General features: G+C 31.6%; 1 protein-coding gene across 3 annotated transcripts; it reads left to right on the top strand.

Annotated features, from left to right (window-relative positions):
• Positions 1-401: 401 nt before the first annotated feature.
• LOC124354299 (E3 ubiquitin-protein ligase RBBP6) lies at positions 402-120,260 on the top strand. Of its 3 annotated transcripts, XM_046804642.1 has the most exons (19): positions 403-577; positions 9,693-9,902; positions 14,700-14,787; positions 26,467-26,515; positions 30,852-30,908; positions 32,960-33,048; positions 35,548-35,662; positions 36,671-36,798; positions 37,291-37,442; positions 40,978-41,160; positions 41,368-41,425; positions 42,841-42,968; positions 43,404-43,520; positions 52,851-52,962; positions 55,419-55,577; positions 57,643-57,864; positions 63,223-63,339; positions 78,402-78,536; positions 116,870-120,260. In XM_046804642.1, the coding sequence occupies exons 2-19, from the start codon at positions 9,737-9,739 to the stop codon at positions 119,331-119,333; spliced, it is 4,539 nt and encodes a 1,512-aa protein (XP_046660598.1). In that variant the 5' UTR covers positions 403-577; positions 9,693-9,736; the 3' UTR covers positions 119,334-120,260. The 3 variants fall into 3 exon arrangements, with proteins under 3 accessions (XP_046660599.1, XP_046660598.1, XP_046660597.1); XM_046804641.1 differs by having other exon boundaries at positions 40,978-41,425; XM_046804643.1 differs by lacking the exons at positions 55,419-55,577; positions 57,643-57,864 and having other exon boundaries at positions 402-577; positions 40,978-41,425.
• Positions 120,261-127,599: the final 7,339 nt, after the last annotated feature.

Raw genomic sequence — 127,599 nt, forward strand, 5'->3', positions numbered from 1 at the left:
AGTGCCACAGAAACTCAATGGTACTTAACGTTGACAAATATGCAGTGACGGCTTTTACTGCAGACCAGCGTATTATTTCATGTCATTAAACTGTTACTAATAAACTAATAGGGCATTTTTATGTTGTGGATTTGTTGTATTGTGAGTCAAACGTTAGGCAGTTACGAAATTCGCTATTGGTACACAATATACATATTTCATACTCGAATATTTTTCTAGACTGGTCTAGCTCTGTACTAATATTATGACTCGTCATTTATTCTCCATGTTGAATGCAAAGAATTTTCAATTTGGTTCTCTCTGTGTCTGTTCTGCTCAGTTTACTCTATGTCAGTTCTCTCTAAATGTTCTGTAGGCAGTCTCTGCAATCTAGAATCTAGTCTGTCGGATAGAATCTGGATTGGAGAAGGAGAGGGTCAGTTTGGATGAAGAAAAAGATCAAAAACAAAATGGCTGAAGTTGTGCAGGGGTGATATTTTGTGATTTGTGATCGCCGCACATTTATTCTCGAGTATCAAAGACATTATAGTTGTAAATTCAAATAATTTGTTGGATATCCAGCTGACTTCTAAAACCTGTAAGTAATTGCGTTTCTTTAAACTTCATTAATTTCTCGTAGTTGTACAACCCCGCCTTTGCTGCGTTTACAATAAGTCTGCGTTGTATGTGAACAGTCAACTTTTTTAATATTTTGCTGTATTATGTTGGATATTATTAATGTAACAAGCTTTCCTCCATTATAAAATTTTATAAATGTAAAGTAATAAAGCCGTGTATAATTTGTTCTAGTTTTAGCTTGGGGTTTGTTCCCCCAATATGCCAACAAAATAAATGGATGCTGGCAAAATATATATTTTACGTTCTTACATCACATTTGTAATAGTAATTAGTTTTACAAACAATAAGTTATCTCAATTGTTCTATTGTTATTACTGGATTAAAGCATTTTCCGATTGTGGCGGTGGCCGCTTATTATACTGCAGGCATTACGATTAATTTACACTGAAGTAAACATTATCTGATAGCTTTATCAAAAATGCCTTAACCCTAGAACTGGCAATGGTGTCACTCTGTACTGGCGGCTCTATTTTAACAGCCTCGTAGATGTTTTTTTATAATTTAGGTATCACATTTCATAACTGTTAGTCCAAATATAAACTAGGCCTATTATATGTCAATGTATTCACAACTAGCCTATATGGGGAGCATTATAACAATAACCTATTGTTTCCATGTAAACATATAATTTTGTTTTTTTTTTACAAAATGTAAGAAAAATGCTTTTTGGAAATTATTTTTGTAAATAGGGCCTATTTCGTTCCGTAACTGCTTAGCAATAAAGCTTTACATCAAAACTGTAAATGTATAACTTATTCAAAATTTTGTCCTGACTCCAAAAATATATAATTATTGTAACTTTTACCTCAAAACGTATGTGTTACAGGGCTTTGTATGAAAAAGCGGTCGTATTTACTTATTTTCAAAAATGCGTGATTTCGAAATAAATATTTTTGTTCGTGGGTAAACATAATCTCATGACTGCATTTATACTTATATAAGTATGACAGATACATAGACAAATACGTATAAGTATGACAAATACTATTGGATTCTGAACCTCAAACACAAAACCCGCCACTTGTTTACAGTTTCACAATGTGGTTGATCCGTACTACGTTCACGTCAGCTGTCCATATAGAACGATGTTTTACGGTAAACAAAGAAGATAATAATCGAAGTAAGAACAGTAAATCGGTACTATAGTTAATGCTCTTTCAGAATATCAAATACAAATCATTTATATTACCTTTAAAATTGCCTAAAATTTCAATAACTGTACATGTCTACTTTGGTGACAAATATTCGTCCTTGGTAAATCGGACGAGCCTTTGGCGGCGAAAATTCGTTTCATACCAGCTGGAGGGATAATGGATCACCACCATCAAGGTCATATTGTAACACCATTTGACACATTGTACAATGTTTAAAAATACATATTGAGACAAAAATCACATTTTCATTGCCATTATTTTACTATTTTTAAGGATAAACGTCTGATAGCTTGTGAAACAAATAATGCTTGTACATTGCCGTTATACTTGTGGCCATTACTTAAATAGGCTATCATACAAATTATTTTACTTTCTTTGAATTAATTATTTAGAATAGTATTGTTTTTCAATTTATTAAAAACAGCTGACAGTAATTAATTTTATTTTAAATAACTATAATTAGAATGTTTTTGTATTCAATAATTGATGTATTTATAATCGATAATTTGGTACCCTTATTCCACTGTGGTGTTAGCATCTTACTATAATGCAGCCACAATGTAAGTTGAGAGGTAAAAGATCTTAGGTGGTTTTTCCAATTAAAATAAATGTTCTTAAAGATTGTTGTCAAAGTTGGGCTAAATAAGCTAAATAAAATACATAAAAGGGGGTTCATGGCATTCTCCTTCAGGAGGGAGAATCTGAGGGTAAATCATATGTTTAGCCTACTATATTAGTCATAGGAACATATTTGCGAAATATTATGTATACAATCAATATATGTGGTGTCCTGAAAGAAAAGAGTCTGGGGAAAGAAATAAGTTTTAGACATTGCTTGCAATTTTTAAAATAAAAAAAATAAACCATTTATTTTTTGTTCTAAAATTTGTATAAATGCATCTAAATTAATCAGATCAAGGTTTTTATGTGTTTAGTAAAATAATATAGGGGTCTTTAACCACTTTTGCTAAGAATGATATAGTATGAACTGGAATAATGGACATGTAACTGAATAGTAACTATAGTAATGAAGTAAAATATTCAGAAATACTTCACAAATAATTTCTATTTGTATTAATAATATGTCATTTTTAATGAGGTAACGTAACTATTTTCTTACAAACTAATATTGGAACAATAAACTGCTATTAAAGCAGTTTCTTATATTGTTTTAAAGTTTAATTACAAAGTAAATGCATGTTTCAATTTATTTTAGGCTGGAATACATGAAAACTAGGATCCCATTATTTATAACATCATCTAGACAGTTGTTGTTATTCTACAAGGTATTTGATCTTATATAGGCCTATACCTAATATGAAAAGATTCAAAATTACATCAGTAAGTTGATTCAATAAATAGCATTAAAACTTGAGAACATTACATCTATAATTTTACTGTTTTGGGTTTACTTTAAGGGTTAATGGCTTAAACTAAAATTAACCCTTTTGCTGCCAGGCTATTTACGCAAAGCTTTGATATTTCCAAGCCCTTGACCAGAGGCATGACAAACTATCAGCTCAATTTTGGATATTTTTTCAATGTGTTTTACACACAAAAATTCTATCCAGTTGTTATTACATGTCCATATGAAGGTAGAATTTTCTATGTTTTTGTTCTAATAAACCTTAGCAGGTGTATTGGAAATGGGCCTAGTATTAAAATATTCTATATTATAATTTTAAAATTATTTTTGTTTGGAATATTTTAATAGGCTATGTTTTTTAGTTTGACATTGAAAAGAATATTGAAGTTCCAACTCAGTATACATCCTACGATTATTAGTTGATAAATAATATATTTCTGAGCCAATATAATTAGATCATGGAGGTAACTTTATAAATAAGTTTTATGGGTGTTTTTATGAACTGATTCAAATCATGAATTCATTTGTATGTATACAAATATGTACCCCACATAAACATAGCAAATAACTGTTTTTTAATATGATTCAGCTTCAAGGGTACCTAACTAGAAATTTATTTCTCAAACATACACATAATATTATAAAATGACAGCTTATTTTAAAATGTTACAAAGAGTTATAAGAATCAGACTTTTATAGTTTATAAACAAAAATACAGAACTCAAATATTTAATATCTTTTTATGAGTTAGTTTTGAGAATTTAGGAAAATTGAAAATACACATATTGAATTCATGGAATATAAATGTGCAGTTTATTTAAAATTATTAACATTTTCTAGTCAGAATACCTAAATTTAAAGAATTAGTATAGTGTAAACTTCTTTTTTTTGTTCTATATGAGTTAGTTCTAAACTTTATGCTCTATATGAACTTAGGTAGGAGTGATAATAGGGCAGAGATACATGTGTTTGTTCTATCTCTTCTCCTTTGTTTTGCAAATTTGTTGGATCATGTCAAGAACATCACTCACACCCTACATTCACAACCCTTCTTCGGTTACTTAACGCCAGAATTTTTCTTACTGGGGATCTAAAATACTAAATTATTAAAAAGAACAGACTTTATTTGATCTGCTCTGAAAATTAAATGTCATTATGATGATCAGTTCTTGTTTTCTGCCTCCCAAAAAGAAGTGATGTCAGTGAAAAGGAAGCCACTCTGTCTCTATCTAGTACTTATTACTATGTGGTATAAGTAGGTTTAGATTAGATTATCATAAATATGCTGCTAGTACCAAAGTTAAAGGTAACCTTTACAAGCGCACATGTTGGGGATTCTGAGCTTAAATTTGGGTACTATCTCAAGGGGTGCTCTCTTTTTGCCAGAAGTTAGGAGTGGCGCCAACCACAAAAGTCCGCTCTGATTGCCAGAGGCACTTCTGATCAGTACTTTCCCGACCTCAGATCACGTCACAAATCGTCCAACTTTTCCGGCTTCAGATCACTTCTGACGAAAAAGAAAAGCATCCCTCGAAATAGTGTATAAATTCAATCTCAGACCATGTGAACACTCATTACCTTTTTATCTTATAATACATACCTATAATATGTATGTGCCTACATAGACTAATAACAAACAGAAGATAGGAACAGGGTGGCTTCCTTCTCGCTGATATCGCTTCCTTTGGGAGAAAACAGGAACTGATCCTCAAGATAACATGTAATTTTCAAAGTAAGTCAAATAAAGTATGTTCTTTGTAATAATGCAGTGCTTTTAGGTCTTTAGTAAAAGAAACTTCCAAAAATACCGGCTTCTGAATAATACCAAACTAATAACTAAAATTGTAGTATTTCTTATTACTCATTTTATATATGCACAGCAACACTTTTATAATAAATTACAATGTGTGTTCTTGACAGTTTTAGTAGTATGTAATAGCAATAATAATAATAACAATATGGTATGTACAATAAAATAAATAAAATACATGCAATGCCAATTACCATGCTTCATATCTTTGAAAGAGATAAACTGGAGAAGAGACGAAGTATAAGAGAACATGCAGTTTGAGAAAAATAAGTATACAATTTTACAACTGGATCGAGTTGAGAAAAAATTAAACGTTATTATAATTTATGAAATGTTAATGCAACAGTATCAGAGTAGTGAAGCAGCATGACATAGTGGATCGAAATTATTATAAAATATTTGGTATAACGATAAAACAATAAATGGGCATGTTGTTCTGGGTGAAAAGTTATAATTAAATTTACAAACTTTACTGAACACAAAAATAATTTTAAACAAAAAATCCTTTAATGGTTTAATTTTGTGACGTTTTTTCTATTATAAACTGACTATTTTTGCTAGTGACTAGTAAATAAATAGTTAATTGTTGTGATGTTTGGAAGGAAAATATAATGGATATTCTCATTGCCTCTGCCTACATGATGGTAAGTTCGTAAGTTTGTTGTTAGAACACCCACAACAAGAAAGATGTAGACACATAACTTTCTGGGTGTTTTTAAAGTTAAAATTATTCTGTTAAGTAAAAAGTCTTTGTAAGTTGTTTGAATTTAATCTATCGCCTCTGTTTTAGTTGCTTTGATTTATCTTTTTATTAATATTAAATTATTTTCATGCCTTAATATTTTTATAATCCTATTATTGTATTATTCTTATAAGTATTTCTTGTAAAATACTTAAGTCATTTGTGCATCCTTCATTTCTGGTTTTTAAATCAGTTAGCAATCTGTGTTTTTTCAACTATTTTACCAAAATTTGGCGTGTGTGTTGTGTCATTTGCAACATCAACGTTACGAACATATATTTTCTGTTTCAGTTTGTTTGAAAGACTCAAGTCCAGGGCTTCATCAGTTTTAACACTATTTTATATTAAACTAAGTATCGAATCTGTGGTTCCTCTACCATATAGATAATTTTTTAAGTTAAAGTAATATAGCACAGAATCTCTTAAAAAAAAGAGAGTAGCAAATAAAGGGAAATATACCTCAAGAAGGCGTGAGAAGGGTGTAAAAAAACAAAACTACAGCTTAAATCAAAAGTGGCTATTAAGATTATTATAAGGGTTTTAAGTAAGAAAACAAAACTATTGTGTTTGAGCTTATATAGTTAAGAAAATTTACTTATAAATCTGCAGTCTCCACTGAATCTCCAATTATTAGAATATAGAACAATATCCATATATTGGATAAATGAGTGATTGAAGCTATACATTTATTTCCAAAAAGCCACGGCATAAAACCTGTAGTGGTTAAAAAAAGATTAGTCACTAATGAAATGAACTAATTGTGGTATATTTACTTTAAAAAGGGTTTATTATGATAACCTTCAGTAAATGCTTTCACCAGCAGAAATCAAAAACAAACCTCAAGGATTTTACTGTACAGGTGTGATGAATTATTCAAGACATAAACTCCAAAGAAACCTGACAGAAATACAACAAGTAGAAAACAGGATTTATGATAAATTTGTTAGAAACATTGATGTTATTAAAAAATAAAACATTTAAACTGTAACTTTCCATGTAAATTAAAGACTTACACTTTTCCATACTAGATTAACAAAATGTTGAAAGTGATGCTCTGCCCACAGTGCATAAAGGCTGTGGGATTGTGTGAATTCTGAAGATAAATCTGGGGTGACTGTGAAAATTCCCGGAACAGTGTGCTGAGTTTACAACTAATAACTGTCACTTTTTCTCTCTAAAAATTGTGATTTTTGACACAGTGGAGGAGGTCTATAATAATTCAGAGTCGTAAATGAGATCTGACAAGGCAGTGGCGGTTATGAATCTTGCTCCAACCTCCCTACCTGGTAGCTGACTGCCTTATCTGAGAGCAATGCAGACACATTGTAGTTGCTCAATTGATCTTTGCCTGTTAAAATAACATACTGCCACAAAACAACAAGAATACATTTTGTTCTTTTTTAATATATGTTTCTTTAGTTATGGTTAGGTAGGTTTTTGACCTAAAGACATACAAAAAAAATAAGTGTGGTAGGCATAATGTATTTAATTAGAAAGTATAAATTTAGTTTTTCCCAATTATATTTTGGTACCTTATGCATTTGAACAAATTAACATTTGAAAGAAGAGAAACAAATAAAGCTGGAAAGTATACATTCAGGAAGTTGTGAGGGAACGCTCATTTTTTTATGGTTATGTCCAAATAAGATTAATAATTATGAAATCCCACTTATTCTGATATAACACGAGTGTAGTGGCTTCGAAGTTGAGGTAAACTTTGGGTCAACTCTGTCACTCCAGTTTCTCACCAGCTTTAGTGCCCTTTTTGTTAATTGTGAGACAATGATGTTAAGCTTACCAGTTTAAAAAACAAGGAGTTTTTTTTTTTTTAAGTAATGTCTGCTTTAATAAGAAATATTTACTCTAATTATGATAAAATGTACTGTATTTTTGTTCATTGTTTCAATCACTTTATTCCACTCGTTTTTTAATTCTATCATTAAAAAATCTGCTGCCTAGGAAGAAAAAGCACAATCTCTGACTGCACTTCACACATCTGAATTGGTGGTGAACTGAAGACTATACAAACAGCTGTCCTAGTATTTTTACCTTAGATGCCAAAATAATAAAAAATTATTGAATGCAAAGTCTGAATTATAAGGTAGATGATATATTTGTTCTCACACAAAATACTTGATAGTTCTTGTGTTTGTGTAGGAAGCCATGGCTGTGCATTTTAAAAAGCAACATCATATTGCAGGATATAGGGCTTATGTTGCTTCTTTTGTATGGCATGCCAGAATTCTCTGTTATATGTTACATCAGAATTTATTTTTATTCCTCTCGACATAAAATACAATAACAAAATCCCATTCATGTCCCCAAAAAACAGTTGCAGTGATCTTTTATATTGAATTTATCTAATTGGCATTCCTTCCTCTATCTATATATATAAAAATGAAACTGTTCGTGTGTAACAGCATCACTCACAAACGGCTGGACGGATTCGCCTAATTTTTTTTTAAATTTGTTCGTCTTGATCTGTAGAAGGTTATAGGATACTTTTTATCCCTTTCCCGATTCAGGATTCCGCCCCACTGGTTACAGAAATACCCGTAAGAAATGCATTGCAGCAAACATATGTTATTAAGTGAAAGAGTCTTTTCAAATTTTTAATCAGCTGTTCTTTGTAAACATATATAATGCGACAAAAAATTGTTGTTATTTTTGACAGTAACTAAGTAAACATAAATATTTTTGACGTTTCTATGTAAACAAACATTTTTTGACATTTACAACGTGTCACAAATGTCAAATTTTTGATAAACGTGATTTGATATCTTTTTTACAATTTCCAAGAACAGTGTTATTTTCCATCAGTAAAAGGTTTAAAAAAATAGGCAAGTATTTTTGTTTTCTCATGTAAATATTCTTTGAAGAATGTTTTTCTCAACATTTTTTTTTAAAGAATTCCTTTGAGCAGTTTTTTGATGAATTTTTATTAAAAAAGCAATAAAGAGCAATTAAAAAGTAATAAGTAGAGCAATAAATTAATTGGAAAAACGTATAATAAAATTAGTATTTCTTTTCGATGCTTGATTGATGTAGCCCTCTCTACTGCCACGCGAGCGGAGCCGCGGGTTTTAGGCTAGTAGTCACTATTCCTCAAGTGAGACACCAGATACTCTTTTTGAGTAAATACATGTTAAAGTAAATTTTGTTTATATTTAGTTTTTACGAATATTTTAACATAATATTAAATTAACAAATATTTTAAAACTATGTAAATATCCATAAATCATTTAAACAAACTGGCGTTTATTAAAAGTGTGTGAGATACTAAACATTTTTCTCAATTAAAATTTGTACTTAGAAATACAATACAGTATACTACTGTACAATATAGTACTGTACAATATTAAATTATTTAAAATTGAACAAAGAAATGTTTAACTGTTTACTGTTGTTGATTTTTTAAATTTTAAAGGAGAAATACATGCCCTTAAAAAGAAGTGAAATTACAAGTAGATTACTGAAAGTACATTTATCAGTAGGCCTTTCATGTTATATTGTGACTGTTATGAAATAAAGAATTATAATCTGTACTTTTTCTCCACAGTCTTTAAAATATTAATTGATAAAATAATGGTAACAAGTTCTTTTATAGAAACCGTTATCCCTGATTTTTTACTTATTTCGTAACAGAATCAGGATTGATTTGATCTGTTATAATTTGGAGGGAATTAAATAAATACTTACGTAAGTCGGTTTGAATATTAAACTATTTTTCTTACGTCAGTATATGTTACCATAGTATTTGGTTTTTCTTAGTGTTACATATATTATATAATTTGGAAATTTTAGAACTGTCGTTTATTGTATTATTCAATATTAGTAAGCACACCTAACACTCCTTCAGTACAAACATTCCAAGAACTTTTTTTAATGGAGGAAAAGGTTTTTCGAGTGTTCCTCCATTAAATCGAGGTCTGAACAGCGATAACACTAGTACTCAAACACCACCTGGGTGGAAAGTTAAACATTTATTTATTTTTTTACTAGGAGGAAGGAGCAGATAGACCGTAAAAAGGCATGGTGGTATTACAATGTCAGTACACTATAAATTCAAGTCGGCGCTTAAATACGATACAATTACATTCGATGGACTCCACATTTCTGTAAAGGACCTCAAGAGGGATATACTCCAACAAAAGCAGATAGGAAAAACCGGAGACTTTGAGCTTCAGATTACAAACGCTCAGACAAACGAAGGTAGGCAATACATTGCTTGTTGGTGTTGGCTGTAGAGACTGCATGTAGGCGTACAGTGTACTACGGTTGTGACGCTTCATCAGCGCTCCCTAACCGTATTGTTAATGCTTGCTGTTTATTTTATTGTACTAATCTTTTTAAGTATACATGCATTGGTGCTAGTTTTCGACTTGTATTTATTATAACCCAAATTGGGGAGAGGGTTTTCAAACCATTCTTGTAGAAATGAATCTTGGCTACTGATCTGTTTCTTCAAATGATTCTATATGCCGTTTGCTGGAGTGTGAATGGGTTCATTGGTGTAATAAAGTTTATAAATATTTTTAACACTCCAATTGAAGTGTCTTATGAGCATTTCCAACTAAGGATAAATGTGTTCAGTTGAAGATGGTCTAAATTTGTCTTCTACAAAAAATTCACTCCTAGTATATAATGTTTCATTTATTTCATTATGTTATTGCTTCCAGGTTATTTTAAAGTTGTTAGCTACTGAAAGGCTACATATTATTTTTTGAAGAAATTAAAAGAGATGCTGTAGATATATCAATGTTAACATCTGTCAAGAAGTAGATAATTACGTAATTTTTGTACATACTACTCATATGATCTGGGTGTGTTATTCATATGACAGAAAAAGTCATACAGATTGATAATAGTTTGTAAAGTTTCATAAAATCTTCAGTCGCCAGAGTCAGATATTTGTTGTCTGTTGAACTAAAATTTACTTTCAAGGTGCTATTTATTACAATGAATTAGATTTCTAAATCTTAATTCAATTTTTCTCTGTGGATGCTTAGCACGTCCTGTACATATGTTGATGGTTTGAGTTCACTTCACCTTTATTAGGTATAGGCCTACATTATAAGAATTGAAAGGAAAGAACAAGTCCAGTAAAGCACAATTTGTCCAAGTTGTACGTTGACTTTGCAGTATTAAAGTTGTCATCATTAAAGTTGTCATCATTAAAGTAGTCTTCTATCTCATAAGTATGTGTAATCTACAGGGTGAACTAGATCACCTGGGCCATTGATTGTTGTGTTATTTTTGTCGAAACCTCTTACAGAACCGAAACTGCTTGAGATAAAGCCAAAGTTGGAATACACAACATTTTCTATTTAATATTGTTTAGTTATAAACATTTTTTAATTTCTAAGTGTAAATAATTTTTAAATGTTAAGATTATTTGGGAACTGAACTTTCTTAGCTATTTTTTGGAAAGTTGACAACTATTTTCGGTAACATTTGTAGTTTCGTTAGTTGGTCGATAAAGTAACAATAAAAACCTGCTAAAGCTGTTGTTTTTTAAGATTGTTTTAACACCCTGTATATTTACAGCAAGATAAATTGAATATTTTTTTAAATGGTCTGAGTCAAATGACCTTTAGAATAAGGTACCATAGGTCCCACCTTTACATTTAAACAATTTGAGAAAACAACCCCTCATTCCTCAAAAATACCGTTACAGATTTTGGGGGGAGGGCTAAAAAATAATTTCATAGAATTCTTCAGCTACGAAATAGGGGATTTTACAGTAATCCTTCTTCTCCACCTTTAATGTGCTATTAAACCAGAAGCAAATCAATAGGCCTGGTTAAAGGCATGATATTTTTTGTAAATACTAAAATGAGGGTCACCCCAAAGATTATTAATCATAAGAATATTTTTTTTGTAAATTTACAAGTAATTCATGAATATTAAAAATTTTTCTCCCATCATCAGTATATTTTTGAAATTGACTTTTCCACGTGTTAAAAACATCCGGCCACTTGTTTTTGGAATTGTAACAGTTTTCGAGGATAAATGAGGGTGACACAATAGTTTTTTTTTTTTTTTTTGCTGTAGAATAGTAGAACTCATGCGCATAGCACTTGAGAAAATATAATATTTGTTCTTTAATTTTTGCTACCACAAGAAAAATAAATTCCTGTATAGCAATGTGAGATGTGACATTGTTTTAGTCCAGCATTAGACCCCTAATGTTGCAACCCTACGTTTTGAGGTAAGCATTGTTGAGTGTACCACCTTGCTATGAGAACCTTTACCAGTCCAGTCCCCTAAAGGATATAGTGTATATAATTTTCCCTGTTCATTGCTATTTTTCACAATTGTTGGATTTGTCTCATCTTAAAACACCCTTATGCGGCTCTCTCTACAAATGAAAAATACCATCAAATGGATTGCAGGTTTCTCTACCTATTACAAGTGAAACAAAATTCCTGTATCATCGTGTAGAACATTTTCCTGAGTAATGACTAGCCTATGTGCATCCTATTCATTGTTAAAATGTTTTCATCCTGAAGTTAACTACAAACTAAAAATTTGAAAACCCAGATATAATAGGTAGTCTATCATATACTGCTGTTAAGTCTCATACAACGGCATTTCAATTACAGAAGTAAGATTCTAATGAAGTACAGATTTTATATTCAAATGGCTCCTTAACTATGTACTGATGACAACATTGTTCTTTACCAGTTGTAAATTGGGTTTTCTATCAGGTGTCTGTACAAACTACAAGGAGGTCAAAATTTAAGTATTTGTTAGTTTCTTTAACGTTTAAATATCTCTGTATAGTAAGAAAGTTGTGTACTTATCAAAATCAGTATGCTGCTTTTTATTTTTATGCAGTTTTATGATAATTAATCATCTCTTGAACAATAACCTCCAATGAAAACCTTCAACTTACACTTCATACATTTTTGGTTAGTACGACTATTTTTAGTTTATTTTCTTGTTGGTCCTTATTACTGTAACAATTTCTTTGTCAAACCAGTCTATTATCATTTAGCTCTATTATCTTGGAAGATAAAAATGCCAGCACTGGTGTTTATTTAATTTTTTACAGATAATTTGGAAATTATGAAAATTAAAAGGTCAGGACATTAACTATTGTAATTACTACCATTGTAAATAGGTTTTTGTTATATGCCAACGTAAATCGCTATATTATTTAATTATTTTGCTTTACACATTTTTTTAGCTTTTTACCATTTAAAATATTTAGTTCATAAAAATACATATTAAACAAATGTGTGTAGTAAATTAGGTTTATTTCAATTCAAACCGTAAACAATTGTTATTTACGTAAGATGTTTTTATAGTGCTATGGTGGCATGGGTTGGGACTTAAGACCCTTGGCAAAGCATGACAAATTAAGTGAACTAACAATCATTAAATAATTATTCGGTTTCAAAACCATACCAAAATATGATATTATTCCTGTCCTGGTCATAATATTGAAGTTATGTTGCTCAAATTCGGTGCTAATATTCTGAATATTGTACTATTTTTGTTAATTAGCTTAATCAAATTGTAGTATTATTAAAATCACCAACGTTTCCACATTTTGTACTCTATACTTAATTTCTGTGTATTTGTGAAAATATTTACCTTTAGCCATGTAATGTTTAGGTTGAAAATCAAGTATGTCTGCTTTTTTAACAACATTTTTGCCTTTATTATTTTAACTCTTTAAACAAATTAGTCCAAAAACATCAGAAAAATATATTTTGTCTCGTAATTCACAACCAAAAGAACATTACGATCGATATAATATCTTAAGACAAAAGCTGGTCAAAAACAGTAGAATTTAACCTTGAAACTCGATGCTGACATAAGCAAATCAGATGTAGCTTGCTTTAGTTATCCAGTCCTATTTAGGGAAAATTTAAAATCCACCAGCAATTGTTTTTTTTTTTATATATATATATGTATATAGAGTGGCTTAAATAATCTCTTACAGCAGTTTCAAAAGAAAACTACAATTGTTTATTGTACAATATTTCGTTGTAATTACTACTTTAACAAGTACACTTTTCTGTGTGTGTATGTATATATATATATACATATATATGTATACTATATATATACTGGATGAATTAAATTTTAATCATTGATATTTTGACTAGCAATGACACTGTTATTTTACTATGCTCTTGCTCTTCTCTTATTTTCAAAATCTGATTTAATCTATGGATTTTTGGTTGTCTTCTCTTCCGTTTTTTTTTTTTTTTTTTTTTTTTACTGTCTCTAAATGTACAGTTCGAGGACTTTAGCTGTGCACGTGACCTTGAGTGTGTGGTGATAGGCGGGAGGGGTGGCGGGGTAGCATTATGCGCTGCGTCCCAAAAACATTTTCTGTGACTCATGGGTAAAACCCTCCTTTCGGGAATCGTATTGGCCTAAATAACTCACCACACTCGCTAAAATCAGTCTGTTTAGTGACAGTGCTGATTGTGGTGGAATTAAATAATAAGATAATACCGAATAATATCAATAATAGGACATCCTTGTTTTTTAGTTGTTATAGTGTTGTTTAACGTGTTTTTGAAAATAACATATTTGTCAGTACTAATCTGCAAATCGAAATCGTGAGTTTAAGCGATTGTTGCGCCTTCATCTTAGCGGCTAGCACGTAAATGCAACCCGCCACACATATAGCGTTTATTTGTTGAAAGGGTAGTATTAGGGCCCTACGAGCACAGCTAAATTCCTCCAACTGTAATATGTGATATTGTCCAAAACAGACTCCATAATGACATTTATATAGTCAGAAAGATAGCACATTTTGCATGATTTACACTACAATAAATTATTCATGAAGTGTTACTTTTTAGTATTTTAATGTAATTTATTTTGTTTTTACTCTTTAAAAAATCCAGTTGAGTGTGGCAGCTTGATATTTTAAGCTGATGAGCGAGACATAAACAACATTTTGCTGTAATTAATATCACCTGCTTGTATTGTAATGTTTTTGTGGAACAATGTAATATTACTTACATTCAGATTTATTTTCAGTGTACCAGGATGAAAACACACTAATACCGAAGAATTCTTCACTCATCGTTGTTCGAGTTCCACTAACTGCACAGCAGAAGAGAGCTTGGTAAGACTATATACTGTATATATAAAGTATATCTATAATGTTCTTTTATTATTGGATCTTTAGGCATATTTGACCACCCAAACATGTACAAGATTTTATGTACAGACTTGATTTGCCACTCATTTATTACAATTAATATTCAAATTAATATATACACACACATATTCGTAAGCGTCCAAAAATGTCAATGGTGCAACCATATGCTGATTTTTATAGGTTTCTTAAAGATTTTCGGTTGACATTTTGAACTTTATTTTAGAATTTCTTTAGCTCTTTTATCCATCTAAAAAGCAACAAGCCCGTCTTATCCCATGTGCAAAGCCATTTAATATTTATTTTCCACTTACTAATACAGTTGAACTTCCCAACTAATGTGGGACCATGTGGCGATCTGGATAAGGAATAATCCAAATGTCAGAAAGTAAATTTTGTATTATTACAATTTTGTGATTAATATTTTTTATATTTGTGTTTGTGTGTTGGCATGAAACACAAATATATGAAGACACAAGAGTCTATTTATGGACGACACAGAGTCTATTTATGGATGACAGCTGATCGACAGTACGCAAATAACCAATATTTTAAATGTGTTAATGTTAAAAAACATAGATAGATTAAATAAATACAGTAGTTTTATAAATATTACTTTGCTTACAATTACCATTGTGTTAACGTTTTACACCATTTGCTAATATAGTAAAGCCTCTCTACTTTCAAAAGACTTGCCATTAAATTCATGACTGGCCTCTCATATCGAGTTAGCACAACAGTGGCCATGGCTCTTCTCTGCGTCAGGTCATTGATTCATGACCACGTCCTGTCCCTTAGCCTAGCCGGCCACACCTTATATAATTTTGGTACATTATTGAAATGAGATTCTAAAACTTGAAGCAGTAATGAGCTATAAACCTATATAATCTTACCTTCTTATAAATAAAAATGAATGGTGAAATGTGTTGGTAAGCGCTAATCTCAATAACAGCTGGACCAATTCGGTTAATTCTTTTTGTAAAATGTCCATTGAAATCCGAGGAAAATTTTTATGAAGAACTTAAGAAAGGTTACCTGGAATATTTTGGAATTCAGAAAAAATTTTAGTTTTTACGTTTTATAATTCAAATTAAACTGCCACTAAACAGCTGTTGACAGCTATAGTTCAACAAACTTTCTGAAACATATGTTTACATTTAAATTTATCAATAATAAGTAAGCAGTGCTTGATCGGTAGTGTAATGCAGATAGTAAATAAAACATTAATGTATAAATTTTACTCCAGATTGTGCCAGTGACAAATTAAAATCATCTAATGCATTAAATACTGTTATAAAACTAACTTTAATGAACAAAGTTATGAATGTTTTCACATAAGTTACTTTAAAATGGTGGGCTTCCTTGACATTATAATATTACATTTTAACCCTTTGAGTGCCGGAGCATCGCTGTCAGCGATCCCGCATTGTATGCAAGAAATGCCAGAATCGCTTTTAGCGACTTCTGCAGTAACACTTATATTTGATATAGTATTTATCTAAATTGGCTCAATGACTATACATACGCATTCCAAACTATACATACGCATTCCAAAGGCTTCAACGTAACTTTTGATGTAGGTTTTGTTGCATTGTGGTTAGATTCTGATTTTTATGGCGGTTGTAAAGTGAGCGCGTCAGTCAAGCTTAGAATCGACCGCCACGTGGACGAACCGTCACATGTTTTGTTTGTTGTGCTGCTGTTTATTTCACAAATTATATTGAAAGTTTTTAAGTGTAAATGGGTTTGTAGTGTTAGGATCTTCAAATTATTTCGTTTGTGTATGTTGTTCTAGTCTGTGTGTAAGTAGAACAATGACTTGACCGTGAGTTACGGCGATCGTAAGCATCTAGTACTTTACTAAATACGTTTGTATAGTTTTTATATGTTTTTTGTGTTGGTTCAGTGATATTTATAAACAATGAGTCGTAAAAACATTGCTGACAATGAAGACCTAGTATTGCAGGCATTAGATTTAAGCATTAGCAGTGTAGACAATACACAGAGTGTCAAGTTAGGTTAGAAAATTTCCAGTTTTGTTGTGGTTCATATTTTCATATTTATTTTCCAAGCTTTATTTATAAGTATAAAAAAAATGTTTATATGTCTATATATATATATATATATATATATATATATATATATATATATAAAGGGGTACCAAAAATAAACCGGAATTATTTTTTTTAAAGCTATATGTTTACTTTTTTTTACAAAGAAGCCTTATCCCCTTCAAAATACTCTCCATTACAAATAATACATTTGTCCCACCGGTGTTTCCACTGTTGGAAATATTTTTTTTACTCATCTTTAGAAATGGCTGACAGCTCCTTCCTCTTGTATTTCTTGACCTCTTCGTTGTTGTGTTGTCCTTTTCTTGCCCCTTTTCATGCATGCAAATAAGAAAAAGCTGCATGGTGCCAGGTCAGGTGAGGTGCGTGGGCAGCGGAACTTTGCCAATATTTCACAAAAAATTAACAGAGATGGCTGTGTGTGCAGGTGCATTGTTGTGGTGGAAGAACCAGTCTCCTGTATGCCACAAATCGGGTCTTTTTATTACAAACACTGTTGCACAATCTTTTTAAAACTTCCAAATAAAAGGTTTGATTGACGGTCTTACCTGGGAGAACAAATTCTGAATGAACTACCCCCTTAGTATCAAAAAAGCAAATCAGCATTGTTTTGCAAAGCGCTAGCAAAAACTATCACTGCAGATGAACGGAACAAGCCAGATTGACAATACATGCGGCTATGAATTAGCGATAGACTATACACTTCTTTGGGGTACTCCTTTGTATGTTATTTTGGTAAATGTTTACTTTAGCCACTTCACAATATTTGTTTGCTCAAAAGAAAAACACAGATAATTAAATTTTGGAAAGCCCAAACCTATTTTTTTTTAATCTTGGAAAAAGCACTAGTTGTTAAACAGGCTAACAGTATTTTCTTCAACCATCTTATGCCAGATGGCAACGAAAGAAAAACATCCTTCAATATAGTACCTATCAGTAAAATATAAAATTCAAAAACGCTGATCACTAATTTTCACTAAATATTAAAAATTCACCATTCAACTATATTAAACCCATCTAAAACAATGAACAACAGTGTATTCTCAGCTAGAAAATAATGGCATCACATATGTTGCCGAGAGCTCAGAGGAAAAAACTACAGTCAAACTCCACCATAAAGATAAAATCTGTAGTAAAAATTACAGAAAAGAGGAGAAGATACCGAAAAACTCTTAAATTATCCTCATAAGCAGTTGGATCCCAATTATCCCCTCCACCAATGTCTACCCCTCCTTAGCTTGTTATCCCCCCTCCCACCCAGAACTTTAATCCCCTAGATTGATGGACTATTATGGATATATAAACTAAATTTTCAAACATATTATGAATTATTGTGCAATACATAGATCACAACCACCCAAAATTTATTTTTGGAAGTGAAAACATACTATCTTAAGAAATTGACTTAAACATTATCCGATATTTTTGACTAGTAAAGTTTGTTTTAATAACTTATTCCCCTTCAATTTAAAGATTTATTTACTCAGTTCTCATGAAAATTATAAGTTACAATCCTTTTTCAGCACATCAACAAGATTTACATTTTTAGGTCTTTTGTTTTGTTACCTGCCAATTAATGGCAGTGGAAAGATTGTAATGGAGTTAAAAACGATTTCTGCTATATAGACTGCGCCTGACGCACACTAGTACTATTTCGGCTGCCCCACAGTTAATACCTGACACATGTCACAGTGAAGGTTTTAAAGGATTTAATATAATAAATGCAATACTGTAATAAGAAAATATTACCTAGTGTGTGACAAAAAAAATCTTTGTATGTGTAACTATGATACATTTCAAGAATACAATAAGAATAGGGATAAAAATTGGCAGCTCAGTTTCTGCCAAATCTTCTCAATACTGCATGGCTTCATTTTTTCAGATACCATCATTTTCAGAGTATTTTATTACAAAATAATGAATAAAATCGACATAAGTGCTGAAAATACATTTTAAAAGTTCCTTAATTCTGAAGTATTTAAACACCAGTTACTTAGCAGAAAGAAAAACAATAAGTTGTTTAAAAATCCATATTCCATTTAAATACTATATTACTGTTTATTTAAAACATAGCTACTTGTACTCAGTCTCAGGTTTGAATTAACAGAGCTAACAGCCAGGGGTTGTTGCTAGTTGATAGGTAAATTAGCAGGCTTACCTTGAAAACTATTTTCCAGTGTCCAGTGATTGAAAGAACACATAAAACATTTTTTCACATAAACAAAAATTTTCGGTTGCACTGCAATTTTTCTCAATTAATAGAGAACATACTAGTTATCTGTTCACTTTGTGACGTTGCCACCCAAAGCGAGGTTTTCAGTCTCAGTTCCCGTTCATTGCTCTCTGTATAAGAGAAAAGCAAAAGTTATTTCATCATTCATATTTTATTATAACCTATGTCATTCTGTCTTCACCTTTTAATAGTGGAGAGTTAACATTCCTTATACTTTTGAATTATTATGTAAATTAAACAATCATAGCGTGAGTTACAACCAAGTACAGTTAAATACACAATACATTGTATTTTAAACTTTAAAATTGTTATGGTATCAGCCAAGGCCACACTAGAATCCAGGCCTCGCTGCTGCCCTGCCGCTGGTCCTGCGTGACGTCACGGTAAGGGGCGAGGCTCGGGCTCAACCATCTCAGCGTTTCGCACCCTCATACTTTTACTTACTTTCACTTGTCATTGACACCAGTCAATTGTGACCGTTTGTTGACTACAGGGACACACATCTGTTGGGGATACTGTGTGTGTGTGTTGGGGATTTTGTCGGAGCCTGGTTTATATGCCGAGTAAATGTTGCGTTCCAGAGTGTTAAAAGCAATTATGTTAAGCCGATTTGTTAATGTTTTTTCATTTCCGGAAAGATCCTTGAGACATTACCGTGCGTGGCTAAGAGCGATTCACAGAGATAGTTGTGAGGTTACTCGTCCAACTCCCGCGTGTGCATTAAACATTTTGACGAGGCGGAGCGATATATAAATAAAGGAAGACACTGTACCTCGACCTGTGGCAACATTTTAACAGTTAAGCGGGGATAGGCTATAGGAACGATGCGGTTCCAACAATTTTTGAAAAACTTGCCTAACTACATTGGAAAGTATCTGCCGGCTGAGAGGAAGGATCCAGAGAAGAAAGAAGAAAGGAAGCAGAAGAGCGGACACCAAAAACAAATCCAAGAGGAAGAAACGGCGGGACACAATTGACTTCATTCAGCGGGTCTCACAAATAATTACAGTAAGATGTGTAACTTAGAACTTAACAATGTATATTCTCAACAGAACATCAACCAACTATATTTTTATTTTTAGTTTTCATTAAAGACATATTTACCCTACAGTTACATTGTCCTTAAACATTAAAGACGACTTGTCCCTTTTATTTAGTTAAAAATAATAACTTGATCAAGAATAGTAGTTATTTTGCGAACGTTTTCACAGAACTTAAAAATTGACAGTTGGTCACCAAGCTAAGAAATATAATTAATTAAAAAGCTATCCTCTGAAGTAATAGACCATACCAAAATCAGACAAAGTAGAATGTATAAGCAGTTTGTTGGATGGGATGTTAGAAGAAAACAACAGACACTAATGTTGCAGAAAAGTTAACTTTCTTTAAAGAAACAAATTAAATTAACAGCTTCAGTTAAAATTTTCATATTGTACGTTTTCCTTTAATTTGGTTTGCAACGTTATTTTCTTTTGTTTTCCAGCTGCATACAAAAATATTAGAGATGCCAAAGTTTTGACTATGCCCCATCCACGATACTTGCAATTCTTTTACATCAAATTAGGAACTGGTAGCTCTGGAATAGATACTACTCATATTAGATATTCTAAAAAAAAATTAATCCTGTATGAAAGAAAAATGAAAATGTATTTAGCTTACTTATTGATTAAATTTATGTAAAAACCAGAAATGTCAGCCATACAGGTGGTAAATTGGAAGGACTAGCTTCATAATCAAAACCAAAACTCTATTGGATTAGCAAAAACCATTCAGTCATTTATGATAAAGCTCACTTTACTTTCACAAAATAAAAGATATTGTAGGGTTATTTCCCTGTAGAGATTTAACCAGTGATTATTTGTAAAGTCTTAATTTTACAAGTATTGAAAATGTTGTTAACTGATGTTGGGTATATAGTGTTAACAATTATTTCTGACAACAGTGGTGTTAACAGAACTATGTTTACAAAGCTTTGTGGTTATAACGACTTGGATTGTTTATATTAATATTCCAGAGTATTAATATTTAAAATCATCAATAATACATCCAAAGACGATATAAAATATTTTTTTATTAGTAAAGATCCTAGTTGGGGAAAATATTAAGTACAATGTATTTTTACTAAATTTGTTAACTATTAAATATTATCTGGTTTGTCTAAAATAAAAATCACAGTTCTAAATAAAAACAATGGATTTATTTTTAACTGGCAAATTAATAAGTTCAACTTTTCAGAATTTTTTATCAACTCTATTTTCCACAAAGAATTGACAAAACCGTTTAGTAAATTTAAAAATTCCTTTGGAAAGAAATAAAAAATATTAATCAAATATATCAAAATAAAAATCAGAGCTCTCTCTCTAAAATAAAATAATAAAGTTTTAAAATTAAAAAATGAAATACCACTTATAAAATAACTAAAATAAAAATGTTCACTTCTAAGTTCACTCAAAATTCAAAATAAAAATTTAAACTTCTCTCGTTACACTATTTGAACCATAACTTTCAAGTCTCTGCAATTCAGATTACAACTCCTCTCTCTCTAACAATTATTAAAGTTTTCAATTAATAATTCACAATAAAACAGTTACAGTTAAATATTAATAAATTACTACTTTTCCAAATCTCAATTAAAGTTATTAACAAAGTTCATTTTTAATTCACTTCTCTTGCAAGCATGAACCAAATATAACTTGTATGATTCCATTATGCTCTAGTTGTTCTTCGAGAATAAGTTATTCAGAATGCTCTGTAGTTTCTTTGAATTTAATTTTTTTCCTATAAAAAAGACAACAGAATTAATTTAAAATCAGATGCAGGATGACTATTTCAATAAAACGTACAATATAATTTGGTGCTTACCTCAAAATCACTCGCGGAAAAAAATTTAAGAAATACACCGCACTGCAATTAACTTTACTCACGAAAAAAACCAAAAGAAGGGCGAAAATTATGAGCGGGCGCTTAAATACTAAATACTTCCCTTTCCAATCATAGTTTGCAGGACAATCCGTTGGTGCTCTCTCATTGGTCCAGCTGTATCAAAACCAGGAGAACAATACTCGCAACAAGACAAGTTCTAATCAATTCAAGGCAGTCAACCTGCCGTTCCTAACAATTTAAAACTACAGTACTCAACTTGCCAAAGGATTGCATTGTTCGTTTTTACCCTGACAATTCACAATCTAATCTAAAATTAAGTCCCAATATTTCGAATTTACAAAATTTTTATTTAATTTAGGTTTTATTAAAAAAAAATAAATCAATGTAGCTTTAAAAAAACGCTACAGTGGTGGAACACTTAATAGTAGTTTTTTCAATCCTTATAACAAACAACAGGAAATTTTTGTTATGTTTGACACTGTTCACCTTTTTAAATGTGAACAACTGCCAATAAGAAACAACTGGCTGAAACCAATCAGACAGTAATCAATTCATTTATCTTCCCTGACTTTTATGGATAGTAAAAAAATACTCATTTTGCAAGTGTTTCACCATCTAAAAAATTATTCAAAAATTAGAAGAACGTAATGTTGTTAAAACAGCCCTTTCATTAACAAAAAAAAGTTTTATTTCCAACTATATTGAGAGACAAAACGTAGATTTGTGTGTGAAACTGTTTGATGTTAAGAACATAGCTGCTCTAAAGCACCACGCTACTTCAAAATAACAATAATGCATTTTTGGCACAACAATGTTTTTAGAGATAATTCCTTACGTGGTGGAAGATTGTTAACGTTTAAAGAACCCCTTCAAAGGTGTTGAGGTTTAATGATAAGTTTTTGAAATCTAGTGCAAAACGTTGACGGATGAAACGCGATGTTATATTTAATGAAGTTTGTTGAGTGGTTAGAAGCATGGGACAGCTTGCCATTCAAGGGGAGGAAACGGGTAATAGAAGGAAACGTAAATGGCAAACTCACTTTGGACACTCAAAACTGCCTTGGTTCACAGTGTAAAAGACTATAATAGTTGTAATTAAGTACTTAATAAATAGTTTTAAAGTATAAATATGTACTAATAGGTACATTTCAAACAGATAAACTTAGAAGCGAGGTTTGGGGCAGTACAGACAAATGTGTGGAGGATGCTACAATATTTCTGTTGTACAAGTTCTTGAGGCAGAAAAAAATACTGAAAGCTGTCAGCCTAATAAAGGTTGTATCAGCTTCTAATAAGATATTTGAGATCAAAGATTTATTTTTTACAGACCAACAGACCTTGTTGAATTAAAAGCGATAGTTTTTGATTTAAATGATATTGATTTTGAAGATGTAATTAAAGCATTAAATGATGTTGCCATCTCAGAGAATGACTTAGTAGCCTTAGTTGACATAGTGTGGGTACATATGTTTCAAAATGCTAAAATCGAATACTTGTAAACAATGTGAAAAATGATTTAGTAGAATACAAAGAGCTAGTCTCTAGCAAATGTGTTACAGTTCTTATCTACAGGTCATTGACAGGGGGAAGCTTTGAAGTACCCATCTAGTTTAGTTGTAAATATTTTAACTGATTGTCTTAAACTCTTTAAACTTGTTGTAAGGGACAAGTATGAAAAAATGTTTCTAAGGTTAAAACAACAGAGAAAAAGTTTTGAAACAATTTAATGTTTAGATCACCTTAGCGACTCATACATTTTTTCCATGTAAAAACTTGTTCTATTAGTTCTTTGATTTATGTAAAAACAGTGCATAAATATCTTTACTAATATTATTTTAAATAACTATAGCAAACAAACAATGGAATTAAATTGTAGGAAAAAAGAGCGTGGCAAATGTAAAAAAAAGAAAGATTAATAAGTTAGGCCAATAAATAGTAAATTTTATAATAAGAATAACTTTTGTATTGCTTATTTTTTTTTTTTTTTTTCATTTTTTTTACCTAATAATTCCAAATGAATTATAATATCTATGTAACTATGATGAAGTATTTGTGCTAAAGGGATACTCATGAGATAGGATAACTACCTTCACCGGTTTATGATGAAATATTGATAAGTTTCACGGTCAAGTCCTGGCGGCGAATGCTATTCTTACGAGACGGAGCGCTGCTCGCCCCGCCCCTTACTGTGAAGTCACAACATGAGCAGCGCGGCCTGGGATTCTAGTGTGGGCCTCTCCTTGTATCAGCCCTTAAACCCTCCAACTGCCCTTTCTTAGTATTCTCTTTAAATTCCAAGCAGTTTTCCCCTTTTTTGCGAGACAATTTTCTAAAATCTGTAAAAAAATTTTTTTAATGCAAACCTAACTGTATTTGGTATCATTTTAGTTACAATAAACTACAGAACATTATATTAATCAAAAAATTTGAGAAAAACCTAAGGTTTTTATTTGTTATAGTTATTGTAACAATGTTTTTGGTTTGGTTTGGTTTGTTATATACTCTTTACCCTTTCCAGAGGTATATGAATCAGATTGATACCCAATTGTTTACGTACTGTTCAATTCAATTCAAACAATTCTTTATTCATCAAATATACAACTGTAAACATGAACGATGTTAATTGTTACTTAAAACTAAAAAGAAAAAAGAAAGTGCAAAATTATGAGTTTGTTTTGGACCAGTATTCATGCGAATTGTACAAGGCAGCTTCAACAAAAATGCTTTAAACATTATTTGAACTTCATGAAATTTATTTAATTTTTTATCGATATTGGAAGGTGGTTAAAAAACTGTATTCCTATATAAGTTTCTTTGTTACGTTTAATTATTTGTAAATTGTATTTATTTCTTGTGTTATAGCTATGTTTGTCAAAATTTGTAGTTAATGTGCCAATAATATTTTTAACATACAAAGCTGTTTTATATATGTAGAGACTTGTAAACCGTTATTATTCCCATTACAGTGAAGTGATTTTTACAATGAGTATCATGATTAAGATTTAACATAATTCTTTTGGCTTTTTAAGGGATAAAATTCTGTTCATATTACAGAGGGATGTTGATCGATACACTTCCACTCCATAAGATATGTGTGAGTGGATCAATGCAAAATAAATAGATTTAAATTTAAGCATGTTAAATTACAAGATAGAGATAACCTTTTCATTGCAAAAATACCAGAACTTAATTTAGAACATGATGTATCAATGTGAAAGGACCAATTGAGAATGTTAACTACTAATCCTAAAAACGTTGTATTATCATGAAATGTGACTGAAATTTGCTGATTTGTACTCTAGTTATTGGAATTCTGACAAGAAAATTTGACAAAAATGATTTTATTTTCATTAAGCAACAGATTTAATGTGTTTAGTGGTTTTTTTTACTGTGTTTATTGCTGGTTCCATTCCAGGAAAATTTTTGTCAAATTTTTGTTTGAGACAATTAAATTTATGTTATCAGCAAATAGACAAAATTTATTACTAATTTTCAGTTCTGCGAGGCATTGTGGTAATTGACTGATATAACAAAGAAATAAAAATGGCCCAAGTACAGCATTAAAAAACTTTCCCTTTTTGGCTTATTAATTTCCTATAACTCCTTCTCTGTTTTTAAGGCTACATTTTAAAAGTTTATTTTTGTTTACCCTATTATGCCTACAATTGTATTATTAGGTATTTTCTCTGTTTTTTAATCTATTATCAAACCATTGTTTATTTTCAGTTTTTTAGTGCGTACATTTTTTATGGGAAAATGTTTGTCAAAGATATACTGAGCACATTGTAAAAGAAAGAGATTTTATTTTCAAGGGGTGTTTGGTATAGTTCAGTCCAGTTTTCATTTGCCACATCATTTATATAAAATTATTTACATCTGTTTTTTATGTTCTTTTTGATTTCCATAATCTGTTGTAGTGACTTTTTTTATTGATAAAAATTCACCAATGTCAAAATTTGAGCAACATGATCAGAGAGAGCTGTAATTAAGCACATTACCTTTACATGTTTTCTATCAATACTGTAATATAATTATCTATTGCACGTCAACTATTTTTGGTTGGAATGTTTATACTATAATATATGTTGTGTATTTCAAGTAAGTTAACAAAATCAAGCTTTTTTCTAACATCTACCAAAATATCAATATTAAAATCACCTCCAACACAGACATTACAATTGATGCTTAGTAAAGTATTTAATAATCTATCTAATATTTTCCAGAAAATAATCAATTTTTTTTAAGGAGTTCTATATACACCTGGTACAATAAATTTGATATTACCTCATTTAATTTCAGTAATTAGATAATATAATTTTAATTTATATAACAAAGAGATTAAGTGGGCAGTCCAAATCAACGGATATCCGTTGAATGTCAGTCCGAATGTTAAACATCTTTAATTCAAGTTATGCTGTTTTCATTAATAATACTAGTTATATGTATGCTTTGTTTCAGGGACAGACAAGAGGCTAATCTTCAATTAGCTGGGCTTAAACACGTAAATGTAAGTTGTTTAATCTACTATCTTCCTATTTTGGTACAACTCCAAGTATTTCCATAAGAAAAACCATGTTAGACTTTAGAGGTTTTTGCAAGTTTATTTTTTTTATTAATTAACCCTTATAACCCGGGCGGACAATATATTGACCACCGAATACTACGCGAAGCGTACAGGCGGACAATATATTGTCTGTTTATAGTTTTTTGTAGTTTATTGGTGATTTAGTAATCAATAAATCATCTATTTAAAAGTCTTTGACTTTTTTTATTCTAAATACTGAGTCGTCCACAGCTGATCAATGCGTCTTGGCAGTCGGCAGGCGATGCTGTTTTACTCTGCTTCAAACAACTGTATTTGGTTATGTTTATGTTAAAATTACCCGGTAACAAAACTTGTTGGGTTTGTTCTGATAAGGGCACCAAATGTAACAGGAGTAATAGAAAGAGATCTAGAACTGTCTGTTCTCTTTGCCAAAAGGGTGCCATCCAATGTGTTTGCCCAATCACATTTGCAATTAGGCCTACCAGATTTAAAAAAATTGTAAATATATAAAATAGTGTTTGTAAAAATGTGTAAATAGATTTTGTGACTTAGTGATAGTGAAAAAACTTCATTGGTTCAATGATTGGAACTCCTTTTGATGCTATTGGTGAGTGATTTGTATTTGTTTTTATTTTTCCAAAAATTGGCACATAACAATTTTATTTTATTTTATTATAAAATTATTATTTGTTCCCCTAAGGGTATGAAACTTTGATATGTTATAGCTAATTAAATCCAGAACTGAAATATTTGGCTCTCCATACTAAAGTTTTTATTATTTCTTGTAGTTTTAAGGCTTAAGTTATTTTTTAACATTTTGAAAAGTTTATAAACACAAAAAAACATATAATAGCTAATTATTAAATTGCTTTGATAAACTTTAAAATTCTTTATTTAGTTAGAACATTTAATTCTGCAAATTTTGGTACCAGAAACATTACAATAGCCTGAGTAGAAATCATAAAAATAATTTGTTATAAAAAACGTACAAAAACAAAGCAGTGAGCATGCAGCAGTTTTATGAGACTTTCATAAAATTGGCACGGCAGTTTTAAGAGAACATCGTTTTTTCTCCCAGGTTAAAAGGGTTAAAAAGAATATCATTCCTATTCATATGTAAAGCGTTATTTTTTTGTCAAAAAATAAGGAATTAACTATATAAAAAACTGTGAAACTTCAAAAATGTATGTCCTCCAATAGTACAATAATCATGTAGGTATCCATATATGATTAATACATAGTGTTCCCAAAGCCAAAATTTTGAAATGGCAACTAATACCTTGTGACACCTCAAATTGAAGCTCATAAAAAATGCTGTATTTTGGTAAAAAAAAATTGAAATCGGCCAAGCCATTTGGTATCAGCAGTCAATAATGTAATTTCTCATACAACAATTATTTCTCTACAAACAACTGTACTACTGCTAATAACAACAAAATTACTCACTGAATACTGTTGTAAATGCTTTGTAAACTTCAAATCAAATGTTCAAATTGGTAGCCATTGTTGTTCAAGCAAAAAAATAACCTATTTTCAAATTCTTCCCTAACCTTTCTAAAAGTTTTTCGGGTTGTGTCTGCACTCAGCAGTGATCCTATTTTTAAAGTCTTGGGCACCAGTAGGATGTGTTTTAAAAACTACTGATTCCAAGTGACCCCACCAAAAAAGTCTAAGGGTGTTGTCTGGAGACGTTGCCGGCCACTCAATTGATCCTCTTTTACCAATCTAGTGATCCGGGTAGTGTGCATCTAGCCATTGTCGCACAGGAAGAGCATAATTTGAAGGAGCTCCACCTTGTTGAAAATGAAACGTATCTGCATCTAAATTTAATTGGCCTACTTCATTTACCTGGTTTTTAAGTGTTTTCTAGCAAATCTAAATACGATTCTCCATTTGTTTCCTTCAATAAATAACAGGACGGTCTAACAATAGTGTTGCCAAGTATTCCTGTCCAAACATAAATTTTTTCAGACCATTGGGTTGATCCTTCAACAAACACATGTGGGTTTTGGTCTGACCAAAATTGGCAATTGTGTTTATTAACAAACCCATCAACATAAAATGTACATTCATTACTAAAGCAAATGTTTTTGACAAAATTTTCATTACCAGTAATGATTGCACTCATTTGTTTATAGAATTTAATCCGACAGTCATAATCATCTTCATTAAATTCACGATAAACATTGACTTTGCAAGGATGAAATTTGGTGAAATGGATGTATTAGGGTTTTCAACAACATTATGAATCACTTCAATTTGAGATAATTCGTCAACTCTTGTTATCAGTCCTTTTCTTGTTGTTAACTGAACCACTTTCAGTAAATTTTGCAACTAAATCCATGATGCACCTTGGTGACACATTCCTTCCAGGATGCAGTGTGTTGAATGCGTTACCAGTTCTATTCTCACACTTATTCTTGAATCCAAAGATTAAAATAATCTCCACTCTTTCTTGAAGGCTGTAAACCATTTTCCTTATGAAGCAAGACATACAACACGCACCACTGTCACTTAACAAATGAAACTGCATTCCCAATGTCCAGTTTACTTACAAATACTAATAGTGAAATTAGTAATTATGTTAATATTACACAAAACCTTTTGCTTTTTGGGAATATTGTTGCATTCAGTAAGTAATGGTGTTGTGTAATTAGCAATAGTACAGTAGTTTAATTAATAATTATAATGTAAGAAATTACATTATTGGCTGTTGATACCAAACGGCTTAGCTGATTTCAATTTTTTTTTTTTTTTTTACCAAAATATAGCATTTTTTATGAGATTCAATTTGAGGTGTCACAAGGTATTAGTTGCCATTTCAAAATATATTATGTCACTACTGAAAAAACAAACTATAGTTTACATGGAATGAAATAAAAATGTAAATACAGTATATATTGCACAATATGATTTGACACTTAAATGATGTGTCATAATAAAAGAAGGTGATATATTACTGTTTTATTACCATATTAAAATGCGCACTATACAATAAAAAACCCAAACTGAATCAGAGTGTTTTTCCATTGGGTGATGCAACAAAATGGTTGATTTTGAAACAGCCATGTCACAATGACTGATGACTGATAATGTTTTACAAAGGTAATCAAATGATATAGATAATAGGCTTTCGTATATATAAATAACATTATTAGAAAATGTTTTATACCATATATACAAAAACAAAATAAGATTCGTCTTTTTCTAACTACTATAGAAACATCTGTTTGTTTCTAGTTATCCAAAGCAAGACATAATTTCAAAAGTATGTTACATTGAAACTATAACTCCTACATAAAAACACTTAATTGACCATAGTTGCTCTAGAATTTGAACTTTTCAATGATGCTACACTGGTTCAAACAAAAAATAGTAATCCTTATGAAATTTTTAAATATTACTCATTTTTCAATGCAAAAGATCAACTACCATAAAGTACTTTTACAAATTAATGTCATTTTCTTTTACTATTCGTAGCCAAGTAAAGAACGAGTAGTGTTTTATATACGAAAGTTCAGAATCTCATTTTTCATTGGTATATGATATGTTAGGTTATAACGTATCCTTCCTTAAACACTAAATCATGAGTTAAAGTAAAATAGTAAGGGATTATTGGAAATCTGATAGTAGCCACTTCTAGAATTAATCATTTAAAAACATGACAATTCACTGTAAACGCTCTAAACAAAATGTCAGTAGGATATAGAGTACCAGCTACTACAGCATTGCTGCCAACTACACACTTTCTTTCCTCCCTCACTTATGTGATTGAAGTATTACTTGCTTCACATATATTTAGCAATCTAAAAACTAGTCATAGAATGGTTATAGTAATACTTACTTTTAATCTGTCTCAAAAAAAGTGGTAGAACAGAACTAGTGGGTTCCATGCTGTAGCATTTGGGACTCTCAGTAAATAAGAACAGTTGTTGTTTTGTTTCATAATTGATTCTGTTTCAAATGGTCATCCTTTTTTCAAAGTGTATAAAACCTGATGGAATTTATTAAGATTTAATAGCCAAGATATGTGTGAATTTCTTACAATTACATCAGTAAGGTTAATTATTTTATTTGAACTTATTTTAAATTTTGTATAACAGCAATTTTGTTCTGGAGCATTATTTAATAAATAATTACTCTAAGATTTGTTACAGCCCTTATTTTTAAACAAGGCTCAAAAATTGTGTTTTTGTACTCACTTTTTTTAATGTTGAACAGTTGCGGTTAAGATTGTTAAGATTTAACTTTGGTCTCTGATGAGATTGTTTCTAATTATTTTTCTGTATTATTTCAGACTAATATCCAACCATTTATCGAAGGGCAAGATCCAAACGTACAAAAACTTGCTAAGGTGAGTAAGAATTGAAATCCGAAACCTGTTTAAATGTTTCTAATTATTTTAGAAATACTTTAGGAATGAAAATTTGTTATTAATAAAAATGTAATTGTAGTTGGACAGTCATTAATTTTTTATTGTTAAAAACTTTTAACCCTTTGAGGTCAAATAAGGTATTTAATAAAAATGTAAGTACAAATTAAAATTGTTGTAAAAATATTGTAATTATTGTGTTCTTAATTACTCATAAGGATCATTAATGCATGGCAAATAGTCAAAGTAAAATAAGATATATTGAAATCCATATATTTTATTTACACACAATAAATTAATCAAAATCAAAACCGTTTGTATTTTACTTACATTGGTTATACCAAAATTGAAGTTAGAAAATTTCAGGGTACATTCTTGGAGTAATGATAAAACATTCTCATGTTTATGTATCTGGAAATGCACCTTCTGTTAGCTAGAGGCTGTATTGTTTACCTTTCCCTTATTACTGACCAATATTTATTGAAAAAACTATCAGAACACCAGCAAAAGTCAATGTGGGAGGGGAGGAATCTTACCCATAGGGAATCAACTCTTACAATGCCATACATTTTTTCAGAATGCAAAAATGTAGTACATAGGTACATTTATGTTTACACGGAAGTGTAAACGTACTCTAATGTCTTCTACTTTACTGAAATAAAATTTCTCAATACAAAAAAATCTCAATTGATATATTTATATTGTAAATGTATTATGCTGAGAACAGTGATATATATACTTCTTTTTTTTTCAAACTTTAGCTTTCCAGGGAATGCATTTATATTAACCCTTTGAACCCCAGACCAAAATATTGATGGTGGGAAAAACGTACCAAAACCATTTGACCTAAGAACTACAGAGAAAATCCCCGGAGCAGAAAAAGCTGTATTGCATACTGTTCGTAAAAAATTAATATTTTTGCTGTTTTTTATATTATTGTCTTGTATTACACACCAAAATGTCCAGAATGAAATTGTGTACACAGAAAAAGGTTAGTCTGAAGTATAAAAAATTGTTTAACAACATTAAAATAACTTTAAAATATATGTTTATAGTTTTTTAGGTAAAAAAATAAATTTTAAGATTTTTTAATTCAAAAATAAGAAAAAATTTTACCATGGGCACCCACATTTTATTTTTCTAAATTTAGTTTTATGTATGTACAAAAACAATTATATTGATATCTCTAAAGATAAAGATTTTGCAACCGCGATCTCACTGAGGCCGGTTGGTCATTGTCCGGAGTAGGCCTAGCGGCGGCGTTACCGCGAGAAGTAGATAGCTGACTAAATGGCATTTCTTCGTCATCTGAGTCCGAGATAGTTGGCCTATAGGTAGGATCAACATCAATGTCATCACTGATAATTGATGAGACGTCAGACCAATCGTCATCTGATAGGTCAACATCCAGTTGGTCTGTCCAATTCACTCGGGTGATTTACAATGTTGTCACTCATTGTTCACAGAACTGATTATTACTATAAGATGAGACACTAAAACTAAAGAAAAAGTGACTAAAAACAGTCCTCAATTAACTCAATTCACACGCACAAGGACAATATACATAACATTAGACTGCTTTGTAAACAAATACAGCTGTAGCAACAAAGAGTAATATATTTTTTTGAGCATAAATGTTATTTTAAATACACTATATTACTAAAAAAATTTGTATTTTACTAAAATACTCATAAATATGTATTAATACTCGTAAAATAAGTATTTTACGGTTTCAAATAAATATGTATTAAACGCATATACCATGGCGACGATATTACGTCGCCCGGGGATTCTCGCGTCTTCATTAGCGACGATACATCGTCGCCGCGGGGATCTTCGCGTAGTTTCTCGGTGACGATATTTCGTCGCCTGGGGTTCAAAGGGTTAAGATAATGAAGTATTACTTTGAACCGGAAGTTCCCAGAATTTTCTGGCGTTCATTTTAAACACCTTTTTTAATGGATTTGAAGTATTCTTCATTTTAAGTAGGTTGTGAATGTTGTATGCTATACATAACGTTATTGTCATTACAGGCTGTGGACTTGTCCAGCCTAGAGGCCAGCGAAGATGACAAGATTTTGGCGATGATGACCCAGTCCACACTTGACTATGATCCGATTAAGTGAGTAAACTTTATAAATGGGTTTATCACTTAAAACCATAGAATAGTTATGAAATATAGAATTTATGAGTTAACCCTTAAAATGCCAAGAGCCATTGAGATCGTCCCACAGATATTTCTGAAAAGTGCCAAAGGATGACTAGATCGGCTTTTCAAATATTTATTACTCTACTACTAAATTTTAAAATGTAGCACTGTACTTATAATCATTTTATACTTAATAAACCAAATACAAATATAATATCTATCTTTATTTTACTTGTTACAGATGGTCAAACCTGTTAGCTAAATGTAGAAAATGTTATAGAAATATTAGTATATAAGTTTTTATTCTACCTTTTTTCCCAAAATAACGAAATAAAAATTATCCCATTATGTTTATTTTTTTTTAAGTTGTGAATTATTTTGTAGAACACTACAAAAATACGAATTATTAAAAAATTAAAACTCAGTTATACACATACTTTTTGGGAATTTTCTATATTCGTTCCTATATACATAAGGAACGATAGAAAAGATGCATACAATTAAATTAAGGTAATAAAATTATAATTTTTTCATTTCAAAATAAAAACAAATTTTAATCATACAATTTTATATTTTAAAAGTTATGATGTTTTATCAGTCATATAAATGTTAATTCAGCCACGATTCAAGTTTAGTTATAAGGTTAACTTTATTAGGTTTGTTTTATTAAATCAACTCATTTTAAAATTCAAATTTTAAAATTTTAGTTTATGTATTTAGTGAAAATGCTAAAATTATTGATTTATAACCTAAACTTTACACAAAACATCATTTTTGGTAAAGTCACTGAGGTGAGTAATCTCACCTTTCCCAATTTGGAAAATGGGTAATAAATGTGTGTTACACAGTATGTAATAAAACAATAGTTGTGTCTGTCCATTGAAATAGTTTTTAATGAAAAGCTATCATGTTGTCTTATACACTATCATAAATCCTGATATACTATTGTGTTAATATAATCGAACATAGCACTTTCGGTTCAGTAGGTAAATCGATATTATCATTACAGGAATAATATTGAAACGCATGATTGGTATCATTATAGGTTATTCAAAGTGAAGTAATACAATGTAAATAATTTCTTTGGCTAGTTTCAACCAATACAAAAGTTTTAGGATGGCGATTATTCGCAATTGTACAAATTTCGGTCTGGTATATTTTATAACATAAATTAGAATTGAGATAACATTTTTAAGCAATTTAAAGCTCCTGTTACTCTTAATATTTTTTATATAAGATAAGCATATAAATTGTTTGTTTGAAATTGATTATTGACTATGGTAGATGGAAGATTTGAAAGGATAACAGGATTTTGTTGCTTTTAATTAGTAATTTGTCTAGACACTAATTTGAACTTAAAGTTTGATAGAATGCATGTTCTTAAAATTACATTATGTCGTGATTTTGTATAGTTTGAATAGTAACCATTTTGAATAGAAATTGGATGAGAGACTTTAGCTGCTAGGGAATGTATCCGAATAATGTATTGTAACTTATCCATGTGTGTGTATTGTCTTAGTACAAAGTTTAGTTTGAATTGGCTAGAAATTATAACTTTTCACCACTATTTTCCTATATTACTGTATATTATTCAACACTGCACAGTTTTAATTCCATTATTTACTAATACAGTCACAATATTACAGTTTTTTAATGCACATTAATGTTAAAATTGGCATTGAATTTTTTACACTTACATTTTGCAACAACTTGTGCTTTAAAGTTGACAGCTATTAACAATTTGGAAAAAGAATGGTTTTTTATATATATATATATATATATATATATATATATATATAAACCCAATTTTAGCAACATTTTTCTATCTCACATTGTTTTGCCAAACATGAAGTTTTTGTTTACAAATGTTACATTTGTACTTTCAACCTCATAAAATTAATATATAACAAGACAAATGTATTTATTAGTACATAAATAAACCTCAGAATTTCATGAAGACAAGCAATATCAATTACTTGATTGATAAAGTATTTGTTATAAATTCTTAAAAGGACGCATGCAAAACATGAAATAGTATCCTGCTACTTTAGTAACTGCCAGATCTAGGGATCAGGGTTCAGGAGGGTTGAGACAGAGAAAGATGTGCAGGTGAGACAGATAACTAATTCCCAGTACTTGGGTGGTGGGGGAATAGGCCAGCGGGACTGCGTTATCTTGCACAGGAAACAGTGTTGCTTTTGCGATCCAGCTGTCAGAGTTTGTAATACTGAACCAAACTCAATCTTCTATGGTGGTTCTTATGGTACATCATAGAAGCACCAGAGAACCTAGAGAGTGCCATTACAGAGTGAACTTTTGGGAACTCAAAAGTAAGTTGCTGGCCAGTTAAAGGGTCATAAAAATATTTGTATGAATGCAAGTTTAAATGTTCTTATTTTTTATTTGCAAGTGTCACTATAACATTAATTTAAATTAAACATCATGCAGCTGATACGAATGTCTGTGTTATAGTTATGCTCGTATAAGAGGAACAACGCAAGTTGGAGAGGTACCACCTAACTACCGCTGTTACAAGTGCCATCAAGCAGGCCATTGGATCAAAGATTGCAGACTAGGATCAAATCAGGTAACCAAATAATCAGAATATTATTGTCACTGTACGAACATTCAGAGAATGTCCTCATTTTTTGGGTCCTTTATTAGGTGGGAAATTATGCAAAATTGAAAATAATCTGGAAAATGGTTTCTTGTTAATATAAACAATAAGTCTTTTTTTTAAGTAAACATACTAGGCAGATTAAAAAATTAAAGAGGCTTTTTTAAATATTCTTGGATATGTTCTTTGAATCGTGATATTAATGGCAAAACAGACTTAATTTTGTGGATGATTAATAATTAACTAAAATATAAAATACAAATTTTTTAATCATGTTAGTTTGAGAGAGAGAATTTGTAAATTAGCTATTACAAATTACAATCCTAATTTAAATATTGAAATTATCCATAAAATAAATTATTCAGTTGTTATTCTGATTAACAATTAAGTAGTGTGTATTCTTTTAAAAATTAATCTTAGCCCTAGATCTGGTATGGCTACGTTTATGTGTAACCATGATTGCTTTCATAATTCGATTTGCCCTCACATTGACGTGTTGGCAAGTTCAATGGCTATTAAAACACTATTATGGATTAATAGTGCAATGTTTTTGCAAATTAAACAACTTTTATGGATGAATGGTGCTGTTTATTACAACAATTTAGTGCGCAACTTCAAACAAAATTTCATTTACCTTGTTAAAAACTTTGTTTGCTATTATCATTTTACTAATTCTCACATTACTAATTCTCAATTTTAAATGTCAATTTAGTTTCTGACAAAAAAATCTATGTGTGTGTATATATATATATATATATATATATATATATATGTATATGTATATATTGTATACACTATATACAATACTTTATTTGCAGAAAGCAATACTTTATATATTTTGGATGATTTTTACTGTTGAGGTTTTTTCTCTCTTTTTAAGGCTTCTAACATATAATCATATTGAACTTTTGCCATGGTTCCAGATCTAGCATAAAATTTCTCAACACTAGTTTCTGACCTGTTGTATATTATTTCTAGGAAAACCAACCGGAGATAAGGAAGAGTACTGGTATCCCGCGTAGTTTTATGGTCCCTGTCGATGGACCCTCAGTACCTGGAGCTATGATGACCCCATCGGGTCAATTTGCTGTTCCCTCCATAGATCAGTAAGTGTAATTTACTAGTTTATTCAGTTCAAGTAGCTTCCGTTAGACAATTTTCTTCAAAAACCAGTTGTTACATTTTAAAATTAATTGTACTATAACAATAAGAACCATACATCACTCTCTCGGAAAGTTTTCTCTGAGTGTTGTATTATATCTTGAAATTGTAATATGCCCTTGGAATAGGGGTAACTTTTAAGAGGGTTACAAGTTTTTTAAAGAGTTACAAGCCTAAAAGTTTATTGATTACAAGAACACTATACCTAAAATATCATTGTTGGTTGTGTTAAGTTTCTGCCTTACACTACAACATTATTGTAGTTTATTTTTAATAAGTTTTTCACTTCTGGAAAATATTTAATTTTCACTATTTTGTCTGATAAAATTTTTATCATAGTTCCAAAGTTAAAAATTACAAGATCACCTAACTAGATTAAGTAGAGAACATTATAAACATGAATCAATCATATCCCACCAATGTTACACCTGTTTCAGCCAAGCGTACCAGGAAGGTAAGAAACCGAGTATACCCGCCGAGATGCAGGAGAAACCATCCATACCAGAGGAGCTGGTGTGCTCCATCTGTCATGACCTACTCACAGATACAGTGATGATACCATGTTGTGGCAGTTCCTTTTGTGATGAATGTAAGTATCATTTACTGCAGATAAACATATTTCTGGACAATTAATCCGATAAGTATACTGTTAATTTCTAGTTAATTTCATGAAAACTAGATAATGTATTTTAACAATGCAAATGTCTGACCCTAAACTATTAAAGTTGGCATAAAAATGTTCATTGTTTTAGTAAACTTATTAAAATATTATGAAATTATTCGCATCTGTGGCTGTTTTTTACATATCAAAAACTAGAGTTTTACCTCAACAAATTTTGAAATGTTTCTTCTGGGGTGATTTTGGGCTATTAGCTTCAGTAAAGAATTAATTACTCTAACCTTTTTGAAATCAATCTTATGTTGTAACAAGTGTAAAACACTAATTCAGAAAATGGTTTTGCTTTGACCAACTATTTTGTGAATTATAAATTATAAACCACTTGTAAATCTATACTTGAAATGGCATTTTTTATTAATGATTTTTTTTCAAATATCACATATTGCATCTTTGTGATGTGAAAAATAAATTACTTATTTGATATTTCATTGTTTATTTTCTACACCTATTTTATTCCATTCTTAATGCATAATATTATAGTATGGGCTTGTTATTTTTAAAGTTTGTAGTTCTTATAAGAGTAATTATTATAATAATAAAAAGCTCCATCTAGGAAACATGATAAAGATTTGTTATCACATTAGGAATCAAGATAAAACCTTAGTCAGGTATGTCTTTTGAATAAAAAAAATTCAGCTTTTTAATTGTAAAAATAATCTACATTACTAAAATATAAGAAACAAGCTGTAGATAATCATTTAACCTAGATAGTTATGTATTTATCCTGTGCTGGCTGATTTACATAGGTATTTTAATCTGTTTTGAGACATTTAGTTTTTACTCAAACAAATACATCTTGGTTATACATGGGATTTCTTAAGCATAAAATTATAAATATTGTTATTTTGTAAAAGGAATGAAAATCACATCACACAGTTAGAACGTTCAAAATAATCAGTTATTGTTTGAACATTTTATTGTAAAAATGTGAATTTTGAGTTCCTTGATTTCTACCAAAAACATTTTTAAGCAAAAATCAGCATTGTCTAAAATGAGCGAACATGTATGTAAGAAAAAAATGTATAGCAATATTTTATAAAATCATTACATTAAAATATTATGTTATACTAAAACTGTAAATTGTTCAAATAAACTCAAGGCTTTTATGGACCAATGAGATTAGTTTCTTGCCATATTACCCATACTTTTCTTATAATAAAATATTACAAATGTATATTTTACTGGATAAATAATATTTGTTATTGTACCTTATACAACAAATATTGAAAATAAAATTTTAAAGCCTATAAGTTCCCTTAAATGTGGTTTATAGTAAATAATGCATTCTTTGAAAAAATATGTCTTGTCTTAAAATATCTTATCTCACATCAGGGAATCTGTATATTTATAATTATACTAGAGGCTCATTGCAGCCTTTTTCAACTGTGGTTCCAACTGTAGGATTTGTAAGAGTGTTACGTTGGCGTCACCATATTCTCAAACTTTCCTAAAATCCATGATGATCAATGGAATAAATGACTGATTTCACACACAAACTGGCTATTATTCAATAAACTATAAATCATGCAATTAGAGTGACTTGGATTGCTCTAAAAAGACAGTCTAAAACTAAGTTCCACTTGTAAATAATAGTGGTATTTTTATTTATTTTTTAAATTGTATGTACAATATGATATACATATTTCATTTATCAAAAGTTGGTTAAAAATGTGATTACAAAAACCACTGTTGGCTGGTTGTTTGCAAGACTAAAGGTTTAACACCAGAGTAGAGATACTGTAGGCAGGTGAATCGTTAAAAATGTGATTACAAAAACCACTGTTGGCTGGTTGTTTGCAAGACTAAAGGTTAACACCAGAGTAGAGATACTGTAGGCAGGTGAATCGTTAAAAAGGTGATTACAAAAACCACTGTTGGCTGGTTGTTTGCAAGACTAAAGGTTTAACACCAGAGTAGAGATACTGTAGGCAGGTGAATCGTTAAAAATACATAATAATTAATTGTAAATTTATTATAAACTAAAAATATACAAATAGACTACATTAATGTTAACTGTAATGGATACATCTGCTATGATAGTATGAGCTACAGCAGTCAAAACGTAAGTTAGTAAAGGCTGTATGTGTTGTAATCTGTCCACTGTAAAAATTATACAATACTAGCGGGCCCGGCGCGCTTTGCTGCGCATTTCAATAATTTTTTGCAAAAGTTGCCCGCGGCTTCGCACGCAATTTCCCGTTGAAAACAGTACACTATATTCACTTATTCTTTTTCTATCACATTCTAAACATTGCTGAGATAATTGATAGTCGTTCCATCGTGAGCCTTTTGGGCGTATTATGAAGGTATGTACCATATTCCTGCCTCTATCTAGCTGTTACCCACGGCTTCGCACGCAAATCTTAAGAACCGAAGTCCTTATATTACTTAGTAAATTTTTTTTTTTACTATAATAAATTTTAGATTAAATTAGTTATATCTCCGATGCCACGATTGAGCTTGCTTTGTTGTCTCGATCGAGAGAATATGTACACACGGAGTTTTGAGAACCATACTTCTGTCAAAAAAAACAACTAAGGTTGATTTTATAACATTCTTTATATTTGTAGCCAACGTAAGATAGTAATTATGATATCTGCATTACTCTTCTGATCAAGCATGAGCATGGTTTATATTAAATAAATATTGCAGTTAAAGGTGAATTTTTACGTCAAATTTGAATTGTATTATCTGGATAGTAAAGTCTATGTTTAACAGTGATTGCAAAAACAGTTTAAACAAAATTTGTCGTTTCTCTTAAGCTTACTCTATGCTTTAAAACTATAAGTGTAATATATGTTTACAAAGAACAGCTGATTAAAAAATTTGAAAAGACGTTAACATATGTTTGCTGCAATGCATTTCTTATGGGTATTTCTGTAACCAGTGGGGCGGAATCCTGAATCGGGAAAGGGATGGGCATAGCTTATAAACCTTCTCCGTGGAAAAATACATATACGTACAAATTTTCATCATGATCGGTCCAATACTTCACGATTCCATAAAGGACAAACATACAAACATTCATTTTTATATATATAGATAGATGTGTCCTATTAAATTTGGTTTAATATAATATTACACCATCAGTTTATAATGCTTTATAGTAGTTTTAGTTTTAATAAATGGTTTACAATTTTAAACCGGTAAAAGTAAATATTAGTTCCAATAGTGGTTTTTCTATATATATGATATATACTTTAATTATAATTACTTTTATTGCATAAACAACATAAAATATCGTATAAGCTATCATTAATAGTGCACCCTAATTATGTTTTGTTATAAGTTTCTTCGGTGATTCTGGCACAAATTCCTTTGTGTCTGTAATGCTGGCAATTATCTAAGTCAATTCCACAGCACGGTCAGTACATCAAGTTTATAAAAATAGATGACATTGTTGCCAACTATTGTAACTATTTTTAATAAATCTGGCCTTTTACAGGTATTCGTACTGTTCTGTTGGAATCAGAGAACCACCAGTGTCCAGACTGCAAGGAGTTCGGGGTTTCTCCTGATACTATGATTCCCAATCGTTACCTCCGCAAGTCAGTGGACAGTTTCCGCAACTCAACTGGGTACACACGCGTACTGCCTTCACGCAGTCTCCCACCCACCCCTCTCCCAGGTAACTCCCTAGTCCAGATACCCATTGCCCAACCTATCCTTGCCTTGGGCACTCGGCCCGCTCGGCCACCTGAGGTGATAAATCTCACTGAGACCAGGTCCGATACTGACTCGCCCCTGCTGGCTGGTGAGCCAGTTAAGGCTCCACCACCACAGGTTGGGCGGCCCATACCTGTACCCAATACCAATACTGTTATTCCTTCCAAAGGTGCAGAGATGCGGGGACCACCACCGTCACAAGACGTGAGGATGCAGTATTCGCAACCGTAAGTTATAACCAGTCCTTTTTCTCTTTTATTTTTATTCATGGAAAATGTGGTTGTCCAAACTTGAATAAGCCAGAATGTCATTTAACTTATTTATAGAAAGATTACAGTTATCTGATAAATATTTGTACTGTGAATGATTTTGCTTCAGTTCACCTTCCTCTTAGTGCAATGTCTGAAATCTGACTGGAGCAAACTCAAAATTTACACCAGATCAACCCTTCCCACCGCTACACATTATGTATAGAAAAGTCAGTTACTCAACCATGTTAAAATATTGAAATGTACCTGATGAGACAATGAGAATAGTTTGTCTTGTAGATTATACTATATTTTGTAGTTATTACTTTTAGTGTCGAAATAATGCAGAGTTCGTTTTGAGCTTCTTCGTCATTCACATTTGTTTTTCTTCAGACAACCTGACCAGATTCCAGGAGTCATAATTTTTGTTAATATTTGTAATATTACAAAGCTGCTGATATTGATCCAAATGCTGTACAGCTGACGGACTATGCAGCTGGTAACATGCTGCAGGCCTTGACGTTTTTTGTTGCTAGGTTATTATGTAGACTAGTCGTTTATAATTGATTGTTATGTTGTGAAATGGGCGATCCTCGTTGTTCAAATGATATGATTTTGAACTGTTGAATGATGAAAATATTAGTTCTGATGATGAAAGTGACATATTGGTCTAAAAAGTGCATGGTGATATTTCCGGCAGATTATATGACAAATTTACAATAATAAAATCAGTAACTGTCTTCTCCTGTTTATCGTAACATGAGTCAACACTAACGCAAATTCTAAACACAGTTACCTGTTTTAATGTAGCAGGTGTTCAAACTGTTCACCTTCGGCTGTTTGACAGTGTGCTAGACGTGTGTAAAAACTTGAGACATGATAGGGGTTTGTATTTGAAAATGTTTAGTTGCCCCCTTTACTCAACTGTAAAATTGTCATAAAATTGGTTAAAATAAACGTAGAGACCTCTAGTTTGCATTATTGTATTTCTTTTTTTATTCCCTTTAAAATGAGGGGTCACATAATAGGGGTTTGTATTTGAAAATGTTAAGTTGCCCCCCTTTACCCCCCTTTAGAAAAGGGGGGCAAAATGTTCAACAACTTGAAAAATTAAAAAAATATGTTATAATAGGTAGGGTCAAGGTTTCACATAGATATCTCGGGCCGTTTAAATTATATCCAGGTGTGCCAGGTAAAAAATATAATATTGATAACAGTTGATTATTTTAAAATGTTAAATTGAATGTTTAATAAGGCCAGGTAATGTAATATTGAGGGATTAATGATTTATTTAGTATTAAATGTCATTGTTGGGTAGGTACACAAAATGTGCAACTTTGTAAAATTTGATCAATTAAAGCCTATAATCATCTCAAGTTTTCTGTTTACACAAGGGATAGGTCGGCTACACCTACAGTGGACGAGCGAAGTATCACAACAAGCTTGCCAGACACCTCGATTCCGCCCCCAGTGGCCACCTATCCTGTCACTGCCTTCAATAGCAACCCTCCGCCAGCTTACGGTAAGCCTTTACAATTATTCTTCTTTCTTATTAAATGGACAGGCTTAGCAATAGTTTATCAACTATAACCATTACCTGATAATTGGATACCAGAAGGGTGTAATGATTTTACTTTGTAGTGTTAGCCAGTAAACGTAATTTTTATTTTGGTACAATACTTTTATTTATTCGTCCTAATACTCAAAATTACCAAACTATGGCTTTTATGTTTATCTAAAGTGTTATCTATTTGCACACTTTCTTTATTGGTTTAATAATTTATTAAAAATTTTAAAAAGCGTTCAGAAATGTGTGCTTAGTTAAGTGCTACAAAAGTATTTTAAAAATTTGTAACAGTAAAATTATTTGCCCAACACTAGTTAATTAGCTTCTTTATTTATAAAAAAATTATTAATAATCAAAGTTTATTTGATTAATTTTAATTTTGTATTTTAGTGGGCCCACCTCCAGGATATGGGGCACCTCCCCCTTCTGCCTACACACGGACACCCCTGCCATACCCTAACCTCGGGCCTGGTCCTGGACCAAACTATCCGCCTGTTGAGAACAGAGGTATGTGAACAGAATTTCCTACAGATGAATCTTGTTCAGAGAAGTCAACTTTTAAAGTTAATGTTGAGTTTATTTTTAGTTCTGATATTGAATATCTGCATATCATTCCATCTATAATTGGTGGAAATCGTAGAGAATTACCATAAAGAATTTATATTTTTTTAAGACAGTATAAAAATAATATATAATATAAAGTGAAATATTGAGTTGTTTTTAATTTATGCACCAAATTCATTGCAACATAAAGTGTTTTATTTACCTGCAGTACTTTATTCAAAAAAACATAGTAATTAAGAAGTCAAAGAATACAAGTAAGTTAAAGTTTCAAATCATCAGGCTAGTTGTTAAATGTACATTATTTCACAGGACCATTTTTCATGAACATTTTCACCAAGATAGACAAAAACAAAATATCAGTTCCGGCGCAGTCGGAAAAAAGGTAGATTTGGATTTAACATGTGGCAGTCATCTCAAAAATGTCAAAACTGAAGATGCATTATTAGTTAAAAAGTGTTAACTTGCACAATACTGATAAGACACTAGCTCTCAGTGTTGAAATGTTAATAAAATCGTAACACTTCAAACATTTGGAAACTTAATAATCTTGAAACCTTACAATACAACAGTTTTATACATATAAAAATTCCTTAGTAAAAATTTGGACTTCAATTTGTTACAATCAATTAGAAATTATGTTTGTAAACATAATCACTTATAACCGTTTAATTGCATATTTCTATGGCTTTAAACGGCCACCACCTTGAAACTTAGAACTATCAAAAAAATAAGTTATAGTGAATAATAACTGATTATGTAACTATTTTTTTCCAAACTTTAAATGGGTACCATCTTGAAGTCTTAAGCGATACAAAAAAGTGAAATAATTAAAGTTGTTTATAATTATCACCTAGTATGATTTTAAAATGTATTGTTTTGGGGCTATGTTAAGAATTGGTTACATTAAAACTTTTGCTGAAATACACTCCATCTTAAAGTATTTTATTTGTTTTGCTGGCTGATGAACTCTATCAAATCTACCTAAAACTACTGACAGATCTGTGATTTTCTAATTGATACTAAACATTTTAATCATGTAGAATGTTTTGTGTGAAAAATTATTAAAACTGAAACATTTCTGTACGATTAATTTTTGTTTATAGCAGGCTTATTTACCTTTAAATATATCATTACTAAAGATGTAATGTAAAAATGCAAAACTTTGAATTTGGGAACTTTATGCACATGATTATTATGAATTTAATAAAATAACTATTTTTTATTATAAGAATTTCATACAGTTGATTATTTAATCTAATAAAATAACTATTCCTATTTTCAATCGTGTTATTTTTGTAAAGTTACTGATATATTAATAAAGCTTTGAATATAAATGTATTCAAACTTTTTATTAACATTTCAAATGTAATCATAGCAATGTTCCAGAGTCTGGTTTGAACTTATGAGGTATACAGTACTAAAATAAGTTTTGACAGCCAACATCTTGAAAGAGTTGTCTTAAACCTCCTGTTGATGACTATATTACCTGATTTTTTTTCTTATTTGTAAACATATTAAAAAGTGTTTTTACTTATACAGTATTTTTGAAAGTGATGCTTATTCTTTATAAAGATTTTTAGAACAAAATGTAGAAAATCATTATAAAATAATAAAAATTCTTACCCTATGTATGAAAAGTGTAGCTGCTTTGATAAGTAAGCAATTTAAAAAAAAATTCATAACACTTTTGCACACTCAGGTTTCTTAGAAAAGATGTTATACAGTTTTAAAAATAGCCATTATATAGAAAGTTTTATACTGAACAAGAAAATATATACTTATACTGAAAAATTTTTAAGAAAAATTATGTAAAAAAATGCTAGTAAAACAAACTATGTACTTGGTATTCAAATCTGATGTCTATTCTGATGAGCTGCTGGTCGAAGCTTTCCTCCTCCTTCTTTCTTTATATTTTGGCCTCCAATAATGTTGAAGAAGGTGGAAGCATTCTCTGTGTATGCCACAGTTGCACCCTGGGCACCAGAACCTTGATCTGCTTCTTTTAGTTGGGCCACATATAGCACGGAAATGCTCAATCTTGTGACCTCATGTTGCTCTCCACGATTTCCAGCAGGTCAATGAACGTGGACAACCTCTTCTTTTTTTTCCCACCCAAGCTTTAACATTTCAACAAATAAGTTGTACCTGCTCATAGTCTCGTCTGTATTTTTTTGAACAGAGTACATAAGCTTTGAACAGAGATATATCCACCAAATTGAAACAAATCTTCTTCCAGTACGTAGTAGTTTGTCTGTTGCAAGGGTTGTGGTAAGAAACTTTGTCGCTTATATCTACTCCATATATATATATATATACAGGGTGTATATTATGTCTGGAAACACCCAAATATATCCTTTAATAATTTAAATATAAATTTGAAACCTCTTACAATCGTGATAGAGATTGGGCATCTACTTTTTGGAACAATGTTTTGTTATGTCACACCAACGGGGGACGTCCTGCCGAGGGTATCGTGAATATTCTTAATGGAAGCCTATACCTTGTGATACATAATTTTAAAGGTAATAGCTTACTGAATTGAAGGCCACAAACCGCATCTCAAGGGAATTATTCTATCAGAAAATAGAGCATTTTTAGTATTGAAAATTTACTGATGTTCAACAATGTAATTTTAACATGGTTCTTGCCACAAAATGTGTTACACTAATTTTTTAGCATTTTTTTAAATGTTCAATTAAATAAAACAAAAATTTCATTTTAAGCTGGTTCTATTAGCACAAATTTGCCAGTTTTTATTACAGTACAATTATGGAAATACTTATGTTATTGATTTCTTATTACAAATAAAAAATAATGTATGCTGTTAGAAAAGTCTTACAACAAACGTTTTACCTGCATTTGGTGTCAAAGCAATTGTTCGAACTGTGTTCCTTCTACGGTTTGACAATGAGCCAATCTTGTGTAAAATGATTCGACAGAGTTGCCTAACATTTCTTCAGTTATCAAAGCAATCTCCTCTATAATCCTGTTTCTTAGGTCTTCCAAATTATGAGGCTTTCTTCTATAAACATTGGATTTTAAATGACCCCATAGGAAATAATCGATTGGTGACAAATCCGGAGATCTTGGAGGCCATTCGATTTCTCCTCTTCGGCCAATCCATTTATGAGGAAACCTTAAATCCAAATACTCTCTTACCTGTCTCCCATAATGGGGTGGAGCACCATCCTGCTGAAACCATACATTATCAAAGTATTCTCCTGATGCAATTTGAATAGCTGGGATTATTTCATTTTGGAGCATATTGTAGTAAAGTTCGGCATTTAAATTTCCATTGATGAAAAAGGGTCCAACAATTTTGTTACCTAAAATTCCACACCATACGTTCAGTTTTTGTGGTTGCTGTGAATGGGACTCAGTAATCCAATGTGGGTTTTCACTAGCCCAGTAACGGCAATTGTGCCTGTTAACATTGCCATTTAGGAAAAAAGTTGCCTCATCAGAAAATAGTATGTTGGTCAGAAAATCTCTATTGTCATCACATTTGCGCATCACAAGTTCACAAAACTCAACTCTTCTGTCGTAATCATCCTCACTTAACTGTTGGACTAAATGAACTTTAAATGGTTTGTATTTATTAATTTTCAAAATCTTACTCACAGACGTAGGGTGCATATCATGTTGCTGTGCAGCTTTTCTGAGCGATGTATGTGGGTCTTCAATAAATGTTTGCAAAACATCTAGTGCATGTTCTTCATCTGTTGCAGATTGTATCCTACCCGACTTTGGCCGATTACGTACACTCCCTGTCATTTCAAAACGCTCAATAGTTTTTGATATTGTTGAAACACTTATGGGATTCCTTTCTGGGAAAGTGTCATTAAACAAATTACAAACTTCCCGATAAGATCTTTGACGATCGCCATATCCTCGCATCATCAACAGAGTAATTCGTTCTCTTTCAGACAATTCCATTAAAATGCCAAATAAAAACTGAACTACTGTAATTAGATAACTTGTTGACAGCAATGCTTCAGAGACACTGATTAACTCGACAGGAATGATATGACCTTTGTCCATTTGTAATTCCCAAGCTTAGACCTGTCTAGTGAAAGCTCCATGCTCAACAAACTGAAACCTGTAGACCAGATGATTAATAACACAATAATGTTTCTCATAGGCTAGTGACCTTTGTCTCTTTAAACCTTCCTGCTGACTGGAAAACACCAAGTACAGATTCATAAGTAATCAGAGAAAGTGACTCATAAGTTTTATTCATTGTAATAAAAACTGGTAAATTTGTACTAATGAAACCAGCTTAAAAATAAATTGTTTATTTTATTTTAATTGAACATTTAAAAAATGCTAAAAAATTAGTGTAACACATTTTGTGGCAAGAACCATGTTAAAATTACATTGTTGAACATCAGTAAATTTTCAATACTAAAAATGCTCTATTTTCTGATAGAATAATTCCTTTGAGATGCGGTTTGTGGCATTCAATTCAGTAAGCTATTACCTTTAAAATTATGTATCACAAGGTATAGGCTTCCATTAAGAATATTCACGATACCCTCGGCAGGACGTCCCCCGTTGGTGTGACATAACAAAACATTGTTCCAAAAAGTAGATGCCCAATCTCTATCACGATTGTAAGAGGTTTCAAATTTATATTTAAATTATTAAAGGATATATTTGGGTGTTTCCAGACATAATATACACCCTGTATATATATATATATATATATATATATATATATATATATATATATATTGGTTATATTTATTTATTATTGATTATCAGATATATGTGAATCAAGATTTTGTTTCATACCTTCAAGAGCTTTTTTGCTTTTGATAATTGCATTTTTGACATGACAAGACAGTTGTAAGTATATAAACGGGTTTTCTGGTAATTTTTAGTTTTAATGGAAAAGACATTTTTTGTGTACTTCCACATAAAATTTATTAAAATAGTGCTTTCGCCGGTTAAGGCATCATCAGTTTGACATTGTTTACAGAAAAAAGAACATATGTGTAAAATAGAATAAACATATGATAAAATAGAATAAAATTTAAAACTAACTGTAAAGACCAAAAACTAATAAATTATAAAAGAATTATGTAGAAAAATATGGTTTGCAATTCATAATTTTGGAATGGATTTCTTTTTTCACTAATGGTATAAAAATATCATACTTTTATGTATGATATTTATGTCTTTTGTGTATGGGAAAATAAAATTAACATCCAAGACGAATTTTTAAAACACATCAATTCAATTAGACCATCGATAAAATTTACTATTGAGAATGAAGTTAACAGTGAAATTCCATTTCTTGATATTTTGATAACAAAAACAAAAGAAAATACAATTAAAACAACATTATTTTACAAGAAGACTTTCAGTGGACAGTACCTTAATTATAATTCAAATCATCCTCAACATGTAAAAATTGGATTAGTACAAAATTTGTTCCAGAAGATTAATAATTTGGTAACTGATAACAAAGATAAAATTTTAGGAGAAAATTATACTACAGAACTTTTGATTAAAAACAACTACCCTCCATCAATTATTGAACTAGCTAAGGCTAAAAACAAAAGTTGCAAGCAAATTACCAAAACAGACAATCCTAAATATCTCACTACCGTTACAACTATTCCTTATGTAAAAGGAACATCAGGAAAAATTCGTAGGATAAATTATAAATTTAACATCCGCACTGTTTTTAAGTCCCAAAATAATATAAGAAGCTACTTGACAAAATTAAAACCGAAAAACAAACATCAAGAAACCAAGAATGTGATATATAAAATTGACTGTGGTTGCAACAAGACATATATCGGCCAAACATCAAGACCTGTGGAAATTAGAGTAAAAGAACATATTTATAATTATAAAAAAGAAAACATTAAAAAATCTAAATTAGTTGAACATGCAGTAAAGGAAAATCATCATATAAATTTTGAATCGTCTAGTGTAGTGTTTAAAGAATCCTCCTGGACTAAAAGAAATAAAATTGAAAGTGTGTGTATGACAGTTTTAAAAGATAATTGTATTTCCCAACCTTCCGTAAATTTCAGTGATATTTTTATACCATTAGTGAAAAAAGAAATCCATTCCAAAATTATGAATTGCAAACCATATTTTTCTACATAATTCTTTTATAATTTATTAGTTTTTGGTCTTTACAGTTAGTTTTAAATTTTATTCTATTTTATCATATGTTTATTCTATTTTACACATATGTTCTTTTTTCTGTAAACAATGTCAAACTGATGATGCCTTAACCGGCGAAAGCGCTATTTTAATTAATTTTATGTGGAAGTACACAAAAAATGTCTTTTCCATTAAAACCAACTTACTTCCACCAAGGATACAAAGCAGATAATTTTTAGTTTGTAACTTACTATTAGTACTTCATTTTCTCTATAATATACACTTCCCCTTGCACCTAAAACAGTAGCTTTCATTTCAATATGTGATAATTACTTTGTTTTTTTTTATTGCCAGTCCAAAAGATTTTTCTTTCATAAAGTTGTTTGGCAAGTTACACTTTTGTATAAAAATTAACTATAAACCAATGATATCCTTTATCCAATAGCCTACTTTTTTCTACTACTTCCAATATTACTTTTTCAGTAAAAGGTCCATTTCTTCCTGACAAATAGTCTGTTCCACTGTAGAGCTCTATATGGTACACATAGTTTGTTGCACTGTCACAGCATTCAAATTTCTTTATACCATACTGCTTGTGTTTCTTTTTGGATACATATTGAATGAATAGGCACCTATTTTTTATGCCAATGAGGCTTTCATACAAAACATATATTTTGAGATGGAACTAAGTACTGTTTGAATAAGGTGTTCATGTGATTGATAAAAATCTGATTTTGATCCAAAGATGGTAACTTGGTTCACCTTTGTGGATGCTTGGAGCAGAGATCAGGTACAAAAAGGAGTTTATGATCTGGAATCTGGAAGCGATTGCCTGGCATGTATTTGGTAAACTAGGGGGGGTTCTCTGTGACTCTCTTCCAAAAGGTTGTCATGTTTTTTCTGCCATGTATGCCCATATATATATTGTGAAAGAAAAATACCTTTTCATCTCTGACATACTTACTGTACATCTACCCATTTCTTGAATCTGGAATACCTTCTTCCTGTACCTGATCCTTCTTTTTGCTCAATTAATTTCTTAGCATAAGAGTTAGTTTCTCTGACTAATTTTGCCCAGAAAACCTTAGTAAAAAATAAAGAAATATACTCAATGACGGTAAATTCTGGGCCTATATATTTTACAGGCTCTGGTGGAATTACTCTCACCCAATTATCAACATAACCTTGTCTTGGTCTAGGCCTATGTGGGGTTCTATGTTTATTACTTGGTCCAGGAAAATTTTTAATTTCCTGATCAGAAAGGTTTAGGTAATCAAAATCAGGAATATATTCCTCACCGCGTCCAGAGGAGAAGTCTTCCAATGCAGGATCATCCTCAGGAAAAACCTCAGCTTCAATGTCACTTTGAAGACCTACACCACTCTCATCACTCAAGTCGCCAACACCAACTCGCCAACAATTTTTCATGCAAAATTGAAACGATTGCACCGTGTGATATCCATGCAGTCTTAACCCTTCCCACACGCCAAACAGATATATCCGTTAGGCCTAATTTTGACCGAAACGTGGTAAACGGATATATCCTTCAGAGTCTATTTTATTTTATTTTATAAATTGTAGTTGTCGTGGAATCCACTAGAGTTCAAGGGAGTGTTGAATACTTGTTCCGAAAAGCAGATGTTACAGTTTGAACCTCATTGGCGCGTCTCAGTGGTGGGAGGGCGTGGTTTTGTCCCTCGTGGCGTGTCAGTCTGCTGCGAACCATTACGCGGTAAACGGATATATCCCGGCACGGCATATTTTAGTGTTTAACGCTGTTTTGCCATATTTCCTTATTTACTGTTCGTGTTCCTGTTGTATTTAGCATTATATTATCCTTTTATTTTGTTGTTATTACTTTATTTGTTGAAAATATTTTTATAAATTCAAGTAAAAAGGTTGTTTTTTAAATTTTTTGTAAAACTTGAAAATTTGTTAAAAAATATAGGGGTCTGATTATTTTGTGATACTTTATAAATTTTTTTTTATTCCTAATAGCGACCACTAAATCAGACTTGGTAAAATGTAAAAAAAATTTTAAGTTAATTATGCTTTATGAGTCAAAATTGAAAGATAAATTCGGCGTGGGAAGGGTTAACTATTTCGCGCACTTTAATTTTTTTATTATTCAAAATAATTTCCCAGATTTTTGCAGTCATTTCAGGTGAAGACAGTTCCACTGGTTTCCCCCATTGATGTTTATCATTTGTAGATGAACGGCCATGTTTAAACTCGTTTACCCAATTTTAAATTGTTGCAAACACAGGAGCAGATGTGCCATGAACTGCTTCCAACTCAGATTTGATTTCTATTGGCGTTAAGTCTTTCAAATAAAAATGTTTTATCACTGCTTGAAACACACTTTTTTCCATTATTACAAGCAAACGTAAGTTGTTCACTTCAATCATCAATAGCAACGAAACTATGCAGTGGGTTGAGTTGAAATTTTGACAGCTATCAATAATGCTGCTTATGAATAAAAACTTTTCAATTCTACGAGTGCCATCTCTACGATTTTCTAAGGCGTGATTGAACGACTCATACTGAAAGTGACTAGGATGTGGCATACATTAAAATTAATTACTCTGTAATTATATGTATATATATTTATATGTATATATATATATATATATATATATATATATATATATAGACAAATAGACAAAAATTCTTTATTAACATGCTCATTGAGAACAGTATTAGCGTCATAGTAGTAAACACTACAAGTGTTTTTTTTTTACAAAATATAAAGTTTTGTAATGATATAAAGTTTTGTAATGAGTTTTATATATATATAAAAAAAAACCCTTTTGGGGATCTCATACTTTCAGAATTCTTCAGGAGAGGATACCCAGACCCTCCTTTCTTCTGAGAGTTATATAATACCTCCTACTGCCTATAATGCAAAAAGTTACAGTTCCCTTATCACCAATTCTGGAATTCGATCACTGCTCTTATGATTCCTTGAAAGTCTTTGGACAATCTATCTCATTAGGTATTTAACTGATTACAATCCAATTTATATAACTATGCTTCAAAATAAATGTTACTTGTTGGACAGTCCTGCTGTAATTTTCTAATGTCGTTTCATAATATATTTTCATTTTTATTGTTTAAAACATTACAATAAAGAACGCTGGTATTTTTCAGGCAACATGAGGCAAGGGTATCGAGGCCCATATATCCGAGGAGGTAGACACGGCGGTGGCGGTCGGATGCATGGATATCGTGAAATCGATAGGAACAGTGGTGGGCCACCAGGGTGAGTACTGAGGGGTTACTTAATTGGTTAGTTCAAATAAAGCATAATCATTTCAGGAAGCTTAAACATATTTTTTGCTAATTTAAATATTTAAGAGAATTTTATACTATAGGTTTGAGCCAAAGTTTGTACTCATTTCCTATTGAGACAATGTTATGGCGTCTCAAGATGTAAAACTAAAATTTATATATTTGAATTGTTTCAATTTAAATGTTTCAGATGTAATAAAGAACAACTAATAATTAAGTTACTTCATAAAGGTAGCATATTTAACTTATTATCTTTATTAACTATAAATTTGAGAAGATATTTCTTATACAAATCTCGTATTTTTAGTAATAGTAAACTCTATTTTTAGCTTATAAAAATAAGATTTTAAGAAATTTTTGTTTTTAATGGATACTTTTCATGGTTCATTGAATATTTGTTATTGTTGTAGAGAAGTTATAGAATGACCGGAGACTTCGAGATGCGCCGTAGGCAAAGACGGAACTAAAGTGGTGGGGGGTGGAGCGGCTCAGTCTGTTGCCGTATTTAGCCTTGTGAACTTCGGTCACCAGTCTTCTATACGTGCCGCCCAAAAAACATTCGCTTGTGCCAATTCACGAGTTGTAATACAATTTGTGAATTAATTGCGTTGTGCTCATTACGTTTTAAGTAAAGAGTTTGTGATGGATCGTAATGTAAAAAGTAAAATTGGAGGTAGAAAGGTTATACACGGCCAAGCAATAGAAGTGATTGCAAATGTTTACCATTTTATGAAACGGGAAGCAGAAACCAACACATTTATAAATTTGAAGAAAGTTCAACAGCGTGCCGTAGAGGCAACTGGAATTTCTGAAAGTACGCTGAGACGAATTTTGAAGGAGGAAAAAAAATAAGTCCAATTGGCAATTCTTTTAGTACGCCCAACAAAGTAAGAAAACGCAAACATACTAAAAGTGATCTGGACAATTCTGATTTGGGTGTAGTTCGAAGAACAATAAATAATTTTCATCGACAACGGGGTTTTGTCATGTTAGCTATTGCGTGTGGATCATTGGCGTTATTGTTATTTTAAGTATACATCATTAAATTAACTTGATACAAGTTGGTAGATAAAACTGAGTTTTTTCTTATTCTACTGTGTATATTGACAAATTAGTTTAACCAGTTTTATATTAATTTTTAATTTAGCAGCTAGGCTATGTCAGTTGAAAATTTTGTAGTGTATAATTGTATCTACTATCGTAAATCCTGAAGCTTACACGGTTAGTATATGATAAATTGAATTTTAATGGCTAACAAAGCGTAACAATTACAATTCTGAACTGTTGTCGTCGTTGGAGATCAAGAATAATATAAATTCCTACCCCTTCCCAATTTATGAGAACCCTTTCTTACCACCAGGTATCTCTACTGCGAACTCATTAAGAAGGGTGAACTATGAACACAATTTCGGCAGAACATAGTCATTGTTAAGATCACGTACATCCGGTCCCAATATTTCTAAGATTTCCTGTATTGAATTCCCCATCATAAAAGTCCGTCGCCGTAACTACAAAAGAGTCTAGAAATGTTCAAATATTCTCAAGGTCTCCTGTACTTAATTGCTCATTATAAAAGACCACCGTGGTAAGAACATAAGGGTCTAGAAATGTTGGCAAACACTACAATATTCGGCTCCCGCCACCACTATGAGCCGGGAGCCGAAAACTCTCAGTAGGGATAGTAACACCGTATTCACTCCCCTACTCTAGATTGTGTCCCCACGCGCTCACCTTCTCCACTCCTCACGCGCATCCCACCGGTCATGCTATAACTTCCCTACAATACATATAAGAAAGAATGTAATTTTATAGTGAACAATGATATAACAAAATACTTGTGTGTTTATTAGAAGTATATTTTCACACTATGAAAACAATTCTACATTCACTTGAAGAATTTATTACTATGGCTAATCACACTTTCCATAAAATGTTATGTTTACAAAGCTAAGTAATTCCTATTTTGGTTTGAATAGTATCAATCTAAGGTGACAATGATGATATTTATCAGGCTACCAAGATTTAATCTGCATTGATAAACTTGTTTGATTAAAAGAAATTAATGAATATGTCAGTTTATCAATCACTTACCATTAATTTTTCCATAACTTTTTTTATTCTAAATCACTCAAGATCAAGATTAGTATTTTGGAATCCATTTTATGCATTGAATATGATGATTATATTTCTACATGTGTATTTATATAGGTCATCATATTATTATTATTATAAACTGTGTTTACTTTCTAATGTTTTATAGTCATTGTGGGTTTGCACTTTATTCTTTGTGGGTGTTTGTATTATTGTGGAATGTGTTTGCCACTTCTTTTTCTTTTATTGTTATTTTTCTGAATGCCTGATTTTCTGAGGTATCTTTTTATGCATTGTTTGTGTGCTGTTGCTGAGTATTTTGTGTGTGTGTGTCAGGGCGATCGACGATCCATTATCGGCGTTTGAAAAAATATTGCGGGAGAAGGATATGGCGCGTGAGCGACACCGGCGGCGCAAACGTTCATTTTCCCGGTCACCAAGCCCAAGACCACGGTCCCGTTCAAGGTCCAGATCTCCCCCCCTGCACAGGAAGAGGTACCATATGTCTGCTTTACCATGCTTGAGCATCCTCCACCAACCAAAGCACTAGTTCAGTGGGTGTTATCCAAGGTGTCTGAACTTTTAGAATTCAATTTTACTTTTTAAGATAAAAAGATTGTCTGGCACTCGTGGTGTGGTGTTCTTGCCAGTAAGCATAATCATCTTGTTATGAAGGGCACAATTTATAAAACTGGAATAAATTGAGATGAATGGTTCCAAGTAGCTTTTCACCTTTGACAAATATGAAAGTTGACAAATTTAATGTTCTTTTAAAAATCGGCTAGGCATAAATTACTTAAAAATCCATATTTTTACAATTGTATTTACTACATATAGAACAAATACCTTAATAAATGTTTAATTTTGGTAGTGTAATGTTAACTTAATTTTGGTAATGTAATTTTAACTCATTAAACAATTATCACAGTACCTCCTCATGATTGCCAATGATCCATCACTGTACCCGTGATGATGACACATATTATTAAATATATTTTTTTACATCATTATTATTATTATTATACACTCAAATAATAAAGTTTATACATTAAATTTTTTTAATCATGTATTATGTATTAACCCCCAGAAAAACTAACCAGTTACGTTAATTGAAGTGTCAGTAATGTTATATTTCAGTCAAACGATCTGTCGGTGTCTTATTTAGTAAAACTTAATATTTTATTTTTTTGTCTCTTGGCACTTGTGTCTGCAGTATAATTTATGGTTTGAGTAAACAGTCATGTTGGTCGTCATCCTTTTTTATCGTTATTGAATTCTATCGTGTAGTTTGAATTTTGCGAACATGGCAGAGCCTTCTAATGGGTTTGACCGTGTTTTCTCAAACATTAGGTTATATTCTAGTCTGTTTCATTAGCTAAAAAAACAGTAGCTCAATCACCCAAATCATAATAAAATTGAATGTTTTGTGTTTTACCAAACTCTTGCGCATTTTATGTGTTTACTTGGATTTGTGTTAGAAGGAACGTTTTACAAAAATCTACATAACATAGAAAAAATAAAAGATAAATGAATAAAAAAGTTTTCTACATAAAGAATTAAATTTTCTATAAAACTACACCAAATATCATGGATGGTTGGTTATAACTATAATTTGTACTAATAAGAATTTCTTTCTTTTAACATTTACAAAAACAATTCACATTTTTTTAATCATTCTGGAAATAAAAATTTCATATTTAATTCAATTTGTACAAGGAGGTTAGGTGAAGAATATTTAATGGGTTAAATAAATCCACCTTTAATTTTGTTTCAAATATTTAATGTTATTTTCATATAGGTTTCCTCAGACTTGATACAATTGTTAGGTGAATGGTTTTATTCTTTATTTACAGTACAATAATTTAAACACTACGGCAGATAATATGGATTTTGAGAGTACACTAGAAGAAGAACCAGTGTTGATGAAGCATTGGTTAGTGGTTCTGACTTAGGTCTTTCATCCATGGTGAACATTAAAATTAAGTTTATGCTACTTAGTTATATTAGTAACATTTCCATAATTCCTTTGGACACTGCCTATAACAGTTTTTTGCACTACCAATTCATATTATCAAGAGGCATTCCATGATAAGGAGGATCATAATCAACTTGATAACAGTCTGTATGTAAAATTATATATATATATATATATATATATATATATATATATATATATACTGAGATTTATATTATAACAGTGTTAATAGGTTAACAGGAGGGATATATTCTTATATTAAATGTGTTATTCTTTTTCACTTATTGTGAATTAATCTCAGTTAACAATTAGGCTATATTCTGTTCAGACATTTTGGATCCACAGAGTTTACATTTTGTACATGTTTCATTCTGTTCTTCGTGCACTGTTTCGCAACTGATGGTGCGGAGTTGGTGGAGGGTTCCCTTTACTATTAGTTTGAAAATGTAATTATTTAAAACTGTAGAAGTATAAAGATTGTATTGTTTTCCAAAGATAATAGTAGTTTTGATTTTTTTTATGTAGAAAATTACCAATTCAATAATTTGCTGTAGAAAATGAATTCTGAAACAGTTGTCTGTTTAGGGGTAGTGTCACCCCATCTCCACCAGCTCGGCAACGGTCCCCTACACCCCCGCTTCCCCGCAGGTCCCCATCTCCTCCGCCGCGGTCTCGGTCTCCCCGCACCAAGCCGCGTACCAGCACGCGATCGCGCAGCAAGACGCGCACCCCCAGATCACGCACCAGGAGCAGAACAAGGAGCCCCCCACCTGCCAAGAGGCGCTCACCTTCGTTCACCATTAGTAGGTAAGTGCAGCAAGGATTCAAATTTACTAATTTATGTCATCAGAGATTCCCAGAGTGTCCTAAAGCTGTACTCAGGTTTTCTCCCCCTCATACAATAGAGAAAATTATTGTATTGTTGAAAATCTGAGTATTGGTTTTGAAATATAATAATATAATGTTCGCATCCATCTTTTTTTTTCAATTGTGCTTTTGCAAAAGTGACTGTTTATGTAATTGTGTGATTTTTGGTTTAATAGTGTCCATAAAGCTATATTAAATTTACTTTTTATTGTGTGACAAATTAAGCTGGACCAGTTCTTAAAAATATCATCTTGAGATGTGTGGAAGGTATCTGCAACTAATTACACAGATTGATGTGACTAAATTTAGAATACCAGGTATAGTTGTTGAATATACCCAAGTTGTGTACTATATCATGGATTCCAGAATTGCTATTTAGAATACAGTAAAACATTATATCTGGCACAGTGCCAAACAATAAAACATTTTTCAACTGTCAGCTTAGCAAGCAAGAAATACCACATGTGCAAGCTCGTTCACTTTCTCCTACATGTTGCAAAGTGGTTCAGATAATAGAAAATTTGGGCAGATTTCTTTATATCCAACAATAATTGTAAAACTGACAAGTTTTACATTTTTTCCTATATCTGTTTTCCTTTTGAACTGAAATAATAATTCAGTGGATCAACTGAATAAGTGGTTTTTGTAATGTACGAGTAACTGATAGTAGTGGAACATCTTACCCTAATGCAATAAGTCTGTCTAGTAGTTTTAATATAAATAGTTGTATTAACGTGGTACCCATTATAAATAGTAATTTTTGTTTAAAAAATGTGTTTTCAGTCCATGTCACACAATATACTTAATAAAATAATTTAAACAATAAAAATAATAAGTAAAATTATACGTAAATAATAATTTTTGTGTATATCGAATTGATACAACTAAACATCTTATAATTTCTTATAAATAGAGGAAAGATTCATAAGGATTGAGAACATGAAAAATTAATATATTGCTATTATAAATACAGGTATATATTTAATTTGGTCTTTAAATTTTCAAAAATGGAGATTAACTTATAAATTGCTTCCTTAATAATTAATAACACATTATTTTACATACATGTTAAAGAAACTGCACCATTTTTCATCTTAGAATGATATATACAATAGTAATATGTAAAAGCCGAATTTCAAATCCACTGAATCTTTTAACAGATTCAGATTTTGGAATTGATTGATGGAATTTGACAGTTAAATCTGCAGAGATCTGCTGTGTCATTAGTTATATCAGGTAAAACTGTTTTCGTTGTACTTATGTTTGAAAAACAAAAATAGATAGCCTTATTAACAAATCATTATATTTTAATAAAAATTTTGCTTGTAATTATTATTTTATGCATTTACTTTCATGCACCGCCGTATGTTCTAGTGTGTATACTCACAGACTGCAGCTGATCTGTAGTATGCAAACTACCAATCGCTAAAATGTATTTTTGTTGTAAGTTGTTTATGAAAAACCATAGATAGATAGATAGCCTAATTAAATTATCAAGTTATCATGCTGTTGAAAATAATATTTCATTTGTTGTATGTATTTGATTAAACTAATTGTAAAATATAGAGGTAGTTTTAAATTTTTCAAAAATTTAAGTTTTAAACCCTCCAACTGATGACCGAGTTGTCTGATAACTTTCCGCTATTATTCTGCAAAACCCATTTAAGGTATAAATACATAACTTGCATCAGTCGAATCCTCTACTTATAAATACCAATTCGTTTATATTTGTAATATTACTCGTTGTCAATAACTTTTTATACCTGCAGTTAAATTATCTACATTTTAAAAATTACAAAGTTGTAGGTCTTGCCAGGAAAAACCAAAATAATTTGATATATGAAACTTTTTTTATATCTGCAGTTAAATTAAGTACATTTAAAAAATTACGCCAGTACACATTTTAATAATTGATGTAGCCAGTACAAACCAAAATAGTTTTATACTTTACACATCAGCAGTTACATACATTTTAAAAATTAATACATTTTTGTTGTTGCTATAATTATATATTAGAACATTAATACTTAATATTTTCAAAATTTTTAACAATGGCAGAACCAACAGAGCTCATGGTCAAATACATTCTTTCAAGTTAACGACAATTCACTAGTGGTTTTTGTAAACGAAACAAAGACACAATTTTTTTTTAAAAAAGGTACACTAAATTCACAGTTTGTCCAAATGTTGGATATGTTTCATCCTCGTTGTGATGATTTTATAGTACTAACTTTGTCTTTACATTACCAAGAGTTTGTCCACATATACTAATTTATCAATAAACTCTTCTGACATTTTGAAAGGAATACATGACACAAAACAATACAAACATACGATGCTCATGAATAAAGTAAGACTAGGTTAATTTACCATTGCATGCGCATGGATGTTTTTGCTTACGACAACATAAAATTTTATTGACTTTAGATTCTAACACTTTTTCAAATGCCCCATGACATCCTGAGATAGGCGTTAACGTGGTCTCAATAAAGGTACTATTTCTTTGTGTGGTGGCCCATTCGAATGCTTGGAGAAGTATAAAAAAGTCCAAAAAAATTATAGGAGTAAGTTAACTTGCAATACTTGGTTCTGACAGTTTTCTCCTTCAATGTGAGTCCAGCCCTAGTGTAAAAGGCAGTCTAACTTGATGCTTGACCTTAGGATATGCTACAATTTCCCGTTTTGACTGGATAGGCTGTTGCAGAGCTGGCCTCCCCTTTTTACAAGGCGATATAACTCAGATATGGTGGTTGGTATCCCTCCTCATGGTTCTCAACAGGAGCTGGCCCCATACTCATCCCAAATATCCTGTCACTTCGGAAGCAAGCGCAAAGGTCATTTGGACTAGTTGTAATAAGAGGTTTCTCAACTTCTTGTCATAAGAGAACAAAATACAAACAAAAACATGTTCATGTTTTGTCAAATCTAAGATGCTTTATACATATTTATAGTTAAGGTTCAACATTTCAAAAAATATAGAGAATTATATCTTAACAATTTAAAAACTCTTTTTCTAATCTATAAATATGTATAAAACTTTTTAAATTTGTTTAAATATCAACATGTTAATATTTTACAATCAAGTACTTGCAACAATTTTTTGCTATAAATTTGAAGACAGAAGTGTACATCAGTAACCCGTATCATTTTGACAGAATAAGGAAACCATTTTGAACGTTCAAATATACTTTTAATACAACTCCTGTTATTGCAACTCTACTATTTTTTCTGTGGTTAAAGTCCAAACTCAGGTACCTATAATTTTACTGTACTGATCCTCGAGTAAAGCGATTGACAAAACTATGCGTTGTGACACTACGACTCAACTTTCTATATATTTGCCACCTCTAGAGTTATGCCGCCCGGAGCAAACGACCCCCTTGTAGCTGCAGCTCTGATTAGTTTTATATTTTAATTCACGCTGTGAATAAGAATCTTACAGTGACCATACAATTCACATTTATTTCAATAAAACAAATTTATATAGCTTTATTTACTTATTACAATATTTCCTACCATGAAATTGAAAACATTCTAGTCATAGAATTATCTTAAAGCTGCACTGTGCTGGATTGAGATAGAAAGCTCTAGTTACCACTGTTGTTCTTCTTTTATCAAGATCTTTCAAATGAGGTGTCACTTAATGGGTCTTTACATTTGAAAATTTTGAGTTGCCCCCTCCCCAAAATCTTATTTTGGGGAAATGGGCAAAGTTGTAACAGTGACTGAAGAAAAAAGAAAGAAAAAAAGTGTAACTAATTTTGTCTATTCTTCGTACGTTATTTATTTAATTAAAAATTGATTTTCTTAAAGTTTACGTATAATTTTTATTGGCTTATTTTACATCATTATCTTAAGAAATTAATTCTTTACAAGTTTTGTTAAAGAATTTTACGTGTTTGTTACACATTTAACAAAGTTAATCTACTTGAAACCTAAATGAAACTTGTTTTTAGACACCGAATTTTGTGTATTTCTTCAGATATCTTAAAAATTACTGCAGCTAGAGGTCTGGTACCAATTTTATTCAATTTTACAGTTCAATTTGCATAATATACATTAAAGTTTACGTACTGGGTAACGCCCAAAATAATTTAATAGGGCTCCCTTTTAATGGTGGCACTGAAATCTGGGCGAAATCTTTCACCCTATATAGCTCGCTAACCAAGCGTTTCTGGACCTATGTGTATATGAACTTTTTTCGTTATTTTCACCGTAAGAACAAGTCCTGACAGTTTCTCCGTTTCTTCATGGGACAACCTGTATATAAAATTGTATAATTTTATATTTTTTGAAACATCATAATTAAATGTAATCACACTAACCAATAACGTAAACAAATGATATATTTATTTTAGATTTTGCAAATCATTTGTGAAAACAAGTGACAACTGCTGTGTCAGGGTCAGTCATGGCAAACAAGTGCTGCTGACTACGTAATTTATTTAGTGTAATATTGTTGATCATACACACAACAGGATAAATAATTGTTATCGCACTAAAAATAAAGTCAGGCAGCTGCCAAACCGCTATTGAGTGTTAATTACCACAGGAAGTGAGGGTTGCAGATTTCTTGAAAGTGAGCGAGCAGTTCCAAATTAATAGTAATTGTTGCTATTTTCTGTAATTTTTTCGGATTAAATCATTGCTGATTTCAAAGATATTTAACTATTAATAGAGTTGGAGACAAAATTTGTCTTTTTAATAGTTAGACTTTAAAGGTACTAAAAGACAGCAATATATTGATATTTGGTACTAAAAGGTTTAATGGAGATGTAACTTTCATTGCAATTTCTATGCATAAGAAATGTTATCTACGCTATAATTGGGTATTGTCATTGTTAATTTTGCAGTGTCATGTAGCATAAAGATGAATGCTATGTCAACACTGTGAATACAATTTTTTTCATGTTTGTCTTCATTTCAATTATTTTTTAAGGATACAATATTTCAAGTAAATATTAAATAACTAGATCCTTGTCACTATTTTACTACAAGGATAGCGTTTCTATTGCTCATATATTGACATCAGTGTTATGTTGACACCAACTCTAATATCTATATTTATGTAGTTAAAGATATTTACTACAAGAGAATAGCAAAACGTTACCTAATGAATCTATTTATTAAGTTGTATTGTTTTAACAGAAGTGTATAATGACAAATTAACTATTTTGGCCATTTGATTGAATTTGAAAATTGTAACATTCTGAAATTAATGAAATAAATAAAGTTAAAATAATGCACATCATACCTATTACACATCAACATATTACAAATTGTTGAACCGTGTTTCAGATCCAGAAGCCGTTCTTTCTCCAGAACACCCTCTCCACGTGACAGACATTTCTCCCCGCGTCGACGGGATGACAATCGCTTCCGCAGCCCTCTTCAGGGCAGAAACTCCCCTCAAAGGTTTGTGCTCTTCAATATTTTCAATGATTATTGTTTTTAATACTTTTAACTTTAGCTTATTAGGTAACTGTAGAATATTTACAAAAATGAAATTCATATATTTGGTACTATAACCCTGACCCAATAGTTTTCCTGAACATTCTGGACTGATTGATCCCAATGATTATTTTCTGCTGCTGCATAAGTAATACTCGTGTTTTCAAAGATTATTGTCTCTGATCTTTTGATTCTGAAAATTCAGTCAGCTCCAATAATGTGATACTAAATAATTATTAATACTTGATATTGTGTTTGGTGTGTAAATTCAACAGCAAATCGCTGCAGTGGCTACAAACTGAACTCAGGCAGAGTTTGAGCATTTCATAAGGTGGTTTTGTGTATAAATCAACTTTTGGTTTGGGATAATTGCTACTCTGAGGCTCCATTTTTAAAAAGAGGCTGAAGTTTGAAACTGTTATGAATAGAAAATCATCTCAAATAAATAAATGTTTGACTTCAGAAACATTGTATCTTATTGCTAATGAATAAATTAAATATGACAATCTCTTAGTACTAATTGCTTATAAATTATATTCAGCACAGAGGGTGAACCAGACCACCTGAGCTACTGATTGTAGTGGTATGACAAGTGAAGGTAGTAACTCTCATTTTAATGAACTCCCCATTTATGACAAAAGAATTGGATAACATTATTTTGAATTCCCCAAAAAAATCTGTAAGGGATATTTTTGAGGGGTGGGGATTGTTTTTGGGAAATTTTTAAATATAAACGTGGGATGTAATCATGAGAAAGGTGTAGGCATTTGATATAAGATTATTAATTAGGTTTTAGAGCAGACAGTAGTTTACAGTTTGTGTATTCTTTTTACTGTTTACCATGCATAACAAATTCCATTTACATCCATACAAATAAAATTTCACAATTAAAAATACAACACTGGTTTCAAAATTTCATTTACATTGAAATATGTTTTATAAACCGAATACAATATATAAGTTATTCTACTGAATGACATACTACGTAGAGTTTCGATAATCTTAGGTAAAGCATTTCCAACATATTGTTATATGATATTTAATTTATTCAGTAAAATACATAATTCATTATTAAGTTACCTGGAATGCATTTATAGTTACTTAATAAAGGAATCCAAAGTTATTTGCTTTAAATTTAACTATCTCTGTTTGGCTGTGATGTCCCACCATTGTCTGAGGAGAATTGTATCAACTGGGATCACTTCCGGTTGTTGTTCTACTTAGGTAAGCACTGCCTCCAGTGCCGCCAGCCCTTCCGTGTGAGTCATCACTGCCATACTCTCACCACACACATCCTCGTCGCTACATCCTCCCACTGGGTTACCTAGTATCATTCTATGATGGTTCATGGTTTATGGTCATGCTTAGTCAGTAACTTCATGTTGCTTATCGTTTTTTAACCACTCATCCACTTCACTTGCATCCGTTTGTTCATATCCTAGGAGCTTCTTAGTCGTCATCTGGATCGTTCTTTTCACTTGTGCTTGGGCTTTTTTCAAAATTTTGTTCCATGATTTGTTGATTGTGTCTGCTTTAATTTCATCCCAAGACTCAGCTATCCAATAGACCACATCTTTCAATTGTACAAGCTTTCCTGAGAAAATTGCTTATTATCTCTTCACCTTCTGTTGCTTGCAGCATACACTGCAACAAACAACATCACTCCTTTTTTCATAGCTTCCAATACGCCTTGCTCCATATGTTGAATGAGGCTAGTGACGTTTGGTAGCAAAAACAGATTGCGGATTCCCTCACAAGTGAGTTCTCCTTTATCGGGATGGCATCCAGCATTGTCTAGCATCAAAATCGCTTTCAAAGGCAAAAATTGTTTCCTTAAATATTTTTTCATTCCTGGCACAAAGTCTTCAAAGGACCATTTCTTAAAAATTGTTTTTCCCATCCATGCAGATTTTTTATTTGTATAAGTTATGGTCAAAGCAGACTTTTAAGGTATTTTTTAAGGCCCAAGGTTTTGCAGATTTACCTTTGACCATTTGTGGCCACCACTAGCAATTGCAGCATCTGACACTGAGACTCCTTCTTTTGATTTTTTAGGTCCTAGGGCTGCCTTTTCTTCTTTAGAGGCAATTGACACGAACTACTTTACTGATTTAAATAAACAATCTACATTTTTTACTATAAGGTGCCTGGATTACACGGAATCTCCAGAATTAAATAATTACTGGGGCTCGAATTATTGAGACTCTACTGTATTATGTAAATGCTGTAAACATTTTAGACCACTTACAACCTATAAGTTGTTCGCTCTGTTGTAACTTCTCTTATTTTTTTTTAATGTCTTCAGAACAATAACTTTAGCAATTTTGGATATTATATATCTTTGAAAGTATTTTTGGCTGTGGTCATTCGTAATTGGCCAATAAATTTTGTGTATAATTTAACTCTTAGAGCTGATGAGATCGGCCCACAGGTTTTTCCTGATAAGTGCCAAGGGCTGATCAGCTTTTTGAATATTTATTATTCTGTTACCAAATGTTGACTCATGACATTGTACTTATTCTCATTTTATATATAATTAATCAAATATATACAGGGTGTACATAAAGTCCTGCACTGGTATAATATTTTCTAAACGATAACAGATAAATGAACAAGAGATTTGGTACATCAATACTACACCTAAAAATCTACTTTTTGAAGGAACTATCAGTTTTCTGTAATATCATGGGGACGTCCCGCAAGGAGTCGGAAGGAAATCTGAAATAGGAGCATAGGTCAATATGCACATCATTTTAAAGGGCTTATCTAGCAGAGTTTAATAATGCCGCAAACCGCACTCAAAAAGATTGATCCAGTACAAAATGGCGGCTGTTCAAAGGTTTTAACTTGGTTACATTTCATTAGTAGCCATAACCCCGGTAAAGCAAAACTGCAACCAAACGAATACTGCAGATAAATACTACATTATGATTGTCAGTTGTACAGAAGTGAATTATGACGTAGGTTATATCCTCAAGGGTTACAAATTTGGTCCTAATATATTGGTAACAGTGTTTAAAATAGGCTCTTACGTCAATGCCGTAGTGTGGGGGTGCTCCGTCCTGTTTGAAACCAGATATTCTGGTAATGTTCTCCAAACATGTTTCGAAGTGCTGGTGTAATTTCATTTTCTAGCAAACGTTAATATGATATTGCACTTAAATTTCCTTCAATAAAGAAAGGACCTACCAACTGGGTTACCTATCACACCAAGCCAGACATTCACCTTAGTGAATACTGCGTATGTGCTTCCCGCATCCAGTGAGGATTTTCGCTACTCTAGTACGTAACGGCAATTGTGCCTGTTTACACTTCCATTCAGCATAAATGAACAATCGTCTGAAAACACAATATTTTTTTCCATCAATTTCGTTGCAATCTATTTTGGCCATCATAGTTTTCACAAAATTCTATACGTCGATCGAAATCAACTTCGTTGAGTTCGTGCACCAAATGAACTTTATAAGGCTTAAAATTAGACCCTTTTCAGAATCTTTTTAACAGACGTAACAGAGATGTCCATGATTTTGTGTTGCTGAGCGTAGGGACTCTTGCGTATTCTCAATAAATGAGTGCAATACATCTAAAGAGTTGCCTTCAGTTTGTCGCAGTAGCGGGCCTTCCTGTCCTATGACGATCGGAAACACTTCCTGTTTCCATAAAGCGTTTGAACAGTTCTCCCTACAGTTGTTCTAGAAATTGGCTGCCTCTCGTGAAAGTAGTCATGAAATAAATGGCATGCTTCCTCGTGTGATCGTCCGTTGTTTCCCCAACCAACCATCATAAGAAGTGTTATACGTTCACGTTCGTCAAGCAACATAGTGTAGTTGAAGAACTAAAAGCAATACGACAAACTCTTTTTGTACTAAAGTGCACTGATAGAAAGGTTGGACAGCACTACTAAAACAAGAAAACTAGAATAGCCTACTATGAATAGACTGGCTAATTGGAAAGTCCAAACTGCGACCCAAAGATAAGAGCTTTTTAAATTGTTACTGTTTTATCAGGTTTTCCCCGTTATCAATATATTAGGACCATATTTGTACCCCTTGAGGATAACCTACGTCATAATTCACTTCTGTAACAACTGACAATCATAATGTAGTATTTATCTGCAGTATTCGTTTGGTTGCAGTTTTTGCTTTAACCGGGGTTATGGCTACTAATGAAATGTAACCAAGTAAAACCTTTGAACAGCCGCCATTTTGTACTGGATCAATCTTTTTGAGTGCGTTTGCGGCATTAAACTCTGCTAGATAAGCCCTTTAAAATGATGTGCATATTGACCTATGCTCCTATTTCAGATTTCCTTCCGACTCCTTGCGGGACGTCCCCATGATATTACAGAAAACTGATAGTTCCTTCAAAAAGTAGATTTTTAGGTGTAGTATTGATGTACCAAATCTTGTTCATTTATCTGTTATCGTTTAGAAAATATTATACCAGTGCAGGACTTTATGTACACCCTGTATAGATTATCTATCATTTGTTACAGCTGGTAAAAGCTGTATACCAAAATATGAGAGACAACTTTTATGCGAGTGCAGATTTTTAATATTTTGTACTAATGTATAAAAATGACATACTCGTTATTACAGATATGTACCTTTTTTTAATTGGTAAAATATACTTTTTCCTACCTACTTAGGGAACAGTAAACAAAGTTGCATACAAATGTATTTAAGATTCAAAAAATTACAATTTATCTTCATTGACATGTAAAAATAAAATTTGTTTGTATAATTTTTTATTTTATAAATTTCAACAGATTTTATCAACCTAATAAATATTATAAGTCTTATTCTACTTTGCCCGAACAAAATAAATTAAAAATCATCCCATTATGTTTATTTTTGAAAAAGTTATGAACTACTTTGTGTGAAACACTGCATATATACCAAATATTAAAAAATCAAAACTCAGTTATACAAATACTTACTTTATGAAATTTGGTAGATTTGTTCCTATGTACATAATAAACATATGCTTACAAATAAATTAATATCATAAAATTATATTTTTTTGCAATCCAAAGTTTTAAAACATAAATTTAATTTTCATTTCTATTATGTTTTATTTTAAATTTTTAATATCTTTTAGCATTAAATAAAAATTGTAGCCTACTTTCCCTCTATATAATAAATATAAATTTTCTCATTGTATTTATTTTTGTAAGTTATGAATTATTTGGACACTACACAAACACCAAAAAATGTGCTTGGCACTCAAAGAATTAAAATATTAAATGAGCAGTAATGTGTTTTTATATCTTTTCAGTAATAGAAAATAGCTTAACCCTGGAACTGGCAATTGTGTTTTTGTGCCTTGGACTTTGGCTTATATTTATTTTATCATCATATGTCTAATATAAAATTATTATATTACATAACATTTCATTCAGGAATTTTCCTTATGAATAATAAGTATTCAGGCATTTTAACCCTTTGATTAATAATCCCGCAACGGATTCGGGAGCGCCCTACGTCCCTTCTGCAGTAATCCCGATAGCCATGTGGCAAACGATATGACACTAAACAGTTTTCATAATAATGTTTCATGATGAATAATCTCTCACTTGAATACGAATGTGATCTAGCGGAATAAATAAGAAACAGTTTCAAGTAGTTTTCATCGTTCCCACTAGAACGCAGTTGCTCTTTTATTTATTTCAGACCCAATTGACAGCATTCAGGCCATATGGCGGTATTCAATCAGTTGTTCCAAGTAAGCAGCTGATTCTATTTCTGTTTGTGTAGTGAATACAAGTAACCTCACTTTTCTGTTACCAGTTGCCTTGGTTGTAAATGTTTTGTTGTGTTTACCATGAATAAATAAACGTGGATGTTTATGTAATTACTGATTTCGTAAAATGGTGCGAGAAAGACTTACAAATTTTTGGCTAAGATGCTCCCCTGTGACTTACTGCTCGGCATTTTCCTGCCACCATCCCTGCTGCAGATAAGAAGGATAAGTCTAAGAGAGCATGCCATTGTCAATAAATTAATATTATATTAATAACTTTTAATAATCTAAGGGAAAATGTCTGTCCAATTTAAAATTCGTTTATATTGTAAAAAGGTCTGTTCAGCAGCCACTGATTCAGTTTCTTCATCACTTTTATTGATTCTTCTTCCTTTACTTCATCTGGAAGACTGTTGAAGAATCTAGCCCCCACATATGATGGTTTTTCTCAAAATATGTCCTGTGGTGACTGGGTAAAGTTGTTACGATGTCTTGTGTTATAGTGATGAAGGTCCCTGTTCCATTCCACCTTCCTTCTAACTACGTTAAGAACTGTTTCTTGTATGTATAAACTTACAGCGGCCAGTATATTCCATTCTTTAAATACCTGTCTACACCTATCAAGGGGTTTTAAACAGGCCATAATTCTTAGAGCTCTTTTTTGCAATAATAAGACCCGTTTAAGATTCTTTGCTGAGAAAGCACCCCAAACAAGAATTCCGTATCTAAAATGGCTTTCAAAAAGAGTCTGATAGGCAATCTTGGCAGTACCAGTTGAGCTGATAGCCTTAGTTCTTCTAATTGCAAAAAGAGCTCTACTCAGTTTGTTGCACAGATCATTAATATTTGTTGACCATGTTAAGTTATTTCAAACTTTACTCCCAGATGTTTGATTGATGTGGCTGACTGTAGATCCGGAATATAGAAGACTTTTTCTCTTTTGTTGCCAAAACTGAGTTGCATTGTTTTGCCTTCATTAAAAACAAGATCATTTCTTTGGCAATATTCCAGAGCTGAGTTGATGCTGATGTATGAATCTATTTCTAAGGACTGGACTGATTTATTAGCTGTGAGAATTACAGTGTCATCAGCATACATATCTGAATGACTGTGTGGTTCAATGAAAGTTGGCAAATCATTTGTAAATAAAATGAATAAGAGGGGGCCAAGAACTGAACCCTGTGGTAGCCCTCTAGTCACTGGTAGAATGCATGATTTTGATGTGGTAGATCTTCCATGATCAGTGTGTTTTAACTCAACTAACTGACTGCGACCCTTTAGATAGTTTGTGAACCAATTTTTTGCTGTATGCTTAATGCCCATGGAATCAAGTTTCAGAAGAATTGAGTCATGACTGAGACAGTCAAAAGCCTTGCACAAGTCCATAAAAATTCCTGACACAGTCTTCCTTTCTTCAAGAGCGTCCAATATAGATTCTGCTGTTTCCACTATAGCTGTTACGGTCGACTTTCCTTTCCTGAAACCATGTTGCCTACTTGTCAGGATGTCATTAATTTGTAAATGATGTATCAAACGTTCAAACACTATTTTTTCAATAAATTTAGATGTAGAAGAGATAGCGAAATAGGTCTGTAGTTTGACACTTCGTCTCTTCTCCCTTTTTTGTGTATTGGTATCACCTTGGCTATCTTAAGTTTTGTTGGGAAGTGACCTTGATATAGCGAGGCATTGATAATGTGTAAGATAGGAGTTATAATTTCGTTTTTACAGAATGCACAATGCCGATGTGCCAGGATTGCGACATTCCGCTTTGTATGTCCAACTGTTTTCGTGCCTTGCATACCATCAAAGATTTCTGAGGAGACTTGTGTACTGTTACTAACTTGTAACCTGACCTGTACCTTAGTTTGTCTATGAGAAAATGCTGAATATTTTGTTTATTCTCATATTTTGTAAATATAATATAATATAACTGCATAAATAGATTATTTTCTTTACAAATACACAAAAAACTTCAAAAACCCTTAATTGAGTGTTTTTTGTAACATATATACTGCAATAAACACAAATCACCTAAAAAAATCTGAAATTTTTTTAAAACTCACTTTTTAGGGCACTCTTATTGAGAAAAAACCCACCAGTCAAAGGGTTAAGTGTAGTCACTGCATGCTTTGAAAACATGAAAAAAATGTTAACTCAATGTTTTGGATTTGTACAAAAATTATGATTACTGATGTGAGAGAAAAAAACAAAACATAAAAAAGATAGAGCATTTCATTTTAAGTAAACCCAAAAGAGCATAAGGTTTAAATCTGTTTGCATATTATGATTTGTTTAAAGCAACTATTGACAATCTCGTAAAGCAACAATTTGACAGTATGAAAAGACAATATAAACAATCTATTAGAAATGCTAAGTTAAATTACAATGTTAAGACTATTGAAGAAAGCACAAATAAATGTAAAGCTGCTTGGGTTGTAATAAAAAATAATACAGTATTTTTTTTTTTATATATATATATATATATACTAGCGGGCCCGGCGCGCTTTGCTGCGCATTTCAATAATTTTTTGCAAAAGTTGCCCGCGGCTTCGCACGCAATTTCCCGTTGAAAACAGTACACTATATTCACTTATTCTTTTTCTATCACATTCTAAACATTGCTGAGATAATTGATAGTCGTTCCATCGTGAGCCTCTTGGGCGTATTATTAAGGTATGTACCATATTCCTGCCTCTATCTAGCTGTTACCCACGGCTTCGCACGCAAATCTTAAGAACCGAAGTCCTTATATTACTTAGTAAATTTTTTTTTTTTACTATAATAAATTTTAGATTAAATTAGTTATATCTCCGATGCCACGATTGAGCTTGCTTTGTTGTCTCGATCGAGAGAATATGTACACACGGAGTTTTGAGAACCATACTTCTGTCAAAAAAAACAACTAAGGTTGATTTTATAACATTCTTTATATTTGTAGCCAACGTAAGATAGTAATTATGATATCTGCATTACTCTTCTGATCAAGCATGAGCATGGTTTATATTAAATAAATATTGCAGTTAAAGGTGAATTTTTACGTCAAATTTGAATTGTATTATCTGGATAGTAAAGTCTATGTTTAACAGTGATTGCAAAAACAGTTTAAACAAAATTTGTCGTTTCTCTTAAGCTTACTCTATGCTTTAAAACTATAAGTGTAATATATGTTTACAAAGAACAGCTGATTAAAAATTTGAAAAGACGTTAACATATGTTTGCTGCAATGCATTTCTTATGGGTATTTCTGTAACCAGTGGGGCGGAATCCTTAATCGGGAAAGGGATGGGCATAGCTTATAAACCTTCTCCGTGGAAAAATACATATACGTACAAATTTTCATCATGATCGGTCCAATAGTTCACGATTCCATAAAGGACAAACATACAAACATTCATTTTTATATATATAGATATATAAAAAATAATGTACTCACTATCAAAATTCCACCAGGAACTTTTAGTATTTTTTGTTGGCTCTGTAGAGAATATAAAAATAGTATAGACACTGTTAGTATTTGTCCACATCAGCTGCTTGAAAACTATTCCAATCCTCACAATAATTATGGGGCGTTTCAATGGATAAGTGACTGTTGATGAGGTCTTAGGAGCTGTCAAGAGATTTAAAAACTCTGATTGTCAGGATATTAATGGCATTTCTAATAATTTAATGAAAATTTTTTTTCTTTATCAATACGTTAACTGATAGTATAAACATTTGTTTTAACGAAGCAGTATTTCCAAATATTTTAAAACGTTAAAAGTTCTGTTCCATTTATAAAAATGGTCTAACAGATAGAACTGAGAGCTATAGGCCTGTCTCATTGATTCCAGTGTTGTCTAAAATTATTGAAGTTTTAGTAGATCAAGTAAGGAGTTTCCTAGAAACCAATAGAATTCTTTGTACGATTCAGACTGTAAGTCATAATGATCTTATTATGAAATTAAAATATTACAGTGTGCAAGGTGTTCCACTTTTATTTCTCAAATTATACCTTTGTGGTCGTACTCGAAAAGTGTACGTTATGAGGTATGGTCAAAAGAAGCAGCAGAAGTTAAATGGGGTGTCCCCCAGGGTTCTGTCTTGGGCCATTTGTTGTTTTTAATATCAATAAATGACTTTCCTTTTTCACTAAATACATTAACAACTTTATATGCAGATGACACTACTTTTTTAAAAATAAGCCAAAGCATAAATCAACTAAAAGAAATTGTTCATAAAACAGTGACTGTTGCATCACAGTGGTTTATATCGAATGGATTTCTATTAAATACAGAAAAGACTAAAAACATACTGTTTAGCTTAAGACCAGTGGATGTTGAAGACGAGGATTTGGTTAGTAAAGTTATGTTTTTAAGAGTTTTCCTTGATAATAAATTGCGTTGGGATACACATGTGGATTATTGTCAAGAACAACATTTATTAAGACGTCATGTTTTTTGTTCCTAAAAACTATATAAGAACTGTTTATTTTTCCTACTTCCAGTCCATTCTAAGGTATGGTCTCATACTAGGGGTAATTGCAGTAGGATAAATTAAATTTTAACTGCTCAAAAGAAAGCTGTAAGGATTATTTCAGGGTTAAACCCTTGTAGGCTTTTTTCATAGCTCAGGAAATACCTATAGTAATCAATTTGTATATTTTCGATTTACATTATGAAAAACCCAGATAAATTAGACTACAGATCCAATATTCATAAGTACAATACGAGGAATCTAAATAATTGAGAAATTGAATTTAACCATCTTGGTTAGTAAAACCATGAACAATAACAATTAATTTCATTCAAAGTTTTCAATAAATTAATACCATTGATTGATAAATATCCTGACTCAATCTTCAGAAAGAAGCTTTATAGGTGGTTACTGGTCAATCCTTTTTACAGAGTTTTTTGGAGTTAGTCAAATTGCTTATGAGAATTGTTTACTCCTTGATATTGTTTGTCTCAACTCTTTACAGTTGCTCTTTCTTATTATTTTAAATTAGTCTAAAACCTCTTGTTGTTCTTTATTGGTTGTTATTGTTAGTTTATTTATAAATATTTTATTAATTGTTTAATTTCAGTTTAGCTGATTAATTCCATTGTTTAAACCTTTTAATTGTCATTTAATTGAAGTAGTTTATTTTTACTAATTGATGGCATTATTTTAACAATCCCTTTTACACCTTAACATAAAAAAATATCAAATTATAAAAAAGTATGAATTTGAAATGTAATAGTTTATCTGTAATATTTATAGTATATGTATATTTATAAGTATATCTGGACTCTGTATTGTGCTGCAATACTGACATTGTTAATATTTGTAAAAAGTCTTAAAATAATGAATTAATTGATTGATAAAATAAAAGAAAAGAATAAGTACAAATGATCAAAATCGCAACATTCCAAAATAGTAAAACTACAATGTTTACTTTTGATTATTCAGTCTTGTAACTCGTTTTATCAAATAATTTTACTTTTAGTTAATAATAGTGCAAAATAAAAGTTCATACAAAAGTTCCCAAATACCACAAGAGCTATTGCGAAAGTACGAGCCATTGTTATAACAGTAATAGCTCGCCAAACACATGTTCACAACACCAAAACATAGAATTACTACTTGTAATACATGTAAATAAGAAATAACAACATCTGTTTGGTAGAATAAAAGTAGCTGTGTGAGCCAGCTGATTCATCACAGTGTACACCCAGCTGGTATATGTGAGAACATAAGAAATAGAAAAAATACAATCACTGAATGATAGTTATTAGTACAGTATGTTATCATCAACAGTGGATCTTTGTTTGTGTCCATTGTACGGTTTCCAAAATGAGGTTAAGTGGTAGAGAGGACTTCATAGTTCTAAATTCACTTCTCAATAAAAATCGTTTTCATTTTAACCCTTAGCACGCCGTAGACGAAATAATCCACGATGTTTTTAGGTCTTATAACGCCAAAGACGAAATAATCCGCCGATCGATATAAATATATTTTATTACTGTTTATGAAGTTTATAAGCTCAGTATATAAGCCACAATACTAAGTAATGTACTGGCTTGACCAAATAATCCAGTTGCAGCTGTCAGCTGGCCGCAGTAGCTAAACAATACATTTTTTTGTTGCTGGCAGCTGTTCTCCCTCTCCCGTCTGTACGCCGATGACGATACTATCCGCCAATACCGACTGTCAGTGGAGCACGCATCGTGCCTTTGGGAAGTGTTCTTTCTTTGTCATTCCTTATACAAACAGTTGTAAAAAGTTATTGTTACCATGTTTTCTGTGTTAAAATCAAGTTTTTATTGTTTTGTCTGTTGTGTAATTATGGCTCATCACCCTGACGATTCTGATTATGACGATTTTGTTGCTAACGTTTTGAATGCTACGTTTTCTAGTGCTTACAATGATGTGGATGAAGATGATATTAGTGATACTCTTTTAAACAATTATACTGACAGTGACGATAATGATGATGTGAATGTTCAACAACCACAAGTATTAGGCCTAGGCCTATGTCAGCAACAGGTAAGAAGTCCTACCTTGCACAATAATGCTCAACCTACGCCTACATCTGTATGGATCAATGTTACAAATGATGATCCTGGGCCATCTAAAAGTATACCAATTTATAATGTGAATCATGGTCCAGTTTTACCATCTCATTTTGACAGCAACACCAAACCCATAGAATATTTTGAATTATTTATGAATGATGACATAGTACAATTTATTTGTGATGAAACCAATATTTATGCCAACAAACGAAAAGATAACACTCACTCTCCTCATGCACGACTAAACAAATGGGTAGATATAAAATCTTGTGATTTCAAAGCTTTTATTGGCATTATTATAAACATGGGTTTGATGCCACTGACTTCAATTGAGGCATACTTTTCTACAAAATGGGATAGTAGAATCCCATTTTTCAGCGATGTTTTTTCGAAAAATGAATTTCTGAACCTATTTTGGAACATTCACTTCTACCATGAAGTAGGTCAGAGTGATGCAAAACCCAAAGGATACCTGATTCAGCCATTTGTAGATCACATACGGGAAAAGTGTGGTCTATTTTATAATACTAGTAAATATGTAGCTGTGGACGAAAGTACTATTTCTTTCAAGAGAGAAGTATCTTTCAGAGTCTACAGTCCACAGAAACCCACTAAATTTGGAATAAAAATATTTGTAATTTCAGACAGTACAAATGGGTATATATACAATTATTGTATACCTTATTATGGGAAGCAAACCCTAATTCCTAATTCTACCCTTCTCAAGACTACACAAATCGTAAAAGTGCTTTGTGAGTCAATTTTGCAGAAAGATCCTAAAAACCCTTATGTAGGATTACAAGTTTATACAGACCGTTACTACACAAGCCCTGAACTTGCTAAAGAACTCCTTGATTTAGGGTGTGTTTTAACTGGTACTGTTATGCCGAACCGAGTTGGTATGCCTCCTAATTTGAAAGCTGATAGTAAAAAGCTCAAGAAAGGAGACATTCTCTCCAAAAGAAAAGGAGATTTATTGGTCTTGTCCTGGAAGGATAAAAGGGTTGTGCACATGTTGAGTACGAAGGGAAAAGGGAGCAGACGTAATATGAGCTTTGTACAAAGTAAGTGGCCAAATAATCCTCCAACCCCTAAACCAGATGTAGTAACAGACTATACCAAAAGAATGGGAGCAGTTGATAGAAGCGACCATTTTATCGCGTCTTATCAGTTCATGAGGCGTACGAAGAAATGGTACCGTAAGGTTTTTTTTTTTGCTTTTAGAAGTGGTCATTGTCAACTCTTACTTATTATACAAAAATGTTCAAGAAGCAGCTGGAAAAAAACCACTTACCCATAAAGATTTTAGGAAAAGTTTGGTTAACGACTTGGTAGCAGATAGAGTACATCTACGTACGCAACGAAGAAAGCGTGGAAGACCAACTCTAAATGTTCCTCAAGAAAAAAGCAAGCAACATTTTATGGGGAAAAGAGCTCAAGGATCCAGGAGGTGTGTTGTTTGTACAAGAAATGGATTACGAAAGGAGACAATGTACTTCTGCAAGTCATGTCCCGAGACCCCATGGCTTCATCCTGATTTGTGTTTCGAAGTTTACCATACAACTGACTAAATCTATCATCAGAACTTGTAAACTCATTAAGATCAGCATATTACACTTTATTTGTTTTCATATTCATGTACATAGCCCAGTTTTTATCACATGTATTTGATTACTCTGTAACCATTTGATTGAATTTGATTTTTATTGAAATATTCCATTATTATTAAAAAAATGTCGTTATTTTAATGAAAGTATTACATTATTGTAAAATTTACTTTTTTTATGTGTTGTTAGTCATTAGGAATGATTTAAAAAATTAGCTTTAAGGAATTTTCATTTTCATTTTTTTACCTTAAATGAGCGTAATCAAAAAAAATACTAAATTTAAATCGGCGTTCAAAGGGTTAATCAGTTCACAGACAGTCACAATATTGAATTTATCAACCTGGTTGTTTTAATTTGTCTATGACATATCTGCAACTTAATCAAATATTGGAATGACGATTTTGGCCTGTTTTGGTTTCATTTTCCAAGCACATTTTGCTTATTTTCATGTCTTATGTACTTGTTTCCTTCTAATTTCATTATTTAATTTCACCTTAAGGCTGTGAGCATTAGAGATGCTGATCACTTGAGGAGCTGGAAAAATTGTATTGCCTGTCTATCTGTCCGCATATCTTAGGAACAAACTGACTTATAGACTTGAAATTTGGCATGAAGCTTTATTTCTATACAGGCAACACTGAGTTTGACGATGCTGCATGTCACTTCATTGGATTTAACTAAGCATTAGCAAACGTTTTTACATTGGTCTTATTGGTAACTATGATGGAAACAAAATAATCTCAGGATAAATAAATTTGTAAAAACAACTTAGTTCAATCATTAGACATTTTAACATTGACATAGTAAAAGATAAAGACTAACTATCGCAGCATATGCATTATCACTTGGTATATAGAATCTTAGTATTTAAATATTGCTATTAAACCCATCCTTAGATTTTAAATTGTATATGAAACTTCATTGTTATGTAGACAAGAATGAGTTGTATGATGGTCCCTGTCCATTCATGGGATTTTTGTAAGGATCATTGGAACCTATCACTCAATAGGTTGGATCACAATTTCTCCTTTGCTTGCGAAGAGGGTGTAGACAAAAGAACTCATCATAAATTAACAATTAAAACTAGTTGTAAAGTAATTGTTTTGCCCAATTTTTTGATTGTACAATATTTGTGCTCCAGGTATCATGGACGCAACTTCAAAGACTACGATAACCAGTATTACGAGGGTCAAGGCAACCGCAATAGAGGGAGGACAAGGGGATACCCTCGTGGTCGTGGAGCCGACACAGCCTACTACAATAACTCACCGGCCAGGTATCCTAGAACTAGTCTTGTAGTCAAACTCCCTCAACGTAATGCCCTTGTAACATTCTGGTTTGTTGTAGTTTTTACTATTGATTTGTGCCATTCCTTGTTTGTTGTCAAGAGGAAATAAAATTCATTTCAAATATTATATTTGTATGATTTCAAATTAATAGTTTTTCATTCTATTTATAAAGTTTGTAATTTTATAACTAGCTACATTTAAGCTGATTATGAGAACCAATTAAAATAGTATTATTTAAGTGAGTAAACTGCTTTTTAGTCTTTAAATCTTTTCAGATGTTCAAGGGTTTTGCGTTCACCATTAAGCTGCATGTCAATGTAGTATGATTGTATTTCTGCCACCCATAAGAAATTTCTGTGATAATAAAATTCTTGTATTGTGATTTGAATACGCTTATTTATATGTGTAATATACTGTGTGTTTATATTATGTGATTTCATAAATGTGTATATAAATGGTTAATAGACATCAAAACTATTTCACCTGATGAAGGATAAAATTTAATATGTGATATTTAAACAATGTATTTCACTTTAAATATATAATAACAATTGTGGAGTACATGGGTTCTTCTCTCCTAGGACGTCACAGCTATCTGGCTAAAAGTTACATTAGAATGTTATGACCTACGTTTTTATATTAGAATACAATTTTTAAAACTTACCTATTTAGCCGCTTCATGATCGTTTTGACTCATCAAATGTATTTGTGCGGATGAAGATTAAAGAAAATTGTAATTCATTCTTAGTTGTAGGTTTTTTTGCTAAGTAAAACTGTTGTATTTTTTCAACGTTATTTAAATATTTTTAAAGTATATTTGTACTTTCACTGGTATTAGATTGTAAATCATAATTTACAAATACGTTTTGTAATAGTAAATAATGCTGTCATAATTTTTTATTATTTTCTCCAAGATTTAACATTGTGTTATTTGCCAAATTTCTAAAAAGTCGTTGATTAAAAGATATATATGCTTCTTTATTTAATGATCAATATATGTATAGTTTATATTTTCACTTGATTAACCCTTGTTAGTGGCAACTGACAGTTTTATGTGTTTATGAACAGTTCAAAATCCCCTTTAACATTTGTTGATGGTTTAGAAATTTAACTTGGCTATCTTGTCTTTATAAAGTATACACATTTTTTAAGGCATAACTCCACAAAGGAATTTCTTCCAAAACTTGTTTACAAGAAAGACTTCAGTAATTGTAATCAAAAAAATTATTTACTCAAAATGTGACCCATCCTTTTCTGAAAAACTTTATTGAACACATTACATATGTTTTTAATTACTCATATCTTTATCAAAAGAAAAATTCATTTCCACACCTGAAAACATCCTTTAACTGACTGCCACTATATTTTAATAATTATTTTAGAAATACTATCAAATAATAATCAGAATGGACTCTCAAACTTGTTTCTTAATACTCAAGGAAAATGTTGGTTGCATATATTTTTCAGATTCATAAACATTTAATGTCTTGATTATTATTAAAAGCTATATTTTGAACTGTGAAGAAGTTTTTGTATATTCATACATTTCAGAAGATTTTGTCTTCTTGTAACAAAATATTCAATTTGTTAAATTATTTTAATATAATTAGCTTATAAAAATGATCTCACTGGGCCTTTGTAATAGTTTTAAAAACTAAGCATTACGAATTCACTTTTGGTTTTAGAACCTAAGCAAATTTATGTAATTTAAAAACTATAATTTGAAGTATAATATAACTTGAATTTAAGCAAATATAAATGCATATATATTGCAAATTTTATATATCTTTTTTAATTGAATGGGTTAAACTTAGCTAAAAATCTTTACAAGGCAAATGTGCAGTTGAAGAAAGTAAAAAAACTATTAAGTTTATGTACTGGTTGTACTATTGTTTCTTTAATTATTTATGTAAATTTTTGTAATATTACTAAGCAATTTTTTCTATTTAAAAAAACTGTACGCATTAAAATATGTATTTCAATAGTTTACATAACATTTAAAATCAATATATGTATGTTTCTGAAGATTTGCCAGGGAATGATTTTAAATTATTTCCTATTTATTCACTTAATGTCATATTTATTAAATTATTGTAATAATTATATATTTTGTACTAATTTAGTTTTATAACTGTATTTATTTAAAAAAAAAACACACATATTATAAGCTACATAAAATAGCTGCTCATATGTAAAATTTCAGTGTTTATAATGTACTTAACATATTTTCCAGTACAGACAATTACTAATTAAATTATATTTGCATTCAAAAATAATTTGTTACAGTATTATACTTCCTATTTATGTTTATTGTGCTTTGAAATAAATTCAATAGTATTTGTTAATAGGTAATTAATTACTTTGTTTTTTTTTTTAATATCTTATGTTTTACAACGTAATTGGAATTATATACGTATTATATATTTATAAATGGATTTTGAATGTTATTTAATTTTTATAATAAATGTTTAATGATTTTATATAAACAGTTTTTAACTTTTAATGTAGAAAGTGTTCATAATAACTAATTTAGTGAAAAATAATATTTCTAATTTCTTGTAAACATTTGTAGTTTAAAATGTGTTTCAAAATATTTTTTTAATACGATTTATTACAAAATAATGGATTGATATAGATACACTTTAGTTGGGCCACTTCTATTCGACATTGTAATATATGTGGTTATTCATTGACACCTGGCGATCCGTCCTCAATATCATAATCAATCAACTTTATTCAATAAAAGTACTGTCATTATTTTTAAAAAATTGTATAAAAAATTAATTAAAATTTTGAAATGCTATTTTTACTCTTAGACTAATAAATCATTATGTTCATTTCACATTTTCTGCTTTATTACTACTTGTCATATAATAAAACAATTCTCATGTAACAAAAAAATAATAAGTTATAACTTTTCAATTAATTCTTCAATTGAATATAAAGAGTTATCCGTCAGGTAATCATTTAGATAGGTTTTATGTTTATTTTATTATTTTCATTTTTTTAATTACTGGAGAGTTTATAGAACTTAATTCCTGCATACGGTGGCTTCCCTGCAAACAGCTCCAACCACAGTGAAATGCATGCTTATCACGGCTTCTAGTGTTATAATGATGGGTTGAGCCAAGAGTAGGTAGTTGGCTGCTGTTTGTAGTACATAAAGCATTGTTTCGCGCGCGTGTGTGTGTGTGTGTGTGTGCGTGTGTGTGTGTGTGTGTGTGTGTGTGTGTGTGTGTGTGTGTGCTGGCCAAAAACAGTTAGGATCTCAAAATTTCGAAAAATGGTCCTTTACGCAATTTAACCAATGTAAATTGAGTATAATTCTGATTGCCTTTTTTTGTAAAACAAGTATTTCATTTAACATGCTGTGCGATGTGACACCATAGACAAGTCCATAAGTTATATGTGAGTGAATTGAGAAAAAATAAATTATTCTCAAGGTTTTTTTACTACAAATTTTTGACAGCTGTCACAAAGCATACAGACAGAATTTATTTTTTTACATACACTGATGACATGAAAATTATAACTAGTGAACTGTCAATATTAATTCCCAGAAATTTTGTGGATCACACATCTAAGCATATTGTTGTTGATTGCAATGTTAGAATATATTTTTTTTTTATTTCTGATAAACACTTAAGTGATGATATTTGAGTTTTTCTCTATCATTACTGGATATTTGAACACTTATATAGTCAGCATAAATACTGACTTTGGCCAACTGACCTACAACTTATGGCAATCCATTTAAGTAAATAATGAAAAGCAATGGTCCCAATATGGACCCCTGCAGAACACCATATTTCACTTTTCTATTACATTCATTGAGATCACTGATCTCAACAAACTGTTCCCTGTCAGTAAGGTATGACTTAAACCCGGATAAGCATCTATCATTCAGACCAAAATCAGCCAGACCTGCTGTAATTTACTGTGTAACACACTGTCAAAAGCCTTAGACATTTCCATGAAGTTGGAGTCTTCAGTTGCCTCACCTTTGTCAATGGAATTTATTATTGATTCAATGTATTCTATTCCAGCTGTAACAGCAGATCTATTTGCACGAAAGCCACGCTGTTCTGCAGCAAGAAGTTTATTGTATTCTATCAATTGATTAGACATTATTTTTTCAAATATTTTGAAAAATGACGATAGTAATGAAATTTGACAGAAGTTTTTAAAATCTTTTCATTATCCAATCTTGTATGCAGTTTTTACCTTAGCAATTTTTAGCCTGTTAGGAAAAACTCCACTAATAAGTGAGGCATTTATAACACAAAGTAGTGGTTTGATTAAAAATGATTAGGCATACTTGATTACTGGCATTGGAATATCATCATAACCAGATGAAAAATGTATTATTGAGTGATAGAAGTATTGTTTCCAATTCTAATTCAAAGATGGTTTTGGGAGATAAAATGCAGGAAACCTCAAGGACATTAACCCTGCAACTGGCTTTAAGCGATTATCGACGCATTAACTACAGTTTCAAAATGGCACTAAGCTATTTTCGACGCATTAACTATGACGTAATATGATCTCTCACAGCAAGTCTATTTTTACTTTGTTTGAAGTAAAACATACGTAAATCTAAAGATAAAGATTCAAGGTTTCATATTATATCATAAAACGCTCTATAGTTAAGTTAAATCTTTCATTATAAAATTCTAAACTTGGATGTTCACATTTCCGATTGCCATTTGTTTGCGTAATTTCCGAACACGCTAAAATTACCGTATGTTTGTAAAAATTCCCTATCGTGAGTTTACGTTCTACACGATCGTAAGTGTCGTCATTGAAAACAGTGTATTCTTGGCTTTCAGAAACATCTGTTCAATAGCCAGTAGGAAAATAAATGTTTATAAAATAAGCGTTTGAAAAGCTCGTGTTTTGTAAAATCCCAAATTGCCTAATGCGTCGAAAATAGCTTCATTAAATGTTGTTATTTTTGTCACTTTATCGTTGTCTGGATATAGTGAAAATCATATCAAAACAAAGAAGAAGAATTGCTCTAAGCAACAGTATAATAGACAACGAAGACTATGAACTAGTATTTTATTTTTGTTCTGTTGCGCAATCACCGACTCAGCCAGTAGAGAAGAACAACGCATTGCATGGTTGCCGTGTTGATTTCTTTGTTGTTATTACGCCATTGCCGGTATTAGTGTATTGCTTGCTATTTACTTGGATATTTAGACTTTTTGTTATTTAGTATGTATAAATAAAAGTTTGTTTATTGTTTTTTTTTTAATTAGTGAAGTGAAAAATGTAGAGGTTAGGTTAAGTTTTAGCGAATAGGTTGGATTTTTGTGAAACTGAAAATAAGCCTATGTTCACGTAGGTTCAGTGTTTTATTACTTTGTAGACAATTTAATTTTAATTAAATTAAATTTTGATTTAAATTTATACAAAGGTATTTATTATAAAAGTAAAAAAGTTTTTTACTTTTTCTGAAGGTATTAGCGTTTTATTTCTATGACTACCGCTTGTTTTATTTTTTTAACAAAAAAATAATAGAGATAAAAATACATTGCTGTACATTTTTGTAAACTTCAATAAACATACTATCTTTATAAATAATATTTGGATGAAAAGAAAATTGTTAGCTAAAAAGTTAGGCATTTATTTCACAATTTTGACTTTTGTAAAAATAAAAAAAGTTTGTTGCCATATAAAAATATCTTGTACAATGTAAACTTCTATAAATATCATATTTTTCTCTTCTAAATATATTTATCTCTTAGAAAAAAATATTTGTTCATCCAATAGATTCCAAAATGTCACAATTGTATACATAATAGTGCTATACAAACTTTTTTCTGATTTTGTAGTTTTTATAGATAATCCAAAAGTACCAATAAACTTCTTTTACCTAAATATTTTTTTGTAATTTGTAATTGAGGTATATAAGCAAACTTTTGTATATTTTAGAATTATTCTAAAAACTTTCATATTACCTGAGAGGGTGCTATACATTTTGAGAAAAATTTATTCCATACTAATATTTTTACGTTAATCTGTAAAAAAAAATAAAAATATATTAAATGATTCAATCATTAATATTTTTTGGGGAAACTGCATTTATTTCTAAAGACATTGATGTTTTTAAAATGTTTGTATCTTAAAAAATAGATAATCAGTGATTAAAATACAAAACCCTTACAAAATCACCAAAAAGTGCCTGCCATTTTGGGAAAAATGATGGCCAGTTCCAGGGTTAAAACACTTACACCACAGCTATGAGTCAAATTAGTTATAATCTGCTCTTCTACTATATCACAATAAAAGTTATTAAATGTTTCACACAGTTCATAGGAATCACATGCTTCCCCCATATCTAAATCAAAATTAGCATCAAAATATTCTAGAAATTTTTCCTTATTAGCTGCTTTATTGTTAATTACTCTCCATATTGTTTTACAGACATTATGTGAGTTACTTATTACATTATCATAGTATTTTATTTTAGTTTGAAATAGTTTTGCTTCAGATTCTTTCTTCCTTAGTGCCAGGTGATGTTTCATTTCATTGCAGGAAGAAGCATTTCTGACAGCTTTACTCATGTTTATAAAAGTTCTTCTATTCTCGAGCAACTCATTGTTTATGCAATTCTTCTTATTTTTATATTCTCTATGTTTTAGTTTTGGAAAACAGAGATCAAAGTAATAGAAGAAAGTTTTAAAACAAATATACCAAATTTTCTACCAATATCTGCATAAAGATAGCTTATATTAAAAACCTAATTATTAGAGTGTGTATTACTGGTCCAAGTTTCCAATGTTTATAAGATTTTTAAAATTTTTATGCATATATTGTATTGTAAATAATATAAATGTGACTATATTATTAAAAAAAAAAAAAAGTATTATGCACTACTCACCGTAATATAAAGAAGGCATCTGCAAAGTTTCTTGTCATCGTTATCTCTTCCGAGTTTTTTTATTTAAGTTTACGTAAATATAAAAAAAACATTACTTTCAGTAAAACATATTTGAAACACTCTTTGTTTACAAATCTCATATACAAATCACGGTTATTTATAATCGAGACTTTTGGTAAAAAATTAAATTTGTGACGTTTTACGTTATCTCCTATTTATCACGTTCAACGTATTCTCTCCCCTCTCAGTACACCTCTGTATTTGTATTTTCCACTAGTTAAGGCAGTGCTGGAAGTTATCTTTTGAGTGCGCCTTCAAAACTTGTGCCACGTTCTGTTTCACCTCAACAGTTTGAAAATGAGTTCCCTTCAGTCGACTTGATTTTGCAGAATAGCCCGAAGATAGTGCTAAATCGGCAGAATATGCTGGATGTTGCAACACTGGGTTTTTCTTAACTCTCCAACTGATTGAACGGCACAGAGGTTCATCAATATCACTTTTGAACTGATAATGACGGTAGAGCCATCGGTCAACTTTCTGCTATTTTTATGCAAAACTCGTTAAGTTATTATAAACACGTAACATGCACCAGTCGAATCCTCTACTCATAAACATCAGTACATTTTATATTCGTAATATTACTCTTGTCAGCTGATAGCGATCCAAATGCCGCACAGCATACAACTGACGGGCGCGCTACAAGGCCTTATGTTCTTTGTTGCTAGGTTATTATGTAGGCTAGTTGTTTATAATTGATTGCTATGTTGTGAAATGGGCGATCCTCGTTCAAATTATATATGTGAACTATTGGATGATGAAAATATTAGTTGTGGTGATGAAAGTGGCATATTGGCCAAAATGATAATATTTCTTTGTCAGATTTGTTTTCATCAGGTAGTTTGAATGATTATAAACCGGTAGAATGTGTGTTGGGTTGTGAAAATTGATAGTGACAGTAAAACCATTCATCATTATCTGATATTGCTCTTACCCAAAGAATTTATCAAACACCAATATGGATGCCTACTGCCAAAAAAGAAGTACATACTTTATATTTTTATCAAAACACTTTTTCGTTGTAAATAAGTGGATATATTTTTTACATTTACAGTATCTTACTATCTCAATTCATATGAAAGTTACGTAGAGTAAAACTTTGAAAACAAAAAAATGTACAATATACATTACTTTAAAAATTTCTCTGGTTTCTAACAAAATAATTGATATATAACATTTATTACAGAGCATTTAGCACATATTTTTAAAAAATATCTGAAAAATATGCTGCGCAAAGACAAGAATTATTGTATCATTCTAGGAGTTTCTGATTATCAGTCGGAGGGTTAACAGTTACAAACTGCTGAATGGATAAAGCGCTATGTGTTGGTGCATTTACTTAGTGTAGAATCCACAAGTAAAATCTGTCTCACAGTTTCTTTATCGATGTTAACTTGGTCAGCAATATTTTGGATGGGTAAACGACAATTATTGTATCATTCTAGGAGTTTCTGATTATCAGTCGGAGGGTTAACAGTTACAAACTGCTGAATGGATAAAGCGCTATGTGTTGGTGCATTTACTTAGTGTAGAATCCACAAGTAAAATCTGTCTCACAGTTTCTTTATCGATGTTAACTTGGTCAGCAATATTTTGGATGGGTAAACGACAATTATTGTATCATTCTAGGAGTTTCTGATTATCAGTCGGAGGGTTAACAGTTACAAACTGCTGAATGGATAAAGCGCTATGTGTTGGTGCATTTACTTAGTGTAGAATCCACAAGTAAAATCTGTCTCACAGTTTCTTTATCGATGTTAACTTGGTCAGCAATATTTTGGATGGGTAAACGACAATTATTGTATCATTCTAGGAGTTTCTGATTATCAGTCGGAGGGTTAACAGTTACAAACTGCTGAATGGATAAAGCGCTATGTGTTGGTGCATTTACTTAGTGTAGAATCCACAAGTAAAATCTGTCTCACAGTTTCTTTATCGATGTTAACTTGGTCAGCAATATTTTGGATGGGTAAACGACAATTATTGTATCATTCTAGGAGTTTCTGATTATCAGTCGGAGGGTTAACAGTTACAAACTGCTGAATGGATAAAGCGCTATGTGTTGGTGCATTTACTTAGTGTAGAATCCACAAGTAAAATCTGTCTCACAGTTTCTTTATCGATGTTAACTTGGTCAGCAATATTTTGGATGGGTAAACAACAATTATTGTATCATTCTAGGAGTTTCTGATTATCAGTCGGAGGGTTAACAGTTACAAACTGCTGAATGGATAAAGCGCTATGTGTTGGTGCATTTACTTAGTGTAGAATCCACAAGTAAAATCTGTCTCACAGATCGATGTTAACTTGGTCAGCAATATTTTGGATGGGTAAACGACAATTCATTCTAGGAGTCAGTCTAACAGTTACAAACTGCTGAATGGATAAAGCGCTATGTGTTGGCATTTACTTAGTGTAGAATCCACAAGTAAAATTATCGATGTTAACTTGGTCAGATGGGTAAACAACAATTATTGTATCATTCTAGGACTGATTATCAGTCGGAGGTAACAGTTACAAACTGCTGAATGGATAAAGCGCTATGTGTTGGTGCATTTACTTAGTGTAGAATCCACAAGTAAAATCTGTCTCACAGTTTCTTTATCGATGTTAACTTGGTCAGCAATATTTTGGATGGGTAAACGACAATTATTGTATCATTCTAGGAGTTTCTGATTATCAGTCGGAGGGTTAACAGTTACAAACTGCTGAATGGATAAAGCGCTATGTGTTGGTGCATTTACTTAGTGTAGAATCCACAAGTAAAATCTGTCTCACAGTTTCTTTATCGATGTTAACTTGGTCAGCAATATTTTGGATGGGTAAACAACAATTATTGTATCATTCTAGGAGTTTCTGATTATCAGTCGGAGGGTTAACAGTTACAAACTGCTGAATGGATAAAGCGCTATGTGTTGGTGCATTTACTTAGTGTAGAATCCACAAGTAAAATCTGTCTCACAGTTTCTTTATCGATGTTAACTTGGTCAGCAATATTTTGGATGGGTAAACAACAATTATTGTATCATTCTAGGAGTTTCTGATTATCAGTCGGAGGGTTAACAGTTACAAACTGCTGAATGGATAAAGCGCTATGTGTTGGTGCATTTACTTAGTGTAGAATCCACAAGTAAAATCTGTCTCACAGTTTCTTTATCGATGTTAACTTGGTCAGCAATATTTTGGATGGGTAAACGACAATTTCTTCTCATGATTTGGTTAATATGTTGAATGTTGAGTCTACTGATGAATAGTTCAAGTGCAAGCGTGACCAGGATGCTCGTCATCTTCCACCTTTTCTCGGCCTTCATGAAACCATTTTTGCCATTCAAAAACATGTGCTTGCGGCTCAGTGGAATCACCAAACACTTTATTCGGCATATTCAAGCACTCGGTAGATGATTTTAAACTAGAAACTTGGATCACAACATGCTGCTCAATCTTTGCTCTGATCATTTTCCCGGTAAACAATTTTCACTTGATGCAATTTAAACAACAGTTATGACCAAAATACTAGACTGAGGTGATGTTTTTTTATATCTACGGACTATGAGTACCTGAGGAGATAATCAGTTTCCTGTTTACTCGCTTATCAGTTATCAGCTCACCAGTCTGCCTCGTTTTCAAATAGCCACGGTGCCTCTTTACTTTTCCCCCCAGTGTAATTTTTCTGGCCAGTAATCTTCCTCCTCATCTTTCTTTTTCTTGTTGAGTGTCACTTTCTTATTCTTATTTTGTTCTTGGGCTTCGATTTCGCCTTTCTGAATCCTTTGCGCATCATATTTTTCTAGGGCGTCAATAATGAGTTTTTCTGCATCCATTCTGAGTTTCTGAAAATATTTACTATTTGCTTTTGCTCTATCATTAACACATTTCACCGTGGGAAATAAGAGAAACCATGAACCTAAAATGCAGAAAAACACACATGGTTATTCTCACCCAAAAATTACTTATGTATATCCAAAAAGTTAATTGAAAATGTTCAGGAACCTTGTTTCCTTGCAAGGGGTTTGGAGTTCCAGCCCGCCACCACTAGTGCCAGACCTTGTCCAGTCCGTACTCCACTGGTTTTCAGACTCCATTTCAGTGGGAACCCACAAATCATATGTTTAAAATATTTATTTTATTTTTATTTGACTCTAACCCCGGCAACAATAATATCCACTCTCACACTAGCCGTCATCATTAGAACTGTCAGAACTTGAATCAGATTCTTCTCTGTCGGATAACAAGTTTACAATGAGTTCAATATCCTCCATTGGACTACAGTTACATATACAAGTCACGATATATTAAATACAATACAAAAAATAGAAATCGAACCAAGATGCGGTATGTAAAGATTTGCACGAAGAGGAACAGTGGAACCAGCACTACATGCAAGCAACATTAGTACAGTACTAGAAAAGATCAGTCTCTTTCATGTAGTTCCGTGTGAGAGATAAATTGAGTACTGGTTCTATAAGAGTTAAAATCCATGTTTTATTCTTAATAACAATATCCGTGTAGACAGATAAAACACAAAATTTGTTAATTTTTATAAGTTAATATTATAAACACTGAGATGTCTTTTCCTGTGCATATTTTTTGATAATTAGTCACCCAGTCACTACCAAACCTATCTGTTAAAATGTGTTAATTTTTTTAATTGATATTTGTTGGGAAATAGGTTATATTTTTTGCTTTGTATGCTTCATGAAAGTCACCAGATTTTAATATAAGACATTTTTATTTCTTCCACAATTCATTATTAATTAATTAGTTATAGTTGAACATTGACAAATCATTAATATAAAACTATGTAACTACTTACATTTAATTGTTTAACCATATAAGTTGCCAAATATATTTATAAATTGAATACATTTATATTGTTTGTTATTTCTTAAGGTTTAAGGATTTTCAAATACAAAAATATGAACACCATGTGGAACAAGCTGCTCTAGAGTTTTTGCTGTTATTTTCTCACAATGACAAACACACTTTTTTACATACAAAGCTTTGTTCATTGAAACAAAGTGTTGAAGATTTGTATCAATTTATAAAAACTATAGATACAAATGTATTATAAAAATTTAAATGTAAATTTAATTTAACTTTTGTTTTCCATGATATAAATGTATATCATGCTTTTAAAAATGATGTTTCATGCCAGTGATAAGAGTGTTACCTAAATATTCTCATTATTACTGGTTTTTATTTTTATATAAGTTTGTTTACGCACAATTTTAATGAGTGTATATATATTCTTATTTTGGCTACGGTTTGGTATAATGTGTATTGAAGTCAGGATTTTTAGTACAGCTAACAAGCTACTAAACCAAATTGTATGTAGTTTTTTTAATTTCAACAAGACTAATATATATTCCTTCAATTATAACTAAAACTTGTTTGTGAAATTAACAGCTGCTCATATTCTAGCATGGAATCATAGAAAGGGTTATTTCCCTTTTAAAACCCTTTTTTATGAAATCAATGTTTACAGGACTGTAAATTATAATGCAATAATTATGGGATAAGAACTGTTGCATATTGTGAGGGTCATGTCTGTTTTGAGGTTGCCAGACTTTTTTCAACCTCAGAACCCATGATTTCTACTCAAGCGTACTCTATCTGTCTATGATTATGTATAAATATTTCCATGTGTATTATTATCATCCTGTAATGTAGTTTCTATATTTTTTCATTTGAGTCCTTGTCGTATTTCCATGTGTATTAATATGCTTATGGCATTTTTATAAGGCTTTCACATGGTTTATTATTTATGAAATTTTAATTTTAATGTCTAAGTAAAGTTTCTTTGTGATTTTCAAACAGATTATAATTTAAAGCAGATTTGCTGGTTAAGCATTTTATAATTGTTTAAAATTGTATGTATGTATTCATATTAATACTTATTAAAGAAAACTAATTACAAAAATTGTATACAGTCATATTTCTGTAGTTTTATAAGTCTTATAAGTGGATAAATGTGATAAATTGTTATTTTTTTAATGTGTTAGTAATATTAGAGGTAAATTATTTTTATGGCTGATTTTTCTGTGATATTGTTGTATTGGGAATAATTTTGGAGCCTTTTGTAATGTGGTGTAATAATCATTTATTTTAATAAACCATTCCTTTTTTTATTAAATTGAAGTTTTATTTTTCCTACATTATGATAGATGTAATTTTGTGGTAACTGTCAGGACAGTTCATGTGAGAAAGCTATTTCTTGTGTTGTGAATTGAATTGAAGAAGAAGACTTTCAAGACGGAATTACATTCTGACACTGAGCCCAACTTACAATATTACATTTTATCTATTATTTACATTTATTATTGTATACTTGTGTAACTATAGACTGGATTTTTGTAAATTGTGTGTTGTTGTGATTAAGCTGTGCACTAATTGATAAAAATTTTCTTATATATAAGTGAGCTATATTGTTTGTTTGTAGAATTTAATTGTGCAAGTTTATTATTTATCATGCCAATTATTGTTGTTAATATAACCCAGGATCCTCAAAGCTATATATTGATTTTTATTTGAGAAATTAATTAAAGGTATAAACAATAAGGCTAAATTTAAACCATTTTTAACCCTTAGCCTAATTGTTTGTTCTTGAATTCTTTTTAAGTTTATATGTATATATATATATATATATATATATATATATATATATTTCCAAGTATATACACCTCAAATTAAGAACATCCTAAGTATGTTAATGCCAATTTTTTTACTCTACATATATATTAAGTTTACAATATATCTGTAAATTATGACGGAAAATATTGAAAACTTTATTTATTTGCATGTATAATGCTACAGGGAAAATTATACAATACTGTCAGGTTTGAATTCTCTTTTTCTACAGTTATACTGCTGCTAGACCACTACACAGATATTTTCTTTTACCTAATCAATTCTCCAGGTGCTCTACTAGCTGATATGAAGATAGGACTTTAGTAAACGTGTGTGTGTGTGTGTGTATATATATATATATATATATATATATATATATATATATATATATATATATATATATATATATTGTGGGTGAGGATTATAATTTCAGCCCCCAAGGTTTTAGTTAGGCTTTTTACACCAAATCAACATTAAAGGAAATTTGATTCTTATTCGGCTTATTAACATTTGGCGCCACTGTAAGCAATTCAAAGTTGTGAGAAGTTTTGGCACCATATTTACGTAATTCTTTTTGTATATTGTTCAAATTCTTGCACGACATGTAGCAAATGGTTTATTTGTTGAAATTTAACTTATGAAACAATGCATGAATACTTAGGTGCCTGTCAAACATGATCAGTGTGTGCAAACAAGTCAACATTAGCGTCGGTAAGAGTTGTTAGCAGTTCCTTCATCACGCAAATTGTTAACTACCAATACACGCCCATCCTTAAACTGCTTTGTCTATTCAAACATGATCAGCATGTGCAGGCAAGTTATCATCGATAGGAGTTGTTGGCAATTCCTTCATCACACAAATTGTTAACTACCAATACACATCCTTGAACTGCTTTGCCTATTTAAACATGATAAGTGTGTTCAGACAAGTCGACATAAGCATCAGTACAAGATGTGTTGGCAGTTATTTCATCATGTAAATTGTTAACTACCAATACACGCCCATCCTTAAACTGCTTTGTCTATTCAAACATGATCAGCATGTGCAGGCAAGTTATCATCGATAGGAGTTGTTGGCAATTCCTTCATCACACAAATTGTTAACTACCAATACACATCCTTGAACTGCTTTGCCTATTTAAACATGATCAGTGTGTTCAGACAAGTCGACATAAGCATCAGTACAAGATGTGTTGGCAGTTATTTCATCATGTAATTTGTTAACCCTTTTACTGCCGACGTGCGCGATTGCGCACGCTGCCGTTTGTGCGAAAATCGCCAACGTGCGCTATAAAAGCCGTCTCGTATTTGTTTTATACTGGTTTTTCAATGTTGTCCAAATGCATCGAAATTCAGCTGTGTTATTCATTATTATATGGACAACACACAGAAAACAGGTTTTATAATCTATGGAAGCCATTTTTGTTACTGAACTTCTTTGGTTATAACTCGAGTTTGGTTTGATGAGGTTATGGTCGATCTCATTAGTTGTGAGTTCCACTTGTGTTGTTTCGTGTTTTACGCTTTATTTGACATTTATATTTGTAAATCTACATATTTTTACGATTAATAAAATGAGTACTGGAGGGAAGAGGAAGAGAACCAGGACTGTCTGCAAAAACTGCAAAAAAGGTGTTCATCCCACAAGTTTTGGGGAACACAAGTGCTAATCAGCAGGCCTATGAACCTAAAAATGTATATATATTTTTGTAAATATTGATCAAAGTGCCTTTAACTTTAATTTTGTATTATGTATTATATTTTCATATCAATGGACAGTGATTTATGTATTATAAAGTGATTTATGTATTATAAAGCGATATAGTGTAAAGTTATGTATCAATAAACGTGTTATCTTGAAATTCGAGGATATTGCACCAATTTCAAAAATTCATCACAGCTTCAGTATTTTTCAAGGTATGTTCCTAAAACTTTTTGGGAATGTTTATATATAATTACTATACAATAAAAAATTATAATTATGGTGGTGGTTTAATATTTAAATATAGTTGTTAAAGTGCAAACTCAAAAAATAATTTTTATTTATTTAAAATTTTTGTTTCATGACATAATATATATATTTTTTAAGGACAGAAAATGTTTAAATTATTTTTTGTAGCAAATTACAACTTATAAGGAAAAAAACAAGATAAAGTTTATCAATTTATGATAAAAAAATAATGAATCCATGATTTTTTTAAAAAAATCATTACATTTTAGTCAATTTCAGCCCGGCATTTTTCAACAAACTAAAAAAAAGGTGTCCGGCAGTAAAAGGGTTAACTACCAATACACACCCATCCTTAAACTGTGTTGCCTATTCAAACATGATCAGCGTGTGCAGGCAAGTCGACATTAGCGTCGGTAAGAGTTGTTGGCAGTTTCTTCATCACGCAAATTGTTAACTACCAATACACACCCATCCTTAAACTGCGTTGCCTATTCAAACATGATCAGCGTGTGCAGGCAAGTCGACATTAGCGTCAGTAAGAGTTGTTGGCAGTTTCTTCATCACGCAAATTGTTAACTACTGCTTTACCTATTTAAACATGATCAGCATGTTCAGGCAAGGCAACATAAGCGTCGGAAAGAGTTGTTGGTAGTTCCTTTGTTATACAAATTTTTGACTGCCAATACGTCTTATCCTGTAACTTATTTGCCCATTCAGACATGATCAGCATGCACAGGCAAATCGACATAAGCATCAGTACAATATGTGTTGGCAGTTATTTCATCATGCAAATTATTTTCTACCAATACACGCTCATCATTTAACTGCTTTACCCATTCAGACATGATCAGTGTGTGCAGACAATTTGACATTAACGTCGGCACAAGGGGTGATGTCAGTTCCATCTTCATTGCCAATTTTTATCTTCCAATACACGCCCGCCCATCCTTGAACCGCTTTGTCCATTCAAACACTTGTGTTTTTAACATGCAAATATCTCTGTCCTCTACAATTTTCAGTTGGTATTTTTAGAGTTTTCACCAGATTTCACTACAAAGCTACTTTCAAAAATTGTGAACTAAATATGCTATTAACTTCAATATTTTGACTGCAAGTAAAGGAAGGTTTTTTTTATAAGACATATGTTTAGGAACAACATAGTGCTGTCAGTGTCTTAGTTAAATTATCAGATCTTCCACACCTTTTACATATATACTCACTTATACACCTTCATTCAATCTTTTCTATCATTTTTGATATCTAGCAGTAAAAAGCATTCTTATATACATCTTATATACATTGCATAGGAAGAAAGTAAAAATTTCTTTTGTTATTAAAGATTAGAAAGCGTGATATAATTAGGCTGGTATTCATTAACACATTAACTGCTTAAAAAAATATTGAAACTTATTAAGCATGCTGAAAAAATTTAGCGTATATTGCAACAATGATATTGCAAGATCTCCGATCAGAAAGGATAGCACGCGGAGTGATTTCTACACATCTTTGACAGGACTTACATTCACAACAGCAGTGAATGTGTTAAAAACACAAAGCAATGAAAACCAGTAAACCCATATAAAAGTCCACAAAAAAAGTTAAACAATAACACACAAAGGCTGGTAAACCCACAAAACAATTGAATGTCCACTTGTTGACTTCAAATGTCCTGAATGTGAACTGAAATTATAACAGTGGTAAACGGAAAGAGTAGAGGAGAGATGACCTAGAAATATGACCCCCAACAACTACATAGTCTTAACACTGTACATTATATAAGTGGTGAATTCCCACCTCATGTGTCACAAATGTTAAAAATATAATTAATATCCATTCAAACGTTTTATAAATATTTTATTGGTTTTTCCAGAGGAAAATCATAATATTTCTACACTATTGTTTAAACTCTCAAAAAGATACACTACAGTAGAAAAAAGAAATAGTTTTTCAATGCATATTTATCATATCTTTTTTGTGAGATATCTTCAATAATTCTATGACCAAAATAAAGTCCTAAAACAGAAATTGAACAAAGGAGTTAAACTTAAGGTGTTTTTGTACTGTTATTTCGGTGTTTGAAGCAGGTCAAATTAGAATTGTAAAGTTGAGTAACTTAAAAATTGTAAAATTTTATCAGTGGAATAACGCTGATTGTCTCAATGAGAATTGCTTTATTTGAAATTTTGTGGTCGTTGATAGAAGACTAAGATGTGGGAAGTTAAATTATCTTGTTTTGTAATCATTCATCTTATGTTTGTTGATTTATGCTCACAAATATTTCCCTGAGTATTTCATAAAATTGTTATTTTGTTTCTTAATATATAAAATTAGAAGCTCATGTGGTGCTAAACATATTGTTTGGCTGGCTTTTAATTGTTTTCTACCTTATTTAACTTTTATAAAAATAGCAGTGAAAGGTATTTTAGAACATAATCATTAATTAATTGCTATTATTGTTAAATATTACAAATTTGGTAAGCTAAATATTTTAAAGTTACCATTTAGTAGATTTGTAGCATTTAATGTAAGCATCAAGCCATATTTGTTTGTTACCTTTATTTGTATTGTTTATTATTTTATTTACTCTAATTTTTACTCCTGATGTCAACTACCATCTGTAGTTTGAGTGTCTGGAAATACAAGTTAGTGGTAAATTTGTGTTTTATTTCACCTTCATGTTAATTGTGAATTTTTTTTTAGTAATCTCGGTGGGATGTTTGTTTTTTAAAATAATTTTCCGGACTGACTATGAGAAACATTTAAATCTCAAATATAAAAAATAACAAATCAAAGTTAGGAAACGAGTTGGTTCTGTACAAAGTGCACAGAACTTACTAAAAGTGTTGGATTTGAAACTGCTTTGGATTTGAACCAAAGCCTGACATAACTGTTCTACCATCTCAAAGATTTAAGTTTCTATAGGAAACCAGATGTCAAATATTAAATTTGGATACCCCATATTGTTATATCTTAAATGTACTGATCCTCATAAAATTCTTTACTTAATTAATTGACAGTAGTCTATTGTTATTTTCCTTCTTTAGGCCTAGAACCACTTAAGATTTAGATCTAACCTTTCTTTATTGAGTAGTTGGCAATGCTGTTGTAATACTAATCTGGAGAAAGCCTGGCTGACCTCCCTCATTAACTTTGACTAAGTCAAAATACTGTAGCTATACCAAATGTAAGAGACTTGTCTGAAAAATGTCTTATGTTGTGCAGTAGCCCCTGTCTATGTTACAGTTGACCCTGCTCTGTCAAAGTTCATTCATTTCAGGGGAATTTTCATCTTTAGGAAGAGCAAAAGAATCATAGAAAGTATGAATCAGGTCTCTTTGTAAGTAAGCTGAGGATGTTTTGATGTGTTTCACTAAGAAGCTGTGGGTAAGATTGGACAAATGAGATGGTCTATGACGTGTGAATGACCTAGTCACAACTGTTCTACATTTCAGTCTATTGCCTCAACAAATTTTTAATTCTTGATGTAAAATTTTAAAATCAGTCTTTTGAAGTCTCTTTCACCTCCTAAATGTTTAAAAATATGAATATTTTTATTTCTCCAAACACATCTTCAGTGTTTTCGGGATTTCTATTAGGTCTGTAAAAACAGGATTTTTCTCAGCTGAAATTGAGCTATTTAAAAATTTTTAAAGTCATTGTTTGGTTATCCACCACATAATTTAAATGCCATACAAATAGAGTTGGATAAAGAATGACATATTTTATCAAAACGTTGTATCAAAGTGGAATGCTGGCATATATTGTGGAGCGTGGGCCAGGTTTACTGGAAGAGTTTTCATCCAGTGTGAATTCTCTGGACTGAGATATTTGCTTGCTCCAAATACAAAGTATGTTCCAAGACTGTGTATGTTCTTGACATATCTTGTTTGTCCTCCTTATAGGTGAATGGGAACACCATGTGACATAAGTACATTTGTACACATAAGGCAGAGCATTTAAGAATTAACTAAAATAACTTCTTTTTTGACCACAAACATTTAATTCATCAGTTTAGACAAAACTTAAACAAACTCAAAATGTAAAAATTCTCAACTAACAATCAGTTAACCCTTTGCACGCCAGCCTATTTTCCAAAAGTACTACCCAGAAACGCCACTTAAGGGCATTTTCAGCAGTTTTGCAAGATTTCACAAAATTTATCATAACTTCTTTATTTTTTAACAGATATTGATGATTTCTTTACCATTGTTTTGCTTATAAAATTCTCTTGTTCAGTTGGTAAATTTTAGTTGCATAAATGTAATTTATACTTATTAAAAAAATAAAAATTTAAAAAAAAAATAAATTTTCAAAAAAATGTTTTTTAGCACAAATAAATGGTTTCAAAAAACATTTAGGCTGATTTCCTGTTATATCCCAGTAATCTATATCTACCCCTTAACCGAATTACAAAATTTCAAAAGCCTACCTTATATAGAAGTCCAGTTGTGCTTTATTTCACTAAATGTGACACGGGCACAGTTTTTGTAAGTTGCATGGACGTTGTATGTAATGTTACACTATATTCACAAATCAATATTTGACACTATACAAATCGGTACTTTGGGATTATACCAACCACACCAGTATGAAGAACACAAAAATATAAATTTATAGATATATTATAAACAAACGTTATAGAACGAAAAAACAACTCTTTAATTACAAAATTACAAACTTATAAAGATTATCAATTGTTAATGAGGTCAGATTCGCTTAAACTTTTTTCAATGAACTTAGAACGTTATAAAACGATGTTTTTGAGTAACAGAACTAACATTCCATCAATCAACAAGCATTTCCAGGTATTGTGGTCGCTGTTATCTTATCTTTCTCGAGAATCCCGATTACGGCAGGCCACGCGGCATCACATAATAATAGTTAAATAGTTTTTTGCACGGTACATAATTGCCTTTCCATTACAATTCAATTTATATTTCTGATCAGCCCCTCTATAATTATATTTTACTGATAGATACTATCTCTAGGGATGTTTTTCTTTCTTTGACATCAGCGCGAGCTTCGGAAGCACCTTCGGCCGGAGGCACTCGCATTTTGGATGGCGGAGTTTGATCAAGAATAAAAACAAGTTTTGTGCGTTTTTTTCAATAAAGAGTTTAGTTTTTGTTTGGTAATGTTTGTTTTTGTTGAATTTTTGTGTTTGGAGAAATTTAGGGGTAAAATACGAAAGTACAACAAAGCGAACGGGCGGCGAGACTCTGCAATCACGTTATCTACTAGACCACTCGACTTTGACCTCTGTCTGAGGATGGGGAGGGGTTTGCGATAAGACAAATCAGGAATTTATGAAATTAAATGCAACGACTGTGATAAATTGTACATTGGCCAAACTAAAAGGAACATCAAGACACGATTTAAAGAACACTTTGCACATATAAAATATGGAAGAAATGAAAAATCTGCTGTGGCGAATCACTGTATTGAATCTGGACACACCATCTCTAATAAAAATTTACGATTATTAAAAGAAGTTACTAACACAATACACTTAAATGCTTGGGAAACATTTTACATTAACACAAATCAAGAAAAACTTATCAACAATGAAGACGGACCAATTCAAAATTCAGTTTTACTCTCATCTCAATTTATAAAGAAATTAAAAATGTAATTCTGATTAAATATTTTATACTGGCTAACCATACATCCAAATTGTTAACCATATGTTATTATAAAATTAAATATTATTTAAAAATGTAAACATTTGATAATTTGTGAAGTGCCTGATGATGGAATCTTTGATTCAGAAAGGCCTTGCACAGAATAAAAATTATATATTGGAAAATGTTGAATTTGTTTATACTAGTAAGACAATTCCTGTTTTATATTGACGAAATATTGTTCTACGCTAATCTAGTAATCAGTAGAAGCTAAATGTCAACTGTCTGAGGATGGGGAGGGGTTTGCGATAAGACAATTCCTGTTTTATATCGACAAAATATTGTTCTACGCTAATCTATTAATCAGTTGAAGCTAAATGTCAAATAACGATTCATGTCTGGGTGTGGTCGGTATAATCCCAAAGTACCAATGAATCTAATAAAAGGGGCATAATAAAAATGCCCTAACAACAAAAGTAATGAGAGAATTACAAACGTAAACAACGCACAGCAACACGAACGTAACCTCACTCTCGACCAAACAATCCAACAGCTGCGAAGCTCAAATACGACCAAACAAACAGTCCATAAAGGAATTAACTACTTTGTGGTTGCAAAGCAACTAATCGACTATCGATTAGTCAATATTTCGCTGCAATCAGATGAACTATAAGAAAATTACAGGTGAAAAACGTGACGTACCTATATTACGGCCGTTGGCGATTTTCGGTTGAGTAGCCGACGGCCGTAATATAGGTACGTTGGCGTGCAAAGGGTTAATAATAAATCATGTGATTTGGCATTAATAGCAATCCTACACTTTTCCCCCCTTAATAATTATCATCGCCATTAATATTGGATTGTTGCCTGTTTTCGTCCACGGCACCCACATGTTTTCTCAATTGGTCGGAATGCTTCCTTTTTACAATTCCACCAGCAAGAACTTTGTACAAGTATAATCCATTTAGTTTTCCCACAACTCCAGCCGACCAACCGCTGCCATGTTCATTCTTTATCCACACTTCTCCCTCTTCAAAGACTAGGCTCTTTTTGGATATCCCTAATTTGATCTCTCCAAAGTCTTGCTTCAATTTTCTTTCTAATATTAGGTTTCATATTGTCAAATACTGTGGGAATTCTGCATCCTAAAAGCATTTCAGATGGAGTCTTTCCGGTGGTTTTTTGAGGGGGATTTCTGTAGCTAAAGAGTACATTTTGGAGAGGTAATGTACCGTCTCCTACTTCCTTTTTCGTCGAGTAGTATCTCTTTTTCAAGGTTCTGATAAGTCGTTCCACAAGTCCATTACTTTTTGGATGGTAAAGAGTAGTCTTAATATGGTTTATTGCATGTCTTTTGAAAAAGTCTTCAATCTCATTTGAAACAAACTTGGGTCCATTAGCAGTGACTATTTCATTTGGTAGTCTACTGAACCATGCTCGTAATCGTATGCATACGAAGAAACAAAGGTATCTAGGTGGTACCGTCTTCAAGCTGTCAACTTCTGCCCACTTAGAGAGAGCATCAACACCTACAAACCACATAGAGCCATTGACTGGTCCAGCTAGGTCAATATGTACTCTTTCCCAAATCTTTTCTGGTACATTCCAAGGATATATTGGTACCTCTTCTATGTTATCTCGATCCTCTTGGCATGGAGTGCACTTTTTTATGAACATCTCAATATCATGATCGATATTAGGCCACCACACATAGTACCGTGCAACTGATCTCATACCTGCAATACCAGGATGTCCTGAGTGCAAAACCTTCAAAATATCAGCCCTCAAAAAATTTGGAACGATTCTTCCAAACCACAATAGATTATCATCTTCAACTATTAATTCATCTCTTTTTTGTTTCTGTTAAGTCATAAGTCTCACTTTTTTCTCTGTATTTATCATGCTTTCCTACTCATCACTACAGAATTACTAAAATAACTTTTTTGACAACAAATATTTAATTCATCAATTTAGACAAAAACAAACTCAAAATGTAAACATTCTCAACTAACAATCAGCTGATAATAAAACATGTGATTTGACATTAATAGCAATCCTACAGGTTTGTTTAAAAAAACTTATCTGCATAGTGAACAATCAAATTTTAGGCTCCGGTCATGTAATTTTAAATTGACCTGAGAAGGTAATTTTGCACTAATAAATTAAGCTTATCATGAAACCCTGTAAAATTTTGGGTGTACCTTTTTGTAAGTACTAGATTTTGTTTACTTTATTTAAATATTTATTTCTTAAAAGTAAAATTACTGCTTGGTGATTAATATAATACAGAGTTCTACATAAGTTTAATATCATAGGTTCATTATCTCTTCTCACTTATGAGATTATGCATTTTATTCCTGGATTTGCAACTTAACCATATAATAATGCAAAATAAGTTCTTGGAATAAATGTAACGGTAAAATATAAATTTTTAGATATACATAATTTATTATTTTCCAAAAATATGGGAGTTATGTTAAAATTAAGAAGGTAGCCACTATATGTCATGAACTGCAGGTGGTCTGCTATAGATCCCTAGTCTTAAGCTTGTCTTAAGGCAAATATGAATTAAAAATGAGAAATATTGGTGAATGAGGTGTAGCCTCATCTAGCAAATGACATTAATTATCATTCCCCCTGCAATCAAGAGGGCACTAATGTGGCCAAAACTTATCTCTCGCTCAGTTTGAATGGAGTCTCAGGTGGTTGTCCACTCAACTTGTCGGGGCACACATAGTGGCCAAATTATTTACAAAGTTTCTAGTTTCAAAGTTTATTAGCTTCAAGGTTCTAACTTTATCAATTAGTTATTTTTTATTTGCTCTTTAAACTAATCAAGTAATATGTAATTTAACTTATTAAATTTATCTCATTTAAAAGTTTATTATTTAAAATGCAGAATAAACATACAATCAATTTGAAGCAGATCTCTAGTATCAACAGAATATAAACTCATTTCCATATTTTGAGCTTCGTCTCCCCCAAATGTACTAGTATTTTAATAAATTGATACACTATAGCAGCTACAGTGACACCCAGTCGGAAATAAAAACAATTATAAACAATGTTTACTATGGTATGTGCTGCAAATAGAGAAATATTTAGGTTACTTATTTAATTGAGAGATTGTAGCACTTTCCAGCCACAACTGGATAAGGACAGAATTTTATAACTGTGCAATAAATAATACTGGGCCACACATAGTGAGCTGACGGAGCTGAATGACAAACCAGTAAGGAACACAATGTGTGGCCCGCTGAACTAAAGGACAGGACTGATCATAAATCAGTGACCTAACGCAGAGAACAGCTGTGACCCAGCAATCATGTAAATTTAATGCCGATCGCAAAGGGTTAATAAATCCAATAAGAGGGATTACAGACGAAGATGGTACATTCCCCTGTATACAGTTAGGGGAATCTTAATCTCAGTGTTTTCAATCCTTTCGATAGGTAGAAGTCTCTATATTATTGAAGGGGCAGATGTGATGTAACAAGGAAAACTATTGATTCCAATACCCTTTAGCCTCAAACCATTCCCAAAATCGTACCTTTTCATAGCTGGATTATGCTACTAGTTTCTTCTGTCTACATCAATAAATAAAAATATTAAAGGAACTAATAATAAATGCAGAAGGTACAGTCACAGCAGAAAAGTATATGTGAAATAATTAGAAATGTGTATTAGTTTGGGACTTATCATTTGTAAATTTTTCCATATACACAATAATATTGATGTTATTATTTTTGAAATTGTTATTCATCAAAACAAAACAAATTATATGTAATTCAAAAATGTCCTGTGAAGCTATTGCACTCAAATAATTACACCCTCGACAGAGAATAGAATATTCTCAGACAGTGCTTTTTTTCAAAATTAATATGCAAACCGTCTATGAAGTATTGCTCATAACTTTTAAATGAGAGTAGATGAAATCTAATTTCAGTAATTCTTTTTAGGAGTGTGCGTTTTAGTGAGATAAGCAATTTTATACACCATTTTCCAAATATAAATTCTGGTGAAAGGTAATTCGCCTTTTTTTTTAATGAACCCACAGCTAGTGATACTTCATTTCAAAAGTATTGTTACATGAAGAATGGTGAACGAATACATGAACACCTGTTATGTCGGTGCAAGACTAGAACATGAGGTAAGGTGGCTATTTTGGATATGACTGAAATAAATTTGAATATTTCCACTAGTTCAATTTTTAGATAGTTAAAATGTCAAGAAATCACTGAAGATCTACCTATCTACACTATTCTTTTAAGTAACTCATCTAAAATTTTAATAGAATTTAGTTTTGAAGCAATCTGTTAATAAGCCACCATCAGGGTAATTATTATAGACCTACCTGTTCTGTTCACAATTCTTCTTATTTAATCAAGGTCTTTAAAATTCAAACCCTTTTAAGTAATCTGTAAGTAGGCCATCACTGTGGGCAGGATCACTTGCATACCTCTACTGTTCACTTATTCTTATTTTATCAAGATTTTAAAACAAAATAAATAAATCTGGAGTTAAACATTTTAAAATGCCTCATTACAAACATTAATTTGTCATAGTAAAACTAAATAATTATGTTGTTTAGCAACAAAAGTATCTTGTTCGGTTTGGAGTATCCTTAAACAATGTGCGAGAGCTGTTGGCTGTCAGTTTAAAGTTCAAATCCTCAATTGTGACCATAGTACTTTATTAGTGTGTTGCTATGTCCTGTAAATACACTCCTCTTCCTTATTCTGTCTGACAAAGAATTCTATTTCACTCAGGTTAGTGACCCATGAGAACAAGCTAAAAGGGGGATAGGCCCCTTCTTATAAACAAAAATATTAAGAAATTATTAAAGTTGACAATTGTTAAAGGAAACGGAAATCTTGATGTAAGTCTACCAAAACCACACATGATGTTTTTAATATCAGGATAAATACAAAGATTAAATAAAAATATTAAGTAATTAATAATTTGTAATCATGGCTTATGTGTTTTGGAATCTACTCCCAATCATGTCAGCGTACATAAACTCATGAATGTTAACACTTTTATTAATACAGGTACTATTACCACCTTCATTGCGGCTCCGTACTGACCATTGAGTATCTTGACCAGTATTCACCGGTGTGTCTGCCACAGTTAGTGTGTTAAACTACAATACAATAACTGTCTAGCTATGATACATGTAGTTAACACTTTCATCGCGACTCTGTACTGAATGATCTTGAGTATCTTGACTTTCCAGTATGCACTGGTGTGTCTGCCACAGTCAGTGTGTTAAACTACAATACAATAACTGTCTAGCTATGACACATGTAGTTAACACTTTCATCGCGACTCTGTACTGAATGATCTTGAGTATCTTGATCTCCAGTATGCACTGGTGTGTCTGCCACAGTCAGTGTGTTAAACTACAACACAATAACTGTCTAGCTATGACACATGTAGTTAACACGTTCATCGTGGCTCTATACTGAATGATCTTGAGTATCTTGACCTTCCAGTATGCACTGGTGTGTCTGCCACAGTCAGTGTGTTAAACTACAACACAATAACTGTCTAGCTATGACACATGTAGTGAACACGTTCATTGTGGCTCTATACTGAATGATCTTGAGTATCTTGATCTCCAGTATGCACTGGTGTGTCTGCCACAGTCAGTGTGTTAAACTACAATACAATAACTGTCTAGCTATGATACATGTAGTTAACACTTTCATCGCGACTCTGTACTGTTGTGCCAGTAACTCCCAGATGAGTACTCTGGGATTGTTATTTATGTGCTTATTACTTGTATTTCTAACATACAAAATTATACTTAAGCATCTCAGGTCAAACAACCTTATAAATTGATAGGCATTAAAAGAAATTTGTATATCCATTCTTCAGTTTCATCTTGCAAAACCAATCTCTAAAGCTTGTGACCTCTAAAAGGAGCATTATTGTAACCCTTTTCCAAGCAGACAATATTCCCAAACATTCATTTTTTAAGTAATAGTGAGTGAAATCTTCACCCATTTCCATTCAAACAGGCCTTAAAGAGTGGATACAATTTCATGTACCTCGAGGAACGTTTTCTTTTCATGCAATTACTTTTCCCCTTCATTTGACTCTTATCTCAGATTATATTAATACTTCGCTTCTATATATCAGTCTTTTGATAAAGAACAGTTGTAAGATAAACGCTTTATGTTTTAAAATTTTCAAATATGTTTACAAGTGATTTCCATGTTTTTTAATGTTGGGAATTAGCACTGTTAGAAAACACATAGTGCTCTACATAGATTCCTAGTTAATCTTATCTGAACATAAAGGCAGTATTGTTTCAAAGCTAGATGGAAATTTTATCTTGTGATGTAAATCTCCCGATTTTTTAAATAAATAGAATATGACACTTTATAGATCCTCAGTCCAAAACAATCTTAGTTTTTCTTGATTTTTTGGAATAGGAACTGGTGTTACACAAATAACATGGCTGTGCAAAAGTTTTATCATGGATGATCTGAAAGTTTTCCTGAGTTAATTATGGAATGTTTATGAAAGCAGCTATAACTTTAAACTCCAACACCTTGTTTTGTAGTGGTAAATTATTTTTTCTTATATAATTCTGGTTGGTCAGGACCTATTGGGTACAAATATAGGTTTAAGAACTGTGGAGCATACCTTTTGTGTGAGAGGTTTGTTAGTTCTTATTTTTGAGTGTGTGATCTAATAATTAGATTCACTGGGGTTACATATACTTTTAACAATTTAAGATTTAAAAAACATAACTTTGGAATGCAGAGCATGAAAATAAGTAGTAAGTATTTTCTCAAGTGTTACGCATGGGCTGTTTTGGAAACAATATTTGATAATTCTGCTGGTCAAGTGCTATTAACCAGTCAGTGGAAGGATCAATGAGATAAACATAGGTGTGCACCTCATAAAACAACACTATGGAGTCACCAAAGTGGAGATCTTGAACATGTTTTCTCTGTGATATTAAATCAAATCAAAAAAATCTTTATTCATCAGATATATACACTAAGTATACAATTGAATAGTGTTCAAAGACACGCAGTCTGTACATCTTAAAACTACTAATACAAGTACATCTAAATCTACGAGGAGGTGGAAAAGACTCCTCCAAAGAATACAATGCCTTGTTTATCAAAAAACATTTAACTGTGTTTTTGAATATTCTCAGATTAGTTAAATTTTTTATACTAGTGGGTAGATGTTTAAAAAATTTCAGCCCCATGTATGATGGTTTTTTTCTCATAATACTTTAAATTGTGATGAGTTGTTACAATGTATTTTTTATTTCTGGTGTTGTATGGATGAGGTTCAAGATTTAATTCATTACTTATTTGATTATTTTTTGCAATTAGAATCGTGTCATATATTGTTAGAATTTGTAATTCTTTAAATTTCTCCTTTACTGTTTCATTGTAATCTAGTTTCAATATAATTCTAATGCCCTTTTTTGTAGTTTAAGAATTTTATCCACATTTGTTTTTGTCGTTGCACCAAAAAGACATATTCCAAAAGATAAATGAAAGTGGAAATTTGCAAAATATATATTTCTTAGTGTTTTTTTGGTTACAAAATAACGACATCCTATAAAGAGAAAATATCCTCGAGCTTAATTTTGATAATATTTTATCCACATGTTTGTCCCAGCTTAAATGTTGATCTATTGTTAGGCCGAGAAATTTTGTGCTTTTTTTACTCTTAATTTCTTCTGAGTTGTACGTAATTAATGGTTCGGATATTTGTTTGTTGTTGTGTGTTTTAAATCTTACAAAGTTAGTTTTTTGAGCATTTAACATTAAGTTGTGCTGCTTAAAGAAAGTTCCAATATTTTCTAATTCAATGAAACTTATTATCTCAACCTGTTCAACAGTATTGGCTGCTACTTTAAGATTTGAGTCATCTGCATAAAGACACAGATTATTTTGGGGTGCACGTGTGAGTGCGCTCCCTACATCATTTATATAGCATAGGAACAGAAGAGGGCCCAAAATCGATCCCTGAGGGACACCATATCTAATCATTTCAGTTTCTGAAGAAACCTTTAAGACTCTATTTTCATGCGTTCTATGGGTAATTTCTACAAATTGGCATCTATTGTAAATGTACGATTGAAACCACTTAATTGCATTTTTTTATAATCCTAATGATTGTAATTTAGTTATCAGGTGAGAATGGCTTACACTATCGAATGCCTTAGATAGGTCCATAAAGATTCCTGCTGTATATTCACCTTTGTCTACTGATTCGATTATAGACTCAACAAAAGATACAGCAGCGGTTATTACTGATTTTTGTGGTCTAAAACCATGCTGAATATTAGTTAGTAATTTAGAATCCTCTAGGTATGTTATTAATTGTTTGTTAACTATTTTCTCATACATTTTTGAAATTATCGGAAGAAGGGAAATTGGGCGATAGTTTGACACAGTTTCTGGACAGTTTTTCTTATGGATTGGTATGATTTTTGATCTTTTGAAAGCTGATTTGGGAAAATCCCTGAAACAAATGATGAATTTATTAAGTGGCTTAAAATTTGGATTAAATACTGTTTGGTATTTTTGATCATTTTTATAGGGATTTCATCATATCCGGCAGAGTTTTTGTTCTTTATTGAGCTTATTGTTTTTTCCACCTCCTCTGCATCAACAAATTTAAAGTTAAAACCTTTTCTAATACATTGTGCTTGTTTCTTTTCGGTATCTCCTGAACTACATGTACAAAGTATTTATTAAATACATTAGATACAGTTTTAGGACTATACCAACTTTTATTTCCCTCTTGCAAGGAGATGTTTTTAATTTCATTCTGATTTTTTTGCCCAACTTCAGAGTTAATAAGTGCCCACACTGTTTTTTGTATAGATACGTTATAGTGTTAAATATCAGTTGTTCACAATAAGAGTTAGTGTGATATAAATCCACAGGTGTAAATAATAAGAATTTGTTAATTACATTTTATTAGTTTAGCACATAAGTAAATGCCGACAAGTCCAAAGCAACCCACACACTATCGTACATGTTGGCCAGATGTGACCTGACGTTCAACTCAATGCTGAACCCAACAAGTTGGATATTCTAAACGCATTTTCAAATGCTTGAACGAGCATGGTGGGTTCATTATTCTGCAATGGATTTTGAGTAACTAGTTTTATTTGCTGGTGTTTTATGATTAAAAGAGAAGAGAAAGACTAAACTGTGCACTTGTGTAAACAAGTACTCTTTCTTAATCATAAGAGAAATATGCAGATCTATTTTCACTGTTTTCTGAAATGAGTTCTTAAAGATAAGCACATCAATGGCAAAGCCATCTTTACTCAAGTAACTTTTGCCTTTTATGTCCTATAATACACATTGCACTCTATAAAGTTTAATAGCACTGCCCAAAATTGATGGCTGTCTTTGAAAGACATCTTTAAATGCATCGCCAAGAAATTTTCACTACCCTATTGGTCAGCTGAGCTACTCAGCCAAGCATCCAACCCAATAAATCTGTCAAATATGTTGGAACAGAGTACCTGTTTGAAAAGCCGCTTGATCTAACACTTGGCCAACGTATTTGATTGTGTGTGAGGGGCTTAAAATGTCAAACTACATATCTAAATTAATTATTATTACATTTCAGGTCAGTCGTTTTTGATTATGTATAATAAACCAGATCTATTAATTTATATTCAATTACTATAACTTTGATAAAGAATATGACTGTATTTTTAAGTACAAACTAAACATTACATTTGTATTTAAGTATAAAAACTTACTTTTTGATTTACTCGTGGAGTAAATAAATTCCTCTTCTTTAAGTATATAGCTCTTTTAATGCTTTTATTAAAGTTAATAAATTGCAGAAATTTAATTATATGGCAGTGAATTCTTTTGAGTGTTCTGCAACAATGTATCGTTGTCAACGTTTTGTCTGAAAAGTGTTTTCTAACCAGTTGTCATCGCTGCTTAATAATTGTTCTAGATTACTATTTTGTGAAAATTAGTGCAATTACAACCATTGGGTAGAGAATAAAACCTGAAGATAAAATATGTTTTGCTTTCTTTTACATTTTTATATATTGGAAAGTTAAAAACCTTTGTGTTGATTTGTATGTCAATAATTTACTATCTATGTATTTTATTTTTCATTTAGCCATATTTTATCTATGTTACTTAAATAATTTGCAGAATCTGTTCACAAATTAAAAACTAAATATTATATAGATTAGGAATGTAATTAATTGCATCAAATATTTATTACTTTTATGTAAGGACTGGCAATACTACAAAAAGTCCAATTAAGCTGAACAGTTCTTGGTTATTTATTTATAAGTTGGCAATATTTCATCCAAAACATTTGAAATTTTCAAGGTCTGTTCATAATTATATATACTTTATAGATATTTTACTAATAGTAAGATTTGTTTTTTTTTTAATCCAAATTAAAAAAATAAATGAGTACATTAACTCATTATAATTCTAAAAAAGCTTATAAAATATTTAATACTTGTATATACAATATTTACTGTTTTTATTAGGAGTGAACTATCCTATTTCTTGTTAAGACATATATATAAAAGCTTAAGAACAAAGCCAATTTCAAACAAATATCATTGTTAATTTAAAAATTACAAATTTTCAAAATTAAACAGAAAAAATTGTATTACATTACACGTAAAAAAATTTACACATTTTCACAATTTTGTTTTATTTATTTTTTTCAACACCCACAGGTTAAATGTAAATTAATTTTCTGAGATTACTCTCAGGTTTTATGCCGTCATCTTTTATTCATTGTAAGTGTGTTGTTTATATTTTATTGTAATTGAAAATGTAATTTTATATATTTACTATGGTCTGCATAACACATTGCAAAACTAGTAACCGAATTGTACTATTTCTCCTGAGTAAATTGTAATACAACTTATTTTCAACAAAACATGAAACTTCACTCCAGTATTGGCTGAGTTTGAATATAGATTATTTTATTGTGTGAATATTCTTTCTGTAATTTTTAATGTCCTATAACGATTTATTAATAATACTGTACAAGAAAATTAGATTCACCGAATTAATCATAACACTATGTTGTAAATTGAATAAATAAAGTTTAAATGGTGACTGCTATATTTTTGTCTTACCCTGTGTAATACTTTAAGGGTATCGTTATAAAAAAGATGACTACTAGCGTGGAAAGTTTTTTTTTTACTAAAAAAAATGCCTGTGCTAATAGTATAAGTTTTGAGTGGAATAAAGAAATTGACACTGAGAAGCAGCCTATGATACATTATTGCAGTTGATGACGCAATTGGCAATAATTTTCAAACCCACTCAGCTGTTAGATCTGTCTGTATTAGCTGGTCTAAAAACATTACTGTTTGATTCCTCAAAGTTGTAGAACAGCAGGTAGAAATACAAATATTGGTATTGTCCCAGTTTGAAAAAACAATATAACCATGAAATATGTTTATTGAAAAGTTTAAGGGTTTCAGATTGTTTGTTTTCAGCTCAACGTTTTTAATTGGTTTATAACTCTCTGGCAGAATACAGAACTCTCTTCCATAATATATTACATCTCTTCTATACACTTTTCTTGTTATTCATTCAACTCACTTAGCTCACATAGGTAACTACTCCTTGAGAGCACTGTAACTTTGTTTATCACAATATGAAGAAGAAATTAAAAATAAGATCTTTTTAAACAAAATTGTGTAGGATACTATTAAAATTTAATTGAATACTTTTGGAAGTCTTTTTTGGATGATAACAGATGTTTAGAAGATGTTCAATGCTATGAAACGTGTTTACATTACGGAAATACAGACAACCCCTCATCTTTTTATTGATAAAAATTAAACAAAACCTTTAGGGAATGCTTCATTACACTTCCTAATGTTGGTTTTCAGTATTTTATTCCTTTTTCAAAATGGAGTGGGGGGGATTCATGGTAACTCATAATTTTAAATGACAATTTTTGTTATGTGACCCATCAAATATATTTCTTGGTTTTGTATTTCATAAATTAAATCCAATTCTGTTAACTAAAAGACTTGAATCTCATGCCTATATCACGAAATTCTGTCTATCAGATGTACAGAATCAATTATTTAAATAATAAACAAAGTCCTTAAAAGTCATAACTATTTATATTTGAAAAAATATTTGTGAAAGTGATTTCCAGAAGACTCAAAATGTCGATAAATATCCACCTCACTAAAATGGGTACTACAATTCTTTTTATATGAAATAACAAATTTTAACCATACAACAGGCTTTAATTGAAAAGATAAAAGTTTTACAAGTGGCTTTAGATTTAATCTTTTTGGTGTTTTACACCTGATTTGCCCACAAGATAATTACCATTCAAAAAATATTAGTTGGGAACACCTCCTCCCCAGTTTTGGAAATTGACAAAAATATATAAATGCCTAGCAATCTACTTTAAATTTTCTATTAAAGACATTTCAAGGTTTGTATTATTTTAACAGCTAAAATAAGGAATAAGTATTTGACTTAAAAATCGAATGGTAAAATGGAACTGGGTTTTTTTTATTTTAATTGATAAGTGATAAGATAGGGATTGCCATTTGAAATTTTTGAGTTGATCAATACCCCACATTTAATGAATAGGAGCAAAATAAAGAAATACATGAGAGTTAATTACAAATAATATCCCTTAAAGGTTTTATGACTCTTTCATAAAGATAGGACTTTATGTTATTTCCACCCTGCCCAACAAATTAGGATATTTTTAGGCTTTGATCCATTGTTTTCTGCACACTTGTAATACAAGATATTTAAAATAATTTAAACACATAATGTATGTAAGAACAGACTTTTTTTACATTTGCCATTTGTATCAGAAATCAGAAAACTTGATTCAATTTCATCAAGAAAAGAATAGGTGTCAAGGTATTACAATATGAAATAATTTACATTACATGCCATCATGTTTTAATGAAAATTGTTTATCAACACAATAACACAATTGTTTTGTTTATTGTTTGTATCTAGCATATCTCTAATTTTGTGCAATATTTCATACTTCGATATACATCTTGCCCTTTCCAATAACCGATTTGCAGCTTGTCCTCTGCACCTTGTTTCTGTGTGGCAACTGATTAACAGAAAAATGAATAAAACTCTAAATGATAAAGCGAAACAGTATAAAAGATATACTTAACTGCTACATAGGCATGATTGTTGCTTGATGCTCCCTGTCAAGATGTGCCTACTTGCAACGAGTCATACAACTCCTTTTTTGGCATGCGGAATTGCATACAACATAGTGCATCTCTTGAGCACCTAAGCATAAGTCTCAAGATCTATGAAAAAGATGCATAATTGAAACAAGCCTTTACCCTTCAAACTAGGATTTGAATTTTTTTATTGCTCTCTCAGCTTGTGGGAGACACTGTTGATGTGCATAGGTGTTCTCTCTATCAGGTCAGTAGTTTATGCCCATGTTCTGTTCCCCAGACCACTCATAATAACCCTTGCTTTTTTTGTCATTCAGCTTGTCAGTCCACTACTTGTGGTCCACTGTATTTCACAGTTATAACATTAATTAATCTTTATCCAGTATTGACTGGAAGGTGCTGCAATCTGTTGACAAAATAAGGAACTAAATTAACATTTCTCTGTTTACAGCACATACCATAGTAAACATTGCTTAGAGTTGTTTTTTATCCTAGTGTCAGTGCCACTAGTGCTGCTACTGTAGTGTATCCTATCAATTTATAATATTAGTGTACTTGATGGAGCCTAATCTCAAAATATGGAAAAAAGTGTATACAAGTATTTTGTTGATATGAGACCAATTGAGACTAATTTATTGTTGTATCTTCATTGTGCAAATAAAACTATTTTAAAAATAGGTCAACCCATAACCTAAATACATAGTGCTAAGTATGTTTAAAAGCAAATAATAAATTACCTATCGAAAGTTTTAAGCTTAAGGCTAATAAACTAGGTAAATTGTTCGAGAATTACATTTAATCTTCCTTTAAAGGTTCGATACTGTCCTTTAAGTACAAGTCTAAGTGATGTACATGGTTAAGCAAGCACCAAGTGGTGACACAGACCCAGCCGGCCATTAGTTGTGGCCCAACAAGCTGACAGATAAGAATGGGGCAACACTTAATGGCCTGCCGAGTGCAAAAGGTTATCAACACTCAGTTACACGTGATGAACTTACTGTTACTCTTTATATATATATATATATATATATATATATATATATATATATATATATTAAACTTGTTTTATTTGATTCTTGAAATCTCTTTTTTATTTTTAAACGCAACTGTGTTTTTATTTTTATTTAAACATTTGTCACAACGTTCTAAGAGCTTTTGAATGCTAATGTCTTAGAAGTCTGCCGCCTGTTAGGGTAACCAATCTTTAACTGCTTCTTTCTTCTCTTCATTAGTGTTGAAGCACTTACCACTCCTTTAGGTAGTGAAACAAGTGAAAGTTGCTCAGTGTCAAGTCAGGACTATACAGCAGGTGGTCAAACTGTTCCCAACCAAATGATCTGATGAGATTTTGTATCTGGATGGCAGAGTGGAGTCTGGCGTTTTCATGTAACAAGAGAACTCCAGATTTCAATAGGCCACATTGTTTATTCTTTATTGCACGTCAAAGTTTAGTCAGAGTATCGCAATAAGTGGCTGCATTAAAGGTTCTTCCTTGTTCCATAAACTGGACTAACTATGTCCATCCCAAAACAAGGTCGCCATAACCTTGCGTGTTGAGATTATTTGTTTGGCCTTGACTTCAACCGGCGACGTCGTGTGATACCGTTCCATTGACCGGCGTTTCGTTTCTGGGGTTATGTGAGAAAGCCATGTCAACAACCTGTGACAATATACTCAAAAAGGGTATCCGCCTTCTTCAAGATATACAACCAAAAACTCAAGAGCACAACACATTCTTATCATTTTGTGTTCCTCAGTAAGCAGACTGGTAACCCAACATGAACTCAATTTTTGAAATGTTCAGAGACAATTTTGTGCAATATCGTTTTACTTAGAGTTGGAAATTCCAATACTAATTATAAAATGGTAAATCGCCGATCTTCACAAATATTTTTATCAACAACGTTGACCAAATCTTCTGTGATGAATGATGGGTGGCCAGATTGCGGTTCATCATAGATATTTTCCTGTCTATCTTTGAAAGCTCTCATCCACTTCCGCACTTTGATGTCACTCATCGCAATAGGGCTGCACATTTTACTTATCTGCCTGCCTATGAATATCCGCTGCTGGAACGTTCCTTGCTGTAAAAACTGGATAACTGATCGTATTTCGCAGTTGGCAGGTGGATCAACTGTTTTGAACATCTTAAAATCGCACAGTAAACAGCACTCTACAATGATTTGACAGCAAATTGCCTCTTTTCGTACGCAAGCCATGGTAGGAGTCGGTGTGGATTGCGCTGTTCACTCGCCGCTCGAATAGTTACTGCGAAACAGACCTTACTTTCTGGATGACCCTCATATTCTGTACTTGACTCTTTTTTAATGTAAACAAAAAAAATTGTTTAGCTTTAAACTCTGTGCCTCTTGCCTGCTTTTAATCCAATTTAAACTTATAAATTCATAAATAGTGTTGATTCTATAATGTGTATATAAGATGTAAAATTTTGTAAATATAAAGCTTTATTTACTGGGAAATTATTTACAGAAACTTTGTGCACAAGTAATGTGGGTTGAACTACTATTTACTTAAAAAATAATTATTGGTTCTTGGTTCTGCTCCAAGAAAACAGAGGGCAAGTTATATAGTTTTCTTAGGGGTTTCATCAAAGTTGTCCACACTCCTAAAAGCTATGCGTGACTACAAAAAATTAATATTATTGATTTGCTTGTTGATATAAAGGCTATTGAAAGATATTGATATTAGTTCGGGAAATTTCTAATACTTGTAAATAAGTAGGTATAAATGTTTCTTGTACCATAACGCTCTATATTGCTTTTTGTTATTTGAAACAAGTCCAATTTTTATGTCAAGAATTTACCATTAGCTTTGACCAAATAATTAAATGTACCAATTTAAATTAAGACTTCTTTTGTACTGATTCCAAGTGCCACATTTAATGCATGGGATCGTTCGCCAAGCCTCATCCTCCACTGAAGCCAACACAACTATAACACACAGTGTCTTCACTAGTATGCATGTTCAATGTAACAGCAGGCAATATATATTTATGATTGTCAAAAATCAAATAAAGATTGTGTGTTTGCATTTATATTTAGGTAGATGTCGTGAAACGAAGAAGTGGTGCCTTTTCAATTGTTGAGGGTAAAATCATATAAAAACGTGTGTACATGAATTTATGTTAATGAGAAGAAGAGTGGAAGCATTCCAGTAATGTTTTTAAAATTTAGAGAATGACTGGAATACAATTTTTTTTTTATTTTAGATTGTCTCTAGTATGATTTAACATTCTGTTGGATAACATAAAGACTTTCTCTTATAACCTGATGACAGATACCGACAATAATTTGTCTAATAAAACTCTATTTGCAACATGTGAATTGCTCAAACTCATATTAATGTATATATTCCTCCTTAAAGATCTTAAAAGGTTGAAGAAAAAAGTTATGTCTTAAGTATACCAGAAAAAGAATATGATTAGTTATTAGTTCTTAATGTTAAGGACTCGTTTTCATGACTATTTTCTAAGTTTCCATTTTAACACGCTTTTATAAGCTTTGGTTGTTAGCTTAATATAGATTGACTCGTTAACACAGATGGTTAATAACCATAGCAAGGCCAAAATTCCTCAAGATGATTGTGTTAGCAATGTTCTGATAGTGTATGAACTGAAAACTTATAACATAAGAATAATTGAAGAAGATCAAATCAAATACAATCATTTATCTATCATGAAAAATAAGATTGGACTTTACCCTTACAATGTATATCATGACAAAAACATGAAACATGCCTGAACATATTATAAATCCCTCAATTATACAAATTAGATATAATTAAAATAAATTTTAATGCAAAACCATTGTAAAGTGTGTGGTGTTTGTTGTTTTATGAAATGTGAATTCAAATCTATAGTGTGAGACAATTAAATTGTTTGTAGAATAAGAAATTGATGTTTTTAGGTAAATTTATGGAATATCACATTACATGAAGAATTTAATTCACAGTTGTTTGTGTTATTTTTCCAGATACGACAATCGGTATGAGGACAGACCTGGGCGCGGGTACCAGCAGCAGTCTGCACAGTCCAGAATTGAGACTGGTCAGTCTCGGTACAGCAACCGGCGGTATGACAACTACACTGACACAATGCCACCTGGTACAGAACCAACTGGGTATGACCAATATGGAGGGGACTACAGCAGAGAACACAGAGTGGTGGTCACCATCCCATCGGAGAGCAGAGAGTCTAAGAGAGAACGGGAGGTGAGGGAGGCGGCAGCCAGAGATTGGGAGCGTACTAGGGACAGAGAGCTAGAACAACGAGAGAAGGAGAGGTTGAGAGAGTACGAGGAGTACCACCGTAGCAGCTACCGCAAGTCCTCTAGTCCTGACAAACACCGAAAGAGGTCCCATGAGAGAACTCATGAACGCGGTAAGGAAAACAAGCAACACACTGGAGAAGCCATTGAGGCCATCAGTATTAGAGACCAGAATGTAGAACCGGTTTACAATCCTCGTCCTGTTGAGGTAAATAGAGCCAGAATCCCTGTATTAGTTGATTTAAAGAAGGAACCATCTGTGGAGAAGGATAGGAAGAAAGACAAAGAAGAATCCACTACTCCATTGAAAGACAAGGAAAAGAAAAAAGATAAAGACAAGAAGAAGAAGAGGAAAGAAGAAGGTGAAAAGAAAGAGAAGAAGAAAAAGCGCAAAGAGAAGAAGGAAGGATCTGTTAAAGGAAAATCTGAGGAAAAGATCGTGCCCTTAAAGACCACTGAAGGGAAACCTATAGTGGTTGGAGTGAAAGGTGAATCTGCTCCTATAGACTCCTTATATGGAGACATTGAGGGAGCTAAGGTTGATGAACAAGTCGTTCAAAATTATGGAAAGGTGGAACAACAGAAACAAGTGGAAAGCGAAGCTATTGAAATTCTTGATGACTCTGTTACAGAAACAAAAGAAAACGTCATGTTGGCTCCAGTTCCTGAACTTTCAAAATGGGAATTAGATGAGGATCTTCCAAGTCAAGAGGATAGAATAAGTGGAGATGATGGATCCAATTCTACTGATAAGAAAATTGTCACCTCTGAAGTACTAAAAAGAGCTGAAAACGCGATTTTCCAAAAAGCTATAAATGCAATCAGGCCATTAGATGTCAATAAGAAACCAACTGCTCCAGAAAAAACCATTGAAAAAGTTAAAGAAAAGAAAGAAAAAGAAATACCATCAAAAGAGCAATCTGCACAAGAACCCATCAAAATAAGTCCAGAAAGGACAAGTGAATCTCGAGAAGCAAGAAAAGTTGCAAATTCAATACAGATTACAATTCCAAGTCATCAAACTAAAGCTCCAGAAAGGTCAGTGGAAATTGCAAGTGCTCATGTAACAGTTGATTCATCAGAGGTATCAAAGAGCCGCACTCGCTTGGATAGGTCAAAAATACAAGTTGCTTCTGTACCACTAGTGCCAGCATCTCCAGTGAGAGTATCGGCAAAAGAAAGGTTAGGAGCAAAAGTTGAAACAGATAGAGAAGAAATTAGGAGAGTCCGTAGCACAGTTGAAAGAAAGTCAAGATCCAAAACACCTAAGAGATATTTTGAAAGGAAATATAGTGACAGAGAGAAACAAAGAGAGATTAGCCCTGGAGGAAGAAGGGTTGTTGTCAGCACTAGTTGGTCAAGAGAAAGAGAACGAGAGGATAGCAGGAAGAGAGTAAGTGAAAGTAATAGAACTTTGGAGAGGAGATCCGAAAAGAATCATGATAAAGAAAAAGATAGGAGACGAGATAAAAGATCTAGAAGTTCTAGTCGTGAAAGAAGAAACAAAAAGGAAATAAAAGCAGAAAAGATAGTTGTCAGAAAGAGAGAGGAGAAACCTGAAGAAAGGCAAGTAACAGTGAAAGTTGAACCAAAAAAAGATGGAACAGAAAAAAAGTCAAGAAAGAATCCAAGATTGTCAAGTGACAGGAAGAAGTCTGCTCTAGATGAGGCCAACTTTGAGCCAGATTATGATGAATCTGAACCGGAATCAGAACCTGAAGTTCCTGGCGAGGAGAAAAACTTACTGGTAAATGTTACATTAAACCAACCCTCTCCAACTAAAAAACGGTCAAGATCGCCTAGTGAGGGAAAAGACAAGAAGAAAATCAAATCAGAAGGTGAAATGAGCAAAAGCCCAGAAAAAGCTATGAAGGATAAAGAAAGTGAGAAATTGAAAAGGTCAGAAGCTGATACAGAAGACAGTTCTGAGTCAGACTCTAGTTCAGACTCCAGTTCTGATTCATCCGTGGACCGAAAGAAACATAGGAAAAAGAAGAAGAGTAAAAAGAGAAGGAAAAAGAAATCTAAAAAAAGGAAAAATTCAAGTAGTGAATCTGATTCAAGCGAGTCAAGCTCAAGTGACAGTGATACTGGAAAGAAGAAGAAGAAACATAAGCACAGGAAGAAGAGCAGCAAGTCTAAGAAAAGGAAGAAGTCAAAGCACAAGTGAAAATCACTACTGGATACTGAACCCTCTCTATAAACTTAACATCTTGCACAATTATAAATTGTGAAGTGTTATGTACACTTGCTTTTTTGTGTCTAGTACTCACTTGTACCATAAGCAAGTTCTTTGGACCTTTTCTACAGAAGAGGAATTGTCATAGTTTTGTAAGACTAAGTGACTAGGCTGTAATGTTTTTGTAGTTTAAGGTATTTTATGGGTTTTTAGTGTTCTACATTTTCCATTTGATTTCGATTCCAACTTATATAATCAATACAGTACAGTTAATTTCAGTTTAAATGTTTGATTTTTAGATTATTTGTAATAAAATTAACTTTAAGATGAAATTATTAAACATAATAAAATTTTCTTTTGTGTACGTATTCAGTGCTGTGTGTTGTACAGAAAAATGAAAAATGTATTGTTGGCTAATTAGTAAATATGCTTGCTTGAATTTCAACATGTAAATTTGCAAAATTGTATTTATTAATTTTTTTCTCATTATGTGGGTTTGTTTTTAAATTCTGAGTGTTTTTGGGCTAGTTTGCCATGTTGTTTTTTGTATTAGTTTTTTGAGTTAATGTACAAGCCAATTAATTTTTATTAACTGCTTTAATTGTTTTGGGCAACTATTTCTTTTGTAAAGTACATGTACAAGAATACTGTGTCCAGTATTCAGCCCAAAGTTATGTTGTAATTTTAATATGAATCTTTTAATCAGAAAATATTTACACATTCTGTAACTAATGTATGTGCAATTTACTATTTGATCCTGTAACTGACAAGAAATGGAGTTTATTTTTATTTGAAACAAAGTATATATTTTTTGTAAATAATCTTATGTAAAATAATCCAGAGTTAATATTATTTTCAACAAATCAATGTTAAATCCTTTATTACTTGTCAGCAAAATTAAACTGCTAATAGATGAGATTTCAATGTTTCTTTGTTTTATTTGCACCTGCCCATTCTTTATTTTATTATAATACTAACAATATTGATGATATTTAAAACAGATTATATTTGTTTATAGTTCTTAAAACTAAATTTAAAAGTTACAATTCACGTAGGTTAATCTCCCATAAGTGGGACTTTGGAAACAGATTCTTAAGATTTTCTGCTGTTACAGTGCACACTCACTTCTTATACTAAGTGTATACATTGCATTTACTATTCTTAACCCTCTCATCTCAAAAATGTTGCAGTGGTAAATGACATCTGCTAGTGGTGACACTGGGGCTGACAAGATTATGGGTCAACTGTAGAATTTGGCTCCTTAAGAACAATGTTACACTTTAAACTATTTTCTCCCTTATTTGTAGCTGCACAATTTTTCAAGACTTACCATTTCTATGATATAACTTATACATATCAAAATTGCAAATGAGACCTCTTACAAAATTTTATGACATACCAAGGCTATCCATAAAGTATATAACGTTTTGATAGAAACAAAAAACAAAGTACAAGACAAAAATTGTATTACTCGTATATACATTTTAAAGTTACACTAAAATACTATATTTCAACTTAGTCACCAAACAAATATAGGCACTTATCATAATGGTAAACTAGTTTTAAAATTCCAGGGTTATAAAATTCTGGTGCTCGACACTTCATTTTTGCCACTGCATTTCCTTGGTTTTTTTGGGGAGTCTGTGTGCCTCTATAGATTGTAATTTGGTTTCAAAATTCACGTGTTTTACCCATGTCTCGTCTTCTGTAATGATTCGATCTAGCAGCGAGTCACCATCTTTTTTGTAAGTGTTCAAATATGTCAATGAAGCAGCCATACTCTGATTTTTATAGTATGGGTATTTTTGGTACCCATCTTGTGCAAAATTTATGGTAACCTAACTTCTGCATAAGAATTTTGTATAACAAACTCCTTGAAATTCAAAGAAAACTAAGTGAGAGTTATGTGATTGTGTGAATCAGCGGTCTGATTTAATCTTCTCATCAACTTAAGAGGCAATTTCATCAGTCACAATGTTTGGCCGTCCACTACTGATACACTCCACATTCAGTAATCACATTGTTCCCATAAATTTCACAGAGTTTGCCAACCTCAATTGGTAGCCACTGAATGGAGAAACACCCTGACATCAAAATGACAGCGATAGTCCTGCTCCTAGTGCCTACAAAGTGAAGTGTAATGTACTTTCTGTGTAGCCCTCATATAAGAAAATAATTGAATTAAAATGTTGCATTGTTCACATACAACAACTAAGATGGTTGTCAGTCAGCCAGCTCTTGATAGGTTCACTAGCAGTACTTATAGAAGCAGACTCCAACATAGCAATGCAACTACATGGTAGCCAAAATTTTGATCATTTAAGTTAATGGGAATTTCTTGATTGGTTGGAGTTATTTTTTTTTAAGCAAAAGGCAACTTTTCAGATAAATATAATTCTAATCTGAATAATATAATCTGAGGACAAGAACAATATCTCAGAGTAACTATTGTTTGAATATGGTTATATAGTGTAGAATCTGAGATCTAATTTGCTTTATACATGTGTAGATACAACTTTGGTTTTTCATGCATTTGTACAGGAATTATCCCAGGAAAAAAATTGATCAGCAACCAACGAGATAAAATGACTGAAAGTTACCATGCTCAGCTAAGTAATTTGTCCTTATCCCACTGGCTGTTATTTATGTTTTGCTTAGTATATCAAACTAAAAAAAAAACCAGCTGTGAACAAATTTATTTATTTATTACATTTTAGCTCATATGTATCTTGCAATGAATCAATTCCTTTTTAAGAGAAATTACCCTATTTCACATAAAAATTAGTTGTATGATTATACAATATAATATATATATATAATATAAATTGGGTCTTGGGTGCCAGACCAGACTAAACAAAAGAGGGGGAAATTAATCTTAAAAACTAGTTTGGAGTACCTTATTTCCTGTACAGTTATTTGTCATGTATATTTTTTACTTAAATTATTAATAACATTTGTTAATAATTCTTAATTTTTTCAACCATTTATGTATTTAGAGATAGATGTTTTCAAATGGTTCTACCATTAAAATCAAATTGTAATTTGCTATTCGTTAAATTGTGTTATTTGTTTTTAGGTATTACTTATCAGGTAAACTTTCAGGTGTGTGACTTTTAATTTGAAAATTTAGGATGAACTTGTATTTATTGCAACTTTTTTATTTTGAGTTACAGAAACGTAATTCACACTGGCATTAAATGACAAAAACTGTGAACAGCATAACAATAATGCAACACAAAAGTACTATATCCATAATCTCTTCTGTCATAGTTCTGACCCTTCTTTTTTTAATATATAACTAAAAATTGAATTTTTTTAAAGAAAATGCAATGGGCAACCATATTTTGTTGTGCTGACAGAGTAAAAACAAATCAAAAGCATGAAACAGATTTAAAATATCAAAACCAACACAAGTTTTTACCAATGGAACATTTTATACGAGAATGTGTTGTAAAGTCCTTCCAATTTTGCCCAACATCTGCGCTACGAAAACGACTATATGAATAATATTACCAACGCTTGGAAATTGTGGTAAAATAAAAATAATCTATAAACCATAAAAGTTAGGCTTTTAATGACTGAAAACTTGAACATGAACAATAAGTGTGAACAAGTTAGCAAAGGTAGACAATACTTGACAAACATTAAACATGTGACTATTAAAAACACTCAATTAAACATCATCTCATTCTTTCACACCAAATTTCTTGAGTAGGACGTAGTCCTGGAAGCGAACTGGTATCCTGCGCTCATACTGAATACGTTCTCTTGTTTGGTTTAAAAAGCCTCTAAGAGTCTAAGGTAATATGTTGAGGTTCTTTATCTTGAAGAAATTTTCCTCCTTCACCTTCAGAAATTTGACTTTAAAATTCTTGTTCTTCTTGTGCATTATTCTCCGACATTGTTTCGAGGAGGTGGTATAACTTATATGAACTGGTTGCTCCTCATGCTCAAGGCAATATGACTGCTTTAACATTCTCAGATCCTGACGGTAAACGGTTTAAAAATCATATGGAAATAACTACAGTTTTCATCCCAAAATTTTATAATTTTTATCTAACTGGATTGCTTCTCGTTGAAAATAAATGGCAATGCCTGTTAATATGTAAAGAGCTTGACAGGTTTTCCTAGCAGAAATACTTTCCACTTATAGAGTAAATCCATTATGACAGTAGCATCTTTTTCACAGCTGAGTGAATCCTTTCACTTTTTAATACAGTACGAGGAAGAAGGCTACAGGTCTCATATCTTACCTGGGGTATGGGGGGGTGAGGGTGAAATCTGAGGCATCCGTCTCAACAATGATAGGAGGATCATATATGGTTGTGATGATAGCATTGGTCATGTCTTGTTTTATTGTTTTAAAATCTTTTACTGCATCAGGAGACAACGGAAAAATATTATAAAAGGTGAAACTGTGAAGTTTGTCGAAGAAACGGGGAATATATTTGAGTAGTAAGCAAACATCCAAGAACACCTTTTAGTGATGCTCGGTCTTTGGGAGCAGGAAGATCCTTTCTCGATCAAGTTTGATAGTTCTGTAACTGACATACTGTCAAAGAATACATACAGTGTCTTTGGAATATATAGCCTTTGATTCAGTGAATACTAGATTGTACTTTTTGGCGCATTCCATAACTTTTAAAACATTTAGACACTCCAAAATCTTGAAACCTTACGACTCAAAAATTATTATAACCACATAAATATTTTTGTTAAACGTGGACTTGGCTTAGTTACAAGTCCGAAATTATGTTTGCAAACATATACACTTAAACGGTTTAATTGTACTTACGTAACATTAAACAGTCACCATCTTGAAACCTTAAAAATTATCAAAAAATAAGTAAGAATAAATTTTGTTTGTAATTACTTGACAATTTTATGGAAATTAAAAATGATGAATTTTTACTATCTTATAAAATACCTAAAACAACAATTTTCTCAAAGGCTCGAAAGTGAATTGCCACCGCTTGAAACTTTTCATTTGATAAGAAGACTGATTAATAAACTCATTCAACCCATGTACAAATACTGTCTATGGACCAATAACTGTATTATGAATGACTGTAGTTAGTTATCGTGTTCACAATATTCTCGTAATATAGGTTACATTAGTTAAATATTTTGTACGCCTGCTAATTAGTAACCATATACATGATGTCAAAAAACGTAAAAATAAACATTATTGTAAAAGTTTATTTTGCCACTTCGCGCGCGCGTGTCTATGTAACTTCATTCCTTTTTTAGACTTTTAAAGTCCGCCATCTTAAAACCCTAAAAAATATAGTAAAAAGTGAAAGAATAAAGTTGTTTGTAAATGCGTAATATATGTAAAGAATGTATTGGCATCAATATAGGGAATAACCTACAACTAATTAGTTAAGTTAATGTTTTTGCTTGAATGTGAGTGGCTGCCGTCTTGAAACTTTACATTCTTTGCCGTCTTGACTGACAAAAAAAAACTTGTCCAAGCTATGTGCAAATACTGTCTTTGTACTAGGTTGTCTAGGTATTTTGGACGTTACGGCAATAATCGTGTTCACCAGCTCGCGTTATATTGCATGAGCCAATAGCCTACATACCCATAATTTTTTTTATATGCCACGAAAGTCTTGGGTTCCAGGATGCAATTCTAATTAAGACAGAACGGTATTTAGATTTCTAATAAATAATGATTTAAGGTAAATATGAATTAGATTTATTTATAAAAGACCATTTCGAACTTAATAAAAATTATGTAGTTTGTAAAGATCATTTTCTTTACTAAGATATAGTTCGAGAAGATTGTGTAAAAGGAAAAGATGGAACCATTATTAACTGTAAAATGGCAGATAAAAAATTAAGAAATGGATATTTTCTTACATTAATTAAAAATCAACCCAGATTCATGTTACAGACTTTACAAAAAGAATAGAAAACGCACGAAGAAAGACAATACTTGATCTAATTGACTTCAAACAGGATAAAATGTATAGTTTTTGTAATTTTAGTAAGAATGTAGACAACTTTTAAAATTAGAAGCTTGTTTATAGTCTAATAAAAAAAAATTAAAATTGTATATTCTTTTGTAAAATCAATACATTTATAAGGGTACTACTGCAAAAGTACTGTAAGTTTGGCAGTTTGCGTTAATACACTTTTGCAAGTTAATACGTATTTATTTGAAGGATGTTGGTATTACAAAAAACATGTTTATGTTAGTAAGCAATCACATTTATTTCCCGTGTGTTATGGACGTGTTTCATTTATTACGGTACATGCAGTGGTGTAGTGCCGAATTTACCTGTGCCGGAGCGACCATGGTGTAAGTACGTATAATAGGTGTGCTACCGCGCAGATTCCCCGGCCCCCTCGCCACGGTCGGGCATGTGTCGTCAGCTTGGCGTTCCGACGGCGGCGTTACATTTGCAGACTTCCACTTAACTGTCGTTTTACCCACTTAAACTAGAGCGATTTATTACAATTATTTATATATTCTGGTTAATTATTAAATATACTTTATAACATGGGAGCTGCGAGTTGCTGGGTATAGCAATAAAAATCTTTTTGATTATTAATAAAGGACATTTTATTTCGTAAACTAGGCTAACACAATTTATAATGACAAACAGATAAGCTATGATTTTAGAAATATTTTGAAAAATTACTGTGCTGTCGTGCTAATACATTATTGTAGCCTGAAAAAGAATACCGTAAAAATGCATTGTAAAAACTATTAAATATTGTAAAAGTAATATTTTTACATATTTTCAACGGTAACACGAATATGAATATTGTGCGATAACCTCTAAAGCATGTCCCAAAATTCCTCTCCTTTTTCATTCCCATTTCTTCCTTGGAGGTTCTGCTATTCTTGTTTGGGTGTCGGCTGCTGAACGATGTCTTCCTAGCCATTTCATGACATAGGGGTCAGGCTTCCATCTGCGGAGCGGGGGACCTTGGAGTTTTAAAAACATTAGGGCTGAGACATGACTTACTGTCAATGAGTTCCTTAATGGTGTGAGGATGTTATTCATACTGCTGAACCCTCCTTCACAGTCAGCGGAACTACAGGGTATTATTTTAGTGCAGTTTATAAGCTCTTGCAGTCCATCAGGTACCCGCCTGCTGTTGTCCAAGTAATCCCTGTAAGCAGTCACAGCTCTGTTGATGTTCAACTTGAAGCGTTTGCATAGCTGCTTCACTTGAGTTTGGCCAAACTCAGGTTGAATATCAGTAGGCCAGTATTCGGGTTCCAAAACTTTTAGTTGCTCTACAAACTCCTCGTTCTTGACGATTTCTTCGCATTCTCTTCTTTAAGTTGCTGATTACACTAGAAATCAACTGCTCACAATTAAATGATACGATTTTAGGGTTTTCATTTAACTTACAGATGCAAAACAGCCTTCCCTCATGGTGACTTGTGCCTCCAGAACTCTTGTCCCAGGTTTTTCTTTCAAAGATTCCAGATATCTGATTGATCTAAGAATCAGTTTGTCTGCAAATACAAGGTCTGTTTTCCAGACTTTCAGACAACAAAGCTAATTCAGCAAAAATGTCATACATAAATGCTAAGTTTAACAAAAACTTATGGGAAGTCAGCTTCTTCAATAAACCATTATATTTGCATCTATAAGTGGATGTTCTCTCAGGATCATCCATTGCTTTAGAGAAGTGGCTAACTAAGGCTTGATAACCAAACCACACGGCTGAAACAGTACGAAAACTGCTTGCTTCCCACCTCGTGCTTAAAATTCTGCCGATTTTATTCATTTGAATATCGAGCTCCTGTGCACATTCTTTTAACTCTCGCTTATTCTTTGGAGATGTGCTGTACAATGAATAAAGTTTATCTATGAATGACTGGTTACCCCCGGCTACTTCACTTATGGCATCCCCAATAACCAGTTCCAGTCTATGATTCATACAGTGCCATATGATAATATTAGGGTAAACAGATAAAAATCTTCTTGCTACACCTGAGTGCTTTCCCAACATGGCGTTCGCCCCGCCGCGTCGCTTGTAAAGGAAACCAAGTTTTGTTTTAAGTACTCGCCATTAAAACCATATCCTTCAAGGCACTGGTGAAAACTGTTAAAAACTGTCTCAGTTTTTTTATCAGAAAGCTCGACTAAGTCCAAAAATAAAGTACTTGGTGGTTTATCCTTACTAAATTCACATCTTAAATATACAATGAGGACGGATTTAGAACTAATGCTTGTGTATTCATCAATGATTATTGACACTTTTCCGGAAATTTTCTTTACTTGATTCA

Source organism: Homalodisca vitripennis, chromosome 2, assembly GCF_021130785.1.
Source record: "Homalodisca vitripennis isolate AUS2020 chromosome 2, UT_GWSS_2.1, whole genome shotgun sequence".
Lineage (NCBI taxonomy): Eukaryota > Metazoa > Arthropoda > Insecta > Hemiptera > Cicadellidae > Homalodisca > Homalodisca vitripennis.

What these genes read in the sequence shown, in the direction of transcription:
- LOC124354299 (XM_046804641.1), top strand. Translation starts at nt 9,737, where the DNA reads ATGTCAGTACACTATAAATTCAAGTCGGCGCTTAAATACGATACAATT. An exon ending in CTGGGCTTAAACACGTAAAT is followed by an intron (nt 26,516 to 30,851) that starts GTAAGTTGTTTA and finishes GTATTATTTCAG; the next exon opens with ACTAATATCCAACCATTTAT. An exon ending in AACAGTGGTGGGCCACCAGG is followed by an intron (nt 52,963 to 55,418) that starts GTGAGTACTGAG and finishes TGTGTGTGTCAG; the next exon opens with GGCGATCGACGATCCATTAT.